At 46.2% G+C, this 144179-nt stretch overlaps 1 pseudogene; it reads right to left on the bottom strand.

The window, feature by feature from the left end:
- Nucleotides 1-77: 77 nt before the first annotated feature.
- Nucleotides 78-1229, bottom strand: LOC141090229 (coxsackievirus and adenovirus receptor homolog pseudogene; annotated as a pseudogene).
- Nucleotides 1230-144179: the final 142950 nt, after the last annotated feature.

Genomic DNA, 144179 nt, shown 5'->3' with positions numbered 1-144179 from the left:
GGAAGAGCGGACATGTCTCTTCATAACTGTACAGCGAGAGGCATCCATCAGGAATGTAGGGGAAGGAACGCCACCGACAAAAAGTCTGAGGGACGCCCTGACAACCACTTATTCACAAGATCGAGAGACTTAAACTATTGAGCCATCCTTGCTTTGTGCTGGGATCATGACAGGGATGGCTCCCATTCTACTGAGATTAGGACCAGCTACCTTGGGCGGTACGTAGTTTGGTGATTGGCTTGGAGGCTTCTCCATCTCCTCGCTGGGGATGTGGTTGTATCGAACCTTGGAGTAACCATCAATATTTGATGGGGACAAAGAACCTAGCGATGAGTGGTTGCTTCCTATGTTGCTTCCTATGTGCTGTTGAAGTGCGACTCTTGGGGGGCGCCACGTCTTCTCTGATTTTATTCTGGATTTCTTTCTCATACTTTTTCTTCTTTTGTTTTCTGCAGCAGAAAAAGATCAAAATTCCCAATACAATCAGGAATAACAACGCCCCGATGATGGCTCCGGCGATGATCCCTGCTGTATTGGAAGGTGGCACAACTTTCAGGATTGCGAGGCCTTCGTGGGAGCCAACCCTGTTCTTGGATATGCAGCTGTATGTTCCGCTATACTCCTGAAAAGCAATTTTTATACGGAGAACACCTCCGGTAACATCGAATGTCACCGTTGCCGGCAGCTTCTCATCACCACTGATTTTTTGCCAAGTGTACGTGAGTGGTGAAGACCCTTCAACGGCATTACACTTTAGGTCAAGGTCCTTCCTGATCTCCTGCTTTCCATCAATTTGGCACCGCGTCTTTGCAGGTCTGATGTAGACGTTCAGCATCACTTTCTTGTTCTGGGAACCTGTCATCTTCTTCACCTTGCACTGATAAGTACCGGTGTCCGATTCCTTTAGGTTGGAGATGACTATGGAGGTATCACCATCTTCAGGAGTAGAAGTCACAAAAATCCATTCTGCCCTTCAGCGGCCTGTCCTGAGGATATGGTTTCCCATTAAAAGCAATTATCATTTGATTGTCTTGTTGGGCATCAGGAGCCACCAAGAACCATTCAATATCCAGTGTTCCTGTATCATCTGGTGCCAAGGTGAACTTGCAATCCAGAACCATTTTCTCCCCTTGAATCCCTTCATATCTCTTTTCTGATTGTACCAGCTCCAGAGCATTCAACAAGGTGCAGCTCAGGCTGAGGAGAAACAGCCGCACAAGTAGCGCCATCCCGCCGCCTGTTCCACAAGGTGAGCCCAGTAGTAATGTCTGATCCCGGCAGGCGGTGGTCCGCGCGGTGAGGTGAGAGGTGCAGGAGCCCCGTGTGCAGCGCTGTCTCCTCCACTCTCTCAGCGCTGCCTCCCGGCTCTGCCCCAGCATCAGCAGGTGAATGGCGACGTCACTTCTTAGCAAAATGGCGTCGGCAGTGGAGCCTGCACAGTAGCATCTATCGAAACGCGATTGATGATACTGTGCAGGCTCAACTGCTGGCACGATTTTGATGAAAATATATTTTTTTTCCCCCCACAATACTATATGACTAAATAATAGATGAACATATGCATAATATCCATTGTATCATGCTACAGTGCAGGCGGCGCCACTGGTGCATGCGTGATGAATGTTAATTTATTTTTTTCACACACAATATTCTCTGCAGTATGTAGAATAGGGGGCAGGTGAGAGGGATCAGTGACCTGTCAGAAGCAATGCAGATGCATATGTAAGCACCAAATAAAACCCCGCACACAGCCCCACTCCGAAGCACCAGAATCTCACTAAGGCCGGGATCACACATGCGAGAAACTCGGACGAGTCTCGCATGTTAATACCCGGCACTGCCGGCACTTGGGAGCGAAGCGCGCGGCTGCATAGAAATACATTTAGCATCACACTCCTGTCTGAGTGCCGGCGGCAGTGCCGGGTATTAACATGCGAGACTCGTCCGAGTTTCTCGCATGTGTGATCCCGGCCTAACTGAAAACTACAAATAAAGATTAAACAACAACCACAAGAGGAATTTCATCAATCAAGGTATCATTTTAATCCTGCTGACAGGTTGACTTAAAGGGCGGAAATGTGCCTGAGGGCAAATACCAGTCGCTCAAGAGGGATCTTCATATTTGAAAATGTTTTCATGAAATAAAAAAAACACCTTTGTTGTTTCTTCATTCAGGTATCACAGGTTCCTCCCTTTTTGCTCTCTGACACAAGTTAGCACAGTGGAGCTTCTGTAAGAAAAGCACAACTTATTCTGGCTTGACTAAGTAAAGTGATTGAGCAGTTAATGTGCTGTATGTATATACTATATTTGGTGTGGAAATTCATTTTGGATAAATAATAAATATATGTAAATGAGGGTCCCACCATTGTGACCCCCACTGATCACTATAGCCCCGGTACTAGTGATCGTTGGGAATCCCAAGATGCGTCCCCTATACATACATATACAATTATGGTGAGGAGGGGTCACTTCTGTACCGCCAGTAAGAAGGTGATCGTCACTGGTTGCTGAAAAGAGGGTTTTATATGGCTGTGTATTCAGCTGTCACCATTGCAAGAATGGCAGATACAAATAAATAGAAACCTGAGAGGATGCCGCTCTAGAGGTTGCCCGGGGTTAACTTTTAATTGCCTATAGAACTGCAGAGATAGAAAAAAAACAAGCGCTCCAGTACTCGCTGCCCACCGCCCCGGTTGATTGCTGGCTCTCTAACTGTGCCCCAGACTAGTTCTCAGGCTGGAGTGGTGACCGTGTGTCTGCTGCAGACAATCACTGGTGTCTGCTGCAGACAATCACTGGACTCAGCAGCTTGTACTGTCTACATTTGAAAACAACACAGAGACCAGTGATAAGCTGCAGGAGTCATATGCACTGCAGTCTTGATGTCACCGCTGCAGGCTGTCAGCACAGAATGGGGCAGCGGTGTAGAGGCAGCGTGGGACCTAGTGATGGTGATTATTCGTGCACTTGTTATTTTCTACCTCGGCAGTCCTATGGACAATTGCAGGTAAAATCAGGACATAGTAACATAGTTTTGAAGGCTGAAGGAAGACCTTATGTCCATCTAGTTCAGCCAATTTTAGTGCAGCTGTGCATTTCCCCTGGCAAATCCTTTTCCTGTGTGAACACTGTTGAGAATAAAGTATTTAAAACATTTGCTTTTCCCACATCGCTCTCTATGATTTCACCCTCATTGTTCTTTAAAGGGGCCGACACCATCAATTTTAATCTTTTTACTGTTTATATAATTAAAGAATAGTTTGGGGTTTATTTTACTTTCCTTATAGCAATGAGTCTCTCAGTTTCCACTTTTGCTAAATGTATTTGTTTTTTATACATTTTATTTTTTTCTCTATAACTTTTTAATGCTTCTTCATTGCCTTCTTGTTTTAGCTTCTTAAATGTCCTGTTCTTGTTATTTATTGCCCTTTTTACATCCTTATTTAGCCACATTGGTGTTCTCCTGTTCCTAGCCCTTTTATTTCTGTATGGTATGGCTAGCTCGCAGTGCGAAAAAAAACAATTCCCTAATTTTAGCCATCACTGAATTGTAATTCAGTAACAATACAGGAGCCAGCTGATGAATGCACCTAATGCCTTGTCATTGGTGCTTATAGTATTGTATTGCCTTACACCAGTCTTGTACTAAGGCTGGAGTCACACTAACCTGCGCAAAATACGGTCAGTATTTTACATGTGTAGCGTCGGTGGTGGGGTGCCGAGCTGGGGGGGGTGGTCCTACTTTTGTACCGCGCAGAGATGATGACAGAGACACGATGAGGCAGATTCTGGGTGCAACAGGTCCAAGTTTATTTCATTACTTGCCGTCCGCCTGACGGCCTCCGCAGCACACCGCACGTGTCTTCACTTATCGTCCCTCCGTTTCCAGAGCCGTTTACACACCGTACTTTTACAGTGAGGACGTACATATGCGTACTGTCCCTCCTTCACTTGTTCGACGCTCCTGCCAGGTCCGCCACTGTGGCCGCCCTAGGCCCAATAACCAACAGCGCTTTCACTGGTCAGTCGTCGTGTCAAATACGGTATATGGCACTCACTGCCTCGTCTCTTCTGCGGTATCTTTCTGTCAGGACCACCCCCTGACGTTTCCCTCTCCTCAGTCCCCTTGGTCGGATTCTCCTCAGGACACACAGACTGGCGAAGTCCTCCTGTCACCTGGGCTCCCCTGGGGACTGGAACCTTCTGGAACCCTCCCTCAGAATTTATAACTTCCCCGGTTCCTTGAAACTGTCACTAACTGTCACCACGCCCCCCATGACCAACGGTTTCTAAAGCCCTAAGCTGCTGTAAAGTCCTTTGCTCACACTCCACCCTGCCATCTAATGGTCATCCCAAGGTACTGCATGTCCACTACACTTTTCTAGTTGTTTCCCCACTGTAATCACTGTCTCCTACCTACACTGTGCAAACCTATCTTTCTTCACTCTGACTAGTCCGTCCGTCCGTCAGGTCACCTTCCCTACACTCCCCCTTCCTTTGTCCATTGTCGTCCTCGACAATCGTCATCCCTGCCTTCGTCGTTCTGAATCTACACCTACATTCTGTTGTCGGACCAGAAGTTGAGCCAAACCCACTATCTGCGGGGGCCGAACCACACTGGGAGCACTATGCTCTGAGCAGCCTACTGCTACTCACCAGCGCGCACGCCACATGACAACGTCTTTCAAATTGGGCAAGGTACACCCGTATTCTCTCTACGGCGTGTATCTTTCCCCTACTCTCCCCTACTGTTACCTTTCACTATCCGGTACGCCATGATCGAGGCCACTCACCTACCAGATCATTGCCGGCGCCCGCCTTTCCTTCTTCAGGGGTGTCCGTGGTGTCGGGGACCTGACCTAGGACGGCTGTCTTTCTCACATCTTCCCACTCATTTTCCTTCTTTCAATTACATGTCATGGTCGGCGTCCCGGTCTCCCAGACCTCAACTCTTAGATCCCTACCGGATCTCACACTTTCCTTTGGTCCCGCAGACCTTCCCTTACCCGGACCTGTTGCATTTTACTTTGGCATATTATACAATAAACAACTTTATAATAGCACAAGTACCCATTTTTTTATAATTTTTTTTTTTCCGTTTTCTTTTGCTCATTTTAAAACCAACATATAACAACATAACATTGCATGTCTTCTTTCCTCCTCCCCCCTTCCTTGGACCTGGACACTCCTCCGCTTTCCATATCCCCGTTCTGTCAGGTAAACATATTTTCGTATATAAAGAACATAGAAAGAAGAAAGAAAGAGAGAGAGAGAGAAAATAGTTGCATCAGTTAAACAACAACAAAACTTTTTTCTAAATGCAACTGTCCTTATAATCTGCACAACGGTGCATCGAACTCCTGACAGTCTATACCACTCTCAATGGACAGAGGTGAGGGCTCCACGGGGATACTGAGGGTGTCCATTCAAGTCCTCTTCTTTTCCATGACGGCCTCTCCTTGAGTGTGGAGCAGGTTCCACACTTCCTGCTCCCGGGCCTTTTTCTTCCTGATCACCTCCGCTTCCCACACGGAGGGAACAGCACGGGCCCTGGAGTCCGGTGGGCGGGACTCCGCTGAAAAAGACCGCAAGACAGAAACGGCCGAAGATTTCTGCGGCCCAGCAGCCGCTGGGGTCAGGTGGCAAATGGGGAGAACCGGGTCCTCGGGGGCTGGAATCACAGGGCCCGCTAAATCGGTCGCAGCCGACTCCAGCAGCGGCATAACCGCGGCCTCAGGACAGGCCGCATCCACTACTTCCAACGGAGTCGGAGTAACGGCCGATTTCAACAATGCAGCTGCTATTAGCAGGGAAAGCGCAGCAGCATCTTCTTTGGGTGAGCTCTGCACTGGTGACTCCGGGCGGGGTAGTTCGGGGACATGAGCGGGGACCTCGCTCAGCTCTGCATACACCACGGGGCCCGTGGTAACTAGGCCTTCCGGTGCGCAGGGGGCCGCGTGCTGCAGCAGAATGGTGGGGGCCGCTTGCGGAGGCACTGGTAGGGCCGGGGGTACTCTCACCTTCCCTGGCGCTGCGGCCTCCGTTCCATCATCACGCAGTTTCCCCCGCAGCCTCCGTTCCTTGCTCCACTGTCCTGCGGGCCTTCCCTCCGGACTCGGGGGCTCCGCTGAGAAGTCCTCTGCTGGTATTGGTGGCAGCCGTTCTCGCTGACTCCCCTCAGGCTCCGCTCCCCGGCTCAGCATCCCGCTGCCTGCCCGTAAATCTGAAGATGACTTCTGGTGCAGCTCCATCTCTCGCCGCCATTGCCACTCTAGGCGGCCGATGCCCCGACACCCGCAGCATCTCATACCGTCCATTGGGCAGCACTCGAATGGCGTCAGACAGCCGCAGCCAAGTTTTTCTTCTGTGCCACTCCTCCTGCTGGGTGGGGCGTTGGCAGACCTTTCCATCCATCTGCCAGGGTCCAATATATGGAAACGTCGGTCTCCGGGCATATATTGCTTCCTTTTGGGGTACGTTGGAGGGGGTCCCAGTCCATTCTGAACAACTGCAAACACCCGGACCTCTCCTCTGCGCTGAAGTAATACCGCCATCTTGGGCAGAATCAGCTACTGCCTTGGATCCTCTGCAAGCAACACAGATCCGACACAGCGTCCCAATTTGTAATCCACAGGTCAGTAATTTTTAGTCCACAGGTGTTTATAATCCGAAATAGAGCAGTCCAAGTTTTCCTCAGTCCTTCAGTTGCAGGCCTGCCTCAGAAGATAGCGTATTAGCGGCGGCGATCCTGCCGACTACGCCAAATGTAGTGCCGGTGGTGGGGTGCCGAGCTGGGGGGGGTGGTCCTACTTTTGTACCGCGCAGAGATGATGACAGAGACACGATGAGGCAGATTCTGGGTGCAACAGGTCCAAGTTTATTTCATTACTTGCCGTCCGCCTGACGGCCTCCGCAGCACACCGCACGTGTCTTCACTTATCGGCCCTCCGTTTCCAGAGCCGTTTACACACCGTACTTTTACAGTGAGGACGTACATATGCGTACTGTCCCTCCTTCACTTGTTCGACGCTCCTGCCAGGTCCGCCACTGTGGCCGCCCTAGGCCCAATAACCAACAGCGCTTTCACTGGTCAGTCGTCGTGTCAAATACGGTATATGGCACTCACTGCCTCGTCTCTTCTGCGGTATCTTTCTGTCAGGACCACCCCCTGACGTTTCCCTCTCCTCAGTCCCCTTGGTCGGATTCTCCTCAGGACACACAGACTGGCGAAGTCCTCCTGTCACCTGGGCTCCCCCTGGGGACTGGAACCTTCTGGAACCCTCCCTCAGAATTTATAACTTCCCCGGTTCCTTGAAACTGTCACTAACTGTCACCACGCCCCCCATGACCAACGGTTTCTAAAGCCCTAAGCTGCTGTAAAGTCCTTTGCTCACACTCCACCCTGCCATCTAATGGTCATCCCAAGGTACTGCACGTCCACTACACTTTTCTAGTTGTTTCCCCACTGTAATCACTGTCTCCTACCTACACTGTGCAAACCTATCTTTCTTCACTCTGACTAGTCCGTCCGTCCGTCAGGTCACCTTCCCTACACATGCGTAATACGGATCAATGACCACTAAATAGTGGTCCGTAGGTCATCCATAAGCAAGGTGAGGTCGCGTATTTTGCGCATGTGTGTCTCCGTATGTAATCCGTATGCAATCCGTATGGCGAGATTTTCTCGCAGCCTTGCAAAATGGACATTTAACGGTTTTGAGGCCTGCAAACAATTTAAATCATTAGCCTGCACCCTATTTAGACACTCAGAAACAGGTGGCTGCCTACATTCTGTACATTTCTCACCTTGCTTTCACGAGGTGTGTTGGTGTTCTCTGTGCAGCATGGCAGAGGGTCTGACATTCAATACAACCGAGCAGGTTCTCTTTACCTGGCTTTTGTCACTGCGCTTTGGCCAACCATATCCTGTGATAGTGGATCCGCGGAGGAGGAGACGCATGTGGGTACATCCACTTTTGAGGCAACGACTCACAAGAGGGCATTTTCACCGCCTCTATTCGTCTCTGCGGGAGCATCCGGACAAATTTTACCAGTACTGTCGAATGAGCATTTCCACATTTGATCGCCTCTTGGAGACAGTGCGCCCTGGGATCACCTTTCAGGACACTAGGATGCGCAAAGCCATATCTGCAGAGGAGCGACTTCTACTCACAATACGGTATGTACTCCACAACCACATTCTCTATGGTCATAATGTGTGTGTTAATTTATGTTTTTTGGCCTTCTTGGACAATGTTTAATACCCTCATCTTACTCAAAATATGTTTCACCTGACACAGCAGAATGTTACATCTAATATGTCCTGCATATCACTTAGTCATTGTGCCACCACATATGTGTGTGTTGTTATCTCTCATTTCCTACCAAGTTTGGTCGGCATGTAACTGATTTTTTTTTACTTTAGCCATTCTAACATGTACTATTTCTGTTGTTCTACAGCTTCCTGTCCACTGGCCTGTCTTATGCCGCCCTCCACCATGAGTTTCTCATTGGAAAGTCCACCATTTCAGGCATAGTGAGGTCTACATGTGCAGAAATCTGGACAAGACTCCATCAGGTGGTCCTACCCGAGCCCAGGATGGAAGACTGGTTAAGGATTTCAAGGGACTTTGAGGAGGACTGCCAGTTTCCAAATTGTATTGGGGCCCTGGATGGCAAACATATCAGGGTGCGTAAGCCGCCGAACTCAGGGTCCCAATTCTTCAATTATAAGCAATACTTTTCTGTTGTATTGTTGGCTCTGGTAGACCCTCAATACAAGTTTATAATTGTTGACATTGGGGCCTATGGAAGGACGGGAGACTCTAGAGTCTTCAATACTTCCATAATGGGTCGTCGGCTACGCACCAACCAGTTGGATCTACCACCACCACGCCAGCTACCAGGCTCCCCCGAACAATCAGTCCCTTATGTCCTTGTGGCAGATGAGGCCTTTCAGTTATCACGTAATGTCATGAGGCCATATCCCCGGCGCAACCTTGACCACAGGCGCAGAATTTTTAACTTGCGCCTATCACGTGCTAGGCGACTGGTGGAGTGTTCCTTTGGGATTCTTTGTGCCAAATGGCGGGTACTCCAGTCTGCCATTCAGTTGAGTGAGCAAAATGTGAATGAAGTTGTGAAAGCCTGTGTTGTTCTGCATAACTTCACCAGGATCCATGATTGTTCCTCCTCTGATGGTGTTGTGCGTAGGCCAGACAATGTGCGCAGGGTGAGACCACCTATCATCCCTCAACGTAGACCGCTCTCTGGCCTCAAAGTGCGTGATATATTCACAAATTACTTTATCTCACCTGAGGGGGCAACGTCTTGGCAAGAGAATGCTGTGTCTATGTTATAATTTATTTTTTTCAAAGTGTGTCTAAATATATATTACTCAAGCCTTTTTATGATTCTATGAGTGTTTCTTTGCATTGGTTGGTGTCTGTAAGTATGTTGTGATGGATAGTGAGAAATCACACAGAGACGTTAACTAGAGTAGACAAATTTTTAGTTTTGCCTTTTTTTTGTTTGTTTTGTTTAAAGGCAAACGTAATTTTGCCAGAACACAAATTTGGCAATGGCCAAAATGATCCTTTGTGCCTTCTTTAACTTGGTGTAACATTAACATTACGGAAAAAAAATGCACCAAACATTATGCAATTACAACATTGCTGCATGCCTACATTAACCTTGATTAGGCAACAAAGGGTGAGCTCCATCACCTAAATAAAGTGAATAAGATAACACTCACATTTCCTCATAATGTTTTCCAATCATAGAAAGCTTCCACCATGACAGGCAAGGCTACCTCACATCTTTCACACAGATATTATCTGTCTGTAGAACAGACAATATTTAAGCATGCTATACTGGAAAGGATGAAAATACAAAACTCACTTGTTAAGACATAGAGAGAGCGTGATATTGTGAATGCTGGTCGCCTCAAATTGGTTTACTAGAGAATGCTAATAACAAAGTTGACTACTTAACTAAAGGCAAGCACGCCTTTCCTATGCATTAGCAAGTGATTAGTGTATTTTCATCTTTTCATGTAAAACAGCATAGCGCATTTAAATATTCTCTTTTATACACACATGTAATATCTGTGTGAAAGGCGTGAGGTAGCGTTGCCTGTTATGATGGATTGTTTCATATGTTTGGAAAACATTGTTTAAAAATGTGAGTGTTAAATTATGTTCTAAATGTTGGTGAAGGAGAACACCTGTTTTTTTTGTCTAGATTAGAAGCACCAGTTACATGTCACTGGACATCTCCAAATTTTAGAGTCATAAATCCTCATATGTAGGGGAAGGGGAACGGGGAGGAACAGCCTGTGGGTGCTGCTGGACATTGTGGCCAACATCGCCCTGTGTGGGGCCATACTGTTGCCCATGATGCTGTTGTTGTCCAGCCTCCTGGGCCTGTTGGTGATACTGCCCAGAGTAATAATGATGATGGTGAGGGGCTTCTTGTTGGCTCTGGTAGGCCCGTGGCTCATACCCACCAAGATAGCCAGATCGTCCCCAACCCGGTTGGGACCAGCCTCCAACACTGGGTGGGTACAAGTGGCCATATTGGTGGGGTTGGCTTGATGAAGACATTTGGGGCTGCGGAATCGAAGGATGGGTAGGGGGAGGAAGGGGTTGAGGTGTTGGCCCACGTATTAGGGGCTGTTCAGACCCTGCTTGAGCAAGCATCTGTGTGGATGGTCTCATGCGCATTAAATTTCTTGGTGAGAGCTGCCACCTCTCCAGAAATTCAAACACCTCATATGGGGTATTGGGGGGGGTGCTTGCATCAAGCAGGATCTGAATACACCCCCTAATACGGAGCCTGACCTCACGGGTAAGGGCACGGAGATAAAGGGTGAGGCTACGTGCATAGGCCTCCTCACCATCATCTGTAGTGACTCTGGACAAGTAATTCAGCACCCCAGTGTCCACATGGGTCCGGCTCTCTTGAATGGCGATCTGGCGCCTTCTTCTTATTCGCCATGATGCAAGAGCAGCCTGTGGGGAGGGCCTGATCTGGGCAGTTGGGCTGCTGCTCAAGTTGCCCATCTCTTCCAGGATGGGTGAGGTTGCAGCTGCAGACCGTCCTGGTGGTGTGTTGTGTCGGGCACCCATTGGGTGGTCTTGTGATGCCTCCTCTTCAGACATCCTTCTTGTAGGGAGAGAAGATGGGCCAGCCACCTCATCCCCTACAGGATCAATAATGGGCTCTGCCTCTGAGGCCGTTCCTCGATCCGTAAGGTTGGATTGAGTTCTGTTATGAAATAGAACAGAGGCAAAAATACATCAATATTTTTGTCCCTGTAAAGTATTTGTGTAATGTTTTTGTGTCATGTGGTGTGAGGTATGTACTTACGGTCTCAGAGCCAGAATTGGGGCTAGGAAGTTCAGCCGGTCATAATATATATATTTCCGCTTGACATGGCCAGCATCCCCACTCCTGGACCGCTGCTGGCGTTCCCGGCGGTACTGGTCCCGGATGCTTCTCCACCGTTTCATCACATCTTCCACTGCAATGTGACAGGAAAGATTGTCAAAATCACATATTTGAGAGGTCACATTTTCAAACAGTAGTCTAGGCATGGGGCCTTCTGGGGTGTGCGTTCTACCCATGGTGGCATATGTAATTGTGCCGATACCCAGGGTCTCATTAGCTCCCCTGAAACTAATTTTAGTGGCTAGGAGGATGAGGAGCTTGTGGCCTAACCCCTAATTATGGCTGTGTGAAGCCACGTGTCACATCCTAATGTAACGGCCTCATGAGGCTAAAATTACATGCCCAGGAAGGGGGGGGGGCTGATTGTAGAGTCATTTTATAGCGCGCGCTAACGTTAATTATATTTTTATGGTTGCACTTACGAATTTTCTGCTGCTCATCACGTGGTCTGTCACCGAAGTCATGGTACATCTGGCGACAGATGCGCCTCCATGACGCCTCCTTTCTTGTGCGGTTCGCATAGTTTGCGTCGCGTGGGTCCCATATTTCTGGACGCTCCTGCACCAGCACAATTAGCATCTCCACATTTATGTAAGTGGACGCCATGCTGCTGCTGTACTCCATGGAGGCGTACTTCCTGGATGTCTGGAGCGCTTTTTGAGCTCATTTGCATGTCTACGCTTCCTGATGATGGATTGGCCCATTTCCTGTTCACCAGCCAAAAGACCTGCGTATTGCTCGCAGGTCACACGTGTGTTCAGTGTGTAATCCGTATTTTTTGCGCACCCATAGACTTGCATTGGCGTGCTACGGGCGTAGTACGCTGACAATCGCAGCATGCTGCGAGTGGCACGGAGCGGAGGATACGGAGGAGAAATATACGCCTGGTGCGAGTGACCCCATAGAGAATCATTGGTCCGTGTCTAATGCGTGCTTTTTGCGCCTCTCACGCACCCGTATTCCTCGCCAGTGTGACTCCGGCCTCACACAGGAACATTTTCTGTAGGAGAATTCCAAGAAACGTGTTCAGCTGAAAATTTATCTTATTCATCTGCTTGGGGTTATTTCAGATGATTGAAGATCTTTCTGCAACAAAATCAACAGAAAATACACATGGATGAGAATTGTAAATTGATCTATGGATTGAATCCCTATAATCTTCTATGCCATTGCATCTGGCACACAAGCATCTATAGATATAAAAGAACGGTATAGGAAGTCTGTATAGTGCCTAGTGCAGGCATGAGGTGAGAGGCCTGAGGAGAGCAGACTGAGGAGAGAGACCTGAGGGGAAAAGCCTGAGGGAAAAGGCCTGAGGGCAGAGACGTGAGGGCAGAGTTCTGAGTGGAGAAGCAAAGAGGCCTGAGTGGAGAGACCTGAGGGGAGAAGCCTGAGGTGAGAGGCCTGAGGGGAGCAGACTGAGGGGAGAAGCCTGAGGGGAGCAGACTGAGGCGAGAGACCTGAGGGGAAAGGCCTGAGGGCAGAGATGTGAGGGGAGAGGTCTGAGTGAAGAAGCGAAGAGGCCTGAGGGGAGAGACCTGAGGGGAAATACCTAAGGGGACAGGCCAGAGGAGAATGTCCTGAGGGCAGAGACATGAGGGGAGAGGTCTGAGTGGAGAAGCAAAGAGGTCAGAGGGGAGAAGCCTGAGGGGAGAGACCTGAGGGGAGGGACCTGAGGGGAAAGACTTAAGGAGAGAGGCCTGACGGGAAAGTCCTGAGGGCAGAGACATGAGGGGAGAGGTCTGAGTGGAGAAGCCTGAGGGGAGAGGGGAGAGGCCTGAGGAGAGAGACCTGAGGGGAAAAGGCCTGAGGGCAAAGATGTGAGGGGAGAGGTCTGAGTGGAGAAACGAAGAGGCCTGAGGGGAGATGGCTGAGGGGAGAGATGGTTACATGCTATCACACTTTTTGATGTTATTTAGATCTTTAATTAATGTGCTACCCCTCAGGGCGGCACTTGGCATTACATCTCGTGTCAATGTTCCATGTGGTGTTTCTTGAATTCTCATTATATTGCAAACCACAGCTGAAAAAATACAGTGCAAGAACTTCCTAAATTTCTGTTCTCTCACATTACAAACGATGCGTGCCAAGTGACAAGTTTACTGCCTTTAGAATACTTTGATTTGAAAGTGTTAAATGTGCCACCGATATTTCCCTTAATCCCGTTAATCTGCTGCTTGTCTCATGGTACGTGCTGGCATTTACCTTATGTTCAGTCCATTTCTTCTTATTTTACCTTTCTTGATGATTTGCAGGTCAATTAGTGTTTGTTTAAAGAAATTGCCTATTAAAATTAATGAGATCTTCTCCTTTGATTAAACATGCTCTTCGGGAAACTCTTAACTGAATAAAATGCTTTCATTTAGTAAGCTTGAAAAGGAGACTGTGAACTAGTAATGGTGACAGAGGAAAAGGTTACCTTTTGTGAAGACGTTTGTGTGCATTGTGTAGTGAGAGGATCTGAATTGTCAATCATGTGGTATACATCTGAGCAGCGCTGCACCCTCCGGTGTCTCCCATGACACATGGCACCGTCCATTATGTGCTGTACTTTCGAGTTTTTCCCCACTTGAGGCAGAGATTTTAATCGGCAATGAGGTGCATTGGAGCACCAGCGCATGGACTACATTGGGACTTGCCATATTCAACGAATAAGGCCTCTTTCACAAAACAGTTTTTTGCCATCAGTCGCAATCCGTCAGTTTAAGAAAAAAATGGATCCAGCGACTGATGACGCTGGATCCGATTTTTTCTCATAGACTTGTACTAGCGACGCATGGCCTCACGTTTCGTCCGTCGTTCACTAGATCCATTGGCAATTTTGTGTCCGTCGGGCGGAGACGACAAACAAAGTAACGTTTTTTGTCTCTGTCGAAAAGTCGGACAGCGAAGAATCCAGCGCCGTCCGTCGTTGGCTATAATGGAAGGCTATGGGCGCAGTATCCGTCACTGTCCGTCAAATGATGGACTCTAGCGACAGATTCCGTTTTTTATACTGAGCATGCTCCAATTGTTATTACCAGGTAGGGCAGTCGGATCCAGCGATAAAACTGATCCATCGTAACAGTTTTTCACAATCTGTGACGGATACGTTTTTTTCCAAAACGGCTGGATTGTGACTGACGCCAAAAACCGATGTGTGAAAGTAGCCTAAGACAACCACTTGGTTGTGTGCATGAAGAAACCATAGAGTACAGAACACAATTACTTGTTTTTATGGGATGTGCTTAAGAACTACAGTAACATTGTCTTAATATTGTAACATTAAAAATGGAATAAAATAATTGTTTCACAATTAGATACATTGTGCTGTAAAGAACAGCAAACGCAAAGTGGCTGCTGCTCAGACGCTCCTCTCCTGTCTGCACAATGCCAGGTTTGTTCTGAGCAGTTAAAGAATTTGTCAAGTAAGAGCTACATTGCCTAGTTCACCTAGGGTAGTGTTATTAAGGCCCTATCTGACAATGTTACTTGGGCACGATTATTATACATCCTATCATAATAGGTGGGCATGAGATGTGACACATAGACACTTTCACGGGGCTCCATCAAATCTAAGGTCAGTCCTAAAATGTAAATACTTTAAAGTGGTAATGAAGTTTGGAAGTTATCACCAATTTATTGAATTAGGGATAACTTCCCAATTGCTAGGTGTCTGACTGCTGGGACCCTCACCGATCCCAAGAATCAGATTTTCTGAAAAGTCCTGTGCGAATGGAGCTGTGGTCTATCATGCGCACTGCCACTCCATTCATTCTTAGCAGGACCACTGCTGATAGCCAATCCCCCGCTCAGCTGGTCATTGCCACTTCTATAAGCATTGCGCATGGTCCACCACTGCTTCATTCACATGGATCTCTTCTGAGCCCTGGTTCTTGGGATCAGTGGGAACCCAGCAGTTTGACCCCTAATGATTAGAAAGTTATCTTCTTTCCTACAGGTAGGGAATTTCTTCCAAACTTGAGATTACCTCTTTAACTGGGTGTCGAACCTGTTTAAACCACTGCAGGCAGATCAGAAAACTGAAAAGACATTTTGATTTGTGCATTACCTGGACCCTCTTGTGACCATTTCGGTATCATGAATCTTTCAGCAGGCTACCTAATAAATTATTTCTTAGCCATGCTGTTTGCTAAACAATGGCCTGTTTGTTAAGTAACAGCAGGGAGGACTCATGATGACTTTGCCACATTAATGTGGTCACACATGTAGAGATGAATGGCTGAACGGGCATATTCATATTCACTTGTACTCCGTTCATTATTTTTTCCGGTCTAGCAGCAGCTGGGACTTGTAGCTGACTGCCAGATGCATTCCTATCAGTGACCAGTTACTTATATATATTAATATATGTAATACATATACCGGTATATATGTTTTCTCAACTGCAAGAGGGGGAATGGCTTGTGTCCAGTTTAAATAAGGATTGGGCAAATTAAAATGTTACACGCCCCTCTACTTTTTCCCCCTTTATCTCTGCTCAATGAATGTCAGCTACATATCTATTACTTGTCATCAGACGGTCAGTCGGTCGGTCTGGCTAAAATCAAGAGTTTTGGCCAATATTAGGCTATTCTGAATGACCACCATATAGTACAGGTGTGCCATACCTAATTTGAGAAGAATCTAAATCCTTGATATCCCTTGTGTCATACTGGTAAAAAAAATTCCATTTTGCCTGGGAACCATTTGGTTGTGTTTAATGCCACTAAGGCAACTTCTACAGTAACTTTTAGCCATCTTTAAAAGAGTCCTGAAAATGAAGCTTCCTTGTTGAGAACTGACGTTGGATTGCGGGTGTATTATTGTGTAACTTGGCAGATTTACAGTTCAGGAGGACTTGGCGATTGCTAAATGACAACTCATATGGGATTTGTAATTGAAGCCTTTTTGTTTTGTAAAGCTTTTTGAGGAATAATTATTAACATATAGGAGATGTTTCATTCTAAGGGCAAGTACTGTTAACCCCTTCACGACTGCCAACAGTAAATAAATGTTTCCGCTTGCTGGGCTTTGTGCACCGCCAATGTTTGTCAACAGTTGGCGGTCTCACAGCGCTCGGGACTCCCAGATTCCTGCAAGCACTGGGATTATGGTGCAAAGCGATAGCTCTGACTGGCGACATCATTGGACCTGATTGGCTCAGGTCCTGAAGATGTTAACCATGTGTTATTTTCTACATTCCGCAATCAATATCAATCAGGGCATTTAGAAGTTTGTGAGAGGCATTCAGCTCCTTCTCTCACCACTCCTGTATCCCTGCAATGTGATTATGGGAGAGCCAATGGATGTCATGGCATAAGAATTTCAAACGATGACCTCTGGGTCTACCAGCTATGGTGGCCTGTTAGGCTCAACCAGCAGCAAGTTCTAAAAAGTGTTCTATCAGTGTAAAACTGACAGGTCTCATGCATTGCAATGCATATGTATTGCATATGTATTGCAATGCATGAGTCCATCGATTAGAGAAATAAAAGTTGAAGTCCCATACAGGAACTTAGTAAAGTAGTTTAAAGTGAACCTGTTAGCTGTTTTGGCCGCTATAAGATACGGCCACTGCCTTTCAGGGCTTATCTACAGCATTCTATAATGCTGTACATAAGCCCCCGATCCGACCTGAAAGATAAGAAAAATAAGTTTTATTATACTCACCTGGCTGGGTGATCCGGTGCGGTCCGGTCTGATGGGTGACGCAGGTCTGGGTCCGGCACCTCCCATCTTCTTCCGATGCCACCCTCCTGCTTGGTTCATCACTCACTGGCATCGCGCCCCTGCACAGGCATACTTATCTGCCCTGTTGAGGACAGAGCAAAGTACTGCAGTGCGCAGGCGCCGGGAAAGGTCAGAGAGGTCCAGCGCCTGCGCACTGCAGTACTTTGCTCTGTCCTCAACAGGGCAGTTAAGTACACCTGTGCAGGAGCATGATGCCGGGGAGCAATGAAGAAGCAGGAGAGCGGCATCACAAGAAGATGGGAGGCGCCGGACCCCGGACACCCATTGGACTGGACGGCACCGGACCACCTCCCCGGGTGAGTATAATAAAACTTATTTTTCTTCACTTGCAGGTCGGACCGGGGGTTTATCTACAGCATTATAGAATACTGTAGATAAGCCCTAAAAGGCGGTGGCCGCATCTTATAGTGTCCAAAACAGGTGACAGGTTCCCTTTAAAAAAGCAATTAAAAGTAATTAAAAAAAAATTGGATCGCCCTCCCAGGGCCGTGGGGTACTCGGTACCGGGCCGGTGTCAGGGGAATGTATCACAGCGGCGAGATGACCCGGTCCGTGGCCCTGGGTGCCCAAGTAATCAAAGGGAGTTTGTAATGTAGTTTATGTCCTCAAATATTCCTCCTCCAGTGGGGTGAAGCCTGTTGTTTTCTGTACTTTTGGTACACTCTAGCCAATGGGAGCAGTAGGTGGTTTCTGCCGACATGCTGCTTGGGGTACAGAGGTGGGGACTGGTACCAGTGGGGATACATGCACTTTCTCCTTCTGGTACATGGACAGTAAGTCCTCCGTTATGCAGCGTACGTTTAAAGCGTACCAACCGCGTAGGCCCTCATGCCATGTATAGGTGACATATTGCCCTGGGTGCAGGTCTCGCGCTGGGTGCCCCTTCCGGAGGTGAGACTCCACATCCCTCCGGCTGAAAAACAAATCTGAGATCTTCTGGGGGTCGGCGATGAACCCAATCCCCCATTTGCGGTTCATGTTGAGGACCTGTCCCCATCCAGCCGAGTTCCGGGGACCATAGCGACCTGCACGGGCCTTCTCTTTCCCATCCAGATCTGGGCCTAATATTGCTAGCCGGCGCTGCTCCCTCTCCCGGTGTTCAGCTGCCAGTTGTCGGATGGTCTGCTGGCAATAGGCCTCAGCCTTCTCTTCTTCCTCCCGGGACCTGCTTTTACCCTCTGGGGCCCGCGGCACCACCGTTAGGGGTTCAGATATTTCCCCCCTGGGACTAGTATCCCGGTCCAAGACAAGGTCCAGCACGACCTATCCCGCCGCTGAAGGGCCTTTCCCGGTGCATGGGCTGCAGTCATACCTGGGGCCTTCTGGCGGTGTATCGGCTCTGGTGCAGGCTTGAGGCGGTGGGCCGCTGGAGGGATATCCACCGGAGTGGCTGGTCTGGGTGCCGGCAGTGGTGGTGCGGATGATGGCTTCGGGTCCGCAGGGGCCTCCGGTGGGACCTGCGCAGCCGCGTCAGGTCCAGGCGAGAGCACTGCCTCGGCTCCCGAGGGTCTCCGGTGACTCCTCCGGGCAAGCCGCGACCAGCTGTACGGACAGCGTGGAGATATAAACTGGCGCTGCCTGAGGACAGTCCGGTGCAGTGGTGGCAGGTACCAGTGGTGAAGGTACCAGGTTCAGAGGTTCCGGTGGTGTAGGCACCTCCTGGGCGTGCGGCCTGCTCAGCCTCCATAAGGCCTCCTGTCTCAGTCGCAGACGGCACGTCAGCTGGGCGATGTCATCTTCTTGCTGCTGGCAACTCATCTCAGAGACGGGGTCGGAGCCTTCAGCCATGGCGCCGGGGAGATCCAACTCAACCTCAGCATGCTCTCCAGGCCTCCTTCCCTCACTCTCCAAAATGGCATTCTGGCGTTCTTCTCCCCGCCTCAGCCTCTTTCCCGCCACTGGCTTCTTCTGCCCCTCCTTCCGGGGGCGGCGTCTTCTTCCAGCGCCTCCATACCAAGCCAGTATATGAACCCCTGGGGGGGTGGGCCATGTTGCTGTTACATAGTAATTCAGGCAGGGGAGGCCCAAGACTCTTCGCGGTCTTTTCCTAGGATCTCCTATCTCTCCACGCCCTTCTTCTCTGCGCCAGCGGCCATTTTTAATATTCATGTCGCAGTCTATTAAATTGGGTCTTCTGCACATTTTCAAAAGTTCAAAGTCCAACAAATCTCAGGCACACAGAACCCGATGGCATCGGGTCTTGTCATCCTGTTTGTGACGCCAAATTGGGTCACCCTCCCAGGGCCGTGGGGTACTCGGTACCGGGCCAGTGTCAGAGGAATGAGTCACAGCGGTGATGACCCGGTCCGTGGCCCTGGGTGCCCAAGTAATCAAAGGGAGTTTGTAATATAGTTTAAGAGGAATGGAATAGTTCGTGACGCCACCTGTGGTGTTCGGCAAGGGAGGTATTAAGCCGACGCTGCAAACAGATCCTCTGGGACAGATGATGTGGTGCAGCAATGATGGTATAGCCCTCCACAGGCAGGGCTGTTGTCCCAGGGCAGTGTAGATGTGGGGACATTTAGGTGGTGTAGTGTCCGGTGCAGGGGATGTAGCAGTGTTAGGCAGACAGATGCAGGAAGGAATGGAGGACACCAGGGCATGTAGTTCCAACGCTTTACTCACAGTCAGTAGTGCCCGCTTCTGTGCCGTGTCCTCCGGGTGAGGGACCCAGTCAACCTCCAGGCAAGATGTAAAGCTCCCCTCCAACACTCCGCCAACTTATGTGCCTTTTCTGAACGTCTCCTCTATAGCGCCTTTAAGTGTGAAGATCTCCAGTACCGTGGTACGCTGGAGTTCCTCCTGACAGATGTTCCCAAGAACTCTACTCGTACGGCAGGCAGCTGTAGCCTGTTTCGGGGACTCCCTTCTCCTGAGTCCCAGCTCTCTATCCAATTGCGGTTGTGCCCCAAGTCTTAGATGGGAGTAGTGCATTTACAGCCAACTACTCCACCGGTGTCTGCTGCAGAACCATAAGTGTCCATACAACCTCGGGGACCGGGCCCCAGCCTTGCGCTGAGAATCTATAGGCAGGGTTCCTCTCCTAACCCACGTCCTCTCTGTTCTCTCTATTCCTTTGTTCCGTACTTGTCTTTCTTTCTTATGGAAGCTTTTGGTTCAGTTCTACGTCTTTCTCCCTCTCTTCCTTTTCTGTGCCAGCTGGCTCAGATCACTGAGGCAGCTGCAGCACTCCTTCCTCCATCCCTTCTTCAGGGTTCCTCACTCCTGTCTGAGTGACTTCCTACCCGACTGACCTTCTGTCAGACTGAACCTCACATCCTACACTTTCCCACTCTTTTATGTATCTTACCTCCACCCACCTCCCAGCACATCCAGTGTTCCAAGCAGGGAACCATCAAAGGTGCTCTGCTATTCTCTAAGCACTGAGCCACAATGTGATTGTGCAGAACTACACTGTTGTGTGCTGTGCGAGTGTTGGAGCGTGGAAAGGAGTTCCCACCTTACCTGGATGGTGGGGCACTACACCTTAGGAGAAGGTGCAGTACCTCTGTGGTGACTGAGCCTCAGGGGCGCCACAAAATCACAAAATAAAAAAAAAACAATATTAAAAAAATAAATAAATAAATATGTTTATGTAAAACCAAAAATAAACAAAAAAAAGTACACATATATGGTATCACCATTTCCGGAATGACCCATTCTATAAATTGTCATACTAGTTAACCCCTGTAGTGAACACCATAAAAAATAAAGTGGCAAAAAATTATGCTTTCTCATCATACCGCTGAACAAAAAGGGGAATAAAACTCGATCAAAATGACAATCTATATATATATATAAAACTGAGTGTATGTATGTGTGTGTGTGTGTGTCAAGTCACGCCCACTCCACATAGCCCTGCCCACTCCACATAGCCACACTCACTCCACACGCAAACTTCCATATAATAAATATCTAATATATATATTTCATAGGCACATCTTCTTGACCACAACAGGTTACACTGCCTGGTCTGCCCATAGCAACCAATCACTAAGCATCTTTCATTTCACCAGAACTCTTTAAAAGATGAAAGCTGAGCTATGATTGGTTGCTATGAGCAACAGTTTTCCTTGTAGACATTTGTGATAACTGAGACCTATTATTCTTATCATTTCTATTTTGTTATCGTCCTTCTGTAAGCTGGAAGTGACACAATTTATTACTGTGCCGACACAGACCACCCTCTGGCACAGACTGCAGGGGGAGCCCAGAATCAGGAACTTCTCTTTGTCTAGCATGAAGCATCTCATTAACTTAAAAATTCAAACACATTAAAAAAAGAAACACAAGATGGATTTCTCCAACCCAGGTATCATTTTATTTGGTCTAACAGTGCCATCCTGACAATGCCTGGTTCGCTGTAAACTTATTTATATACCTACTCTAAATTTGTCCTTCTTTACAATTTCTAGCTAAATGGGATTACACTCAGGGGGCACTGCACTTCCACTTTGTACAGACAGAAGGGAATCTGGAGATGACATACAGGTGTATACTATATACAGGGGGAGATGACATACAGGTATATGCTATGTACAGGAGGAAATGACATACAGGTTGTGAGGTACCGCTGTCATTCGGGTAGGGGATACTCGCTCAGCAGCCACAAAATCAGATCCGGCACAGATTTTCCATAAACTAAGCATAGTCCATGCGGTTTATTCAACATCATAAACCTACAGCAGCAACTGGAAACAGCATATAAACAGCAGAGCGTCCATGACAAAGCTTCACTCTGTAAACCCTGTGTTCACACAGGTTGTACAATGTCCAGCATACAGGCTCTCTTAGCCTCACTTATCTCACCCACGTTCGGGTTTCCTCATGGCTGCTTCAGCTTACTGCAGACGTTCATTCCCTCCCCTGGGAGCGCTCAGACACGTGCAGCCATTCACCACAGCCACTTCACAGGCTGTTAGCCAGGAAGCTCCATCCCAGCGGGACCTTCCACACTGGACCAATTGGGTCCCAGCATTCACCCCATGTGACCTACCCTGGCCACCTTATATGGTCCGTAGCCATGCCCACCGGGTCACATGTCTATGACCTCATCACAGGTCCTTCACACAGACATATACACTTTACAATAGCGTTATTAAACACACCCCCTGGGTGGGTTTGTAGGTAACTAGTCCTTGACACATTGAACCAGCACCTCAGCAGTATTACTGTTAATTAACACACATATAAATCTCCATCTCAAGGCCACCCACCTTGAGATACATAACGGTCATTCAGTATCTTTCCATTCATCCACTCTCCTGGGACATCCATACAGCGCCCCCTAGTAGACACAGTGGTCACTACACCACAAGGTACACACTATATACAGGAAGAGATAACATACAGCAACAATTTATGTGCAATATAATCATTATAGTTTGTTATAACTAACCACAGTTACTGTATATACTTGAGTATAAGCCAAGATTTTCAGCCCACTTTTTTAGGCTGAAAGTGCCCCTCTCGGCTTAAAGTCATTGTCCCAGGGGGTCGGCGGGGGAGGGGGAGCAGCAGGAGGCGTCGGCTGTCACATCATATTCACCCCTCCTGGCGTGGTCTATGCACTTCCCTGCTTCTCAGATGGTCTCCGGCGCCGGCAGCTCTTCCTGTGTCCAGCGGTCACATGGTACCACTCATTAAAGTAATGATATGCATGCGACTCCACTCCCATAGACTTGGAGAGCATAATCATTACTTTAATGAGCGGTACTACGTGACCGCTGAACACAGGAACAGCTGCCGGCACCGGAGACCATCTGAGAAGCAAGGAAGAGCAGAGACTGCGCCAGGAGGGGTGAGTATGACGGGGAGGACGGGGGAGCCTTGCTTACAGCAGGGGGAGGATGGAGGAGCCGTGCATACAGCAAGGGGAGGACGGGGGAGCCGTGCATACAGCAGGGGGAGGACGGGGAACCGTGCATACAGCAGGGGGAGGACGGGGGAGCCGTGCATACAGCAGGGGGAGGACGGGGAAACGTGCATACAGCAGGGGGAGGACGGGGGGAGCCATGCATAAATCAGGGGGAGGACGGGGGAGCCATGCATACAACAAGGGAAAGATGGGGGAGCCATGCATACAGCAGGGGGAGGAGAGAGGAGCCATGCATACAGCAGGGGGAGGACAGCGGAGCCATGCATACAGCAGGGGGAGGACAGGGGAGCCATGCATACAGCAGAGGGAGGACGGTTGAGCCGTGCTTACAGCAAAGGGAGGATGGGGGAGCCGTGCATACAGCAGGCGGAGGACGGAGGAGCCATGTATGCAGCAGAGGGAGGACGGGGGAACCATGCATACAACAGGGGGAGGACAGAAGAGCAATGCATACAGCAGGGGGAGGACGAAGGAGCCATGCTTACAGAAGGGGAAGGAAGGGGGAGCCATGCATACAACAGGGGGAGGACGGAGGAGCCATGCATGCAGCAGGGGGAAGACGGAGGAGCCATGCATACAGCAGGGGGAGCCACACATACCAGGACAGGGACAGGGGACAATGCATACCCGGCTTATACTCGAGTCAATAAGCTTACCCAGTTTTCCATGGCAAAATTAGGTGCCTCGGCTTATACTCGGATCGGCTTATACTCGAGTATATACGACAGTTATTATGCCTGGGCAATTCCGGGCTCTTCAGTTAGTTGTAATTAAAATTGGTATCACTGAAAATGTCATCTTGTCCCAGAAAAAACAAGCCACCATACAGCTCCATCAGAAGGAAGATAAAAAAAGCTGTAGTTCTCAGAATAAAGCAATGCAAAAATATTTGTTTTTGTATAGAATACTTTTTATTGTGTTAAAGTGGCAAAACATAAAAAATTTTTTAGAAATGTGGTATAGCTGTAATCGTACTGACCTGAAGATAAAGACACCTTATCACTTTTAACCCACAGTTAGCAGCATTACAAAACCCCTCTTAGACCAAATCCTGAATTTGGTTTCTGTTCATTCTGCCTCCTAAAAATTGCAATAGAAAATGATCAAAAGATATTATGTGCCCGAAAATGGCACCAATAAAAACATCAATTCGTCCCACAAAAAACAATTCTTACATGACTCTGTCAGCAAAAATCTAGAAAAATTATACTTCTCACAATATGTCAATGAAAAATTGTTTATTTTTTGTATAAAAAGTATTGTTTAGCATGTGATAGCATCCAAATATAAAAACGTATATAAATCCGGTATCACTGTAATCTCATCGACCAGGAGAATAAAGTCGTCATCACTTATACTGCATTAGGAGCGAAGTAAAAAATAAACACAACTAATTCTTCACCTCCTGTTGATTTGTTCATTGATTTTTTCATTCATATTGTCTCCTAAAGATTGACGTAAGGCTTGGTACACATTTATCCTGCGCTCTGCGCTATGCGCTTACACCAGGGTTTCGTGTAAATCTCTGTAATACGTGGCTCAGAAAGAACCCCCAATGTAAAATTACTTATAATGAGGCAAATGGAGGTTCTGTGGACCATGTCTGGCCTATGATCCAGCGATGTCCATCATTTTAGGTGTACATAAAAGTGCCATCAGCCACAGTTTTCTGCAGCTCTGAAAATAAGGACTTTGCTGTACAGAGGCCAGCTGAAGTCCAGAGTGACTCTGCTGCCTCATTATATTGAGTGGATCCCTCAGGGGTTTTATCAAAATCAAGTGCTCAGCACAGAGCACAGGATAAATGTGATTCGAAATGTTATGTAAAATGTTCACAATTAAAGCTTCAACTCAATCCACAAAAATAACAATTCCCCAGTCAGGTCTGTTACTGGTAACACAAAGGCTCTATGTCTCTGTAGCTAAAAAAGCGCGCTTAATTTACAGGGTGCGTGTCTCTAGAAGCAAAAACTGGGGACAATGTACACTACAACAAACTAGACACTGCAATGGCTACAATGACAGATTTGCAATTTTCACACAGCATCATCCACTGCTGCTCATTTATGGAAAACGCCCATGGAGTCAAAATAGTCACTACATCTGTAGATAAATTCCCAGAGGGGTGCAATTTCCAAAATGGGGTCACTTGATGGAGGATTCTGCTCTTCCGACACTTAGGGACAAGAGCACCTTGGGTCCACCAGAGAAAATCATCCTTGGGGTCTTCTATGTAGCTACATAAAAATAAATACAAGACCACCAATTGTGTGGTAAACCACGCTAATTTCAGGGTATAATTTAATGTAGTACACGTCTTAATGATATAGTGGGGGTTGGTGTAGCTTCCCTCCAGAGGCGCACCTATAATGAGGCGAGTTGAGCCTGCCGCCTCAGGCAACAGGCTGATGCCGTGCATAGGCATTATGCGCTCTGCTACCCGCAGCACCTACAATTTAGCCTTTGCACGCTGGTGCTGCGGTAGCGTGCAGAGGCTTGTAATTGATGAGGTCAGTCAGGTCACATGAGGGAAGGAGTCAGGGCCCTCTGATCATTTGACCCCTGACTCCTCTCCTCCTGTAACCTCATCACAGGTCCTGTGGCACAGCCCTCGAAGTGTACAGGACTCTGCTGTGCTGGTTGCCATGGTGCTGGATGAGTAAGTTTATGTGTGGGGTCAGGTTACAGGGTGCATGTAGCAGAGCCATGTGTGTGCGAAGTGTACGGAGCAGAGCCATGTGTGTATGAGGTGTACAGAGTGGAGCCGCGCGTGTGCGAGGTGTACGGAGCAGAGCCACGCGTATGCGAGGTGTACGGAACAGAGCTATGTGTGTACAAGGTGTACAAAGCGGGGCCGCTTGTGTGTGAGGTGTACGGAGTGGAGCTATGTGTGTACAAGGTGTGCGGAGCAGAGCCGCGCGTGTACAGGGTGTACGGAGCGGAGCTGCGTGTGTACGAGGTGTACGGAGCGGAGCCACGAGTGCAAGGTGTACGGAGCAGAGCCTTATGTGTACAAGGTGTACGGAGCAGAACCACATGTGTACGAGGTGTACGGAGCAGAGCCGTGCGTGGTGTACGGAGCAGAGCCATGTGTGTACAAGTTGTACGGAGCAGAGCCGCGCGTGTACAGAGTGTACGGAGTGGAGCCACGCATGTGCGAGGTGTACAGAGCAGAGCCATGTGTGTACAAGGTGTACAGAGTGGAGCCGCTTGTATGTGAGGTGTACAGAGCAGAGCTGTCACGACTGCAGCCGCAGACGTGGTCCAGCAGGTGCCTCCAAACCGATGGCGAGGGGCGGTCATCCCCCGGGGATGCAATATGGACCCTCTATACCACAGAGGGGGACCCGGGCCTACCTGAACTAGGGAAGGGCAGCGACCGGGATTCTGTGGCAGCTGAGCATGTGGACAAAGAAGGCACGTAGGACTAGATAACAGCGCACAACTTCAGGTATCAAAAACGTACAGTTTACTAAAGTAAAGTCACAGTACATAAACAAAACAGGGCTATGCCAGGCTCCCGATTCCACACCTCGCAGAAGGGTACCACCCAGCGGACCCCAAGGCACCAACGGATCACCGAGGCACACATAGGTGGGACATCGGGACACAGGCAAGACATAAGGGTACATAAGGACATCAGGACACAGGCCGGACATCAGGCTGGGCATCAGGGTACACAAGGTCATCAGCACATCAGGGTACAAGAGGTCATCAGGACATCAGGGTACACGAGGTCATCAGGACATCAGGGTACACGAGGTCATCAGGACATCAGGGTACACGAGGTCATCAGGACATCAGGACACACGAGGTCATCAGGACATCAGGATCCTCCACAGGACAACCGAGTCACCGGCAGACATCAGACAGGAGTCGTTTGGTTCTGGACATCCAACACGACCTACAGGCACCACTGTAGTCATCAAGCTCCAGGCTCCAGGCAGCAGTCATCAGGTTCCAGATTGCGTTCATCAGGCTCCAGGCATCGGACCTATGAAGGAACTCAAGCGTGATGGTGCTAGAACCGCAGGATTGCTGGGCCTGCATGGAGGTAGCATCGCATGGTAGTCAGAGCACAGGGTAGTAGATGCTCAGCAGGAACACCAGTTACAAGAGACTCAGAGTCACTGGATGCAAGGCTCCAAACACAGAGGGATTCCAGGAACATAACACAGCAGACAGTTCAGACATAGTCAGGTACGGGATAGGTACAGGATCAAGGATTCAAGCCTGGATACACCACCTACAGGCCAGGGCAAATTTAGACAGGGTCAGGTACAGGACAGGTACAGGATCATGGATTCAGGCCCGGATATGCCGCCTCCACGGCAGGGCGAGGGAAAAGGACAAAGGAGGAATCAAGGCAGAAACTTTGGTACCAAAGCATAGACAGACCAGGTCCAGGGACACAGACACGAGCCACTCATGGCAAGGTTCAGGAGCTTTGTGAGCTGTGACTAGCTCTGGCCCCGCCCATAGGGCAGGGTAAGATTATAAAGGAGCTGCCCCTCAGCAATTGGCTGGGGACAGCATTTCAAGTACACACACTAACCCTGATAAAAGCAGGGGAGGTGTGGCTGTGCATGCCCTAAGCACACACAGAAACCATTGCAGCACAGTCAGTGCAGGAACTGCAACCTAGGGCAACTGGCATCGTCTGCAAGCCTAGACACACATGGAAAGTCATGCACCAGCTGCAAATGACCTCGCAACCCACGGACAGCTTCCACAGCGGCAACCAGAGACTGCACATGCGGATGGTCAAGCAGCAGAGCAAAGACCTAACAACACATGTGCAGCTACGCAGCAGAGCAGGGAACTGAGCAGGCTCCATACAGGTAACAGCAAGCAGTATCCCAGCTCAATTAGGGGGAAAGGGGTAAGGGGTTAAAGCAAACATATGCATTGTCATGCCGACAAGCAGATACAGACAGAACGGCGTGACAAGAGCCATGTGTGTACAAGGTTTACAGAGCGGAGCCGCTTGTGTGTGAGGTGTACGGAGCAGAGCCACTCATGTACAGGGTGTACGGAGCGGAGCCGCGCATGTGCAAAGTGTACGGAGCAGAGCCATTTGTGTACAAGGTGTACGGAGCGGAGCCATGTGTGTACAGGATGTACGGAGCAGTGCCACGCATGTGCGAGGTGTATGGAGCAGAGCCATGTGTGTATAAGGTGTATGGAGCCACGTGCGTGTGCGAGGTGTACGAGGTGTACGGAGCAGAGATGTGTACGAAGTGTGCGGAGCGGAGATGTGTTCGAGCCGCATGTGTACAGAGCGGAGCCACGTGTGTATGAGATGTACGAAGCAGAGCCATGTGTGTATGAGGTGTACGGAGCGGAGCCACGGGTGTACGGGATGTATGGAGCGGATCCGTGTGTGTATGGGGCGTACAAAACGGAGCCCTGTGTGTACGAAGCATACGGAGCTGAGCCGTGTGTGTACGAGGTGTACTGAGCAAAGCCGCATATGTACAAGGTGTACAGAGTGGAGCCATGTGTGTACAAGGTGTACAGAGCGTGGAGCCATGTGTGTACAAGGTGTACAGAGCGTGGCCACATGTGTAAAAGGTGTACGGAGCAGAGCTGCATGTGTATGAGGTTTACGGAGTGGAGCCATGTGTGTACTTAGTGGAGCCGTGTGTGTGAGGTGTATAGAGCGGAGCCATGTGTGTACGAGGCATAAAAAGCGGAACCCTGTGTGTATGAGGTATATGGAGCCATACGTGTACAAGGTGTATGATAGGTAGCATTCATACCTCCCAGCGGGACAGTCCCGATTTTGAGAGAGAGTCTGCCCCACTGCCCCAGCTGGGTGCTTACTTTTCCAACGGACACAGGAGTAAATGGCGGAGCCCCGAGGAGCACTTTAAAATTCACACATGACGTTCCACCGGAAGTGACGTGTTAGAAGCTGACCGGAAATGAGGTAATTTCGGGAGGAGATTGTGATGGAACCATGGAGGCACTTCAATGAATGCTTCAGATCCACCACCGTGTCCTCCTCCAACAGCACGGACAGCGGGATTGCCTTGGACTCGGGGATGCCAGCCATGTGAGCGGATCATGATATGTCCTGCATCGGGAGGCTCAGGTGGGCATTACAATGGGAGCTGGGCTGCTATGGTATCTTTATAGAATCTTTCTTTCTCTCTATAATCTTTCTTTTTTTCTTTCTCTCTCTGTTCTTTCTTTCCTCTCTTTCTCTCTCCCTTCTTTCTTTCTTTCTTACTTTCTCTTTCTTTCTGTTCTTTCTTTCCCCTCTTTCTTTCTCTCTCTCTTTCTTTCTTTCCCCTCTTTCTGTCTCACTCTGTTCTTTCTTTCTTTCTCTCTGTTTTCTTCTCTCTCTCTCTGTTCTTTCTTTCTTTTCCTCAGTACCAGCCAGTGTGCCCACAGTACCAGTAGAATAAGAGGGGTAGGAAACTAGGTGGCTCTGGTCACATTGAGCCTGTCATACTTTTTACTGGTGTACAATCATATGCCCTGAGTACCCTCATAAAGTGGGGCAGCCCCAGACAACAGGGTACAAACAAATCACTATTACTATCAGTCCAAGTGGACAATTATATACGTAAAGTTAATGATGTCCCTGTGCTACGAAGTGCGGAGGATCAAAATACACTGAGGAGACCAGAGCAGCGGGGTATGGGGAGAAGAATTATATGGGGCCCATTATGCTGTATGAAGTAATATATGGTGCCAATTATACTGTATGAAGTAATATATGGGGCCCATTATACTGTATGAAGTAATATATTGGGCTCATTATGCTGTATGAAGTAATATATGGGGCCCATTATACTGTATGAAGTAATATATGGGGCCCATTATACTGTATGAAGAAATATATGGGGTCCATTATACTGTATGAAGTAATATATAGGGCCCATTATGCTGTATGAAGTAATATATGGGGCCCATTATACTATATGAAGTAATATATGGGGCCCATTATGCTGTATGAAGTGATATATGGGGCCCATTATGCTGTATGAAGCAATATATGGGGCCCAATATACTGTATGGAGTAATATATGAGGCCCATAATACTGTATGGAGCATTATGTGGGGATAGGGGATGACTTTCTGTTTGCTGTGGATCTGACCGCTAGGACCCCCATGATCCTAGGAAACGTAGCTTTGAAGAGTACCATGTAAATGGAGCTGTGGTCAATCATACGCACTGTGGTGCCATTCACATGTGGCTCTTCAAATAACTACTTTAAGAGAGTGATGAGGGGACGACAAAGTTTAGCAGAAATTCACTGATCGCGGTGAGGAGTGTTATAGTTTGTGGGCTGGTGCGATTTGTGTGGCAGGGCTGCTTTTTTGTCCCAGTCCAGCCCTGTGCCAGGCCTACGATTGCCATTAATGACCCTTGTTCTAGATACTTACATGTTGTTCTTGTATGTGCGTGTGATGGCGCTGACATCCTTGCGGTAAGACACCTTTTTTTTCTGTTCATCTAAATCAAAATATCTACTATTGTACTCAGTTTTACAGGATAGATATAAAAATCTACTTTGTGTGCGGGGGGGCGTCATTTTGCTGTTCACCTCAGGCAGCAGAGAGGCTAGGTTCACCCCTGCTTCCCTCTTAGAATATAATGTAGCCCCCACATAGAATGTAACATAGCCCCCTCATGTAATATAATGCAGCGCCCTCTCATAGAATGTAATGTAGCCCCCTCATGGAATATATGTAGTCTCCTCATAAGGTATAATGCAGCCGCTTCATAGGGTATAATGCAGCCCCCCATACAATATAATGTAGCACTTCTTTCCCCTCAAGTCTCGCCGTGTTGCTAAGTAATACCGTACTGTACTGATATGTGGTATTGCCACATTCAGTTGAATTTGTGTGATAAATTTTGATACCATTTTTAACCTTTTACCCTTGTGAGAATGTAAATCTGAGGCTAAAATAATTTTTTTTTGTGGTAAAAATGAAATTATTTTTTCTTCACTTCCCAATGGTATCAAATTGTGTGACACATGTGTGGTGTCAATATGATCACAGCACCCCTATCTTAATTAACTGAGAGGTGCAGTTTGTAAAGTGGGGTAACGTATGGGGGAATTCTGCTGTTCTGGCACCTCAGGGGCTCTGCCAATGTGACATGGCATCTGCAAACCATGCAGAATGGAAAAGAGTATTCAGCTCACCTTTAATACCTTCATTATGAACTTTGAATGTCTCTGAGCATGGACACATCTCTGCCAAAACGTCCTCCAAAGAAAGAAAAGTCCAGCTCCAAGAAGTAAAATTCGAAAAATTTATTTGATATCATTAAAAAATGAATATATGGCTGCTTGTGATCAAAAAATCGGTATACGTGTACAGAGCCTCTCTGGATTATCCTCATGCAGTAATCCCTTTGGGTATACCGATTTTTTGAACACAAGCAGCCATGTATTCATTTTTTAGCCAACAGGGATGGGGGGTGACCCACTTCTTGCCGCCGACAGACACAAGACTGAGACAAGGGTTGTATTCAACAGGTCCATCTTTATTGGCTGCCTCAATGACGACCACCGCAATTCTCCACAGGAATTTCACACTTCTTTTATTCACAGACCCGGGTACCTTCACTTCTTATTTACATTGTCATGGTGTCCTTTGTGGCTCTTCTTCCTGTGGCTGCCCTAGGCCTATCCACCACAGCGCTTCACCATTCCAAGTACGCCGTCCGCTTGGTACCCTCAGACCATCTGTGTCTGCGGCTACTGTCCTTTGGGCCACCCCCCGTGACCGTCTCAACTGTCAGTTCCTCTGTGGAGCCTTTCCACCGTCTCTCTACCGCAGAGCCTCCTTACTAGTGAGCTCCCCTGGCTGACTGGACCTTCCAGAACCTTCCCTCAACCTCTTATACTCCCAGTCCTGGTCGCTCCGCCCACTATCACCTGACAGTTTCTTTGACCAATGACAGTTACACAGTCAAACTCCTACACTCCCCACTGCCCTCTAATGGTCAAACTACAACACAGCACCCCTTTCTCTTTATCTCAGCGCTTTTGTACCTACACTGCGCTACCCCTTTGCCTCTACCTACAGGCAGATCTATCCGTCAGTTCAACCTCCCTACACCTCAAAAGTAGTTTTCAACCACTTATAAGGAATTGTTGTACTCAGTAGGAATTGCATAACAAATTGTACTATTTGTTTTCTCCTATTACTCCTTTTAAAAATTACAAACTAGGGGCCAAAGCAACATTTTAGTAGAAAAAATTGTAATATTTCATTTCAGCCCAAAGTTATAAAATCCTGTGAATTGCCTGAGGGTTAAAATAATCACTCTTCCCCTAGATGAATTCCTTGAGAGGTGTAGTTTTCAAAATGGGGTCAGTTGTGAGGCTATGTGCCCACGCTAGCATTTTTAAACGCTCAGGAAAAGGATCCCCTTTCCCAGAAAACGCGCGTCTTTTTCTGCACGTTTTTTGTGCGATTTTTGACGCGTTTTTGACGCGTTTTTTGACACGCGATTTCTGGGATCATTGGGGATGGCTAAAAACGCTCAGCAATGCGGGAACTAATGAGCATGCTGCGTTTTTAGCCGCTAAGCGATTCCTGAGCGGTTAAAAACGCATGCAGTGGCACAAAAAGCCAAAAACGCATGCAAATTAATTGGATGCATCTTGTAAGCGTTTCTGCAGCGTCTGAGCCGGCACAAACGCTGCGGAAACGCTTACAAAAACGCAACGTGGGCACACAGCCTGAAGGTTTCTTCTGTTTTGGCATGGGCTCTTCAGGTGTGACATGGTGTCTGCAATCTATTCCAGGGAAAATGTCATCCCTTCCCTTCTGACCTGTGTCATGTAACAAAACAGTAATTTTCTACCACACATAAGGTATGAGCGTATTAGGTAGACATTGCATAACAAATTTTGTGGTCCATTTTCTCCTGTTACTTTTGTGAAAATAAAAAATGTGGGATTAAAGCAACATTTTTTGTAGGAAAAATGTGATTTTTTTATTTTCACGGCTCAACGTTATAAAAATTTTGTGACGCACCTGCTGGTTCAAGGTACCCACCACTCCTTGAGGGGTGTAGTTTAAAATGGGGTCACTTGTGTGCTTTTTTACTGTTTATGCACGTCAGGGGCTCTGCAAACATGACAGGGCATTCGCTATCTACTGTATTTTTCGGACTATATTACGCACCGGACCATAAGACGCACCCCAAATTTTCAGAAGTAAAATAAGGAAAAAAGATTAACGTGTCAAATGAGGGTCTGTCTTACAGTCCGAACTATTCAGCTTATCGGGGGGGTGGTGATCGGGAGCGCTGGAGGAGCCGGGGTTACAGGAGGTGTTTGGTGGTCTGGCAATGATCTGACTCATCCCAGGCTGGTGCGGCAGGTTCAGCGGTGTGGGGGCTTTGCCATTTTGTGAAAGCCCTCACACATCCATTCCAGGCTGATGCGCAGCAGTTTCGCAGATTCTTGGTGGTGCAGTGGCTCCGCCGACATTTTGGGAAAACCCGGAGGCCCCACACATCCATCCCAGGCTGGTGCGTGGCAGTTTTGAGGATGCTCGGTGCGGTTGCTCAGCCGACATTTTGGGAAAGCCTGGAGCCCCCGCACTTCCATTGCTGTAATGCTGTGGTCTCCAGGAAAATGGTCGCTGGAGGCGGCACATGTGCAGAATGAGATCTCGGGAGACAAGACACTGCAGAGATCTCATCTCCAGAGATCTCCATCTGCACATGCGCCACCACCGGCGGACATTTTCATGGAGACCAATGCATTGCAGCAATGGAAGTGCGGGGGCTCCGGGCTTTCTCAAAATGCCCCTTATAAAATTGGTTTTGCAAATTTTGTTTGAAAAAAGAGAAATGACTGATATATTTTTAACTCCTCTAACTTCCTAACAAAAAAAAATTAGGGTTTGTGCCACGATCAGTAATTGCTGCGGGTTTGACGCTGCGTTTTTATGCAGCGTCAAACCCACAGCGGCCAGCTGTGGCAGCATTGTGGATGGGAATTCTAGAAATCCCATGTCCACTATGCGTCCATAGTCTCCTGCGGATCACCCGTGGAGACTGATATGCGGCGCATCTTTCAAGACTGCAGCATGTCAATTTCTCTTGTGGATACGCTAGTCTCTGCAACAGAAATTACATCAATAGAATGTATTTAATGGAGTAAATCCGCATGGTTCAGTGAGCACATGCAGATTTACTTGAGTTCAATGCAAGGCAGCGCTTTGGACGCAGCAAACATATGCAGTGTCCAAGGCGCTGCTAGTTCCGGATCATGGGCACCCAGCCTTATAGTGATATAGCATTATACTGATGTAAAGTGGACATTTGGTAAATGTTATTTTTTAACTACTTTGTGTGACATAGCTATCTGGTTTAAAGGGTGTAAAAATAAAAAAAATTGAAAATTGTGACATTTTTAACATCGGATATTTTTACAAATAAACACGAAAAATATCGACCTAAGTTTACCACTAAGGCCTTTTTCACATGTCAGTGTCTCCAGTACGTGTAGTGACAGTTTTCTCACGTACCGGAGACACTGACACACGTAGACCCATTCAAATGAATGGGTCTATGCAGATGTCAGCGGGTTTTCACTGACCGTGTGCCCGTGTGCAAAACACGCTGACATGTCTATTTTTTACCCGCAGCACGGTCCACAAAACGTGCACATGGAGAACAGTGCACACTGTCCTCCGTGTGCACGGACGGCTGCCGAGGAAGAAGCGGCTACTGTAAGCGCTGTTCCCCGATGGCTGGTGCTGAAGCCGGCTGTCATTCGAGCAGAGGAGAATGATGAGCGGTATATTAAAGTCTGAATGACAGTAGGTGGGGGCTTTTGGGACTGTTACCCCCATCATCCGACACCTGCTGTTGTTTGGACTTTAATATACCGCTCATCGTTCTCCTCTGCTCGAATGACAGATTGCTTCATCACCAGCCGCCGGGGAACAGCGCTTACAAGTAGCCGCTTCTTCCCCGGCGGTGTGTCAGTGTGGTCCTGATGCCACACACGGGTGCCACACGTGTGCCGTACGTAGGACACATGGAGACGGATATTTCCAGTACTGGTTTTTACGGTACCAGAAAAATCTGGATATGTGAAATCGGCCTAACGTGGAATACAATATGTCAAGAAAAACAACCTCAGAATCACTGGGACACGTTGAAGCGTTCATGAGTTGTTACCACAAATAGCGACATTGGTCAGAATTGAAAAATTTTGCCTGGTCAGGAAGGTGAAAACAGGCTCTGGTGCGAAAGGGTTAATGTTCCCTCAGAGGTAACGTTTCCTTTTCCATTGCTATATGATATCTAGTCTTCCGACCTGAATAGACATATTGGATACTTTATATCTGAGTACGGCTTTAATAAATCATTTTCTATAGACTTACTGAGAAATCACAAAGTGAAAAATTCATCTATTAGCAGCTACAATGTAAAACCAGAGCTGGGTCTCCGGTACATTTAATAATCCGTTTTTGATGCGCAGGGCTCTCATAGACACTTAGAAGCCGGCATGGCCTTTGTCGTGTTGCTAGCATGGTCTGCTCTTTTGTGACACTAGTCCCATGTGTCTTTGTCTGTCCTATTGTATATTGTATTAGATTACTAGATTGTCTGCCAAAACTGCCTGACATGAGATTGATTTCAACTCTCCCAAGGTGTTTGAGGTTACCTGGACTTGTTACAGAACATTCAGTTATTCCTAAGGATATATGAGATACTTAAGAGTCTAATTAGGTGGTTAGTGTTAGATGCTTCCTAATATTTCAGCCTTGTTTCTGCATTGTACATAACTTTTGTTTTACTTGTAATGATCATTGCCTTTTTGAAAAACACAGTGTTGTTATTGGCATCTATGTTTTGCGGGGGTTTTTTTTGCGTGGACAGATTTTACTTTGAATTCTATGATATAGTGTATAAAATGCATTACATACATGTGGTTTGTTCTAGGTTAGGCCTCTTTCACACTTCAGTTTTTTGTGCCAGTTACGATCCGCCAAAAAGGCTGAGAAGCGGATCCGTTATTAACTGATGTGAACGGATGCCACAGGATCCGTTTTTTGACGGATCCGCAAAATGAGGAAATTTAAAGGAACCGCTGGACGGGAAAAGAGAGAGAGAGAGAGAGAGAGAGAGAGAGAGATCTGTGCAGAAAACTCAGTGTACCCACAAGAATAATTGAGATGTTGCGGAATTGAAACACACACCTGAGTAAAAAAGCACAGTGGGCAGGAGGTTTCTATAAATCCCATCTACTTTGCCGGAACAGTAAGACGCTGAATATGCAGTGTCAAAAACTCTTGAAAAACAGCCTTAGACCACATTGACATGTTCGGTATTTCACATAAGTTTTTGTAAGCCCAAACCAGGAGTGGAAAAATCGGAGGAAATGTTTTCACCCACTCCTGGGTTTTGGCTTACAAATACCGATGTAAAATACTGACCACCTACTGAACATGTGAACGTGGCCTTAGAATTACAAAAAAACCCCACCTAAAATGAATGTTGCAAATATAGCCAAATAAACAGGACTTGTTACATTTCTAAAATCTCTGACATTTGCCTATTTTCGTGCTTTGCCCAAAGGCTAACTTCACACACAAAAACCAGACGTATTTTTGTGTGAACTGATGTGACGTTCAAGTCTACACTGAAATATTTAACAGACTACAAACAAAATATGCCCTGGGTTTGGTCTGTGTTTTTTCCATAAGTTCTTCTAAAAGACATGAAAAAAACAGCAGAAAAAAGTGCATGTAACAAATCAAAAATGTCACCTAAAAAAAACAGAAAATGATTATGACTTGAAATATACAATTTTTACAAGCATTAAAAAAAGTGAAAAAAAAAAAAAAAGAGTTGCCTAAATGTTGTTTTTGTACCACATTGTATTTCTGTTTTTAATTTTTTTCATTTCTTGGTGGCAAGAAGAAATATTTCTTAGAAATATTCACAGTTAAAGAGCCCAAGTTATGTCAGCTATTTTGATATTTTCAATGGAAAAAACAGCACGGCCTGCCTCACTATTTTTCCTAGCAAAAGTACCAGAAGCATGACAGAGCCATTACAGACTCCAGAAATGACAAAAGGGTCCAACCGTATTTGTATCTGATCGGAAACTGATCAGTAAACGCTGCGGCTTAGACGCTGTGTACTTGTGCAGCGTCGAACCATCAACGTTCAGACCTTACAGCATAGTGGATGGGATTTTAAGAAATGCCATGCCCATTATGTGTACAGAGACACTCGCTACTCACCAGTGGAGATGGACATGAGGCATACCTCTCCAGGCTGCAGCATGTCTATTTCTCTTGTGGAGATGCAAATGAGAGAGACCTGTCAATCACCAGGGGTGAAGGGTGAAGAAGCCGGCAAGGGGTGTCACCAGAGGAGTCTAGTCTTTCTTTATTGATCCTGCCCGACACTTAAAACCATTTTTTTCTGATTCACCCTAGTATTTCAGAGAAAAAACTTATTTGACTGCAGTCATGCAACCAAGCTCTGATTTCTGCTGCCTGTGGTTTGGGCACCATGAATCAAGTGACAGTTTACCTTTAACAATAGTGCAATATCAACGAAGCCGAGCTTTGCTAACAGCCCAGGGGTAAGTGTGGCAATGTTTCAGAATGAAGGAAGCTATGAACAATCCCTTTAGGCCGGCGCCAGACTTGCGAGAAACTCTCACGAGTCTCGCACCTCAATACCTTGCACTGCTGCCGGCCCTCGGACAGGAGCGTTCAGCTGCACAGAAATACATGCAGCCACTCACGCCGGTCCCGAGTGCCGGCGGCACTACCCGGTATAGAGATGCTAGACTTGTGCAAGTTTCTCGCAAGTCTGACCCCAGCCTTAATGTCTTCCTGAAATGAAGAAGCTGCCTGTGTTCTTATGATGAGTTTCTGTGTGCATGATGTCATCCTGATGAAGCATTTCTATGCCCGATATCTTTGTATAGTCTTGTATCTGAACAATACTGAGCCATTTCCTGACCGGCTGCAATTCCAGGTAACTTGGATCTACTAAGGTTACAATCTCATGAACGTTGGAATTGTCTGAACTATGCCCCATCCCCATCATGGACAATTGTAGGAGACACCAGCTATTATTATGTATTAGTCTACATTCAGTGGATTTGCAGTTTCTCAAAAGCTGAAGAGTCACTGGTTTCAGATGACAGTACTGAAGATCAGGGCTAATTCACATGTTTTTGAAGCAATTTTTACAAAACTGCTCCATAAAACCAGTTGCACTAGACTGTGTGAATAAGCCTTTATGTTGTACTTACCCAACAGATTTGTTGCAAAAGCGACTGGTTTTCTTCAGGTAGTGTGTTTAATGAAGGATTAGATGAGGTCTTGTATTGGCACCACTCATTAGCACTTATTCATGTGGGCCCACCAGGGGATTTACCTGCTCTCCTGTCGACCAGTCCAAGCCTGCATACAGTCATTTCTGAAAACCCATATCAATAAGCGACATGTCGCTTACGGGAATTTTTTAACACAAAAACTACAAAAGAAATCCAACCTTGCAGTCAATGTCAGCTTTTTGTTGCGCATTTCACTACAAAACCACATTGTATTTTTCTACAGGAAAAGTCGATTTGTCAGCATAAGCTTAGTAGTGGTGCGGCCATGTGAATGCCTGTGAGTACACTGGGGGTCCGATGCATTAAGGTGTCTGCGCCAAAATTTTTGGGGTTTTCATAACAGTCCCAGCAAACTTCACCAAAACTGGCATAGCATGGGTAAGACGGGGCTTGGCCAAGCCCACCCATTTAAGTCATGAAAATCAAGTCACATAAGTGGTGTAATTTATGCAAGAAATGTACTCCAGTCCCCGACTGCAGTACCTCTGTGGCAGAGGCGCACGGCACTTGTAAGATGCGCCTAATGATGGTGTCAAGCGAGCATAGACTGTCTCATGTGAGAGAATCATATCGATTATATAAATGACACTGATCAGAGTTAGAGCCGCGAGTCATCTTTGTGTGATCAGATGTTCTTGGATGATAGAATCACTTCACAACTGAGAAGATGGAGAATAAAATATCTCCATCTTCTCTATTGTCTATGTCCATGGATGACTTTCGAGTGCAGTTCGATATTTTCCACCCACCCATAAACTTGAACAGAAATATTTTGTTTCTCTAAGTTTACAGCACGATCCCGGAGCGCCGCTTCTCTTCTGTAAGAACATTAAAGTACAGTTGTGAAACATTAGGAGCTAACTTTCGTCGTTATCAATGAACGATGTTCTGTGCTGCTCTGCCTTACTTGGAAATGGGTCCAAAGAGATAATTACAGTGAAACTGTATATTTCTTTTAGTATTTATATCTGATACATATGATTTAATGTAGAAATGTTTGTTGTACTGTGAGCTTGTGGCGCAATAGCTTTAGGATATAGAAGAAATGTTTCGCTTGAAGTGGAGTTAGTTACCATTTCACTCCTGAATATTAACTGTGGTGTGAAATATTGGGGGTGAATATTATTGAGCAACAGTGTTGCAGCCTGTGTAGAGGCCTAGAGCTGCATTCCATGTTCTGCTGTTTGCAATTGGAAGCCATCAACATCCCATAATGCAGTGTGTTTTCTAAAGTGGCCATACACCTAAGCCCCCAGACATCAAAAATGTTTCACGTACCTTAAAAAAAGATTGGTTTTCATCAGTTTTTGGTTTGTGCGCCCATTTTTGCCATCAGTGATGGCCCACACGATAATTATAGTGATGTGGTGCATGGACTCAGGACCCACTTTGACCAGTGGATCCAAGAAACGTCAGTGGATACCTTTGAGATGCTCTGGGGCCTGATGATAAAAGACCAGTTCCTACATCTTTGCCCAGCTGAGGTGCGACAGCTCGTGATGGACCGAGAGCCAAAAGACGAGGACAAAGCAGCACAGATCGCCGACACCTACATGGCCATCCGTAAACGAGAAGTGCGGAGGCCAGTCACCACCAGCTGGAAAGGGGGTAAGCCAACAACCAACCCCAGTACCCCTGCCAACCGACTCAACGAAGGCCTTGCCCCCTTTGCCACCACCAGGCCTACATCAGACCCATGCAAGTGCTTTTCCTGCAATTGGACTGGGCATCTCAGCGTCACCTGTCCGGAGCAGTAGAAGAAGTACCCCCAAGCCAAGGCCTCAGGGCCTAATGCAGTAGTTCTTTTTGTGGGTGGGGCGGCTGAGAGGGTCTATGAAAATTTGCAGCACATCACCGTTGGGAGCCATGTCGCTACAGGCCTCAAGGACAACGGGGCTGATTGAACCCTCATCTGACCCAAACTGGCGGCCCCTGAAGAGATTATTCCAGGGAAAACCCTGAATGTCAACGGGATTGGGGGGCGTCCGCTGTCCCTTGCCGATTGCCCGTTTTTTTATAGATTGGGGTGCCGGGAGCGGGGTAAAGGAAGTGGGGTTATCTGAAAACTTGCCCACCGATGCTTCTTCCCGAAAATGATCATTAACTGTGGCATGAAATATTGGGGGTGAATATTATTGAACAGTGTTGCAGCCTGTGTAGAGTCCTAGAGGTGCATTCCATGTTCTGCTGTTTGCAGCTGGAAACCGTCAACATGCCTGTAAGCGGTCAGACCCCTAATAGCTATCCCATAATGCAATGTATTTGCTAAAGTATGTATATGTGTAGGTGGGCACCACAAACAATATAACATAAATGCAGGAGCTGGGTGCAACACTGTGCCAGGGAGAATAAATGAAAAAAAAAGAGAAAAGAGACACAGGACAACATGCACACAACAGCAGAATGTCCATGTGAAGAAAGGCTTTTATTTGACATACAATAGCCAGGAAGGTCCAAGTGTACAATAAAAACAATTAAAAACCACAAATACACTGCTTTCCAAATTATTATGCAAATTGGATTTAAGTGTCATAAAGATGTAATTTTTTGTTTTTCAAATAAACTCATAGATGGCATTGTGTATCAGGGCTCTTTGGATCACTGAAATCAATCTCAAATTCCTGTGATAATTAGTTTACCAGGTGAGCCCAATTAAAGGAAAACTACTTAAGAATGATGTTCCACATTATTAAGCAGGGAACAGGTTTCAAGGAATTTAGGAAAGAAAAAAGACCTCTCTGCTGCTGAAAAGCATCAAATAGTGCAATGCCTTGGTCAAGAGATGAAAACATTAGATATTTCCCAAAAATTTAAATGTGACCATCGTACTGTTAAGAGATTTGTGGTTGATTCTGAGCAGAGACATGTTTGTGCTGATAAAGGCAGAATGAGGAAGGTTTCTGCCAGGCAAGTTCATCGGATTAAGAGAGCAGCTGCTAAAAAGCCATTACAAACCAGCAAACAGATATTTAAAGCTGCTGGTGCCTCTGGAGTCCCTCGAACCTCATGGTGTAGGATCCTTCAAAGGCATGCTGTGGTGCATAAACCTACTATTCGGCCACCCCTAAAAAGTGTTCACAAGCAGAAATTGTAGCAGTGGGTCCAGACATACATGAAGACTATTTTTCATACAGTCTTGTTTACTGATGAGTGTCGCGCAACCCTGGATGGTCCAGATGGATGGTTGGTGGATGGCCACTATGTCCCAACAATGCTGCGACTTCAGCAAGGAGGAGGAGGAGTCATGTTTTGGGCCGGAATCATGGGGAAACAGCTGGTAGGGCTCTTTAAGGTTCCTGAAGGTGTGAAAATGACCTCTGCAAAGTATATAGAGTTTCTGACTGACAGCTGTCTTCCATGGTATAAAAAGCAGAAACGTGCCTTCAGGAGCAAAATCCTCTTCATGCATGACAATGCACCATCTCATGCTGCAAAGAATACCTCTGAGTCATTGACTGCTATAGGCATAAAAGGAGATAAACTCATGGTGTGGCCACCATCTTCCCCTGACCTCAACCCTGTTGAGAACCTTTGGAGTATCATCAAGCAAAAGATCTATGAGGGAGGCAGTTCACATCAAAACAGCAACCCTGGGAGGCTATTCTGACTTCATGCAAAGAAATACAAGCAGAAACTCTCCAAAAACTCCCAAGTTCAATGGATGCAAGAATCGTGAAGGTGATGTCACAGAAGGGTTCCTATGATAGCATGTAACTTGGCCTGTTAGTATTTTTTGGAGTTACATAGCTTTTTGTTCAGTGAATGTGACCTCCTAATGCTGCAAATCCACAAATGAGCATTTTCAGTTCTTTAAAACAGATCAAATGTTTAGAAATTCAACTGTGCCTAATAATTTGGAACAGTGCAATTTGACTTTTTATTCATTTTGGAGATTATACTGTTATCATTGAGAGGTTTCTTCAATAAAATTTGATGTATACTCTAACCGGTGATGACTTTTATTAGACTGACTGTCATTTGTACTGACTATTTAGGAAAATCAGAGAAAAATATCATCTGCATAATAATTTGGAACACAGTGTAGAACAAAAGAGGGCAGGTGAAGAAGTCATGCAGTATACAGAAAGAGAAATAATTATATCATTACATATTTCAAGTATGCATTCACAACGATGCCCTCTATCACCATATAATATGCATAGAACATTTAGTATAAAGATATGGACAAATTGCAACAATAAAATCTGATCAACCTACTAGTCACTTGAATAATGAGGAAAATACACAAATAGTGACAAATGGTAGGTATATGAGCAATCCAAATGATTACCATGCAAGCCCATGGATGAGGGAAGGCAATTGCTGGATCACATGAAAATCACCCAAGTATACTCACACTGCCCACAATGCCCAACGCGTGTCGCTGCTTGCCTGCAGCTTCGTCAGGGGACCTACCGTTTGTCACTATTTGTGTATTTTCCTCATTATTCAAGTGACTAGTAGGATGATCAGATTTTATTGTTGCAATTTGTCCATATCTTTATACTAAATATTCTATGCATATTATATAGTGATAGAGGGCATCGTTGTGAATGCATACTTGAAATATGTAATATAATTATTTCTCTTTCTGTATACTGCATGACTTCTTCACCTGCCCACTTTTGTTCTATTTGTGGTTTTTAATTGTTTTTATTGTACACTTGGACATTCCGGGCTATTGTATGTCAAATAAAAGCCTTTCTTCACATGGACATTCTGCTGTTGTGTGCATGTTATCCTGTGTCTCTTTTCTCCTTTTTTTTATTTGCTAAAGTAGCCATACACCTAATCCCTCAGACATCAAAAATGCTTCACATACCTTAAAAAAATGATTGGCTTTCATCAGTTTTTGGTTCGTGCGCCCATTTTTGCCATCAGTGATTTTTTCCCATGCACAAAAAAATAAAAAAATGCAAAGTTTTTCCTACCAAATGGAATGTTAAAATCTGACAGATGGCACACTAATAGCATCTCGGTGCTGTCCGTGATTTTCACAGACCCATGCACTTGTATGAATGATGTGAACATCACCATAGACTATAATGGGTACATTGTCTATCCGTGAAAAACAAACATAAAAAATGGACTTCTGCCTGAGGACTAAGGCTAAGCTTACAGGAGCATATTTTTTGGTTCAGGTTCTAAAATGCTGTCTGTGTGTGCAATGGGCCACATGTGCGCAGCACACAGACTAATGTTAGCCTATACAGTAGTGCAATGAGCTAAATTTATGGGTCGCCCTCCCAGGGCTGTGGGGTACTCGGTACCGGGCCGGTCTCTGAGGGGATTGTCACAGCAGCGGTGACCCAGTCCATGGGCCTGGGCGCCCATGTAAAAGGGGTTGAATGATGGGAATAAAGTTTGAGTGGATGATTCGTGACGCCACCTGTGGTGTTCGGCAAGGGAGGTGTTAAGCCGACGCTGCAGACAGATCCTCTGGGACAGATGGTGTAGTGCAGCAATGATGTTATAGCCCTCCACAGGCAGGGCTGTAGTCCAAGGGCAGTGTAGATAGGTGTTTAGGAAGAGGGTGCAGTGTTTGGCACAGAGATGTAGCAGTGCTGAAGAGGTTGCAGGAAGGAGGCAAGGGCACAACAGGGTGCAGTTTCTTTACCTTTACTTTGCTTGGCAAATGCAATCCAGGGTACCGATTACAGATGGCACAGGAGCTAATTAGCCTGGAAGCAACTCAGGAATCTCACTATGCGATGGGTTGTGTAGTCTCCTTCCTAGTGCTTACTTGAGGTACATGCAGTACTGCGTTACACTGAAGTTCCTCCTTCTTGTTTCCTTTTAGATCTACCCCGTATGGCAGACAGCTGTAGCCTTCTATCTCTTCTTTTGGCTCACCCGTTGCTGTTGTGCCTCCAAGTCTTATGTGGGAATAGAGCATTTACAGCTTCCTATTCCTCTGGTTTCTGTTGCAGGACCATCAGTGTCCATACAACCTTGGAGACCAGGCTCCAGATCATGCGCTGTCACTAGAAGTGAGCTCTCTACTCTCTGCTCAACTTCCAGCTTCTCCCTTCAAGTCTGAACACGTTGCCCTCCTCACACGAACTGACTAATTTCCCCTCCTGGCCCCCAGAGAGAAGCTCTTCCCCTTAGTATTGGTTCAGAGCTCTCTCTGCTGGCCCGGAGGGGGAACTGTGTTGTATGTTATGGTTAACTGCCAGAGAGACCCTTCATTGCTTCCAAGCCTGACATCACCCTCCCTGGAGGAAGGCAATTCCAGCGTGGTGACCATACTCCTGGGGGCGCCACATCCCCCTAGTACAATTCAGTACTCCTGGACTGATAAAAAAACATATGAACATATAAACAAACTAGCTGAAGAGCCCGGCGCTGCCTGGGCATAGTAACTAACTGTGGTTAGTTATAACAAATTATAATTATCCTCCATCCCATAGTCCCCTGCCCATATACCCATCATACTTATCCACCATCCCATAGGCCCATGCCCATATACCCATCATACATATCCTCCATCCCACAGTCCCGTGCCCATATACCCATCATACATATCCGCCATCCCATAGTCGAGTGCCCATATACCCATCACACATCCTTCATCTCATAGTCCCATGCCCATATACCCATCATACATATCCTCCATCCCACAGTCCCGTGCCCATATACCCATCATACATATCTGCCATCCCATAGTCCCATGCCCATATATCCATCATACATATCCTCCATCCCATAGTCGTGTGCCCATATACCCATCACACATCCTCCATCCCATAGTCCCATGCCCATATACCCATCACACACCCTCCATCCCATAGTCCCATGCCCAAATACCCATCATACATATTCCCCATCCCATAGTCGAGTGCCCATATACCCATCACACATCCTTCATCTCATAGTCCCATGCCCATATACCCATCATACATATCCGCCATCCCATAGTCCCGTGCCCATATACCCGTCATACATATCCATGATCCCATAGTCCCATGCCTATATACCCATCATACATATCCACCATCCCATAGTCGAGTGCCCATATACCCATCATACATATCCTCCATCCCATAGTCCCATGCCCATATACCCATCATACATATCCTCCATCCCATAGTCCCGTGCCCATATACCCATCATACATATCCTCCATCCCATAGTCCCGTGCCCATATACCCATCATACATATCCGCCATCCCATAGTCGAGTGCCCATAAACCCATCACACATCCTTCATCTCATAGTCCCATGCCCATATACCCATCATGCATATCTTCCATCCCATAGTTCCATTCCCTTATACCCGTCAAACATATCCTCCATCCCATAGTCAAGTGCCCATATACCCATCACACATCCTCCATCCCATAGTCAACCATTATGACATCATAATGAGCGGCGGCGGGGCTTGCAACCTATGATGACATCGGTGTCGCCATGGCAACCATTCTGACATCATAATGAGGGGCGGGGCTTGATATGGACACACTGTTTCCCCAGTATGCAAATAGGGGCATTATGACATCAATGAGGGGCGGGGCTTGACACACACACTTTTTCCCCCAGTATGTAGATAGGGGCAAAATTGTTTGGTGAATTGGAATGTGCGAGGTTGAAATTTCGCCTCACAACATAGCTTAGGACGCTCTCGGGGTCCAGACGTGTGACTGGGGCAAATTTTGTGGCTCTAGCTGCGACGGTGCGGATACCTATCCCAGACATACACACATACATACACACATACGTACACACATACATACATGCACACTTTGAGCTTTATATATTAGATGAACAATTATAAATGTACAAGGGAGATGTACAAGATTTAGAAAAAATGAAAAATACAAAAACCAAAAGCTCCAAAAATAGTCCTGTGACGATTAGTCCATGCGTCAATGTCCATGGTCCATTCCTGGGCAAATGGTGAACTATGTACAAAAGAAGTTTTTGACCACACCTAGTCCTGTGGCCCAATTGTCCATCAAAACAAACTGGAAAATTCAGAAAGGAGATTTCTTACAGAGTCTTTGTAGGCACAAAACTTTAAAACGTTACATATATACATGTACAGGTTAACATTTACATTATTTGCATAACTTATTTAGATGCGAAACTTGAGGGGTGGTATGCCTTGGGTACTACAGACAGACCTATGTAGCTCTGGTGTGAGTAAACTGGGTAAACTGGGTAGTAACCGTCTGCGAACTCTTAGACTCACCATGGGCTTGACAGATTCACCACTGGCAGGGCGAGGATTCTCTGGCTCCACTGCTGGTGTGGCATCTGCTACCTGAACTTCCTGATTTTCAGAGTTCTCTTGAGTCACTTCTTGTACTACCAGTTGGGGAAAGGTCAAAACTGGCACCACTATGGCATTATTTGCTCTAGTCCAACTTACATGGAATTCTCCAAGTACAGTGCTGACCTTTTCTTCTTCTATGTGTTGGATGCTGTTTTGCTCTTCCATTCTTTCTTTTAACTGGTCAGGGCACAATTTCAAATGATCCCTTGATACTGCTGCTGAGGTTTCTCCCCCATCCTTACTGATAAGGTGCACCTTGGTGTTATCGAAGTTTGATGGTAAGATGGTGTAGGGTTCAGCTTCCCATTGGTTATCCAATTTATGCATCCTCCTCTTCCTTTTTAGGACTTGTTCTCCTGGTGACAAGGGAACTGCAGGTGCATGGTGATTGTAGTGCCTTTCTTGTTTTTGTCTTGCCTGAGCTAGACTCTTTTCTACACACTCTTGTACTCTCCGATACTGTTGCTGCCTCTCTGTGTCCCAGTCAGCATCTGGTGACGTCACCTCAGGTGTAAGGACTCCCATATCCAAATCAATAGGCAGCTTACCAGGCCTCGCTCTCATTAGGTAGGCTGGATTGCAGTTGGTGGAATTCACAGGAATGTGGTTGTAGAGGTCTTCCAGATCTAGCAACTTTTCTGGCCACAGATTCCTCTCTTCCAAAGGCAAGGTCTTCAGTAGGTCGATCACCACCTGGTTCATCTTTTCACACATGCCTTGGTCTGTAGATGGTATGGTGTTGTCCTGATCTTCTTGCAACCGTACAAGTTAGAGAACTCCTGGAACACTTCCGCCTCAAAGGCTGGACCTGGAAATATTAACAAGAGCAAGTATGAAAACCAAGAAATTAAAAGCCAAAGTGAAGCCTGTGGCACCCGGGGTATCCGTGTGGTCGACAAAAGTGCTCTTGGAATGCTCTGACTGCTGTCCTGGCTGTTTGATCCTTGACAGGCACAACTACTAAGAATCTTGAGTAGTGGTCAACGATGGTAAGTGTCAGAGACACCGCACTACACTTGCTCGTAGAGCCAGTGCGCGTGTCCTGAGTACAGAAGCAGTGCTAAGAGTTACCTGGGGAGCAGGGCAGCAGAGGTGACCAGGCGTGCTTCAACTATTAGTGTCAGGGTCCAGTCAGCACTGGAAAGTAAAGAGGCACGGGACCTGCGGACACTGAAAATGAACAAGCTTGCACAGGACCTATGGTCATGTGACTGCAAGGGGGCATGGCTTAGCGTCCTGCTTTCAGATATGACAGGACACCACACAACAACTCAGAGTCAGGCAAAACGGAGGTCACAACAGTACGGGCAAACGAGGCACAGGAGGGATAAACAGACGGGAGGTCAGACAAAGCCAAAGGTCATACACAAGATATCAGTACAGTACCAGGGAAGAGACAGAGCGGATAATCAGGGCCAAGCAGAGATCAATACCAAACAGACATATAAGGTACCAGGCAGAATCCAAAGCGATATCCAGAGAACAGACCGAGTCATACACAGAGAATCAAGTAACCAGAACACAGCACAAAACACACTCAGGGGTCACCACACAATGCCAAGGGCAAAAGTATAACTGACAGGGATGGGAGCGTCCTGAGGCTATAAGAAGCCTCCCCCAGAACCAGGGAGAGGCCACAATCATAGCCCCAGGTGTGCAGGTAAGCCTGCATCGGGAACACAGCCTTTAACCCCAGAAATGCCTGTCTTCAGCACTGGTTCCAGACATTAACCCCACGTGTGCGAGTCAAACCCGCACTGAGATCATGACAGTACCCCCCTCTCAACGGGGGGCCTCTGGACCCCCAGGCTTGCCCAGGTACTTAGCATGGAAAGCCCGCACCAGGCGATCAGCATGAATCAACCGGGCCGGTACCCAGGACCTGTCCTCCGGTCCATACCCCTTCCAATGAACCAGGTACTGTACCGACCGCCGTACCAGCCTGGAATCTACAATATGACCAACCTCGTACTCCACCTGCCCCTCGACCAAAACAGGAGAAGCAGCAGACTCGGAGTCTCCCCGGACTGCTTCAAAAGGTTTCAGTAGAGATTTGTGGAAGACGTTAGGGATCTTGAAAGAGGGTGGAAGGCACAGCCTATACGCCACTGGATTGATTTTTTCCACAATCTTGTACGGGCTAATGAATTTGGGTCCTAACTTGGCTGACGGAATCTTTAACTTAATGTTTCGCGTGGAGAGCCAAACTTTCTCTCCAACCTGAAACGTGGGACCAGGTGTTCGTTTCCTGTCCGCGAAAAACTTATACCTGCTTTGAGACCTGGATATACGGCGCTGGACTTCTGCCCATGTATCTTTTAACCGCTGAACACACATGTGTGTGTATATATTTCTATTTGCACTATATAGTTGCTTTTTGCAATATGATGGATAGCGCTTTGTTGTTATTTGTTTTTTGTTCCATATGTGTTGTTTTGTACTGTCTTCTTTTATATACTATTACCTATGTTGTCTAAACTGCCCCCTCCAAGATGGTGGATAGTGTCCTTCCTGTCATGCGCTCTGTACACTGTCCAGTCGGCCCAGTGACTGCTTTCTCCCTCTGATGCGCCGGATCACGTGGGGCCCGCGTGTTTCCGGTTTCTCTGGGGAGGTGCTGCCCTGTGCATGACGGACAGTCGACATGACGAATAATTTCTTGGCTAGCGCTATATAAGTCCTACATAGCCGCGCTTTAGCCACGCCCCCTGAGGAAGGAGCTGTGTTTCTCCGAAACGCACGTCGGGGTCCGGCCTGTGTGTCTGTCTCTTATCAGGTAATAACTTTTGGTTCCATATGCGTCATGTTTGGTTTCCCATTCACTTACCTGCAGTGAGCCTGGTTGATTCACAGTATAGGCAGTTATGCACTCGCGTTTTCTATATGTTGCACAGTTTTCAGATGACTGCTAGGCTTACTGTTGCGATTTGTGAGTATGTAAGTGACAACTTCTATCATGTACCACCAGTGCCCTTTCTTTGATATTTATAAGTATAATTACTTTTATTTACCTATATTGCCATACAATAAGAAAATTTTTGTGGGCTTGGTGTTACATGATTTATAGGGATTCCTATATTTACTTAGAATCCTGAACTCTTGACAGCACGCATGGCTTATTCTTGCCAATTTGTATGCTTCCTCATTCCCCTTTTTCATGATTACCTGTGTCATTTTATGATGTAAATGAATTAATAAAGTATGACTTTTTTATGGGTTTTTTTTGACTGTTGGTTCTTCTTGATTTTTTGCTATAGTTAATCAAGAAAGGAGACCTACCAGTGGATTGACTCACCCGACTATTGAAGGCAAATTCAGCCAATGGCAGTGCATCGCACCAATCATTCTGTCTAGCAGAGGTTAGACACCTGAGGATCTGTTCCAGGGACTGGTTAGTGCGCTCCGTCTGCCCATTGCTCTCAGGATGGTATGCAGACGAAAAGGACAGAAACATACCTAATTTTTTGCAGAAAGCATGCCAAAACTTAGCCACAAACTGCACACCACGATCAGACACCACATTCAGGGGTACCCCATGCAACCGGATCACATGCTGCACAAACAACCTGGACAACGTCTCAGCTGACGGTAGTGCGGACAGGGGTACAAAATGAGCCTGCTTTGAAAACCTGTCCACCACTACCCATACCACTGTATTACCCTTAGATGGAGGGAGATTGGTAACAAAATCCATGGATAAGTGAGTCCATGGCCTTTCGGGCACTGCCAAGGGTAACAGCTCCCCTGCCGGCCGGCTATGAGAGCTTTTAGAACGAGCGCAGACCCCACAACCAGCAATGAATTTTTTTATGTCCGAACCAAGGGTAGGCCACCAAAAGATCCTAGCCACCGCCAGACGTGTGGCTGAAATACCAGGGTCAGCACTCAGCTTGGATTCATGGAACTCCTGCAAGAGTTTCAGGCGAAGTTGCTCTGGGACAAACAACTTCCCCTCCGGCTTGGCCGCCGAGGCCTGCGACTGGGCCCCTGAATCTCCCGTTCCAATTCAGATGAGACCTCTGCTATCACAACCCCAGGGTGAAGAATGGAGGACGGTGGCTCAGGGGCGACACCGGCTGAAAACTGCGTGATAAGGCGTCAGCCTTGACATTCTTAGACCCTGGACGAAATGTAATCGTAAACTGAAAACGGGAAAAAAAAAGTGACCAACGGGCCTGTCTGGGCGTTAGTCTTTTAGCAGACTCAATGTACGACAAATTTTTGTGATCAGTGATCACCGTAACCGGGTGACTGGCCCCCTCCAAAAAGTGCCTCCATTCTTCAAACGCCAATTTGACCGCAAGAAGCTCTCTATTGCCTACGTCGTAATTTCTTTCCACAGCAGAGAACTTCTTGGAAAAGAAAGAACATGGCCTGAGGTTGGTTAGAGTGGCAGGCCCTTGGGACAGCACCACCCCCACCCCCACCTCAGAGGCGTCCACTTCCACGACGAATGGTTTGGACGGATCTGGCTGCACTAACACAGGAGCAGACATAAAACATTTTTTCAGCGTCGCAAAGGCCTCTTTTGCGAGCGAGGACCAATTTCTCACATCCGCACCTTTGCATGTTAGATCCGTGAGAGGTTTGACCACTTGCGAAAACCCCCGGATAAATTTGCGGTAATAATTGGCGAACCCCAAGAAGCCCTGAAGACCCTTAAGATCTCGGGGTTGCACCCAATCTGCAATGGCCTGCACCTTCTTGGGGTCCATGCGAAAACCCTCACCGGATACAATTAACCCCAAAAAGGACAACTCTTGTACACAGAATACACATTTCTCCAATTTGGCATACAAATGATTTTCTCTCAGCCTTTGGAGCACAGTTCGTACATGTTCCAAATGAGAATACTTGTCGGGGGAATATATCAAAATATCATCTAAGTAGATAACGACAAAACGACCAATGAGATCCGAGAATACCACGTTGATGAAATTCTGAAATATGGCAGGGGTGTTGGTAAGACCAAACGGCATGACTAAATTTTCAAATAGTCCCTCGGGCGTGAGGAACGCGGTTTTCCATTCATCCCCCTCTCGGACCCTTATCAAATTATATGCCCCCCGAAGGTCCAGTTTAGAAAACCACTTTGCCCCTCATAGTTGGTTACATAAATCGGGAATCAACGGAAGGGGGTACATATTCCGTACAGTAATTTGATTAAGCTCCCGAAAGTCGAGACAGGGACGTAACCCGCCATATTTTTTCTTTACAAAAAAGAAACCTGCCGCCACAGGTGAGACTGAAGGACGTATGTGTCCTTTGCGCAGACTTTCAGTAATGTACTCCTTCATAGCCAAGCGCTCAGGACCGGACAAATTAAACAGATGGGCTTTGGGTAATTTAGCTCCCGGGACCAGCTCAATAGCGCAGTCAAAGGGTCTATGTGGTGGTAACGTCTCGGCCTCGCTTTCGGAGAATACATCTTTGAAGTCCTTCAGGCATTCCGGAATACCTTCCAGCTCGACGTATGATACAGACACAGATTTAACAGGTTCAACCAGCAGTGCGGATTTATCACATAACTCAAAATCATTAAACCCCCATTGTACAATCTCCCCCGTTTTCCAGTTAATAACTGGGTTATGGTGTTGTAACCAGGGCATGCCCAACACCAACCCTGCAGGTAGATTGTCCAGCACAAAACAACTTATGTTTTCCACATGAGTAGCGCCCACTCTGAGCGAAAACACATCAGACATAAAGCGAATTCCCTCCTTAGTGAGGGGAGATGAGTCAATGGCCATCACCTTGATCGGAACCTTGAGCCTAAATGTCCCTATCTTGCAGTGTGTGACCAAATGGGAGTCAATAAGATTAATAGATGATCCGCAGTCCACGAAGGCTGTAGAGGAAAAAGAACTACCATCCACAAACAGTTCCACAGGCAGTACTACTTTAGAAAACGAGGAAAATGGTACCTGAGGGTCTGAGCAGCCTCCCCGTTGACTACCCAGACCTAGTCGTTTCCCGCCGACCGGGTTTGAAGACGGGCAATTCGGGCACTCCCTTTTCCAATGTCCCGTTTTACCGCAGTAAAGGCATAACTGCTTGTCCTTCCGGCGTTTCCTCTCCGTATCCTTCAGGGAGAGGGCTCCTACATCCATGGGCTCAGGGGCAGTCTCTTTTCCACTGGGGAATAATGGAGTATCCACCTGCATCACCCCTCTGGCCCGCAGCCTGCGGTCCATCCGGACGGCCTGGGTCATGGCATCCTCGAGAGAGTTAGGTGGGGGATGTAACGCCAAGGCATCCTGCAGACGCTCGGACAAGCCTCTGCGAAAGAGTCCTCGGAGTACGGCGTCGCTCCAAGAGACCTCTGCCGCCCAGCGGCGGAACTCAGAACAAAACCACTCAGCTGAGTGTTTCCCCTGACAGACACTCATCAACATGTCCTCTGCCAATCGCACTCGGTCAGGTTCATCATAAATGTGCCCGAGGGCCTCAAAGAATGCGTTCACAGACATACGTTCAGGAGCAGAGGAAGACAGAGAGAAAGCCCATGCTTGCGGAGCCCCCCGAAGTAGGGAAATAATGACCCCCACCCTCTGGAACTCATCCCCGGAGGAGCGGGGCCTTAGAGAAAAAAAAAGCTTGCATCCTTCTCTGAAAGACCTGAACTCTTTTTCATCCCCTGAGAAAAGGTCTGGTAATTTGACCGGAGATTCGGGGGACACTAATGACACATCCCTACCCCAAGAACCAGAAGCCCCTGCATCGACAGCCCCCTGCACAGTAACCACCAACTGTTGCTGGGTCTGGGCCATCGTGCGTTGTTCCACATTGAGCTTATGGAACATTTGGGTCAGGTGCGTGACCTGATCAGACAAGGCTTGTATGGGATCCATGAGGATAACACACACTTTTTTTTTTTTTTCAGAAAAAAAAAAAAAAACTGAAACGGTCAGTTATAATGTCAGAGACACCGCACTACACTTGCTCATAGAGCCAGTGCACGTGTCCTGAGTACAGAAGCAGTGCTAAGAGTTACCTGGGGGGCAGGGCAGCAGAGGTAACCAGGCGTGCTTCAACTATTAGTGTCAGGGTCCAGTCAGCGCTGGAAAGTAAAGAGGCACGGGACCTGCGGACTCTGAAAATGAACAAGCTTGCACAGGACCTATGGTCATGTGACTGCAAGGGGGCGTGGCTTAGCGTCCTGCTTTCAGATATGACAGGACACCATACAACAACTCAGAGTCAGGCAAAACGGAGGTCACAACAGTACGGGCAAACGAGGCACAGGAGGGATAAACAGACGGGAGGTCAGACAAAGCCAAAGGTCATACACAAGATATCAGTACAGTACCAGGGAAGAGACAGAGCGGATAATCAGGGCCAAGCAGAGATCAAAACCAAACAGACATATAAGGTACCAGGCAGAATCCAAAGCGATATCCAGAGAACAGACCGAGTCATATACAGAGAATCAAGTAACCAGAACACAGCACAAAACACACTCAGGGGTCACCACACAATGCCAAGGGCGAAAGTATAACTGACAGGGATGGTGTGATACAAATGGGATATGCATGAGTGAGAGACTGGTATAGATAGGCATCCAGTCAATAAGGTAGTGATTGCAGTACATTGAAACATCCATTTGGATACTATGGATTGTGACCGGAATCTGAACTTTTCCTACCATGAGGAGAGCACACACTCAGGAATGTGAAAAGCAACCACCTGCTCAGGCATTGTTGTGGGAGTTGGAAGGGAGGAATGTGAGAACCAAACCAACTGAGATAAAGGAGGAATGTGAAAAAAAACAAGTTACTGCGCATGTCAGTGCGTGATCATTCCAATTAATATTATAAAAAGTACTGACCTCCTCAGCGGGTGGGGACTTTCCAGACGATTCAAGTGGACGCACTTAGTCTGTGATGCTGACCGAGGAAAACCCCTTCCCGCTGATCGAGGTCCCCCCGATGCGAAGGGTGATGCTACAATAACTCGGTAATTATTATTGATGCTGAAATCTTTCATGTCATAACTGTCATTTTTTTAAAATCTTGAGACTATTCATGTGCTATGTAAAACAAAATGATTGCTTGCTGAAATAAAAGATTGTCAATAATCTTTGCCTGGTTGGGATGCCAGTGAGCGCTACGTAAGTTAAGGTAAATAACCTAATTTGGGAGAAAATTTAGCAAGACAGATGGGAGCGTCCTGAGGCTATAAGAATCCTCCCCCAGAACCAGGGAGAGGCCACAATCATAGCCCCAGGTGTGCAGGTAAGCCTGCATCGGGATCACAACCTTTAACCCCAGAAATGCCAGTCATCAGCACTGGTTCCAGACATTAACCCCACGTGTGCAAGTCAAACCCGCACTGAGATCATGACAGTAAGAACATAAATGTAGCCTGAACGGCTTGGGACCAGCTGCACATGGTCCAGCGTGACCAACTCATGTGGCTGTTTGGTTATTATTGGCTGCAAAGGAGCTCGCTGGCTGTTACGGTCCTTTCTGAGCAGGTTGCATTCTCCACACTCCCGGCACCAATTTTCAATGGCTTTTCTCATACCAGCCCAGCAAAATCTCTCCCGGAGCAAGGCTTCCAACTTCTTCCATCCGAAGTGTCCAGCTCCATTATGGTATGCTTCCAAGACCATTGATGCTTCTCTCTTTGGGACTACCACCTGCCAGACCAGCTCATGAGTGCGGGCATTGATACTCCTCCGGCACAGCTTTCCTTCATAGATGAACAGCCGACCTCTTTCCTTACGCAACTGTTTGGTTTCTTCAGGAGCATCCGACTCTGGGCGTGAGTCAGCTTATGACAGTAGCTCCTTCACCAGACGGACTGCGGGGTCGCTATCTTGTGTTTCTGCCCAGTCATGATGAGGCAATGGATTTAGGGTGGCCTCTTTCAAGCCAGACCGTCTGTTTCTCACTCCTTGGGCACGTTGGGCCGCAATTGGCCGGTGGAAGGCAGGTAACTCGATTTCTTCAAGTGCCTCAGGGTCTTCTCCTGCATCTGGCAGATTAGGCATTCTGGACAGTGAATCAGCATTGGCGTTCTTGTGCCCCGCTTGGTACTTGTTGGTAAATTCATAGTTAGACAGCCCAGCCATCCATCGCTGCTCCAGTGCACCTAGTTTTGCAGTTTCCAAGTGAGTCAACGGGTTGTTGTCCATGAAGATGGTAAACTTGGCTGAAGCTAGGTAATGCTTGAATCATTCAGTCACATCCCAGACTATGGCAAGGAACTCCAGCTTGAAGGAACTGTAGTTGTCAGGGTTCCTTTCAGTGGGATGAAGCTTCCTGCTGGCATAGGAGATCACTCTTTCTTTGCCATTCTGTACCTGTGACAGTACTTCTCCCAGTCCCACGTTGCTGGCATCAGTATACAACACAAAGGGTTGGTCATAATCTGGGTAGGCCAGAACTTCATCTCCTGTGAGAGCCATCTTCAGTCGAGTGAAGGACCTCTCCAGCTCCTCATTCCATTTGAATGTAGGACTCTGCTTTCTGGCCTTCTTGGGCTGACCCACGAGAAGATTTTGCATAAGAGTGGCTATCTCAGTGAAGCCTTTGATGAACCTTCGGTAGAAACCTACCAGCCCGAGGAATTGACGTACTTCATGGAGGTTGCTGGGCTTCTGCCAGTCCCGGATGACTGTGACTTTGTCAGGATCTGGTGCCACACCTTCTGCACTCACTACATGACCGAGGTACTGAACCTTGGGCTTCAGGAGGTGGCATTTGGAAGGCTTCACTGTTGTGAGTTCATTTTTCCCTTCACCATTGAGGTCTGATGAACTCCCTCCTCTGGTGAAGGAAGGTAGTGAGGCTGATTACCAATCACCTGGGCAGCTAGATGATGACTGGGTGGCTGGAATTGAGGACTGGATATAAGCCCTTCTGCCTTGCTGGTGATCCTGCTGGATTCTTGGAGACCAGTCTGATTCCTGCGTCTCAAAGCTAAGTTTTTCTGCTCTGCTTTGTACACTTCAGTTTTGTTTTTGTTTTGCCTTGTTTTTTGGGAGTTCTGCCATCCCCGGCCGGGGGTGAGCTGAATTCCATTTTTGTCTCTGATCTGTTGATCTTTTGCTCTGTCTTCAGAATATACCTGAGTGCTGATATAGTCTTTTGAAGCCTAGCGACTTCAGGGCCTGTTTTTCCTATCAGTCGGTTGGCACATTTTGGATAGGGTTTTTGCAGATGGCAGACAGCGGCTTTCCTATCCTGTCCTATTTAGTTAGCTTGGGCCCCATCATTTGCTCAACCTATCTTTCTATCTGTGTTAGTGTTTTCATCTTGCTTCACCGTCATTATATGTTGGGGGCTGCCTATTGCTTTGGGGTCTGCTCTGGGGCAGTTTAGTTTTTCCCCTTTCTGTCTTTAGGCTATGTAGTTCTCCGGCTGTGATCGAGGGGTCTAGGGCACTGTAGGAACCCCCCCACGGCTACTGCTAGTTGTTGTGGATAGGTTCAGGGGTCTGCAATCCGATAGCTGCCAACCTCTCTGGTTTTTATGGACTTAGCTAGTATTTAGTTTTTTCCTCCTTCGGTGACTCATCATAACACTTCACCTTCAGGCCAAAGTTGGACAAGGCTTCAAACACCTCAGCCAGGTGCTTCAGATGGTCTTCATAAGTCTTGGAGAAAACAATGACATCATCAAGGTACAACAGGACTGTCTCGAAGTTCTTTTGTCCAAGACAGCACTCCATCAGTTATTGGAATGTCCCAGGGGTGGTGCAGAGCCCGAATGGCATGTAGTTGAACTCACAGAGACCCATTGGGGTGGTAAACACTGTTTTCTCCTTGTCTGCCTCTGCCACGGGAACCTGCCAACACCCACTAGTGAGATCTAAGGTGGAAAAATAGTTAGCAGTTTTAAGTGCAGCTAATGACTCCTCAATTCTGAGTAATGGGTAGGCATCCTTATGTGTAATACTGTTAATTTTTCTGTAATCAACACACATTCTCATGGTACCATCTTTCTTTTTCACAAAGACTTTTGGGGCTGCCCACGGGCTACAACTGTCTCTGATCACCCCAGCCTCCTTCATTTCCCACAACATACCTTTGGCACACTGGTATTGTGTTTGGGGTATAGGCCGGTATAGGGTATAGTACCTTTCTTTTATGGGTGGATGATCTCCAGTGGGGATATGGTGTTGAACCCCTTTTGCCTTCCCAAAATCTAGAGGGTGTTTACTGAATACCCGCTCATACTCCTGAATCACTCGGTAAACCCCATTCTTTTGGTATGAAGGGGTGGAGTCAGTCCCCACCTGCAGTTGCTGGCATCATTCCTCCAGCTGCTTTACAGAGCCATTGTCCTCCACCTGGTCGGATGAGACCAAGGGCTCTGCTGCCTGCATTGCATTGTTACTGACAGTAAGCAGCTTAGCAACTGTGGTGTACCGAGGTCCTCCTCCCCACAATTCAAGAAGCGTACAGGTACCCTCCCTTTACGGACATCAACTACCCCTCTGGCTGTCAGGACAGTGGGCCTGCTATCAGAGTACACTGGTTCTACCATTGCCTGGTAATCTTTTCCTCTGAGGCCTATGGCTGCCCGACACCAAATCAACATTTCACATCTGGGGGGTATTGCAATTGGGAAAGAATCACTCACTCTGACGCTGCCAATTTCTCCACCAGAGAGTTCTTCCTGCTGTCTTTGCATCAGGGCCTTGATCTCCTTCTGCAGGACTCGTTGTTCACTGGAACTAGCAGTCTCAGCCACCTGTTGCAACAAGACAATAACCTTGGAAAGACAATTTTCAATCACATTGGTAACAAGAGTCATCATTGGGTTACATTCTCGTCGATCAATATCTACAACTATCAGACCTTGAGATTTTAACTCTACTCTACCCACTTTAACAGCAATTTCTTTACATCCCACTTGCGGTAAAGACTAACCATTACAGGCAACCACTGTGAGTTCATCACTTGGGCCGTGAGTAAGTTCAGAATCAGTCAATCCGCTTGTAAATTATATATGGCATAGTTGTCACCTGGGGGCCAGTGTCCAGCAAAGCGTTCATGGGGATACCGTCAATCACCACTGGGAGAACTGGCCTCCCTCCAACCTACTTGGCTCGCCAGTTCTTTGGGCCTTGTGGTCCTACTCCTGGGATTTGGCCCTCTGCCCCAGGGGTTGCTCGTTTAAATAACAGAATCTTGCAATGTGGCCTGCCTTGTGGCAGTGACGACAGATGGGACGTCCACCCTGGTCATAGCGATCGTTGTTCCTTCCTCGGAGTGGCGGGATCCTCTTCTTCTTTAGCCACGGGAAATCCTCTGGACTGGAGGCGAGATGGATCTTTTCCTTGGAGGATACCTGCAGGGACTGCACAGTTTTAGCAAGTGCAGCCATACCCTTGGTCAACTCCTGGACCTGAAGACGCAGTTCTGCAGATGGATCTTTGTCCAGAGTCTGTGCATCAGCCTCCACAGGGATGGAAGGGAAAGATGTTGCTTCCGGTGGTATACAATTGCTGGGTGCCTAGGGGGCGCTGGACGGCTGACATTTGGTTCATGCAGCACCCGGTTAGCCCTGTCTTTCAAAATCAGCAAAGTCTAGGTCAGGGTTTTGTAGGGCTATGATGCACAGCTGTGCTCTGTGGGTACTGGATAGGAGTCCCTCAATGAATTGCTCCTTTAACAGTTCGTCTCCATCTTTCACACTGTCTAGATCAATCTGCTTGACGGCCCGCAGCGCCTCCTACAGGATAAGAGCATAGTCCCGTATACTGTCCTGCGCTTTCTGCTTACACCCAAACAATCTCATCTTGATTTCAGCGGCAGTGCGGGTGTCAATGGTGCTTCTTAGCTTAGCCAGGATCTTTTTAACAGTCTCCTTATCAGTGTCCTGCCAGGCTTTTACCTCTCTCTGTGCTGCACCTTTTAGCTGCCCAATTAGGATGTTCACCTTCTGACTTTCAGACAGAAGATACACTTCAAACAAACTGCACAGTCTCTCTTTGAAGTCACTCAGGGTATGTGACTCCCCTGAATACTGCGGTAGCTATGCTGCTCCCGGTATGTAAGGCATAGACAGCGGCATTATGGGGACCTCTGCTGTGGGTGCTATTGGAGCCGCAGCCGCCTTGGGCCCTGCATCTTGCGGCGCTGAGGGGTTGGCGGGGGCATCCGCCGCTGCATCGGCGCGTGCCTCCGACATTCTCTTCCCCCCTAGTTATCATTAGCCAGGCCCCGGGGTTGAGCAGGCTTACCGGCTGCAGGCCTCAGCTCCTCACTTCTCGCACGCTGTCCTCATCCCGTGCGGTATTTCACTGTTTCGCGCTCCTCGGCAGGCTCCGCCCACGATGGCCCGCCTCTTTGATTTCCCGCACGCGCCAAGCAGCGGGGTAATGGCGGCACTTTCACAAACAGTCTATAGCACACAACACAGTCTCTGGCACACAGGACCCGGGGACACCGGGCTCCGTAAATCCTGTTCGTGATGCCAAAATGGGTCGCCCTCCCAGGGTTGTGGGGTACTCGGTACCGGGTCGGTCTCTCAGAGGGGATTGTCACAGCAGCAGTGACCCAGTCCGTGGCCCTGGGCACCCATGTAAAAGGGGTTGAGTGATGGGAATAAAGTTTATGAGTGGATGATTCGTGACGCCACCTGTGGTGTTCAGCAAGGGAGGTGTTAAGCCGACGCTGCAGACAGATCCTCTGGGACAGATGGTGTAGTGCAGCAATGATGTTGTAGCCCTCCACAGGCAGGGCTGTAGTCCAAGAGCAGTGTAGATAGGTGTTTAGGAAGAGGGTGCATTGTTTGGCACAGAGATGTAGCAGTGCTGAAGAGGTTGCAGGAAAGAGGCAAGGACACAACAGGGTGCAGTTTCTTTACCTTTATTTTGCTTGGCAAACGCAGTCCAGGGTCCCAATTACAGATGGCACAGGAGCTGATTAGCCTGGAAGCAACTCAGGAATCTCTCTATGCAGATGGGTTGTGTAGTCTCCTTCCTAGCGCTTACTTGAGGTACATGCAATTCTGCGTTACACTGAAGTCCCTTCTTCTTGTTCCCTTTTAGATCTACCTCATATGGCAGACAACTGTTGCCTTCTATCTCTTCTTTTTGCTCACCCGTTGCTGTTGTGCCTCCAAGTCTTATGTGGGAATAGAGCATTTACAGCTTCCTATTCCTCTGGTTTCTGTTGCAAGACCATCAGTATCCATACAACCTTGGAGACCAGGCTCCAGATAATGCGCTGTCACTAGAAGTGAGCTCTCTACTCTCTGCTCAACTTCCAGCTTCTCCCTTCACGTCTACACACATTGCCCTCCTCACACGAACTGACTAATTTCCCCTCCTGGCCCCCAGAGAGAAGCTCTTCCCCTTAGTATTGGTTCAGAGCGCCCTCTGCTGGCCCGGAGTGGGAACTGTGTTGTATGTTATAGGTAACTGCCAGAGAGACCCATCATTGCTTCCAAGCCTGACATCACCCTCCCTGAAGGAAAGCAATGCCAGTGTGGTGACCATACTCCTGGGGGTGCCACATTTATATATATATATATATAATCCATGTAAATAAGCAGCTCCTATACCCCTCTGCTGTGTGAACGAGCACAGAGTGCTGGACATGGAGCCTCTGCATTTTGCAGATGTGACTAGTCTGAAAAATTCAACGCCCGTGTGAACTTAAAGAGTGACCGTCATTTTAATTTTATAATTCAATAGTGCACACGAAAGCAACTCTGTAATATATCTGGATTCATCTTTCACTCTCAATTCATGGGTAAAATCTGAAAAATCTGCACTCAGATGTTCCCATTACTGAGATGAGAGATGGCAGTTGGTGCTTTTAAAGTTCTATAGAGAGGGTGGGATGAAGGAGGAGCTAGAGGCAGACACAGACATTGAAATGGCCGTGTAGTTCTCCATAGAACTTTATGAGCACCAACTGTCGTTGCCTATCTCAGTTGCGGGAAAGTCTGAATTTAATGAATATAGATTTTACTGGTGAAATTAAAATTTTGAGAATAAATGATCAATTCTGAAGGAGAAAAAAAACTGATTTCTCTGAGTATGGAGAGCGGATTAGCTGCTGTTAGATATCTTAGTGAAAGATTATCTCCTGTGAACACAAAAGGTCACTTGTGTTGAAAGCCAACATGTCAGGACTGGTCCCACCGAAAATCGAACTCTTCTTTTTTCATACGCTTTACAGAACTGCTGCTTCCCAGATATTGGGGTACATTTTCTATAGTTAGTGCCCCAGAAATCTAGACATTTTTCAGTATAGATTTACTGAGTTGAATGCATTATTAAAAAACACATTATCCAGAAACATTAATGTACAAATACAACGTGGCAAATGTCATAGTACAGATCTGGAAATATAGTTTTGTGCTTGTCCACCCATCCCCCATGTTCTAGTGCTTGATATTCACAATGCACTGTAGGACATATTTTAAGGCTGGAGTAAATTGCTAATAATTATACATAGGCATCTGAGGCAGCACTGTCGAGTTACAGAAGAGGCAGGTCAGCTGTGCAAGTCTGCGGCTGGAAATAATTAGCAATCCGCCGCCATATCTTCTGTGCTTGGAGACTTTCCGCTGCACAGAGTTATGCTTAGCATGTGCCATAAGGAAGTGAGCGGCTTCTATTACTTCTTCTTATTATTGTTTACCATGGAAGCTAGAGCTAGATCAGTATCAGGAGCTGTGACTGCAGCAATGCTGCATATCCCTCTCAGAAGTGAAGGCTCAGGTCCTTTATTCTGAGGAGTAAATTCAGTAAATTGAAATAACACGATTCACATTAACCATTGCTTGATTCCCCGATACAGCTTTCGGGTTCACAGAAAACAACCTTTCCTCACTGGGTCCCTGAAGGAAATGTTCATGGCAGCCTATATTCTAGAAGCCATCAGCTCAAGAAGGCTACCTTTACAGATTTAGCAGTACCTACTTCATCTGGAAGCCACAACTAGGACAACACCTTCTCGAACTAATTGTTTGGCCCCCATAAAATAAAAAACCCTATACTCTCCTCCCAGGCTGGCGCCGTTCCAGTGGTCCCGGAGCTCTAGCGGATCAGGGACCAGCTGCAGCCCGGACTTCCTCTTCATGTTCAGGCTGTACGAAGGTGGAGACGGTGACGCCAGTGCGGATTGGGCACTAGGCACCAAGTTTCACAACACCTCACATGAGCTCGAGTGCTGACACTGCTGGATCGGCATCGGCATGGGAGCACAGGTTTTTATTTTATTGGGGCTAAACATTTAGTTCAAGAACGGGTTGTCCTAGTAGTGGACAGCCCCCTTAAATCTCTATTCCAGGATCTGCACTTACAATGAGGTCCTCTGGGTTGCTTGTACATGGTAGCTACTGTAAGCAGGTACGAGGATGCAGTAACACAGGGATGCAGTGTGGTTTAATTTACAGCAATAAACTCCTCGCAGGGAGATAACAGGGAAAAAAAGATAGATGACATGAAGGGGACAAGCAGGGGGAAACAGTGTTGTTGTGATACAACACAACAGTCTTGCTATCAAATTCAACGACTGTTGTGACCCAGAGTTAACCCCACACACCGTTTCCACTGCCCCCCCCATAACCATAATAAATCAAACTCGGCAAACCAAATGATGGGTGAAGGTCGGTCACAGCTTTATTGAACGTTTTGTAACACAACCATTTTGAAGGCACATAACTTCTCTTAAAATGCGCTCGCCGCCAAAAGCCCCGCTCTGTATTCACAGGCAAGTCAGCCGGCAAGCCGTAACTTCGTGCCATTCCTTCTTTCACCGCCACGGAGGATCCTGTTTTTAAACAGGACTCCGACCCCCACCCATCAATAACAGATCTTGCTCTATACCATCTTGCAAACCGGATAGGAAGATATCAAGCCCGATATCGTTCAAATGCACCACGTCAGGCCTTAACAAGGCACTATTATCCCCTTCTAGTGGTCTGTGCAGAACGACCACGCCGAACCTGTCGCGCACAAACTTAAAGATGCGGGCATTAATTGACCTCCTTGTGCGTTCAACTGCCATACCATCTCGTGCCTCTTGCCACACCACCCTCGGGGCAATCTCAGACCACACCAAAACGAGTTCCTGGAAAAACCCATGGAAGCGTTCCATATCAGCCCGCATCATGGTTAACAGCTCAGCCACCTTGTACGAGCACAAATCATTCCGCCCGCGTGCAGGACCAAATTGACCAGCCCACGCGCTCCAACCGAAACAACCTCCGGCAGAACTTGCGGCCATTGCAAGCCCCTGACGCCTCTCCACATGAAATCCACGTCACGAAATCCAAGGTGATGTCCACCTGGGCGACACTCGGCCCGTTGCGCAGCCCAGAAAATATAAGAATGTCCCAATAACCAGACAGTCGGTCTGACGGAACCTGCAGAAAAGAAAAAACATAAGTATAACAAATCCGTACAAATATAATGGGCAAAGCATGCTGAACGCCACCTCCCAATCCTTTGGACTTCCATATCAGGAAGACCTTCCCTGGCCGCTTCCGTAGCAGCTCCAACCCTGAAAAAGTGAGTTCCATACTCACCAGCTGGAACCCCTAACCCCTTCAAACAGTTATTAAACACGAACTGAAATTGATACCTGGTTAAAGGTGACAAATCAAAATGAGTAAAGAAGAAACTACCCCCTTTTCTCATAGCCACATATGCCTTAAGTAAAGCGACCGAACACCTCGTGGATGTGGCAGCATGTAGCAAAAACCCAAGAACCCCGACCCAACGGATCAGACTTTGACTTACGAATTCTCACGTGAACCGACCCTTCCAGTAAAACCACGTCCTCGAACCGCAAACCGCACCCCAAATCGAGCTTCGAACGAGGAACCAATTCCCCAACCCTTAGGGCCCCAAAAATGCTAAATCAAAAGCAGCCGCCAACAGAGCTGCTTCAAAACAGAACTGCACACCTCATTCGTCATAGCTATGAGTTGACTAAGAAGGGCTAACGACACAGGGCGCCGACACTCACCACTAGGTTGAACCCTCCTCCAACCTTTCATAGCCTACCTAACAATGAAACATTTCGTAACGCCAGACCATGAAAAGCAACCCCCGACAAACGCTGCTGCGCTTCCGTGCCCGTTAGACCCATCTTAGTTAGCTGACACAAGTATTCAATCGTAACCTGCAATCTGGAATTCTCGCACGCCTGAACCGGCCTCCTGCCCACCAACTGACACCATTCCCTCCATGCCTTACCATATGCTCGCCATGTCGATTGGGACACAGTGGAACGAACAAGGGACATCCACTGTTCCCGACCACGTCCCATAGGACCGACGGGCAACTGAAATCACCGGAAATGCATTGTGGTCATGAGCCGTGGAGACCTGAAAGGCCGAAAAATCAGAGAGGTTAAAAGAAAAAACATCATGGTCCTGGACAAGTTGAACCCGAAGTCAAATGTTGAACCTCAAACATAGCAGAGCCAACCTACGCAGAAGGTCCAAAGTCGGCAAGGACCAGGACGACATGTAATTGCTACAGCGTGACACCCCTGGGTTAACAGTCCCCAACTGAATTTCCTGATTGTACAGCAACTCACCCTACAACTCAATCAAGACCATGACTGGAAAAATCTCGCATAGGGTCCTGTCATGGCAAAAACCCGACCGAAACCAAAACTCCGGCCAATCCTCCCTGCACCGCCGATTCCCAAAACCTGCCACGAAACCCCCAACTCCATCCCCTGCTGCAAACAAATTCTAATCCCGCGCCGTCCGGCACGGTAGCATGAAACAAGTGTGACCATTGAATGTATGCAAAAAGGAAAGTCACACCTCCAAATCCGCCTTCATAGCCCATGTAACCCACACCCTGTGGTGGGGGCTGAAGGCTCCTTTCATAGCCAGCGACAGCCGTCGCGAGAACACCCTGCTTACCGGCATGACTCTGCTCGCGAAAACCAACAAACCAAGCAATGATTTCTCATTTTCACAACAAAATTTACAAAACCATTTTTTTAAGGGACCACCTTACATTTGAAGTCACTTTGAGGGGTCTATATGGCAGAAAATACCCAAAAGTGACAACATTCTAAAAACTGAACCCCTCAAGCTACTCAAAACCACATTCAAGAAGATTATTAACCCTTCAGGTGCTTCACAGCAGCTAAAGCAATGTGGAAGGAAAAAATGGACATTTTAATTTTTCCAACACAAATTTTTTTTCAGCATCAATTTTTTCATTTTCATATGGGCAACAGGATAAAATGGATCCTACCATTTGTTGAGCAATTTCCCCTGAGTAAACCGATACCTCATATGTGGTCATAAACCACTGTTTGGGCGCACGGCAGGGCTCAGAAGGGAAGGAACGCCATTTGACTTTTTGAATGGAAAATATGCTGGAATATTTAGCGCTTGCCATGTCGCGTTTGGAGAGCCCCTGTGTACCTAAACATTGGAGCTCCCCCACAAGTGACACCATTTTGGAAACTAGACCCCTTAAGGAACTTATCTAGATGTGTAGTGAGCACTTTGAACCCCCAAGTGCTTCACAAAAGTTTATAACGTAGAGCAGTGAAAATAAAAAAATCTTTTTTTTTCCTAAAAAAAAAATTTTTAGTCGGCAATTTTTTATTTTCACAAGGGTACCAGGATAAATTGGACCCCAAAAGTTGTTGTCCAGTTTGTCCTGAGTATGCTGGTACCCCATATGTGGGGGGGAACCACGGTTTGGGCACACGTCGGGGCTCGGAAGGGAAGTAGTGACATTTTGAAATGCTGACTTTGATGGCATGGTCTGCGGGCGTCATGTTACATTTGCAGAGCCCCTATGTGCCTAAACAGTAGAAACCCCCCACATGTGACCTCATTTTGGAAATTAGACCCCCCCAAGGAACTTATCTAGATGTGTGGTGAGCACCTTGAACCCCCAAGTGCTTCACAGAAGTTTATAACGCAGAGCTGTGAAAATAAAAAATCATTTTTTTTCCCTAAAAAAAATGATTTTTAGCCCGCAATTTTTTTTTTCACAAGGGTAACAGGATAAATTGGACCCCAAAAGTTGTTGACCAGTTTGTCCTGAGTACGCTGATACCCCATATGTGGGGGATGACCACTGTATGGGCACACGTCAGGGCTCGGAAGGGAAGTAGTGACGTTTTGGTATACAGACTTTGATGGAATGGTCTGCGGGCATCATGCTACATTTGCAGAGCCCTTGATGTACCTAAACTGTGAAAACCCCCCACAAGTGACCCCATTTTGGAAACTAGACCCCATAAGGAACTTGCCTAGATGTGTGGTGAGCACCTTGAACCCCGAAGTGCTTCACAGAAGATTGTAACGCAGAGCCATGAAAATAAAAAATCTTTTTTTTCCTCAAAAAATGAATTTTTAGCTCGCAATTTTTTATTTTCACAAGGGTAACAGGAGAAATTGGACCCCAAAAGTTGTTGTCCAGTTTGTCCTGAGTATGCTGATACCCCATATGTGTGGGGGAACCATTGTTTGGGCACACGTCAGGGCTCGGAATGGAAGTAGTGACGTTTTGAAATGCAGACTTTGATGGATTGGTCTGCGGGTGTCATTACGTTTGCAGAGCCCCTGATGTGCCTAAACAGTGGAAACCCCCCACAAGTGACCCCATTTTGGAAAATAGACCTTCCAAGGAACTTATGTAGCTGTGTTGTGCGCACTTTCAACCCCCAAGTGCTTCACAGAAGTTTATAATGCAGAGACGTGAAAATGAAAAAAACATTTTTTTTTCCACAAAAATAATTTTTTAGCCTCCAATTTTTTATTTTCCCAAGGGTAACAGGAGAAATTAGTCCCTAAAAGTGGTTGTGCAATTTTTCCTGAGTACGCTGATACCCCATATGTGGGGGCAAACCACTGTTTGGGTACACGTCGGGGCTTGGAAGGGAGGGAGAACCGTTTGACTTTTTGAACGCAAAATTGGCTGGAATCAATGCTTGCACCATATCGCGTTTGGAGACCCCTGATGTGCCTAAACAGTGGAAACCCATCAATTCTAACTTCAAAGCTAACCCCAACACACCCCTAACCACAGCCCTAACACCAACACATCCCTAACCCTAATCCCAACCCTAACCATAACCCTAACCCTAACACACCCCTAACCCTAATCCCAACCCTAACCATAACCCTAACCACAAGCCTAACCCTAATTCTAACCCTAACCCTAATTCCAACCCTAACCTTAATTCTAACCCTAATTCCAACCCTAACCCTAATTTTCAACCCTAACCCTAATTTTCAACCCTAACCCTAATTCCAACCCTAACCCTCTTTCCAACCCTAACCCTCTTTCCAACCCTAACCCTTACCCTCTTTCCAACCCTAACCCTCTTTCCAACCCTAACCCTAACCCTAATGGAAAAATAAAAATAAAAATATTTTCTTTATTTTATTAGTTATGCCTACCTATGGGGGTGATAATTGGGGGGTTCATTTACTTTTTATTTCATTTTGATCACTGTGAGAGGAAGCTGGCAGGGAGCGGAGGGAATGGGAGGGGGGGCAGATGATGACAGCGGCGGCAGATCGCCGCTGTCATTCAGTGGCGGGGGGCGATCGCCAGTGGGGGGGTCGAATCGGTGTCTCCAGCCATGTCCGATGCTACTGCAGCATCGGCCATGGCTGGATTGTAATATTTCAACAATTTTCATTGATGAAATATTACTATCGCTCTGATTGGCTGTTTCACTTTTAACAGCCAATCAGAGCGATCGTAACCACGTGGGGGCGAAGCGACGCCCCCTGTGGTGAATTACAAAGCCCCCTGTATCTGCGGGTCAGGTGACCTTTCATTGACCCCGGTCACCCGACCCGCAGAGGGGCTTTGAATTCATGACACAGGTTATGCGTCATGGGTCGGATTGGCACCGACTTTCATGACGCATACGCTGTGTCACAGGTCGGGAACCGGTTAAACGAAAGGAACCCAGATCTTTCTTTGGAACCACTCCCAAAGGTGATACTCTAAAAATCCTGAAAAGGCGGAGACAAAAACGGACCAGCCATCCTACCCAGTGCTACCTCCTTCTGCACTTTTGCCAACAAAACATCCGGATGTTCACGAGCAGACTTCAAATTTGACGAAAAACCGGGGGACCTGTGCAATTGAAACGGAATGAAAAACCTTCTGAGAAACCAAAACGCAGCTGACCTTCCGCCTCCTTGTTAGGATATTGGTCTAGCCACGGCTCCATCACGACTACGTTCACCGGTGTCCTTCCTCTCATTTTGCGGCTGCTTGGCTGGCAGCTTCCCGCGGGGCGGGAACACCTAGACGCCAGGTGGGAACCTCCACAGGAGGAACACTCTTGCCTGAATTTGCAGAGACTGGAAAATCGACAGTGCCCGTAATTAAACAACCAACAGGCCCCGGGTCTCCGGCAACCACTGAACTGGAACCTGTTGAACCCTGCCCAACGGCTGCTGATGGAAAGGGGTGTTGTTTCAGCATCATCATGAGGCGCAACCAAACCTCAGTCGCCGTAACCCCCCAACCAATCTCCGGGTGGAGGGCTAACCGCCTCCTAAATTCGTCATCATACCGCCACCATGCCGAACCACCGTGAGCCTTATACGAGTTGTAAATCATAACCTGATAGATGAACACTCTGACACCTTCTGGCGCTTTCCCCGTCCACGGTGTGTTGATCCACTGAAATCAGGGACCAAATATCCACATAATCACTGCTCCAAATCTTCTTTTCGGTTCGTCAGAGCACTGATCCCACAGAACATGGTATCTTTGTACACCCCGGCAAGCGGAGAATCAACCTTATTACACTCCTTTCCCGTACCCGTTGTGGAGGGCAATTGCCCAATCAATCAACGCTCTCAACACAGATAAAACCGCTGCATTTTCCACACTTGAAGAACCCAACAGGGAACACTTACCCAGATTCATCGTCAGAGGAGGGACTCCCAAAGATGGAGGAACTCCGGCTCCCGGATAACTCGCCTGGGTGTTGATGTGACGACTTGTAGCCTCGGGAGGTACACTCAACTCAACCAGGCTGGAAGTCCTTAACGGAACCCTTGTTTCCCGCCGGGCGGGAGGAGGATTAAGACCATGTTCGGGACTCGCAGACGTGCTGGACACCTCAGACTCTGAAGATGGAGAGCCACGCCTCGAGGACCGGGTGCGACGGCGACCCCGAGAGGGCGCACTGCGGCCAGAGTGCCTGGATTTCTTTTGCCTCTGCGAAGCATGCCTGCCGTGATGACGCGACTGCGGGGATGGGGAATCAAGGGAAGAAGAGGAGGATCTCCGGCAACTACGCCTGTCCCGCCTCCCCCCCCGGGTAAAGAGCTCACAGCCCCCGCCAAAAGAGCCTCCCCGCCACCCCCGACAATGGCTGGAGCCGGAGCCATGCTCTGTAACATCACCCCTTGCATGCCACCACCCTGTGGTGCAGAGCCAAGCACTGTAGCGCTAGGCAGGGTTTAACCCGTGTCGGGTGATTGCGGCTGCGTGCCCCCTGAAGCTGATGCATGAGCCCCTATGGCCATATCCTGCTCCCCCCCTTGGCACAGAGGGCTGACTACTGCCCTGCTCCTCTGCAGAAGCAGAGGAGGATGCACTGTGCCTCCCTCCCATCCTAGTCCCCTGTGCACCCGATGACGTCACACCCCTATGCGGCCAACCCAACCCGCTCCCCACTACCACCGCTACTGCGGGTACTCACCTCACAACCCCCTGGCACCGTCGGGCAATGCAGCGGTTCTGTTGCTCCCCGGCACTCTCTGCTGCCACATGCAGAAGCCGCTGCTCGCCCCGAGACACAGGGCCGGAAGTCGGGGGTCGAGGACTTCCGCCTCGCCGCGCGCCGCCAAGATACAGCGGCCGACAGCGGCGAGGACTCTCGCAGCCGCGATGGAGGGCGGGAGAGCCGCGCGGACCGCCTGCCTCCTCGTGGCCCCGCTCCCGCTGACTGCTCCAAAGGAACCACCGCGGCAGCGGCCGGACCATCGCGCGGGGAAGCGGCGACCAGGCCGGGCACCACCACCGAGGCAGGAACCTGCCCTGATGGCAGGTAAGCACTGATCCCCAGCCATTCCTCCCCCTCCTGCGCAGACACAGAGCCTCTATCAGAGGATCTGCCATTATTACCAGACAGTGCTCTACAAGCACTTCCAGGATGTGAACCCAGGAGGAAAGAGAGAGGGCAGCCTCAGACCCCACTGATATATACCCACAGGAAGGGGCTGTGCTAACCCCTTCCTGATCCCATTGGACCCCTAGAATTAACCCCCGCTCCGCCAAGACACAGGGTGGGCAAAACCATCCTTTATGAGGGAAGGGGAGGGGGAGAGAGGCACAACAGTCAGTGGCACCTTTCCTTAGACAGTACAGTGCCTGCCATTATGGTGACTGCTGTCCTTTAGTCGCTTGCTGTCCGATGGATGATGGAATGCCGGTGGAGGCTGACACTGCATCTTCGGACTTCCCTACCCAACATATGGTTACACTTCTGACGGCAACGGGCGGTCACTATTTCTGCCCGTTGAGCCCCTAGTCCATTAATCTGCAGAGACGAAGTGTGGAGCTCTGCACAAGTCTCTGCTCGGCATGTGCTCTGCTGCACACCCACCAATAGCTGGATACACACCCCACAATGCTGCTCCTGGTGCTCGTTCCTCAGTGCACCTGTGTCGTGCCGCTTTGCTCGGCGCCCGACCCTCTGCACACTCACTGATATTCGGGAGTCCTCACTGAACCCCTCCCGGGTCTCTGCTCCATGCTTCACTTTACTTCGCAGAGTGCAGTAGGTCCCTGCCTTTTCCTTCCTCCAGTGGGAACTCTCTGGCTTTTCCTGCGCTACACTGTCTCTCATCCCCCCTGCTTACCACGCCCCTTCTCTCCAGGTCATGGGTCCTGTCTGTCTCCCATAGCCTTCTCCCTGCAACACTGGACGCAGCCTCGGCAGTTCCAGACCCGGCATTGCACAGGTACCCGCAGTCCGGTCTTCCTCTTTACACTACTGCTTGGAGAAATGAGCAACACTTCTGAGAGCATGTCTCCTTTTATCTCAACATAATACAGGCTACCACAAGTGGCAACAACATCTGAATTATGTGAAGCTCCAGCTTATGAACGTATTATGAATAAGGCTTGGAAAATGGTATTAATAGACAAAAATGAGCCTATATAGTACTCACCTGTGCAGATTCATTTAGACTATCTATGAAAAAAAATGAGGGTAGTATAACTCACAATCAGCACAAGGCAACTCAGAGCGATGGCCAGGTATTGAATGGAGCAGAGCAAAATACGGTGAGTAGGGCGGCACTACGAATGTGTGCAAGTGGCTGAGTAAGAGGTGAGCTCCATTGAATACTGTATAATGAAGATATTCATCAGTGTGCAGCTCCATGCTGTTACTATCAACCAGTCTCCTGATAATATAGAAGAGGGAGGAGCGTTGTTAGCTCACCACACTGCTTGGTAGTGATCACATTTGGAGATCTACTGGAGGGTGCCAATCCTGCTGGTGATTGCAGCCAAAACTGGGTAAAAATTACAGATTCAATCTTTCACATCCATCCATCTCGCTGACTTTTTTGTCTCGTTACATTGTTTAACAATTTATTTTAGATTTTGATAGATTGGGGTGAGTGGGGTGGATTGACACGTCCTGCAGCAAAGTATAACTGCAGCTAAGTATACAGAAGCTGCAGGTATTTCAACAGTCGGGAATTAACATCCATCTCTTCTCTTCACACAGATACAACTCTACACCTCTGCTTGCTGTCTCATCTGCTGCCTATCACCCTGCAATATATTTTAATGGCACAACTCTACACCTTTGCTTGCTGTCTCATCTGCTTCCTATCACCCTGCAATATACGTACAACTCTGCACCTCTGCTTGCTGTCTCATCTGCTGCCTATCACCCTGCAATATATTTTAATGGTACTACTCTACACCTCTGCTTGCTGTCTCATCTGCTGCCTATCACCCTGAAAATTATTTTAATTGTGCAACCCTACACCTCTACTTGCTGTCTCATCTGCTGCCTATCACCCTGCAATATATTTTAATGGTACTACTCTACACCTCTGCTTGCTGTCTCATCTGCTGCCTATCACCCTGAAAATTATTTTAATTGTGCAACCCTACACCTCTACTTGCTGTCTCATCTGCTGCCTATCACCCTGCAATATATATATATATATATATATATATATATAGATATATATATATATTATGTGCCTGCTAAATCTTTGGTATAATTCATTTGTTGCACTGTACTTCATACTCACTGCTGTATATCTATGCTGGGGTCACTCTAGCTGCTATCTGGTGAAAGGTGTTACAGCATATAGATGTAGCCAGGCCCAGCGTCTTTGATCATTTACCCACCCCTGGTGTGCTAGCCAACTGATAATTTATCCCAAACTAGCTAGCACAATCACTTTCACCTGATAATCTACTCAGTGCAATAAATTTAGCAGCATTCTAAGGGGTGCACATGGGTGGGGTGGATGCACGCGTCCTGCAGCAAAGTATAACTGCATAAGTAAGTATACAGAAGCTGCAGTTATTTCAACAGCAGTTAGTCACGGCAGGAGTCAGGACCCCACACTTTCTCTTTTGGGTATGTTTGCCAAGTAAGCACTTCTTATTACTTGGACTTAGCTTTTCTTTTAACCCATCTTACTCCTTCACCATGTTTACATATGCCCTTACAGTGTTTGCTCCACTAATCCTCACTCTCCTTTGCTATCCACAAACCCCAGCACCTCTAACAAAATAATCATCTCACCTTCTCTCTTACCTTCCCACCTGACCTACTCTGCCGACCTGCAACTCAACCTCAGATCTCTCCTAATAAAACATAAAACAAGCCGGCAACTCTCTTTCTCCCACCTGCTCTCCCTCTCAGTGCTCCTCCTCACTGCTGGCAACATATCTCCCATTCCTGGACCTCCACAGCTAATACGTCCCATTAATTCCCCTTCCTACTGTGGTGCCCCTGAGGGTCCAGTCACCACAGAGATACTGCACCTCACCCAGAAGTGTGGTATCCCACGACCAGGTAAGGTGGAGACACCCGACCACATTCCATCCCACATCCCACACACACATGTAGAATAGCAGAGCACCCTTTATGGCCCCTGCTTTGGAACATGAAGGGTGTTGGGAGGTGGGTGTAGCATAGCTGGAGAGTGGGAGAATTGTAGGAAGTGAAGTGAGTTCCCTCAGAGGGAGAGAAGGAGACAGATGTGTCTTGTGCAGCTCGAGTCAGCAGGAGTTGCTGGACAGATTGGCTTATGTAGAAAGATCCCTAAAAGGAAAGGTGGTTCTTCTGAGACACGGCGTGTACTCCCCGTGGGGCTCATTCCACGCTGACAGATGTCTTGTGGGGAAGAAACTTGGTCGCGAAGGGTCACGGCGCCTAGCCTAGTGAGCGCACTTCAGGGTGCCACTAGCAAGCCGATAGCTGTGGTGGCTTTATGGACCACAGTCCCTACCACAGTTATTCTTATCAGAAAGGTAGCTACATAGGATCACAGAAGCAAAGGGTACACCTTGTCTGACAGGATTCACAGATGCTGGCCTGGGACGTTAACTGTGAAGTTCTGGAAAGGAAGGAAAGTGGACAGCAGCATATTGTGTGGAGACGGCCAGGAAAGGGTACATACTGACAGGGAGTGCTGGAAGGGTGTGCTTCATTTTACCTGGAAGTTGGCTGGATCCCTCACCTGAAGGACACAGAACTGAAGTGGGCATCTCTACTGCAGACAGAACTGTGAGTAAAGTCTTGGAACTGCATTCAACTGTGCCTCTGGCTTCTTCCTGCGTCTTCAACTCAGCACTGCTACATCCTTTACTCCACACTACACCACCACCTCTAAATTCCTCTCAACTGCCCTGGGACTACAGCTCTGCCTGTGGAAAGCTATTACACCGCAGCTGCCTCATACCATCTGTCCCAGAGGATCTGCAGTGCAGCGCTGGTCACCTCTGACCAGAATACCACAGGTGGCGTCACGAATATTACATACAAACTCTATTCCTATTCAATTCCCTTAATTTTACATGAACGCCTGGATCCACGGACCGGGTTCCTGCCACTGTGACACATCCCTTTAAGACACCGGCCTGGTACCGAGTAACCCACGGCCCTTGGGTCACTTCACTACCGCTCCCTATCTAATATGAAGTACCACAATCTCTCCAGTGGAAAACCCGTGCCCTTGACGCCCACCTCCCTGCTCCCTCTGTCTGGAGCACTCTGGAATGCCCACTCCATCTGTAATAAACATGCGATTCATGACTTTGTTTCTCTCTCACAATCTTGCCTTCCTCGGCCTCACAGAAACATGGCTAACACTTTCTGACACTGCCTCCCCTGCTGCACTGTCACACAAATGCTCTCCCTTCATCCTCCAAGTGGCTGTCATAAACCGACCTCCGGGCCCGGCCATTGCCTTTATTGACCAATTCTCTACCTGCCTTCTTCACTTTCTTTCCACTGACATCTCCACTATTATCATGCAATCAAACTAAAGGAACAAAAAGCGCAATAGGGTCTTATCCGGGTTATTGTTAGAAGAGTAAATTAGAATCTACTCACCCTTTGCAGGAGAGGTTCAGGCATATAAGATCCGTAGTCAGCTTGCTGCACGTCCAAAGGTCAGCTCTGTGACCGTAAAACTTCAGATTCTTTGGAGTAAATTCATGGACTTCAGTGCGCTGCTAGACAAATTCACTTATCCAGGTTATGAGAAAGATTAACTGTTTATTTCCCAACGCGTTTCAAAGTGTATACCACTTCTTCATCAGGGGATGACTAGAGTTGAGCGATACCGTCCGATACTTCAAAGTATCGGATCGGAATGGATCGGCCGATCTTAAAAAAAAGTATCGGTATCGCCGATTCCGATACCGGAAGTCCCATTCAAGTCTATGGGACTTCCGGTATCGGAATAAGAAAAATCCTGTTTTTCCCTTGTACAGCCTCTCTGGGGTCTGTACGGGCCTTTCGGGGGGCTGTGCCGGCCTGCCAGGGGGTCTGTGCAGGCTCCAGTGGTCTGTGCCGGCCTGCCGGGGGGCTGTGCCGGCCTGCCAGGGGGGCTGTGCAGGCTCCGGTGGGCTGTGCCGGCCTGCCGGGGGGCTGTGCCGGCCTGCCGGTGGTCTGTGCACCCTGTGGGGGGCTGTGCCGGCCTGCCGGGGGGCTGTGCCGGCCTGCCGGGGGGCTGTGCTGATGTCCGGGGGTCTGTGCAAGCATCGTCCGATGGGACTACAAGTCCCATCTGGCGATGCCTGCTACCATGACAGTGATTGACACATTAGCCAATGATGGGACAGTAGTAGTCCCATCATCCGGCTAATGTGTTAAATGTTAAAAAAAAAAAAAAAATACTACATACATACTACATGCATGCTACATACATACTACATGCTACATACATACTACATACATACTACATACATACTACATACATACTACATACATACCACATATATACTACATACATACTACATACATACTACATACATACTACATACATACTACATATATACTACATGCATGCTACATACATACTACATGCTACATACATACTATATATACTACATACATACTACATACATACTACATGCATGCTACATACATACTACATGCTACATACATACTACATATATACTACATGCATGCTACATACATACTACATGCTACATACATACTACATATATACTACATACATACTACATACATACTACATGCATGCTACATACATACTACATGCTACATACATACTACATATATACTACATGCATGCTACATACATACTACATGCTACATATATACTACATACATACTACATATATACTACATGCATGCTGCATACATACTACATGCTACATACATACTACATATATGCTACATACATACTACATATATACTACATGCATGGTACATACATACTGCATGCTACATACATACTACATGCTACATACATACCACATATATACTACATACATACTACATGCATGCTACATACATACTACATGCTACATACATACTACATACATACTACATACATACTACATACATACTACATACATACCACATATATACTACATACATACTACATACATACTACATACATACTACATATATACTACATGCATGCTACATACATACTACATGCTACATACATACTATATATACTACATACACTCACTGGCCACTTTATTAGGTACACCTGTCCAACTGTGTGTTAAGACTTAATTTCTAATCAGCCAATCACATGGCGGCAACTCAGTGCATTTAGGCATGTAGACATGGTCAAGACAATCTCCTGCAGTTCAAACCGAGCATCAGTATGGGGAAGAAAGGTGATTTGAGTGCCTTTGAACGTGGCATGATTGTTGGTGCCAGAAGGGCTGGTCTGAGTATTTCAGAAACTGCTGATCTACTGGGATTTTCACGCACAACCATCTCTAGGGTTTACAGAGAATGGTCCGAAAAAGAAAAAAAATCCAGTGAGCGGCAGTTCTGTGGCCAGAAATGCCTTGTTGATGCCAGAGGTCAGAGGAGAATGGGCATACTGGTTCGAGCTGATAGAAAGGCAACAGTGACTCAAATTGCCACCCGTTACAACCAAGGTAGGCAGAAGAGCATCTCTGAACGCACAGTGCGTCGAACTTTGAGGCAGATGGGCTACAGCAGCAGAAGACCACACTGGGTACCACTCCTCTCAGCTAAGAACAGGCATCTGATGGCTACTTTCAGCAGGATAATGCGCCATGTCATAAAGCTCGAATCATCTCAGATTGGTTTCTTGAACATGACAATGAGTTCACTGTACTCAAATGGCCTACTCAGTCACCAGATCTCAATCCAATAGAGCATCTTTGGGATGTGGTGGAACGGGAGATTCGCATCAGGGATGTGCAGCCGACAAATCTGCGCCAACTGTGTGATGCCATCATGTCAATATGGTCCAAAATCTCTGAGGAATGCTTCCAGCACCTTGTTGAATCTCTGCCACGAAGAATTGAGGCAGTTCTGAAGGCAAAAGGGGTCCAACCCGTTACTAGCATGGCGTACCTAATAAAGTGGCCAGTGAGTGTACATACTACATACATACTACATACATACTACATGCATGCTACATACATACTACATGCTACATACATACTACATATATACTACATGCATGCTACATACATACTACATGCTACATACATACTACATATATACTACATACATACTACATACATACTACATGCATGCTACATACATACTACATGCTACATGCATACTACATATATACTACATGCATGCTACATACATACTACATGCTACATATATACTACATACATACTACATATATACTACATGCATGCTACATACATACTACATGCTACATACATACTACATATATGCTACATACATACTACATATATACTACATGCATGCTACATACATACTGCATGCTACATGCATACTACATGCTACATACATACCACATATATACTACATACATACTACATGCATGCTACATGCTACATACATACCACATACATACTACAAACATACTACATACATACTACATGCTACATACATACTACATATATACTACATGCATGCTACATACATACTGCATGCTACATACATACTGCATGCTACATACATACTACATGCTACATACATACCACATATATACTACATACATACTACATGCATGCTACATGCTACATACATACCACATACATACTACATACATACTACATGCTACATACATACTACATATATACTACATGCATGCTACATACATACTACATGCTACATACATACTACATATATACTACATGCATGCTACATACATACTACATGCTACATACATACTACATATATACTACATGCATGCTACATACATACTACATACATACTACATGCTACATACATACCACATATATACTACATACATACTACATACAATACATTCATACAATACATACATAGACATACAGTACATATAACATAGAGTAACATACTTACCAATACTTGTCACATTGTTCCCCGAAGCCATTGTCTTTTACGGAATAAATATTAACATAACAAAATTCCCACGCAGCAATGGCATAAAGTGAGACTAGGGACTTTTTTTTTTTTTAAGTGGCGGAGGAATACAGTGCGGAAGGATACCTACCTTCCGTCATTGGATTCCTGCAGCCCGTAGAGAACGGCAGCAACAGCTGATGCTGCAGTTCTCTACCCAAGATCGTCGTGGGACACACTCGTGGACTGCTTCGGATCGTGGGTGAGTATTTTTGTGGTTTGTTATGTTAATATTTATTCCGTAAAAGACAATGGCTTCGGGGAACAATGTGACAAGTATTGGTAAGTATGTTACTCTATGTTATATGTACTGTATGTCTATGTATGTATTGTATGAATGTATTGTATGTAGTATGTATGTAGTATATATGTGGTATGTATGTAGCATGTAGTATGTATGTAGTATGTATGTAGCATGCATGTAGCATGCATGTAGTATATATGTAGTATGTATGTAGCATGTAGTATGTATGTAGCATGCATGTAGTATATATGTAGTATGTATGTAGCATGTAGTATGTATGTAGTATGTATGTAGTATGTATGTGGTATGTATGTAGCATGTAGCATGCATGTAGTATGTATGTAGTATATATGTGGTATGTATGTAGCATGTAGTATGTATGTAGCATGCAGTATGTATGTAGCATGCATGTAGTATATATGTAGTATGTATGTAGCATGTAGTATGTATGTAGTATGTATGTAGTATGTATGTGGTATGTATGTAGCATGTAGCATGCATGTAGTATGTATGTAGTATATATGTGGTATGTATGTAGCATGTAGTATGTATGTAGCATGCAGTATGTATGTAGCATGCATGTAGTATATATGTAGTATGTATGTAGCATATATGTAGTATGTATGTAGCATGTAGTATGTATGTAGCATGCATGTAGTATATATGTAGTATGTATGTAGTATATATGTAGTATGTATGTAGCATGTAGTATGTATGTAGCATGCATGTATTATATATGTAGTATGTATGTAGCATGTAGTATGTATGTAGCATGCATGTAGTATGTATGTAGTATGTATGTAGTATATATGTAGTATGTATGTAGCATGTAGTATGTATGTAGCATGCATGTAGTATATATGTAGTATGTATGTAGCATGTAGTATGTATGTAGCATGCATGTAGTATGTATGTAGTATGTATGTAGTATGTATGTAGTATATATGTAGTATGTATGTAGCATGTAGTATGTATGTAGCATGCATGTAGTATATATGTAGTATGTATGTAGTATGTATGTAGTATGTATGTAGTATATATGTGTTATGTATGTAGTATGTATGTAGTATGTATGTAGTATGTATGTAGCATGTAGTATGTATGTAGCATGCATGTAGTATGTATGTAGTATTTTTTTTTTTAACATTTAACACATTAGCCGGATGATGGGACTACTACTGTCCCATCATTGGCTAATGTGTCAATCACTGTCATGGTAGCAGGCATCGCCAGATGGGACTTGTAGTCCCATCGGACGATGCTTGCACAGACCCCCGGACATCAGCACAGACCCCCGGCAGGCCGGCACAGCCCCCCGGCAGGCCGGCACAGCCCCCCACAGGGTGCACAGACCACCGTCAGGCCGGCACAGCCCCCCGGCAGGCCGGTACAGACCCCCACAGGGTGCACAGACCACCGGCAGGCCGGCACAGCCCCCCGGCAGGCCGGTACAGACCCCCACAGGGTGCACAGACCACCGGCAGGCCGGCACAGCCCCCCGGCAGGCCGGTACAGACCCCGGGCAGTCCACACAGCCCCCCGGCAGGCCGGCACAGCCCCCCGGCAGGCCGGCAGAGACCCCCGGAAGGCCCGAAATGACGGCGCATCATGATGCGCACACACTGCGCATCATGATGACGTCAGGCTGTCAATCAACTTTGAACTTCCGATTCCGATGCCGACTTCCGATATTGAAAAAATATCGGAAGTCGGTATCGGAATTCCGATACAGCAAGTATCGGCCGATACCCGATACTTGCGGTATCGGAATGCTCAACACTAGGGATGACATATCATCTTTTGGACTTGCTCAGTGGTCCTCCTCAGCCACCCACACACACGGACATATGTTAGACCTGGTCTTCACCTGTCTCTGCTCTCTATCTAACTTTACAACCTCCCCTCTCCCTCTATCCGACCACCATCTACTCACTTTCTTATCCCTGTCCTCCTCACCTGTCACCCATGTGCAGCAACATGCGCATCCCCGCAGAAACCAGAAACCTCGCAAACCTAGACACCCACATGCTCTCTGACTCTATTCTACCACTGGCATCCATATCCTCACTACATGACACAGGCAGTGCCACTGCTTTCTACAATGCCACTCTCACATCAGCTATTGACGTGGTCGCCCCTCTTGTTCATGGTAGGGTGCGATGCATCAACAGACAACCCTGGCACAATAACACCACTAAAAAGCTCGGCAAGTGTCCAGGGTTGCAGAGCGGCATTGGAAGAAACCAATTTGCAAGACAATTTCACTGCATTCAAACAGGCAACACTTTCAAATTTGCCCTCACCTCTGCTAAACAGGCCTACTTCGCAACCCTCGTATCTTCCCTATCTTACAACTCCAAACAGTTATTCAAAATTTTTAAATCCCTCCTCCGCCCACCACCTCCCTCATCTCTGCTGAGGACTTTGCCACACACTTCAAAAATAAGATCGACTAAACAAGGCAATTCTTCATTGTTCAACCACCACAATCTTTTTGTTTACCAGACCAATACCCAAACCTCATAACCTCCCTCTCCAACATCACCGAAGGGGAGCTTAATTGTCTCCTCTCCAAATCACACCTCCCCACCTGTGCAGTCGACCTCATCCCATCCCACCTCCTCCCCAACCTCACCACCACTCTTATCCCATCCCTACCCCACCTCTTCAACCTATCACTAACTTTTGGAACCTTCCCTTCTGCTTTCAAACATGCCATAATCACGCCTATCCTTAAAAAGCCAACCCTCGACCCAAGCGTTATGTCCAGCTATCGCCCAATATCGCTGCTCCCATTTGCTTCCAAACTCCTGGAGCAGCACGTCCACGCTGAACTTACCTCCCACCTCTCATCTAACTTGCTCTTTGACAATCTACAATCTGGTTTACTCCCCCATCACTCCACTGAGACAGCTCTGACCAAAATTACTAACAACCTATTTACAGCCAAAGCTAATGGATAATACTCTATACTCCTCCTTCTAGACTTGCCCTCTGCTTTCGACACAGTTGACCACTGCCTCCTACTACAGATCCTCTCCTCCTTTAGCATCAAACACCTTGCCATATCCTGAATCTCCTCATACCTTTCCAACCACACATTCAGCGTCTCCCACTCCCATACTAACTTCACATCCCATCCTCTCTCTGTTGGAGTCCCCCAAGGCTCTATTATAGGACCCCTACTCTTCTCAGTCTATACAATTGGCCTGGGGAAACTCATAAAGTCCCATGGATTCCAGTACCACCTTTATGCTGATGACACTCAGTTCTACCTCTCTGGCCCAGACGTCACCTCTTTGTTGTCCAGAATTCCAGAGTGTGTATCAGCCCTATCCTCCTTCTCCTCTCGCTTCCTCAAACTCAATGTGGACAAATCTGAACTCATCGTCTTTCCACCATCTCATAGATCTTCCTTACCTGACCTATCTATCACAATTAATGACATCACGCTTTCCCCATACTGGAAGTCTGCTGCCTCGGAATAACCCTTGACTCTGCCCTGTCCTTCAAACCGCACATCCAAGCTCTTTCCACCTCCTGTCGCCTCCAGCTCAAAAATATTTCCAGAATATGTCCTTTCCTCAACTTTCAATCTAATAAAATGCTCTTGCATGTCATCATCATCTCCTGCCTTGACTACTGCAACATCCTTTTCTGTGGCCTCCCTGCTAACACCCTCGCACCCCTCCAATCCATCCTTAACTCTTCTGCCCGACTAATTAATCTCTCTCCTTGCTACTATTCTGCTTCTCCCCTCTGCAAATCTCTTCACTAACTCCCAATCCCTCATCATATCCAGTTCAAATTACTAATACTGACCTACAAGGCCATCTATAACCTGCCTCCTCCATATATCTCTGAACTAATCTCCCGATATCTTCCCTCACATAATCTCCGATCCTCCCAAGACCTCCTTCTCTCCTCCACATTTATTCGCTCCACATCCAACTGCCTTCAAGACCTCTCCCGAACATCCCCCATCCTCTGGAATTCTGTGCCTCAACATGTCCGACTATCAACCACATTTGGATCCTTCAGACGGAATCTGAAAACCCATCTCTTCATGAAAGCTTACAGCCTGCAATGACCCCACTGCCTCCTCACCACTACTGGAGCTACCGCCTCACCAACACCGGAGCTGCTGCAACCCCCCAACCTACTGTCTCCTTCCCCACCATCCTGTAGAATGAAAGCCCGCAAGGGCAGAGTCATCTCCCCTCTGTATCAGTCTGTGATTGTTAGTTTGTAAACTGTAAGTGATATCTGTAATTTGTATGTAACCCCTTCTCATGTACAGCACCATAGAATCAATGGTGCTATATAAATAAATAATAATGCTAATAATAAATTGGACTTTTAAGGGCAATGCCAAATATGTGTATTTTTTTTATTTCTTCATTTTTAATGAGGTAAAAGGATTTGACCAATTATATATGTACTAGCTATGAACCCGTTCTACGCCTGGGTGGTGGGCATTTTTATTGGTATATGGTCTCCCATCCTGGTATGTGCTGCCCCCCTCCTATCCTGGTGTGCATGGCACCCCTCATCCCTATCCTGGTATGCATGGTCCCCTCACCCCCCTATCCAGGTATGCATGGTCCCCTCACCTCCCTATCCTTGTATGCATGGTCCCCTCACCCTCTATCCTGGTATGCATGGTCCTCTCACCCTCCTAACCTGGTATGCATGGTCCTCTCACCCCCCTATCCTGGTATGCATGGTCCCCTCGCCCCCAATCCTGGTATGCATGGTCCATTCACCCCCCAATCCTGGTATACATGGTCCCCTCGCCCCCCAATCCTGGTATACATGGTCCCCTCACCCCCCTTTTCATGGTATGCATGGTCCCCTCACCCCCCTTTCGTGGAATGCATGGTCCACTCACCCCCCCTATCCTGGTATGCATGGCCCCCTCACTCTCCAATCCTGGTATGCATGGTCCCCTCACCCTCCTTTTGTGGTAAGCATGGTCCCCCACCATCCTTTCATGGTATGCATGGTCCCCTCACCCCCTTTTGTGATATGCATGGTCCCCTCACCCCCCCTTTCATGGTATGCATGGTCCCCTCACCCTCCTTTTATGGTATGCGTGGTCCCCTCACAACCCCCCTTTCGTGGTATGCATGGTCCCCTTACCCCCCAATACTGGTATGCATGGTCCCCTCTCCCCCCTTTCCTGGTATGCATGGTCCCCTCTCCCCCTTTCCTGGTATCAATGGTCCCCCTCACCCCTATTAAACTACACACATGCAAAAAAAAAACATGTATACTCACCCTTCTTCCCTGTGCTCCAGCGCTGCCTGTCACATTCTGCTGGAGGCCGGGGGAGGAGTCTGGCGCCGGAGTACGCGCATGCCCATAGCACTGCCCGGTGCCATATTGCTGAAGACACACTGCAAATGTGTCTTCAGTAAAATGGCGCCGGATCGCGCTATGCACATGTGCGATTCCGGCCGCACTCCTGCCCCGGTCTTCTGCCGAAGAGAAGCGCCGCGGCAACGCTCCGAGGTAAGTATGTAAGTATGGCACCGGACATAGCAGTATGCAGTGTGTATGCGTACCGCCATCTCCGACACCATACACACTCCTCACCACTGGCTGCCTCATTCTGTCTGGAGCCAGACTGCGCAGGCACGTCGTGCTTGCGCAGTTTATAAAGGCTTCGGACAGAGTGATGCTAAGCCGGTTATATTATAGATAAATATATTTTTGAAACTATTTTTTTTCACTTTTCACTGAACTTGTTAGTCACTAGGGATGAGTGAGTGTGCTCAGTGATACTTGGATATCACTCGAGTGTCTTGGTGCTCGGATGCGCTGGGCACTTGATGAGCATTGTCTGGTGCTTGGATGTAATGCTCAAATCCCTGCCTTGCAAGTTTGATGACTGTTACACAGCCAATAAGGATGCAGTGATTGCCTGCCAGTCACATAATGCCATAGTCATCTTGGTAGTGGTATTACTGTGTTTGGCTGGCCATATTACCTCATCAGAGGTTATAAAAGAACAGACGCCGCCAGGTTAGGCACACTGACACCATTGCACAGCTCAGGGGCAACTTTTATTGGAGGAAGGCCAAGGGCTTCACAGTCCGTTGCAAAATGTATACCAGCTGCACATGACCAGATTTTTTTATTTTTGGGTGAAAACATTTGCTGTATTGTCACCCATACAGTATGATTTGTGGTAACTTTCTGTGTTATTTAACACTCAAAAAACTGTAACGTGGTTCTTTTAACATTACGGTGGTATATAAAACTTGAAAAAACTTTTCCAACACCTTTTATGGATTCAATGATTCATCAATACACTGTAACGTGGTTCTTATTACATTACAGTGGTATATAACAATCCAAAAAAGCATTGAAAATTTTTTTCAGGATTCAATTAATCATTCATAGAGTATTATGTGCTTTCAGCTAAATTTTGATGGTATATAACTCACCCAAACAGCACTGAAAAAGTTTTCTGTGTTCTATTAGGCATCCATATAGTTTAACATGATTTGTGTAAAATTATGGTGCTTTAACATTTTTAAAAACCGCTTGGCCTGGTACAGTTAGTAAAATATTTTTGTTAGAAAAATTGACTATTGTCATATATGCTGTAGAACCTGCTTTGTGTGAAATTTCATTGGTTTTAAATAAAAAACAAAATTGGCCAACTACAGATGTAGAAATTTGGTGGTTCAAAAATTGACTATTGTCATATACACTGTAGAACTTGGTTTGTGAGAAATTTCGTTAGTTACAAATAAATACAAAAAATGGCCTGCTACAGGTATACACATTGGTTCTCTCGGTACTAAGTGCCCAGCCACCATTATTTCTCCTGGTGTTGCGTCCCGCCTTGTACCAACATGTGTCCAAGAACATCACTCGTGCCCTTTCCAAAGGAGTTACTGTGATTGTCCACTTAACGACCAACCTGTGGACAAGCACTTGTGGCCAGAGATGTTCCAGTTCCCTGACGGCACACCGGGTGAACATTGTGGAGGCCAGGCCAGAGTCCCACCCTGGCACGGCACAAGTGCTACATACACCTAGGATTGCTGGCCCTACTTCTATCAGGGTTTCCTCCAATTCGTACACCAGTTACTGAATCCCCTTCTGCTCATCCTCCATCTCTAATGTGCTATCTCAAAGCATATAGTATATTTTAATACCATCTCTATGCTGATGACACCCAATTATACATTTCCTCTCCTGACATCTCCGCCAGCCTTTTTAGAAAACACCAGCGATTGTCTAACCCCTGTGTCTAACATCATGTCCTCAATATATCTGAAACTGAACCTGTCAAAGACTGAACTCCTTGTGTTTCCTCCCTCTACAAATGTAACTAGACCCGACACTGCCATTTCTGTGTGTGGTTCCACTATTACTCCCCAGCAACATGCCTGCTTTCTTGGGGTCATACTTGACTCCGAGCTTTCCTTTGACCCCCACATCCGATCACTGACTCGCTCTTGTTATCTGCATCTCAAAAACTTTTCTAGAATTCGACCTTTTCTTACCTTTGACGCTGCAAAAACTCTTACTGTTTCTCTTATTCATTCTCATCTGGACTATTGTAACTCTCTTCTAATCGGTCTCAGTCTTACCAAACTCTCCCCCCTCCAATCTGTCTTGAATGTTGCAGCCAGGATCATATTCCTCGCCAATCGTTACTCCGATGCCTCTACCTTGTGCCAGTCCTTACACTGGCTACCTATCCACTCCAGAATCCAGTACAAACTTATTACCCTCACCCACAAAGCACTCCATGGCTCAGCACCACCCTAAATCTCCTCCCTCGTTTCAGTCTACCACCCTACCCGTGCCCTCCGTTCTGCTGATGACCTGAGGTTAGCATCCTCAATAATCAGAACCTCCCACTCCCGTCTCCAAGACTGTACACGTGCTGCGCCAATTCTTTGGAATGTACTTCCCAGGTCAATACGAGTAGTCCCCAATCCCTACAATTTTAAGCGTGCCCTGAAAACACATTTATTCAGACTGGCCTACTGCCTCAACACATTAACCTAACTATCCCTGTGTGGCACAGCCAAAAGTTTTACCATAACCAGGTTCCCTGTATCATGTTCCCACATGCTTTATGCATTCATTAGCCCTCTGTGTCTGTACTGCTACATACTCAACACTATGGCTGGTCCGAACAATGAAGGCAACTGTTACCACCCACCTTTCGTGTCTCCCCTTTTTTCCTCATAGATTGTAAGCTTGCAAGCAGGGCCCTCATTCCTCTTGGTATCCGTTATGATCTATATGATTATTGTTATGCTGTAATGTCTATCGTCTGTACAAGTCCCCTCTGAAATGTAAAGTGCTGCGGAATATGTCGGCGCTTTAGAAATAAAATTTATTATTATTATTATTACATCAGCTGGAAGCTGGAAGCTCTGCATCACTGCCTCAGCGAATCGGAAACAGGCTCTGCTGAAGCTAATTTGACTAGGAGACAAACTGCACACTGTGCGTTATTGAAAGGAATAACAGACCAGACAGATCTGTGGCTCTCGCTGCTGAACCTACAACCAGGCATGGTAGTGTGTGATAATGTCCGTAACCTGGTGGCAGCTGTGAAGTTTGACAAGCTGAAACATGTACCATGCTTGCGTAAGGTGCCCGAGCGAGATAGCCATGGGCGAGCTTTGGCTTCTGCATGCTCTGGCACCCTACAGACAAAACTTGTCCCAGTCTCAGTGTGCTGCTGTGTGTAGGGTGCATCACACTTACTTGTGGCACATAGGCCTCCACTGGCTCCAGGCTCCCATCTTCCAGAAGCTTCACAGCGAACAATCGAGGGGACACTGAATTAGTTAAAACAGTCAAGTTTTTCTTGTCAGTTTTCAGTCATTACTGTACAATCAGGCATATAGGATAGGGCCCAACTAGCTACAGTCTTTCCCAAAGGTACCGGACTTAACTTCAGCCATAGTTCTTGGTATGCATAAAGCATCCCTCTTGCTAACTCCTCTTCACACAGAAGAGTTTTTGGCAACCTACTGCCCCGAGTAACAGGCTCTCCCTGTCCCTAGCAGCCTATTGTATGTGACCCCTGCTGTCACTTCACACTTTCTCTAACTGAATACTTGACAATTTCTGAACTTGGCACTAACCCTCAGTTTTGCTTCCTTAATCTGGGCTGGCCATTACAGATAACCCTGTCTAGGCTACACTGCAGACCAAGAGGGTTTTACTTTCACATAACATACATTAATATAAAATACATTTAACCTTTTGGAGTGTCAAGGAATTGAACATCACCTCCACCACTCCTACATTTGGACAACGTGTCCAACTTGGTAGTTAAGCAGTTTCTGAAAACCTACCTAGATATAACAGAGCTTCTGGTCAAGGTTCACCACGTCGGTACTCTTGTCAGCTTCCACACATAACAACTGAGAAGTGGGCATGGATGTTTGACATTTCTGCAGTTATTCAAGACTTTGAGGACTCCACAAAGATGATGAGCGGCCATGATGCCATCACCAGCACAACATTCTCGTTTTGTGCCTACTTAAACAGTAGCTGCTAACAATTAATCATGAATAGTGTTGAGCTTTCCGATACCGCAAGTATCGGGTATCGGCCGATATTTGCCGTATCGGAATTCCGATACCGAGTACCGATACTTTTTTCGTATCGGATACCGGAATCGGAAGTCCAAAATGCAATGAGCCACTTTTGTGGCTCTGATTGGCTGCCGAAATGACGTTATCATGATGCGCTGTCTGTGCGCATCATGATGCGCCGTCAGTTCGGGCCTTCGAGGGGGCGGTGCCGACTGTCCGGGGGTCTGTGCCGGCCTGCCGGTGGTCTGTGCAGGCCTGCCGGTGGTCTGTGCAGGCTCCGGGGGTCTGTGCCGGCCTGCCGGGGGAGCTGTGCCGGCCTGCCGGTAGGCTGTGCAGGCTCCGGGGGTCTGTGCCGGCCTGCCGGGGGAGCTGTGCCGGCCTGCCGGTGGTCTGTGCAGGCTCCGGGGGTCTGTGCAGGCTCCAGGGGTCTGTGCCGGCCTGCCGGGGAGCTGTGCCGGCCTGCCGGGGAGCTGTGCCGGCCTGCCGGTGGGCTGTGCAGGCTCCGTGGGTCTGTGCAGGCATCGTCCGATGGGACTACAAGTCCCATCGGGCGATGCCTGCTACCATGACAGTGATTGACACATTAGCCAATGATGGGACAGTAGTAGTCCCATCATCCGGCTAATGTGTTGAATGTAAAAAAAAAAAATTTACATGCTACATACATGCTACATACATGCTACATACATGCTACATACTACATACATAATACATATATACTACATGCATGCAACATACATACAACATATATACTACATGCATGCAACATGCATACTACATATATACTATATATACTACATGTAACATACATACTACATATATACTACATGCTACATACATGCTACATACATGCTACATACTACATACATAATACATATATACTACATGCATGCAACATACATACAACATATATACTACATGCATACTACATATATACTATATATACTACATGCATACTACATATATACTATATATACTACATGTAACATACATACTACATATATACTACATGCTACATACATGCAACATACATACTACATACATGCTACATACATACTACATACATAATACATATATACTACATGCATGCAACATGCATACAACATATATACTACATGCATGCAACATGCATACTACATATATACTATATACACTCACTGGCCACTTTATTAGGTACACCTGTCCAACTGTGTGTTAAGACTTAATTTCTAATCAGCCAATCACATGGCGGCAACTCAGTGCATTTAGGCATGTAGACATGGTCAAGACAATCTCCTGCAGTTCAAACCGAGCATCAGTATGGGGAAGAAAGGTGATTTGAGTGCCTTTGAACGTGGCATGATTGTTGGTGCCAGAAGGGCTGGTCTGAGTATTTCAGAAACTGCTGATCTACTGGGATTTTCACGCACAACCATCTCTAGGGTTTACAGAGAATGGTCCGAAAAAGAAAAAAAATCCAGTGAGCGGCAGTTCTGTGGCCGGAAATGCCTTGTTGATGCCAGAGGTCAGAGGAGAATGAGCAGACTGGTTCGAGCTGATAGAAAGGCAACAGTGACTCAAATTGCCACCCGTTACAACCAAGGTAGGCAGAAGAGCATCTCTGAACGCACAGTGCGTCGAACTTTGAGGCAGATGGGCTACAGCAGCAGAAGACCACACTGGGTACCACTCCTCTCAGCTAAGAACAGGAAACTGAGGCTACAATTTGCACAAGCTCATCGAAATTGGACAGTAGAAGATTGGAAAAACGTTGCCTGGTCTGATGAGTCTCGATTTCTGCTGCGACATTCGGATGGTAGGGTCAGATTTTGGCGTAAACAACATGAAAGCATGGATCCATCCTGCCTTGTATCAACGGTTCAGGCTGGTGGTGGTGGTGTCATGGTGTGGGGAATTTTTTCTTGGCACTCTTTGGGCCCCTTGGTACCAATTGAGCATCGTTGCAACGCCACAGCCTACCTGAGTATTGTTGCTGACCATGTCCATCCCTTTATGACCACAATGTACCCAACATCTGATGGCTACTTTCAGCAGGATAATGCGCCATGTCATAAAGCTCGAATCATCTCAGATTGGTTTCTTGAACATGACAATGAGTTCACTGTACTCAAATGGCCTCCTCAGTCACCAGATCTCAATCCAATAGAGCATCTTTGGGATGTGGTGGAACGGGAGATTCGCATCAGGGATGTGCAGCCGACAAATCTGCGCCAACTGTGTGATGCCATCATGTCAATATGGTCCAAAATCTCTGAGGAATGCTTCTAGCACCTTGTTGAATCTCTGCCACGAAGAATTGAGGCAGTTCTGAAGGCAAAAGGGGGTCCAACCCCTTACTAGCATGGTGTACCTAATAAAGTGGCCAGTGAGTGTATACTACATGTAACATGCTACATACATGCAACATACACACTACATGCTACATACATGCAACATACACACTACATACATGCTACATACATACACACTACATGCTACATACATGCAACATACATACATGCTACATACCACATGCATGCAACATGCATACTACATATATACTGCATATATACTACATGCATGCAACATACATATATACTACATACAATACATACATATAGACATACAGTACATATAACATAGAGTACATACTCACCGTCACTTGTCACTTTGATCCCCGAAGCCATTGTCCCCTTGAGGAATAAATATCAAAATAAAAAAACACCAATATACTTACCCCGATCCGCAGAAGTCCACGAGGGTCCCACGTCCATCTTGCGTGGAGAACAGCAGCATCAGCTGATGCTACCGTTCTCTACCAGCTCCAGGAATACAATGACGGAAGGTAGGTATCCTTCCGCACTGTATTCCTCCACCACTTTAAAAAAAAAAAAAGTCCCTAGTCTCACTTTATGCCATTGCTGCGTGGGAAATTCCCACGCAGCAATGGCATAAAGTGAGACTAGGGACATTTTTTTACAGTGGTGGAGGAATACAGTGCGGAAGGATACCTACCTTCCGTCATTGTATTCCTGGAGCTGGTAGAGAATGGTAGCATCAGCTGATGCTGCTGTTCTCCACGCAAGATCGACGTGGGACCCTCGTGGACTTCTGCGGATCGGGGTAAGTATATTGGTGTTTTTTTATTTTGATATTTATTCCTCAAGGGGACAATGGCTTCGGGGATCAAAGTGACAAGTGACGGTGGGTATGTACTCTATGTTATATGTACTGTATGTCTATATGTATGTATTGTATGTAGTATATATGTATGTTGCATGCATGTAGTATATATGCAGTATATATGTAGTATGCATGTTGCATGCATGTGGTATGTAGCATGTATGTAGTATGTATGTAGCATGTATGTATGTTGCATGTATGTAGCATGTAGTGTGTATGTATGTAGCATGTATGTAGTGTGTATGTTGCATGTATGTAGCATGTAGTGTGTATGTTGCATGTATGTAGCATGTAGTATGTATGTTACATGTAGTATATATAGTATATATGTAGTATGCATGTTGCATGCATGTAGTATATATGTTGTATGCATGTTGCATGCATGTAGTATATATGTATTATGTATGTAGTATGTATGTAGCATGTATGTAGTATGTATGTTGCATGTATGTAGCATGTAGTGTGTATGTTGCATGTATGTAGCATGTAGTATGTATGTTACATGTAGTATATATAGTATATATGTAGTATGCATGTTGCATGCATGTAGTATATATGTTGTATGCATGTTGCATGCATGTAGTATATATGTATTATGTATGTAGTATGTATGTAGCATGTATGTAGTATGTATGTTGCATGTATGTAGCATGTAGTATATATGTAGTATGTATGTTACATGTAGTATATATAGTATATATGTAGTATGCATGTAGTATATATAGTATATATGTAGTATGCATGTAGTATATATGTTGTATGTATGTTGCATGCATGTAGTATATATGTATTATGTATGTAGTATGTAGCATGTATGTAGTATGTATGTAGCATGTATGTAGCATGTAGTATATATGTAGTATGTATGTTACATGTAGTATATATAGTATATATGTAGTATGCATGTTGCATGCATGTAGTATATATGTTGTATGTATGTTGCATGCATGTAGTATATATGTATTATGTATGTAGTATGCATGTAGTATGTAGCATGTATGTAGTATGCATGTTGCATGTAGTATGTATGTTACATGTATGTATATATGTAGTATGTATGTAGTATGTATGTAGCATGTATGTAGCATGTATGTAGCATGTATGTAGTATGTATGTAGCATGTAAATTTTTTTTTTTTTTTTACATTCAACACATTAGCCGGATGATGGGACTACTGCTGTCCCATCATTGGCTAATGTGTCAATCACTGTCATGGTAGCAGGCATCGTCCGATGGGACTTGGAGTCCCATCGGACGATGCCTGCACAGACCCCCGGAGCCTGCACAGCCCCCCGGCAGGCCAGCACAGACCACCGGAGCCTGCACAGCCCACCGGCAGGCCGGCACAGCCCCCCGGCAGGCCGGCACAGACCAACGGAGCCTGCACAGCCCACCGGCAGGCCGGCACAGACCACCGGAGCCTGCACAGACCACCGGCAGGCCGGCACAGCCCCCCCGGCAGGCCTGCACAGACCACCGGCAGGCCTGCACAGACCACTGGAGCCTGCACAGACCCCCCGGCAGGCCGGCACAGCCCCCCGAAAGGCCCGTACAGACCCCAGAGAGGCTGTACAAGGCAAAAATAGGGTTTTTCTTATTCCGATACCGGAAGTCCCATAGACTTGAATGGGACTTCCGGTATCGGAATCGGCGATACCGATACTTTTTTTTAAGATCGGCCGATCCATTCCGATCCGATATTTTCAAGTATCGGCTGGTATCGCTCAACTCTAATTATGAAGCTTTGCATGCAGACCAGGTGGAGATGGAGGAAGACATGAGACAGGGAGGGAATAGACAGCCCAGCCTCATCTCATCTGCTCAAGCTGGATTGGGTAACAATGAGTAGGTGGAAGCTGAGGAAGAGGAGGAGGTTCAGGAGCTGGCTGTCCCATCATTCCTACGCGGATGGGCTGAGGAGGGGAATGAGTAGGAAGAGATGGAGGGGGAGGAAGAGATGGATAGTAATCCTCATGGTGGAGACAGGAATGTGTTGGCTGTAGGTAGCTTGGTTCATATGGCAGACTTTATGTACTGCTGCTTTTCCCATGACCCTTGCGTTACATTCATCTTGACAAAAAAGAGTACAGATTGTTCACCCTGCTAGACCTACTCTACGAGGAGAACTTTTCGTCTCTCCTTCCTGAGGCAGAGAAGTTTACTAAAATGTTGCTATACCAGAAGTATATCTTTGTACTGTGTCAGCCAGTAGATAGAAAAATATTCAGAATTGAGAGTCCTCAGTGGTGGATACCTTTTAATGGCTAACTGAAAAGATGGTAACACATTGCAAACTTTTGAGACTACTCAGGTCTTTTCATCAGGCATTGACTAATACAAAACCTGAAGAGTCACATATTTATGCACAACACAGCACAGCTATCAACCACTGAGGACTCTCAATTCTGAATATTTTGCTATACCAGAAGGCCATTGAATTCCCATCAGACAATGCTAGTGGCAGGGGGCAAGTTTCCTTGACCAACCAAGGAGGAGAGATGAGGAATGCACACACCAGGTACAGTAGAGGCAGGGATACACTGTCAAAGGCCTGAGCCAATTTCGTGGCATCATCCCAGTGTCCAGGGCCTGATGACTGGGTATTTTTGACAAGGAGGGAGAAGCTTTTAAAGATGGTCAAGTAATACCTGGCTGACAAAACCAGCGTACTCCATAATTCTTCTGCGATTTTCAGATATTGGGTCTCAAAGCTGGACACCTGGCTTGAGCTGTCCCTATATGTATTAGAAGTGTTTTGCTGCCCTGTTGCTAGCGCCTTGTCTGAGCGTGTTTTTAGTGCTGCCTGGCAGTCATAACAGACAAGGCGCTTTTGCCTGTCAACAGAAAGTGATGAAAGGCTCACTCTGATAAAAATGAATAAAGTCTGGATTAGCCGTGTTTCTAATCTTCAATATTTGAATGAGGCCTTCTAGTTGTTGCCTTCAAATGTGTAAGGATGACTGGATGATCCTACTTACAATTTTTTCCTGGTATTGTACTTTGTGCAAAGCCTTTATAAGTGTAGGAGGACATCAAGTACACTTTAAAAATAATTGAATGAGGGCCACAAGTTGTTGCCTTCAAGGGTCTATGGATGACTATATTACCCTCCATAGCCATGTTTCCTGGCTTTGCAGAGTGTGCAAAGCCTTTATGAGTTTAGAACTGACGCAACTACACTTTGTTTACAATATTTGAATGAGACAGTACAGTTGGTGCCTTGAAAGGTCTATGGATGACCCTGCTTGTAATTTTTTGCAGATGACTTTGCACACTGTACAGATCTTTTATGAGTGTAGAAGTATAACAAGTACACTCTGTTAACAATATTTGAATGATGTCTTAAAGGTTGTATGGATGACCCTATGTGTAATTTTTGGCAGACTTTTCACTGTGTACAGAGCTTTCATGAGTGTAGAAGTACCGCAACTACACTTTGTTCACAATATTTGAATGAGGCAGTACAGTTTGTGCCCTTAAGGGTGTATGGATGACCCTGCTCATGCGAGCCAGCAGGAAAGTTAGAGAGCCGGCATATGACATATCAGTACATGATATGTCGGTAAGAGGATAAGCAGACCCATGTTTCAAGCAATATAGGAAACAAAAAACATCTTTCTTTTGCCTCAAAGGAAGCGAATGGTGCAATGTCTTGGGCAGGGTATGAAAACATTAGCTATTTCACAAAAATCTAAACATGATCATCGTATTGTGAAGAGATTTGTGGCTAATACAGAAAACAGATTGGTACATGTAGATAAAGGTATAATGAGGAAGGTTTCTGCCAGATAAATTTATCAGATTAAGAAAACAGTTGCTAAAATATGTTTAAAAATTGGTAAACAGGTATTTGACCTGCTGGTGCCTCTGTAGTCCCGCAAACCGTAAATAGCAGGATCCTCCAGAAGCATGCAGTTATTATTATTATTATTTTTCCTTTTTGGTGAGGTTTTTTTCTGGGCAGATCTCTGCGGTATCTATTGACTTCCTTTAAGCAGTTTTTTTGGCCAGATAACTGTACTATCAGATGAATTTGGCTGGTAGATTTTTTGAGGAATCAGGTTTTCCCAGCAACTTCAGAAGCATTTTTAGAATACACTTAATAAAAGTTACATTTTAAATAGGGTTTTTCAGTAAGTTGGTTGTATTTAACCCTTGTTGTATTTTCAATTGTATAAGTAGGTTTCCATGGTAGGCAAGAATCTGATACGTTGGGGTAGAGAGCAAAATCCTACTATTCGGCACCCCTAAACAGTGCTAACAAGCAGAACCTGTTGCAATGGGCCCAGACATACTGTACATAAAGACTAATTTTAAAGCAATCTTTTTTTTTTACTGATGAGTGCTGTGCAACTCTGGGTGGTCCAAATAGATGACCCTGTGGATGGCTGGTGAATGTCCACCATGTACCAACAAGGTGGTGGAGGTCATAAAAAAGGTGGTGGAGTCCTGTTTTGGGCCGAAATTATGAGAAGAGATCCGGTAACCCTATTTAGGGTCCCTTAATTTGTGAAAAATGGCCTCGGCTAAGGATATTGCGTTTCTGACTGACCACTTTCCTCCATGGTACAAAAAGAAAAACTGTGCCATCTTTAGCAAAATCATCTTCATGCATGACAAAGCACCATCTCATGCTGTAAAGAATAGCTGTGAGTCATTGGATGCTATTGTGGGGAAGGTGACCTGACGGACGGACTTGTCAGCAAGAAGAAGGGATGGTTTGTGCAGTGTAGGCGTATATTTGTAATTACACTAGGGAAACAGCTGGGAAAAAGTGTAGATTGAGTACAGTATCTTGGGTTGACCACAAGATGGCAGGGTGGCAGGGGAGAGTGTGAGTTCAGGACTTGACAGCAGCTTATGGCTAGAGAAACCGTTGGTCATGGGGGGGCGGAGTTATAGGGAACCAGGAAAGTTATAAATAGGACAGAAGGTTTCCAGAAAGTTCCAGTCCCGGGAGGAGCTCTGAGGAGAGGAGTCAGTGAAGGAGTACGTGCTGTGAGGGGAGCTCAACTAGGGGACTGAGGAGAAAGGAAGTCAGGGGGGTGGCCCCGACACAAAGAACCGCAGAACAGATGAGGCCCAACATACCAAATTGACGACGACCTCTGATCAGTAAAGTGCTGTTGGTGAACAGGCCTAAGGCGGCCACAGTGACCGAGCTGGGAGGAACGTCACTACGCTAAAAGTACAGTGTATGTACCTGGGCCTGGAAACGGAAGGTGTGGAAGAATTGCGGTGTACTACTGAGATCGTCAGGCGGACGACTAAATTAACTTGGACCTGTTGTACCCGAAATCTGCCTCCATCTTGTGTCTGTGACCTCTGTGCGCGGTAAATGAGGGACCACCCCCCCAGTCCGGCCCACCTCTACTACACTATGGTCATAAAAGGAGAGATACTTATGATATGTCCACCATCCTCCCCTGACCTCAACCCTATTGAGAACCTTGTAATATCCTCAAGCAAAAGATCTATGAGGCTTTGAGGTTCACAGCAGCTCTGAGGGGCTATTCTGATATCCTAAAAATATATTCAAGCAGAAACTATCGAAAAGTTCAATGGATGCAAGAATTGTGAAGGTGATCTCAAAGAAGAGGCCCTACGTTAACATGTAACTTGGCCTGTTAAGATACTTTTGATTGGAAAGCTTTTGATTTCAGTAAATGTGTCCTCTTAATGCCTCAAATTCAAGAAATGACCATTTTCAGCTCTTTTACAACCTATAAAATGTTTGGAAACTCTGTTGTGCTTGATATTTTGGAATAGTGCATTTTGAGTTCTTTTAGTTTTGAAATAAATTGTTATCATGGGAGGTTTGTCCACTGAAATATGATTTATACTTTAATGGTGATAATTTGAACATTATGTTGATTCAGTTGCATCAACCATTTAGAAAAATCGGAGAAAAATAGCATTTGAATAATAATTTGGAATTTGGTATATACAGTGGTTACTAGCCTCTCCCTGCTTACCTATTTTTAAGATATCATGCTTAGTAACGTTTAATTAGAATATATTACTATGTATGATATTGAGGCATTAAATGGGGTTTCAGTTTTGGTCAATTAAAACTTGGTAGAAATATGTTTTTATAATGCTGTCCCACTGTAGTGATCTCTAAAAGTCAGCAATAATATATGGGGAAACATTTAGGGTCCCGTTACATTTAGCGATGCACCAGCGATCCCGATAACGATATGATGCGGTCAGGATCGCTGGTGCATCGCTAAATGGTCGCTAGTGAGCTGCCAAACAGGCAGATCTCACCAGCGATGCAGCGACGCAGCAGCGGTCGTTACTTACCTGTCACACGCAGCGATGATGAAGTCCTCCGCCCGCGTCCACACTTCGCTTGTCGGCGCCAGCAGGAAGCCCAGCAGGAAGCCGCCGCCGAGTAACGGCCCAGGACGTTCTCGCGCGATCAGCGATAACCAGAGGGGGAGCCGGTCGGAGGTAAGTGTCACACATAGCGATATCGCTATGCGTGACGCCACCTTTAGTCTCTGATTCTTTGAGGTTATGCTCCCAGAAAGAGCTTATGGTAAGGTTTTGATGTTGCAACATTTCTGCATCTATTATGTAAATTAGGTTACTTGACTTTTTTCATTGTGTATTTGTTGGTAGCAGATTATTCAGGATATTCTCCAAGCATGTGACAACAGAGCTTCTTTATTCAGGAACAAGCAGGAACAATATATGATAAGCTTAATAGATCAGGAATAAATCATTTGAGTGTCTCTATCTGTGCAGCATCAATAGCAGGCTACTTCTCTCATGCACAAACACAGGAAAACAGGAAATACAGTCACATGCTCTCCCTGTGTGAGCCTCTGGGAGGGTTTTTTTAACTTTATAAACAGCAAACAAATTTAGCAACTAAACACGCAAAACAGGAATGGAATTGTTGCACCAAACATATTCCAACAGTTTTTGCGTGCGTTTTTTTTAACATGCGTCTTTATCAAGTTTTTTGTTTCCTTTTGGTATGTTAGGTTTTAACTAAAGCTGCTTTGTTTTTGGTACTTCCTTGTATTTGGCTTTGACAAATAAAATGAGGGGAGAAAAAGACATATAAACCAAAAAAGTACTACAATGTCCTTAAAAAAATAGATAAATTGGGATCAATCAATAGAATCAGATTTTGTTTTTTAATTCATCCATGGGGACACAGAAATAAATATGTCGTAAGCTTCTCTATTAAACAATTTTTGTACAAAATTAATGGTGTGAATTGATGAACACACTCGTTCTGTTCCCTGAACACATAGGTGCAATGTGTAACCCACGTTTCAGGATACAATGAGCCGACTCTTCTGACATTTTTCCTTTAACGGATTCTGAGGGTATGTTCCCACGGTCAGTAAACTCTGCGGATTGGACGCTACATACAGCTGCAGCATCCAATCCGCAGCGGCCAGATGTTACAGGATGGGATTTTATGAAATTCCAACTCCACAATGCGTGCAGGGACGCCTCCAGCTTCCCTGCGTATACGCACATGCGGTGCATCTTTATAGACTGCAGCATGTCTATTTATCTTGCGGAGATGCTCAGTCTCCGCAAGATAAATATCACAGTCCAAAGTATAGGATGCAGTGATTCCGTATGTTTCAATGAACACATGCAGAATCACCGCAAGTACAAAAGCCGCCAGTGCTTTGGACGGAGCAGACGTCTTCTGTGTCCAAAGTGCTACCGGTTTGTGCCCGTGGAAACATACCCTGATACTTCTGACAATTGCTGACAAATGTGGGTCTATAAGATGTCAGTACTACATCCTATATACTGAACATTGCATGCCACATATGTGATTAAATAAACCACATGTGTGGCATTACAATTAATATACTGCTGGTGAGGGAATACTTTTTGGCCTTGTTTCATTAACCCTGCTTTTCTGTTCGTTACCACTATACACTTGTTATGTTGCGGTCATTTTTGACCGGACCTAATAAAGTCTTGATTTTTAGCTAATTTAAGTGTTTTAATTGAATAATTTTTGCAGTATTATATTGTATGTGAACCTGGTTGTTTATAAACAAATGAAAAATGGAAAGAAAAACTTACTTTTTTTATTTTTTTTTGTGTCAAAACATTTAACATGGCTTTATTGGAATATTTATGCATATTGCATATTTAACGATGATCCTTCAGAACTCTGTTGTCTGTACATGTCCTCTCTGCTCTCTCCAGCTTGACTGAAAATTAAACTGGATAGACTACTATGGCAATTGTCTACTGGTAAGATAAAATAAAACACCCCCCACCCTTTAGGATAAGAGCTCAGAGTAAAGCAAACACACTTTTCAGACAGAATTTATTAGTACTCTTTCAGGTCAGCATTTCACAGAAATTAGATCAGGGAACACAAGTAAAAAAAGAGAATATGTTCATTTACAATATGAAATGTTGAGAACTGAATTGAACTATTTTACATGAACAGCAGGGTAAAAATATTTGGCACATAACTATACTGGAAGGTAATCCATCAGCAGTATTGTAATGAGAAAATGTAGGTATGTGTAAATCTGCACGGACCAAAAGGACCTAAATAAGTTGATAAATAGTAGTAGATGTAATATATAGTCCAAAATGAGATTATAGCTCCTATATTTTACTCATAAAATGGCTGGAGATCACTATAAAAGGCTATCGGTCATTTTTGACCAAACAGTACAAGTGTATAAAAAATTGTGGAGCAAAAAGTAAACAAAAAAAAAAAAGTACCCATAGTAAGAACCCCTCAAATGAGGAAAAGTCAATCAACCACAAGTTTCAGAATCGCATCTTGAATATTTTAAAAAATATTAATGTTCAAAATCGGTTGTTTTTGACCGAACATAACAGCAGGGTTAATACAGGAATAAGACGCATTTAATTCATGAGCCGGCGCACCCCACTTGATGAGTTAGGAACATCTTATCAGTATTGTGCACTTCACCACAAATGTCACTCCAGTCAGTTCCTGTCCGGAGAAACATTTTTGACATTGGGAACCAGGCCCGGATTGGCAATATAACCAACCGGGCATTTTCCCGCTGGGCCGCTGTCACGTGGGCCGCGGGCGGCAACGCCCGATCATCTGGCCGCTTGCCAGCTGCTGCGGCCACTGTTGCTCCTGCCGCCGGCCGTCTGCGGGCATGGCGGTGATAGTTTCAAGTTCCTCCCGCACTGCAGGGAGATAAGCCGCCACGCCCCACGCACCCCATCCTCGCCTTAGCATGAGACCCCCCACCCCCCGCAGCCACTCACAGCGTCACACTCGCTTGCCTGCTCGCTCTGTTCGCAGGACCTGTGATGAGGTCACAGGAGGGGAGGAGTCAGGGGGGTCACATGATCAGGAGCCTTTGTCCAGACCCCCGATCATGTCACCCCTGACTCCGCCCCTCCTGTGACCTCATCACAGGTCCTGTGCGCTCAGCCTTGCCTCTACCGTCTGCAAGACTCTGCTTTGCTGTTGTCATGGTGCTGGTTGAGGTAAGTATGTGTGGGGTCAGGATTTACAGTGTGGATGTAGCAGAGCTGTGTGTGTATGAGGTGTACGGAGCGGAGCCGTGTGTACGAGGTGTACGGAGCGGAGCCGTGTGTACAAGGTGTACGGAGAGGAGCCATATGTACGAGGTGTACGGAGCGGAGCCGAGTGTGTACGAGGTGTACGGAGCGGAGCCGTGTGTGTACGAGGTGTACGGAGCGGAGCCGTGTGTGTACGAGGTGTACGGAGCGGAGCCGTGTGTGTACGAGGTGTACGGAGAGGAGCCGTGTGTGTACGAGGTGTACGGAGAGGAGCCGTGTGTGTACGAGGTGTACGGAGAGGAGCCGTGTGTACGAGGTGTACGGAGAGGAGCCGTGTGTACGGGGTGTACGGAGCGGAGCCGTGTGTACGAGGTGTACGGAGCGGAGCCGTGTGTACGAGGTGTACGGAGCGGAGCCGTGTGTACGAGGTGTACGGAGCGGAGCAGTGTGTACGAGGTGTACGGAGCGGAGCAGTGTGTACGAGGTGTACGGAGCGGAGCAGTGTGTACGAGGTGTACGGAGCGGAGCCGCGTGTACGGAGAGGAGCCGCACGTGTACGAGGTGTACGGAGAGGAGCCGCGCGTGTACGAGGTGTACGGAGCGGAGCCGTGTGTACGAGGTGTACGGAGCGGAGCCGTGTGTACGAGGTGTACGGAGAGGAGCCGTGTGTACGAGGTGTGCGGAGCGGAGCCACGCGTGTACGAGGTGGACGGAGTGGAGCCGTGTGTGTATGGAGTGGAGCCATATGTGTACGGGATGTACAAAGTGTGTACAAAGCATACAAAGCGGGCTTTTCCCACGGACACAGGAATACACAGCGGAGCCCCGAGGAGCATTTTAAAACACACACATGACGTTCCACCTGAAGTGATGTGCTGGAAGCTGACTGGAAATGAGATAATTTCTTGATGAGATTGTAACAGAACCAGGAATGCTTCAGATCCATCACCGTGTCCTCCGACAGCGCAGACAACAGGATTGCCTTGGAATCGGGGATGTCGGCCATGTGAGCGGATCATGATAGGTCCTGCACCGGGAGGCTCAGGTGGGCACTACAATGGGAGCTGGGCTGTTATAGTATCTTTGTAGAATCTTTCTTTATTTCTTTCTCTCTTTTTCTTTCTTTCTCTGTTCTTTCATTCTCTGTTCTGTCTTTCCCTCATTTTCTTTCTCTCTCTGTTCTTTCTTTCTCTCTCTGTTCTTTCTTTCTCTCTCTAATCTTTCTTTCTTTCTCTCTCTGTTCTTTCTTCCCTCTCTTTCTCTCTGTTCTTTCTTTCTTTTCTTTACTTCTTTCTTTCTCTCTCTGTTCTTTCTCTGTCTCTCTCCTTTCTTTCTTTCCCCTTTCTTTCTCGCTCTCTCTGTTTTCTTTTTTCTCTCTCTCTCTCTGTTTTCTCTCTTCCTTAGTGCCAGTCAGTGTGCCCATAATGCCAGCCACTGTGCCCTCAGTACCAGTCAGTGTGATCAGCAGTGCTAAATGGGTGCGATTAGGTGTGGACATGGGTGTGACTAGTTGTGAAATGGGTGTGGCTGGGCGTGGTCAAAAATTTGCAGCGGCGCGCGTAGCGCGCCGCAGTCTTTGTCCATCTTTCCCTTCTTCAAAAGTTGGGAGGTATGATAGGGGCAGCTATGACCAGGGGGTCTGGTTGCCCAATAGAGAGCAGTTCTGCCAGGAATTCTGTAATCATGCATACAAAAGGGGACAGAGATTTGGGAGGAGTACTGTACCTAAAAGCAATAAATAGGACTGAGCTGAAATACTGGGCACAGCTGTGACTACATGTTATATAGTCGTGTTAATCTCCTCTCACTTCTTGTAAACTAAAAGTGTACAAAGATATTATATAGTCACCATGTGACTAGTGGGCCTGTGTAACTTCAAATGTCAGGGCTGAATTTTAGTCCCAGTCCGGCCCTGTTGGGAACGCTGAAACTTTTAATTAATCTGTTGGCCAGGCATTGCCACACCACATCCCACCCTGGCCCATTTCGTCAAAGCTGCCCATAAGTGACTGAAAACTCTAAAAGTCGCAATATTTTTGTACATCTTTATATTGCACAAACATTTTTGGGACATTTGAAGGAGTCTTATGCCAGAATTCTGCCGTAAACACCACGAAGAATTTGCAGGGATGTAAAACTCTGAAATAATCATGGATTTGCAACAAATGCATTGCGTGTAACCACATTTAAATCTGTCTTTAGTTTGTAACCAGGTATCAATTTTAGGATTTGTATCAACAAAAGGCGAAAGCGATAAGAATTGACTAAAGGGGGTTTTACACTAAGCAATATCGCTAGCAATATCGCTAAAACGTCACTGGTTTTGTGACGTTATAGCGATATTGCTAGCGATATCGCTATGTGTGATACTTACCTCCGACCGGCTCCCCCGCTGTCCATCGCTGATCGCGCGAGAATGTCCGGCTCCATTTCTCGTCGGGCGCTTCCTGCTGAGACTTCCTGCTGTGACGACGAGCGACGCTGGACGCGGGCGGGAGGACGCAGGATCGCTGTGTGTGAAAGGTGAGTATTGTGCGCTGCGTCGCTGCTGCATCGCTGTGAGATCTTTCTGTGTGAAAGCTCACTAGCGATCATTTAGCGATGCACCAGCGATCCTGACCGGGTGGGATCGCTGGTCGGATCGCTGGTGCATCGCTAAATGTAAAAGGGCCTTAAGTGTTGGGGGTCTGCCGAGGACAAAGCGCAGTCCAGCTGCCAGTGTTGATTTGGATTCAGGATCACTGCATAGAATTGGAATATTTCTCCTAATTTTGTGACATATTTCAGCATATTTCATGGAAAACTGAGAAGAAAAATTTGAAAGGAGATGGACTTCTATTTTCAGAACAAAATTAAACAATAGATGATTGCTGGTTTTAAGTTTAGCTTTTTTTTTATCGAAGATGCAATCAGTTTCCCCTTCAAAGGTAATGAGGACTATTTCTTTTAGCTCCGAAGAGTTCTCCAACAGGAACTCTCCTAATGGTTTGTGAAATATGGCATGAATGGGCATGGAGACTAGAATTTAATTTTGTTTCCTTACGAAACACGATGTTTAGAGGACACGACAGTGTGGCTGGCAAAATTGGCCATTAATTGTAAATCAAGAAATTCAATGGTGATAGGGCAGTGGGTGTAGGAAAACCAGATTTGTAGACTTTTGGAAATGAACAACTACTGGGTGTTCCACAACAATGTATTCAGCCTGTTTACTTAGTATAACCAAAGGTACCCCTAAATATATAACATTTTGAAGTTTTTCTATGAACTTTTGTCATGGAATTAGATGATAGAAAAATATATGTCTCTGCATCTGACAATAATGCTAGGTGTGTTGTTAATAGATTTATCTATCAAGTAGAGCCCTGGCTTTAGCAATGTGTCTAGCAATAATATTAGGCTCTCAAATAACAAGGCCTATATAAAGCTTCCTATAATATATATTACAATCCAAAAAACAAAGGAAGTTGAATAACACTGTTGAAAGACATGCAGTTAGCTAAAAACAGCGTTTATTAAGTCATATAAAATACATACTCATTGTATGGATCACAAAAGGTATACATAGATACTGTGTGCACAATGGAACCACCAACAAAGGTATCACATAGACAAAAGTACAGGGAAAATGGTACTATCATATGATTTTATTTTGGTGCATTGAATAATTATCTGTAAAACAATACTGACAATATATAATATATAGTTACACCAATGCACCCCTCTTGAATATGTAAATATTAAACAAAATCCCCAATAACATCATTTATCATGTAATACGAGATGATTGTAAAAGGAGGAACTACCAAGTAACATGTGCAGATAGTAAACTACCAGCTAAATCTTCCCAAACTAGCTAGTGCATGGCAGAACTAGAGAAGGCTGACAATATATAAGAATTGTATATCTATCTTCATTAGTGTTGAGCATTCCGATACCGCAAGTATCGGGTATCGGCCGATACTTGCTGTATCGGAATTCCGATACCGACATCCGATATTTTTTCAATATCGGGCATCGGAATCGGAAGTTCAAAGTTGATTGACAGCCGAAATGACGTCATCATGATGCGCGGTGTTTGCGCATCATGATGCGCCGTCATTTCGGGCCTTCCGGGGGTCTCTGCCGGCCTGCTGGGGGGCTGTGCCGGCCTGCCGGGGGGGCTGTGTGGACTGCCCGGGGTCTGTACCGGCCTGCCGGGGGGCTGTGCCGGCCTGCCGGTGGTCTGTGCACCCTGTGGGGGTCTGTACCGGCCTGCCGGGGGGCTGTGCTGATGTCCGGGGGTCTGTGCAAGCATCGTCCGATGGAACTACAAGTCCCATCTGGCGATGCCTGCTACCATGACAGTGATTGACACATTAGCCAATGATGGGACAGTAGTAGTCCCATCATCCGGCTAATGTGTTAAATGTTTAAAAAAAAAAAAAAAATACTACATACATACTACATACATACTACATGCATGCTACATACATACTACATGCTATATACATACCACATAAATACTACATGCATGCTACATACATACTACATGCTACATACATACTACATACATACTACATGCATGCTACATACATACTACATGCTACATACATACTACATACATACTACATACATACTACATGCATGCTACATGCTACATACATACCACATATATACTACATACATACTACATGCATGCTACATACTACATGCTACATACATACCACATATATACTACATACATACTACATACATGCTACATGCTACATACATACTACATACATACTACATGCATGCTACATACATACTACATACATACCACATATATACTACATACATACTACATGCATGCTACATACTACATGCTACATACATACCACATATATACTACATGCATGCTACATACATACTACATGCTACATACATGCTACATATATACTACATGCATGCTACATACATACTACATGCTACATACATACTACATACATACTACATGCATGCTACATACATACTACATGCTACATACATACCACATATATACTACATGCATGCTACATACATGCTACATGCTACATACATACTACATACATACTAGATACATACTACATGCATGCTACATACATACTACATGCTACATACATACCACATATATACTACATACATACTACATACATGCTACATACATACTACATGCATGCTACATACAATACATTCATACAATACATACATAGACATACAGTACATATAACATAGAGTAACATACTTACCAATACTTGTCACATTGTTCCCCAAAGCCATTGTCGTCTACGGAATAAATATTAACATAACAAACCACAAAAATACTTACCCATGATCCGAAGCAGTCCACGAGTGTGTCCCACGACGATCTTGGGTAGAGAACTGCAGCATCAGCTGATGCTGCCGCTCTCTACGGGCTGCAGGAATCCAATGACGGAAGGTAGGTATCCTTCCGCACTGTATTCCTCCGACACTTAAAAAAAAAAAGTCCCTAGTCTCACTTTATGATAAAAGCTGTGTGGGAATGTAGCATGCATGCAGTATGTATGTAGCATGCATGTAGTATATATGTAGTATGTATGTAGTATATATGTAGCATGTAGTATGTATGTAGCATGCATGTAGTATGTATGTAGTATGTATGTAGCATGTAGTATGTATGTAGCATGCATGTAGTATATATGTAGTATGTATGTAGCATGTAGTATGTATGTAGCATGCATGCAGTATGTATGTAGCATGCATGTAGTATGTATGTAGTATGTATGTAGCATGTAGTATGTATGTAGCATGCATGTAGTATGTATGTAGCATGCATGCAGTATGTATGTAGCATGCATGTAGTATATATGTAGTATGTATGTAGCATGTAGTATGTATGTAGTATGTATGTAGCATGTAGTATGTAGTATGTATGTAGCATGTAGCATGTATGTAGCATGCATGTAGTATATATGTAGTATGTATGTAGCATGTAGCATGTATGTAGCATTCATGTAGTATATATGTAGTATGTATGTAGTATGTATGTAGCATGTAGTATGTATGTAGCATGCATGTAGTATATATGTACTATGTATGTAGCATGTAGTATGTATGTAGCATGCATGTAGTATGTAGTATTTTTTTTTTACATTTAACACATTAGCCGAATGATGGGACTACTACTGTCCCATCATTGGCTAATGTGTCAATCACTGTCATGGTAGCAGGCATCGCCCGATGGGACTTGTAGTCCCATCGGACGATGCCTGCACAGACCCCCGGACATCAGCACAGCCCCCCGGCAGGCCGGTACAGACCCCCACAGGGTGCACAGACCCCGGGCAGTCCGCACAGCCCACCGGCAGGCCGGCACAGACCCCCGGCAGGCCGGCAGAGACCCCCGGAAGGCCCGTACAGAGCCCCGAGAGGCTGTACAAGGGCAGGAAAGGGTTTTTCCAATTCCGATACTGGAAGTCTCATAGACTTGAATGGGACTTCCGGTATCGGCATCGGCGATACCGATACTTTTTTTAAAGATCGGCTGATCCATTCCGATCCGATATTTTGAAGTATCGGACGGTATCGCTCAACTCTAATCTTCATCCAAAAGTGCTAAGTGCTGAGTGCAAACTGCAATAAGATAAAGGTATTATATAGCCTAGTGGCAGTGCATAGAAGACAAGTCACAAAGTCAGAAAGCCTCCTACCATGGGAAAAACATATCGCTATATGGAGAAGTGCAAATGCACAGATTAAACAGTTAGATACACATGGCAGCTCAATGTGAATACCTGACCTGTAGGTGGCAACCGTTCCCCGACGCGCGTTTCGCGTGAGCTTCTTCAATAGGGGGTAAGTGTGTATAAATGTTGTCTAAAGATCTATTTATAGTCATATCTCTCATTACCTGGGCGGTCTGTAATGGCGCTTGTTTCACATCACCGGCAAGATGACGTCAGACGGTTCGGCGTCCCACGTGATCATCCCATGATTCCTCGGCCCGACGCGTCAGGGCAAGGAGGAGGGAGGGCCACGCTAGGGACGCGTCACCGTGGTGACGCACTGACCTGGGATGATTACAAGCGCGCACCGCCAGGATATTGAAGAGAGGGAGAGAAAGAGGAAGGGCCACGTTTAGGGCGCGTTGCCATAGTGACAACCAGCAACAATTCAGAGCGCACAATACCAAGCGGAAGAGATCATATGAGAAGGAAGACTGAAATTATAAAAAACACTATATGCCGCAAGTGCCTCAAATGTCAGCAACTTATAAGTGATGATGAATCTATCAATAAATGTGAATAAAGTGATAATAAGTGAACTAACCATGTTGAAAAAGTAAATGAAAAAAATATAATAAAAGAAAAAATGAATATAAATTGTATATAGAGACACCCCCATTTATTCTGTGCTAGTGTTATAATGCAAAAAGCATTAAAATATTAAAGACGTGTCACTAAGAAATTTTACATCTGAAGTGAAAATACCCTGGTATAAACAACCCAATTATCTGATTGTATGTGTATATAGCAATACATATCTACAAAGCTCTGACCCCTAGAGACAACATGCAGAGGTGGCCTAAAAGAATGGAGCTGTTAACATTCTAAAAAAAATATGAATAATAAAGTAAAATTAGCTCCACAAGATTGTGGAGAAAAACTAGACCACACTATATAAAGAGTAATCAATATTTTCTACATATAGATAGAATCCCTGAAGGGGAACCAGAGGTTTACAAAAAGTGATAAAGAAAATTGACAAATAAACAATGTGAAAATCCATGTTCTCCTTCTGTCTCCACTTCATATTTTTCCTTCAGGTAAGGCTAAGATGCCTTGAGATAAGATCTCTGGTTTCTCCAAACAAGACTAATACAGATTGATCCATGTTAGGTAAATACAAGAGTCCTAAAAACTAAAAATGTAAGAATTAAAACCACAGAAAGTATGACATAACCTAAAACACAATTACAATTAAGAATTATGCCATCCTTCCCTGTTGAGGACAGTACTTTTAAAGCAAAATGGGAAGAAATTTGTAATCAGTGCTCCAAATCCCTTATGGAACTCCTTATTAGTGGTAATAATAGGGCAGCACGGTGGCTCAGTGGTTAGCGCTGCAGCCTTGCAGCGCTGGGGTCCTGGGTTCGAATCCCACCAAGGACAACATCTGCAAGGAGTTTGTATGTTCTCCCCGTGTTTGCGTGGGTTTCCTCCGGGCACTCCGGTTTCCTCCCACACTCCAAAGACATACTGATAGGGAATTCAGATTGTGAGCGCTATATAAAAATAAATATTATTTATTAATAAAAAAAAGTTTGGAGAAATTTGATATGGACATTGATAACACGAGAAATAAACTTACAGAAGCGTTGACTGTCTCTGAACTTGAAGATCTGAATAAAGATATTGACATGCAATTTCGAGTTTGGGAAAAAGTGATCCAGGGGGTGAAAAGCAAAAAATTTTTGAGAGATCTTAATGATTTCAAGAACGGCAAGGTTTACCAATGGCCTAATATTCAAAACCAGGAACATGACCACAATAGATCATCCTCAATCTCCTCTATGTCATCACGGGAGGAGGAAAATGAATATAATATCAACAGCGGTATGTATAATCTAAGAGGTGATAATTATAAGAGAAGAGGAGGCAACTCCAATAGGAAGGATAGGAGAAAGAATAACCCCTCCTCCAGACTTCAGGTGATTAACCTTTCAAATAAAAATCTGTCAGAACCCCAATTGGAGGTTCTTGGATTAGGTTTAACGTTTTCACCTACATCTTCTTTTGACCTCTTTGCAGCCGTAAAGGACTTACACCTTTTCGCTAGAAAACTGGTCCTCAAAAAACTCCATGATAAATCAAGAACAGGAGAAGTCTGGAATACTCTAGAACTAGAGGCAATTGCAACTCTGGAAGAACTTGATAATGACCAACAGGTAATTACAACTAATATTCCAAAATATTATCCACCTGTACCCAAGAAATTTCCATCTTTAAATCTATATCCCAATATAGAACTATTTGTCCGATTAGTGACAAAGGAATTTGAAAAAATTTCTAAAAGAATTTCCAATGATAATTTGACACCTACTCAGAGACAAGCCCTTAGAGAACTACAAGATCTTGAGGGGGTTATAATCAAACCGTCAGACAAAGGGGGCAACATTGTTATATGGCCCATAGAACAATATGAAAAAGAAGCATTCAGGCAACTTAGGGATACAATTTGTTATAAAAAAATGACGTACAATCCGACCTTAACGTTTCAAGATGAATTACAGACCATGTTGGATCAGGCGTTCCATGAGGGAACAATCACAAGAGACCTTAAGGACAATTTGATACCTAAGTATCCAAAAACATCATGTGTGTATTTTATTCCTAAAATCCACAAGAATGTTTCCAACCCCCCAGGGCGGCCAATCGTGTCGGGCAAAGATAGTTTATGTGAACAAATCTGTAACTATCTTGATTTTTATTTGAAACCATTGGCCCAGAATTTACCTTCCTACATTAGAGATACAGGTGATGTTTTATCTAAGATAGAGGGCATACCTATGGACAAGGATATGTGGCAGGTCTCATTTGATGTGGAATCATTGTACACATCCATCAGGCACAATGATGGCATCAAAGCAACCAGAAAGTTTCTCAATATGTCGGACCTCAATCCAGAACTTATTGAATTCCTCATTTCCCTTTTACAATTCACGTTGGAACATAACTATTTCTTATTTAAGAATACAGTATATTTGCAACAATGTGGAACTGCAATGGGGGCGGCATTTGCCCCCTCATATGCAAATCTGTTTTTAGGCCTCTGGGAGAGAGAATTGTTCTTTTCAAAACCTATTGCATTCATTGAGAAGGTCCTGTTCTGGGCCAGATATATTGATGACATTCTCATGATCTGGCAAGGCACAGAACAGGACCTTCTGTCCTTTCTTGAAATCCTTAATGACTACTCATTGAATATCAAATTGACATGTAAATATGATAGAGAGAGGATTGAATTCTTGGACATTCTAATTTTCAGGGGACCTGATGATCTCCTGCAAACTGATGTGTACAGGAAGGACATGGCTGTTAACGCCTTTTTACATGCATCGTCGTCACATCCTCAACCATTGATGAATGGCATCCCGACGAGTCAATTTTTACGGATCAGAAGGATTTGCTCTAATGATCATCTCTTCAAAAAGCAGGCTTATGTATTAACAGAAAGATTTAAGGATAGAGGATACTCAAAAAGAAGTATAAAACGAGGGTATAACAGAGCAGTAGCGGAAAAAAGGAATAATCTCCTACAATCGAGAATTAAGGTACAGGAAGAACCAAAGGTAAGATTTATCTCAACCTACAGTGAAAAGTGGTCTGATATGAAAAGAGCACTGAATAAATTTTGGCCTATCTTGAAATCAGATCAGGTTGTCCAGAAGCATATTATGGATATTCCTTCTATTACATACCGAAGATCTCGCAATTTGAAAGATATGCTGGTACATAGTTACCATGCAGGAGAAGAAGTGGATATCTGTAGGGGATCTAAGGGTTTGAAAAAAGGCTTTTTTCCATGTATGGATTGTATAGCATGTCCAAATATGCAAAGAGCGCTAACATTTAAGACAAGTGATGGGAAAAAATCCTTTAAAATTGGAAAACATATAACGTGCAACTCGGTAGGTGTAGTGTACTATGCAATGTGTCCCTGTGAGAAGATCTACATAGGTCTGACATCAAGACCTTTAAAAGTGAGAATTAGAGAACATGTGAGAGACATTCATAATGCAAAAGAAAATATTGGGGATGTGGATTTGAAACCCATACCGAGACATTTTAAACAAGTCCATGACAGTAATGCCAAACTCCTTAAGGTGATTGGGATAGATAAGGTTTATATCAATCAAAGGGGTGGGAATTGGAGGAAAAATTTGGCTCAATTAGAAGCCAAAAGGATATTTAGGATAGGCTCTGTTCAACCTGACGGGTTAAATGAAATTTTGAGTTTCGCCCCTTTCTTGTAATTGTGTTTTAGGTTGTTATGTCATACTTTCTGTGGTTTTAATTCTTACATTTTTAGTTTTTAGGACTCTTGTATTTACCTAACATGGATCAATCTGTATTAGTCTTGTTTGGAGAAACCAGAGATCTTATCTCAAGGCATCTTAGCCTTACCTGAAGGAAGAATATGAAGTGGAGACAGAAGGAGAACATGGATTTTCACATTGTTTATTTGTCAATTTTCTTTATCACTTTTTGTAAACCTCTGGTTCCCCTTCAGGGATTCTATCTATATGTAGAAAATATTGATTACTCTTTATATAGTGTGGTCTAGTTTTTCTCCACAATCTTGTGGAGCTAATTTTACTTTATTATTCATATTTTTTTTAGAATGTTAACAGCTCCATTCTTTTAGGCCACCTCTGCATGTTGTCTCTAGGGGTCAGAGCTTTGTAGATATGTATTGCTATATACACATACAATCAGATAATTGGGTTGTTTATACCAGGGTATTTTCACTTCAGATGTAAAATTTCTTAGTGACACGTCTTTAATATTTTAATGCTTTTTGCATTATAACACTAGCACAGAATAAATGGGGGTGTCTCTATATACAATTTATATTCATTTTTTCTTTTATTATATTTTTTTCATTTACTTTTTCAACATGGTTAGTTCACTTATTATCACTTTATTCACATTTATTGATAGATTCATCATCACTTATAAGTTGCTGACATTTGAGGCACTTGCGGCATATAGTGTTTTTTATAATTTCAGTCTTCCTTCTCATATGATCTCTTCCGCTTGGTATTGTGCGCTCTGAATTGTTGCTGGTTGTCACTATGGCAACGCGCCCTAAACGTGGCCCTTCCTCTTTCTCTCCCTCTCTTCAATATCCTGGCGGTGCGCGCTTGTAATCATCCCAGGTCAGTGCGTCACCACGGTGACGCGTCCCTAGCGTGGCCCTCCCTCCTCCTTGCCCTGACGCGTCGGGCCGAGGAATCATGGGATGATCACGTGGGACGCCGAACCGTCTGACGTCATCTTGCCGGTGATGTGAAACAAGCGCCATTACAGACCGCCCAGGTAATGAGAGATATGACTATAAATAGATCTTTAGACAACATTTATACACACTTACCCCCTATTGAAGAAGCTCACGCGAAACGCGCGTCGGGGAACGGTTGCCACCTACAGGTCAGGTATTCACATTGAGCTGCCATGTGTATCTAACTGTTTAATCTGTGCATTTGCACTTCTCCATATAGCGATATGTTTTTCCCATGGTAGGAGGCTTTCTGACTTTGTGACTTGTCTTCTATGCACTGCCACTAGGCTATATAATACCTTTATCTTATTGCAGTTTGCACTCAGCACTTAGCACTTTTGGATGAAGATAGATATACAATTCTTATATATTGTCAGCCTTCTCTAGTTCTGCCATGCACTAGCTAGTTTGGGAAGATTTAGCTGGTAGTTTACTATCTGCACATGTTACTTGGTAGTTCCTCCTTTTACAATCATCTCGTATTACATGATAAATGATGTTATTGGGGATTTTGTTTAATATTTACATATTCAAGAGGGGTGCATTGGTGTAACTATATATTATATATTGTCAGTATTGTTTTACAGATAATTATTCAGTGCACCAAAATAAAATCATAAGATAGTACCATTTTCCCTGTACTTTTGTCTATGTAATACCTTTGTTGGTGGTTCCATTGTGCACACTGTATCTATGTATACCTTTTGTGATCCATACAATGAGTATGTATTTTATATGACTTAATAAACGCTGTTTTTAGCTAACTGCATGTCTTTCAACAGTGTTATTCAACTTCCTTTGTTTTTTGGATTGCAATAATGTTAGGCAATGGCTCCAAGGACCTGAGCTCAATTATCTACCCCATATTAATAATGTCCCGCTTCATGTGACCTTACATTAATAAAGACCTTCCTTTTGTACCCGTCCCCACTCTGACTCCAGTATAGTAATTATGTCCCCCACTCTGGCTCCAGTATAGAAATAATGTCCGCCACTCTGGCTCCAGTATAGTAATAATGTCCCCTACTCTTGCTCCAGTAAACTAATAATGTCCCCCACTCTGGCTACAGTATAGTAATAATGTCCCTCACTCTGGCCCAAGTATAGCAATAAAGTCCCACACTCTGGCCCCAATATAGTAATAATGTCCCTGACTCTGGCTCTCTGGCTCCACTATAGTAATAATGTTCCCCCAATCTGGCCCCAATATAACAATAATGTCCCCCTCTCTGGCCCCAATATAGCAATAATGTCCCCCTCTCTGGCCCCAATATAGTAATAATGTCCCCCTCTCTGGCTCCACTATAGTAATAATGTCCCCCTCTCTGGCCCCAATATAGTAATAATGTCCCCCTCTCTGGCGCCACTATAGTAATAATGTCCTCCCAATCTGGCCCCAATATAACAATAATGTCCCCCTCTTTGACTCCAGCATAGTAATAATGTCCCCCTCTCTGGCCCCAATATAGCAATAATGTCCGCCTCTCTGGCCCCAACATAGTAATAATGTCCCCTCTCTGGCCCCAATATAGTAATAATGTCCCCCTCTCTGGCCTCAATATAGTTATAATGTCCCCCACTCTGGCCCATATATATTTATAATGTCCCCCACTCTGGCTCCAGTATAGTAATAATGTCCCCCACTCTGGCCCCAATATAGTAATAATTAGAGATGAGTGACTTTGCCTTTTTTCGGGTCAAGTCGGGTTTCACGAAACCCGACTTTCGCAAAAGTCGGGTCGAACAAAATCGTCCGATTATTGTGAAAAGTCGAAGTCCGACTGAAACACAAAACCCAATGTAAGTCAATGGTGAAGAAAAGTCATCAGTGAGTGGAGGACAGGAAACACACCTACAGTGCCCATTTTAATGCCAAAAACATAAATTCTTATTCCTTAAGCTTGTCAATAGTGTTGAGCATTCCGATACCAACATCCGATATTTTTTCAATATCGGGCATCGGAATCGGAAGTTCAAAGTTGATTGACAGCCGAAATGACGTCATCATGATGCGCGGTGTGTGCGCATCATGATGCGCCGTCATTTCGGGCCTTCCGGGGGTCTCTGCTGGCCTGCCGGGGGGCTGTGCCGGCCTGCCGGGGGGCTGTGTGGACTGCCCGGGGTCTGTAGCAGCCTGCCAGGGGGCTGTGCCGGCCTGCCGGTGGTCTGTGCACCCTGTGGGGGTCTGTACCGGCCTGCCGGGGGGCTGTGCCGGCCTGCCGGGGGGCTGTGCAGGCTCCGGGGGGCTGTGCAGGCTCCGGGGGGCTGTGCAGGCATCGTCCGATGGGACTACAAGTCCCATCGGGCGATGCCTACTACCATGACAGTGATTGACACATTAGCCAATGATGGGACAGTAGTAGTCCCATCATCCGGCTAATGTGTTAAATGTAAAAAAAAAAAAAAAATACTACATACATACATACTACATGCATGCTACATACATACTACATACATACTACATATATACTACATATATACTACATGCATGCTACATACATACTACATACATACTACATGCATGCTACATACATACTACATACATACTACATATATACTACATACATACTACATGCATGCTACATACATACTACATGCTACATACATACTACATACATACTACATGCATGCTACATACATACTACATGCATGCTACATACATACTACATGCTACATACATACTACATACATACTACATTCATGCTACATACATACTACATGCTACATATATACTACATACATACTACATATTTACTACATGCATGCTACATACATACTACATGCTACATACATAGTACAAATATACTACATGCATGCTACATACATACTACATGCTACATACATACTACATACATACTACATATATACTACATGCATGCTACATACATACTACATGCTACATACATACTACATGCTACATACATACTACATGCTACATACATACTACATACATACTACATGCATGCTACATACATACTACATGCTACATACATACTACATACATACTACATGCATGCTACATACATACTACATGCTACATACATACTACATACATACTACATGCATGCTACATACATACTACATGCTACATACATACTACATGCTACATACATACTACATACATACTACATATATACTACATGCATGCTACATACATACTACATACATACTACATATATACTACATGCATGCTACATACATACTACATGCTACATACATACTACATACATACTACATATATACTACATGCATGCTACATACATAATACATGCTACATACATACTACATACATACTACATATATACTACATGCATGCTACATACATACTACATGCATGCTACATACATACTACATGCTACATACATACTACATACATACTACATGCATGCTACATACATACTACATGCTACATACATACTACATGCATACTACATGCATGCTACATACATACTCCATACTACATACATACTACATATATACTACATATATACTACATGCATGCTACATACATACTACATGCTACATACATACTACATACATACTACATGCATGCTACATACATACTACATGCTACATACATTCTACATACATGCTACATGCATGCTACATACAATACATTCACACAATACATACATAGACATACAGTACATATAACATAGAGTAACATACTTACCAATACCTGTCACATTGTTCCCCGAAGCCATTGTCGGGGAAATTCCCACACAGCTTTTATCATAAAGTGAGACTAGGGACTTTTTTTTTTTAAGTGTCGGAGGAATACAGTGCGGAAGGATACCTACCTTCCGTCATTGGATTCCTGCAGCCCGTAGAGAGCGGCAGCATCAGCTGATGCTGCAGTTCTCTACCCAAGATCGTCGTGGGACACACTCGTGGACTGCTTCGGATCATGGGTGAGTATTTTTGTGGTTTGTTATGTTAATATTTATTCCGTAAAAGACAATGGCTTCGGGGAACAATGTGACAAGTATTGGTAAGTATGTTACTCTATGTTATATGTACTGTATGATGTCTATGTATGTATTGTATGAATGTATTGTATGTAGCATGCATGTAGCATGTATGTAGTATGTATGTAGCATGTAGTATGTATGTAGCATGCATGTAGTATGTATGTAGTATGTATGTAGCATGTAGTATGTATGTAGCATGTAGTATGTATGTAGCATGCATGTAGTATGTATGTAGCATGCATGTAGTATGTATGTAGTATGTATGTAGCATGTAGTATGTATGTAGCATGCATGTAGTATGTATGTAGTATGTATGTAGCATGTAGTATGTATGTAGCATGCATGTAGTATGTATGTAGTATGTATGTAGCATGCATGTAGTATATATGTAGTATGTATGTAGTATGTATGTAGCATGTAGTATGTATGTAGCATGCATGTAGTATGTATGTAGTATGTATGTAGCATGTAGTATGTATGTAGCATGCATGTAGTATATATGTAGTATGTATGTAGTATGTATGTAGCATGTAGTATGTATGTAGCATGCATGTAGTATATATGTAGTATGTATGTAGTATATATGTAGCATGTAGCATGCATGTAGTATATATGTAGTATGTATGTAGTATGTATGTAGCATGTAGTATGTATGTAGCATGTAGTATGTATGTAGCATGCATGTAGTATATATGTACTATGTATGTAGCATGTAGTATGTATGTAGCATGCATGTAGTATATATGTAGTATGTATGTAGTATATATGTAGCATGTAGTATGTATGTAGCATGCATGTAGTATGTATGTAGTATGTATGTAGCATGTAGTATGTATGTAGCATGCATGTAGTATGCATGTAGTATGTATGTAGCATGTAGTATGTATGTAGCATGCATGTAGTATGTATGTAGCATGTAGTATGTATGTAGCATGCATGTAGTATGTATGCAGTATTTTTTTTTTTTTTTTTTTTTTTTTACATTTAACACATTAGCCGAATGATGGGACTACTACTGTCCCATCATTGGCTAATGTGTCAATCACTGTCATGGTAGCAGGCATCGCCCGATGGGACTTGTAGTCCCATCGGACGATGCCTGCACAGCCCCCCGGAGCCTGCACAGCCCCCCCGGCAGGCCGGCACAGCCCCCCGGCAGGCCGGCACAGACCACCGGAGCCTGCACAGACCACCGGCAGGCCGGCACAGCCCCCCGGCAGGCCGGTACAGACCCCCACAGGGTGCACAGACCACCGGCAGGCCGGCACAGCCCCCCGGCAGGCCGGTGCAGACCCCGGGCAGTCCGCACAGCCCACCGGCAGGCCGGCACAGCCCCCCGGCAGGCCGGCAGAGACCCCCGGAAGGCCCGTACAGAGCCCCGAGAGGCTGTACAAGGGCAGGAAAGGGTTTTTCCAATTCCGATACCGGAAGTCTCATAGACTTGAATGGGACTTCCGGTATCGGCATCGGCGATACCGATACTTTTTTTAAAGATCGGCCGATCCATTCCGATCCGATATTTTGAAGTATCGGACGGTATCGCTCAACTCTACTTGTCAACCTTAATTTACTTTATAATAATAGTTAGGCATTGAAAACTGGAGGTTATTTGGCTAAAGATGTGTGGGGGGGGTAGTGCTGGCTCCAGATTTTTGTGGGCCCAGGGCCAAAGAGTGTCACTGGGCTCCTTTAACACATGACACAATTCATGATCCTTTGATACGGCAGAGAAATAGCGGTACAGTACAATGAAAAATACTTCAATTCTTACATCACATGACTGATATCCATTTTAAATTCTCCAATAGCTCCAAAAACAGACAGTATATTCCTCCATACAGTATTATGGCCACCACATAGTGCGGCATACAGAGTAATGAGGCCCATATATTTCTCCATACAGAATCATTGGTCCCATATAATGTTCCATACAGTATATGATGAGCTCCACATAATGCTACAGTATATGTTGTTCACCATGGATGAAGCTCCAAGTGTCTTATGGTCCCAAATAATGCTCCATATATAATGGGCCCCATTTCTAATGCTCCAGTGTATAATGGGCCCTGTAAATGCTGCTCCAGTGACTGATGTCCACCTTTGGAATGCTCCAGTGTATGGTGGGCCCCAGATATCATTCTCCAGAGTGTCGTGCTCCCCAAAAATTGATCCCAACCTTTAAAACAATTAAATAAGTCTCCTTGCTAGGGACCCCTGTACTCTGGACTCCTCGTCATCCCCATCTTCCATCTCTGTGCACTTGGACTGTTTATGCAGAGGGCGTACAGACATGATGTCATCGCGCTCTTTGACCAGAATGTCACTGTCAGGAAAAGTGTTTGGTTTCCAGGGGCAGTATGGTTGCAAAGCTGAACCTTAAAGGAATGTCCAGAAGGGCACCACCAGGAGTGGAGCCTGCGGCTTAATTGGACTCAACACGGGCAACCTCAACCATGCCATCTACAAAAAAGCTGCACAGATTGCAAGCTTAATTCCGTTAACGAACGAGACTCCGGCATGGCCCCGCGGTCCGCGTCCAGCTTACTAGAGGGACATGCGAGGCTCTGGCATGCGAGCTCGGCCAATAACATGTCTGTCATGCCCTTACATGTCCAGGGCTGCAAGCGTGCTACAATGAAAGGACCAGCGTGTATCGATTACAGGTGCGGATAACACGCTGAACCCCGTTAGTGATGGGGATCTGGGATTACAATTCTTCCCCGCGAACAAGCATTTCCCAGTAAGTGCAGGTCAACCGTAATTCCGTAATTAGGCCTAAACGGCATTCCAGAAAGAATGTGAAAAAATTAAGTGTCCAAACCACAGGTCCAAACCACAGGTGCTGTAGCTTGCTTAACAGCTGGGCTCCTCTGCTGAGTAGCACACAGTTCTTACATAAACAGGCGGCATAGCTTCGTTCGCTGGTGGCCAACTCTGCTGAGTAGCATACACAGTTACTAGGCCCAAAATATTAAGTGGTGTAAATGCAGTCAAAAACTGGTTCTTTCATAAACAGGCGGCATAGCTCGGTTCATGGGTGGGCTCCTCTTCTGAGTAGCAGACACATTTACTAGGCCCAAAGGGATTTTCAGGACAATATGCGGTAAAAAATTGTTAGAAACACACGGTGTAACTCCTTCACAGGTGTACTACACCGCTGGCTACCAGACACCGCTACTATGCCCTAATACTGTCTATATCATTGAAAACCATTATTAATGTGAAAAAACATACGCTTTTGTTTAACAAAACGTTCTTGAACGGAAACTCGAATAGCCGAATTTTAATCAAAGTGTTGTAGTTCGACGAACGGATCTAACACCGCCCAAAACAGCTAGAATTTGAACTTGGCCAACAGTTCCACTCATCTGTAATCAGGAGGCAGACTCAGACGGTCTAAGGCACAGTATGGATTTGACAAGATTGCAGAAAGTTGAGAAAGGGTACAGTATCACCGGATAACAGGTATATATAGCATAGTTTAAACATTTAAAATCTCCGTGTTTATTTCCGGAGTCCGACAAAGACACTCACAGCCTCAGTATGGATTAGACAACAATCTAAAAAGTAGAAAAAAGGAAATATTTTTGAAGCGTACACCAGTATACACTGTTGGGGTATTTTTAAATATTCATATATATTTCTGTCTCAGTAAGACAGTCCAAATTCTCCGCAAGAGGAAACGAGATGGATAAAAGTACAGACATAAAGTCGAGTGATTGCAGAAATTTAGGAGTTACTATTCACGGGAAAAACTCCCTGGAGAATTCTCAGAGGCGATGCTGACCCTCAATTACTTTGTGTGTGGAGACAGCGAAAACAGTTCTTTGTGAAGAAAGGGTTGCTGTATCACAGTACCGTTGATCCCATCACCGTTACTCATCTCCATCAAATTTTGATCACAGGGAGAGATGTAGACATGGTCCTCACTGCCTATCATGATCTGTCAGGTAACTTTGGAGTGCAAAAGACAGAAGCCACAGGCTGTAGGCGATTCTGTTGGATTGGAATTAGAGGGCACATTTAAAAATGTGGGCAGGAATGTCACACGTCTGTGAGTAGGAAAACTGTGAAAGCTGGTGATAAACCACCACTGCATCTCATTGTGAGTCGACTTCCATAACAAATGGAAGCCATTGATCATCTAAAGATAGAGCCCAGCAGGACAGGGCATAGCTACGTCTTAACCATCATCTATCAGTTCACCAAATTTGTAGTGGCAGTCCCAGGGAAGGATTTGACAACCCAGACTACACCGCGGAGGAGCAGGGAGAGGTAAATATTGCAAATGCTGTTGCCCTGCCCAAGCAAGGGGGGCCCACTCTTGGGCGTCAGTACTGGCACTGGGCCCCTCATAGTACGCCAGTGTGTCTGAACGCGGGTGTGCATCCCCACCGTCAGAGACACTTGATTGCACTATGAGGGACCCTGTGCCAGTGCCGGCGCCCAAGAGTTGGCCCACCCACCTGTCCAGGGCAATGGCACTCGCATGGTTGCGTGCGCTAGGTGGTCATCCCGACCATGGGGGGGGAGGCAGCCCAATTAGGGAGGTTTAAAAAATGGCATATGTTGATGTTGGACATTCAGCAACTGCAAACGGATGAATCGAGGAAGAGGAGGACAAAAGCGAGCCATTTTTCTGGCAACTTTTGTGTCATCAGGGGAAGGTGGGACAAAATCCTTTGAAACCCATGCATGGTTCATTTTAATGAAGGTTAGATCATCAACATTTTGGGTCGACAGACGGGTCCATTTTTCTGTCAGTATTGATCCAGCAGCACTGAAGACTCTTTCCGATAGCACACACTAGCAGCAGGGCAAGCGAGCTCCTGTAAGGCATATTGTGCCAATTAAGGCCAGGCGTCCAGTTTAGAGGCCCAATAGTCAAAGGGGAATGACCTGTGAGGGAGAACATCGATATGGGAGGAGAAGTAGTTTTTCACCATAGTTGACAACTGCTGTCTCCTGTCACTTTCAATCGATGCAGTATTACCAGTCGTGTGAGCGGGACTTGAGAAATCAGTCCATAACATGGTCATGAAACCCCTGTATCCAACGCCACTTCTGATGTGTGCACCATGAACACCTCTTCCATGTTTCCCCCTACGGCTCATTGGAGAACTATCACCAGTGCTATGTGCTGGGAATGCCTCAAACAAACGGTTTACCAGAGTTGCTTGTTTGTTAGCCAATATTAGGTCAAGGTTCTCCTGTGGCATGATGTTTTGGAATTTGCCTTTATAGCGTGGATCCAGGATGGTGGCCAACCAGTAGTCGTCATCGTTCATCATTTTGGCAATGCGGGGGTCCCTTTTTAGGATCTGCAAGGCATAATCTGACATGTGGGCCAATGTTCCAGGTGTCAATGATGCACTGCGAGTGCTGGGTGAAGGAGCACTTTCTGGCAAACCAAATCCCTCCAGTCACGCACAAACCCTGTACCAGACCTTGCCACGCCAACATTTTCTCTTGCCCCTCGAGAAGCATCCTCTTCCCCTAAATAATCATCCCCATCATCATCCTCCTCCTCTTCCTCTTCTTCCTCCACCTCATCCATGAGAGATCCTGGAGCAGACAATGGCTGACTGTCATCAAGGCTTCCCTCCTCCTCTTCCTCATCCTCCTCGGCTGCAGACGCCTGCTCCTTAATGTGTGTCAAAGTTTGCATGAGCAGACGCATAAGTGGGATGCTCATGCTTATGATGGCATCGTCTGCGTTTACAAGTCGTGTGCATTCCTCAAAACACTGAAGGACTTTACAGAGGTCTTTCAGCTTCGACCACTGCACACCCGACAACTCAATGTCTGCCCTCAAAGTGCCTGGCCGTGTATCCTCCCACAAATGCATTACAGCCTGCCTCTGTTCGCACAGCCTCTCAACCATGTGCAGGGTGGAGTTCCACCTTGTTGCAACATCAATAATTAGGCGGTGCTTGGGAAGTTGGAGCAACCGCTGCAGCTTCTGCATATGACTAGAGTGTACAGGCGACCGGCGGATGTGCGAGCACAGTCTTCGGACTTTCTGGAGCAGGCCTGTTAACTCTGGATAATTATGTCATGGTTAGGACATGGTTAATGTCCTGTTCTCACAGGGTTAACTGTTGCCGGCCTCTCTTTGGATCTGGGAGGGGTATTTATACTCACTCCAGACTACCATTCTCTGTCAGCTATACTGTTATTCTGGCTGTGTGTCTGACCAACCCCTCTGGTGTGCGTGTACTGCATTGCTTGTTTTATTCCCGTGTATGACCCGGCCTGTCCCCTTGCTCTGAACTCCGTCTCACGTTTTAGGTACTATTGTCTTCTCTGGTTCTGACCTCCTGGTTTGGCTATTGTTACTCTGCTACCGTTTGCCCCATTGTACCGTCTATTGCCCGTTCTGGTTTTTTGATCTATTGCTACGTCCTGACTATCTGCTGTGGCTAACCCTTTGGTACTGTCCTGCTATCTCGTGCATTGACCCCAGCTTGATCTGGTTTCTGCCTCTGTCTATGCCCCTTGGTAACCTGTCCTGTAGTTACCTTCCTAGGAGTTTCCCTGCAGCTCCTAGCTCTGTGGAGCTTAGGCCACGCCCCCAGCAGTCATGTGCTTCAGGTCCTGATAGTTTGAAGCATGCATTGTCACCGCTGCTGCCCTGCTCCACAGGTATCTTTGAGCACTGTTTTTGTACTCAGGACATGCGAACTGGCTCAGTGAGCGAGTGTAGTGCGGTGTTCCTGACATTATAGCTGACCGTTTCAGTTCTTTTTTTTTTTTTCTCTGAGGGAAAAAAAAAGTGTTATCCTCATGGATCCCATACAAGCTTTGGCTGATCAGGTCAAGCACCTGACCCAAATGTTCCATAAACTCAAAGTGGAACAGCGCATGATGGCCCATACCCAGCAACAATTGGTGGTTACTGTGCAGGGGGCTGTCGCTGCAGGGGCTTCTAGTTCTGGGGGTAGAGATGTGTCATTAGCGTCCCCCGAATCTCCGGTCAAATTGCCAGACCCGTTCTCAGGGTATAAAAAGGAGTTCAGGTCTTTCAGAGAAGGATGCAAGCTTTTTTTTTCTCTAAGGCCCCGCTCCTCCGGGGATGAGTTCCAGAGGGTGGGGGTCATTATTTCCCTACCTTGGAGGGGCTCCACAGGCATGGGCTTTCTCTCTCTCTTCCTCTGCTCCTGAACGTATGTCTGTGAATTTGTTCTTTGAGGCTCTGGGGCACAGTTATGATGAGCCTGATAGAGTGCGTCTGTGGCACCCCTGAGGCTTCAGTCGCCACAGAGGTACTGCACCTTCTCCTAAGGTGTAGTGCCCCACCATCCTGGTAAGGTGGGAAATCCTGATCACACTCTAACACCTGCATTCCACACACAGGATAGTTCAGTGGGGCCACCTAACAGCTCCAGGCTGGGGGTAGCAGAGCACCCCTCGTGGAACCCTGCTTCGTAACACGAGATGTGCTGGGAGGCGGGTGGAGTGAGATGATACAAAAGAGTGGGAAGAGTGAGAGTTAGTTAGATAGTGAGTGAGAGAGGAGGAGAGGAAGGAAGATGGATGCCTGAAGGACATGCTGCAGCAGGTCCCAGTGATCTGGGCTGCTGGCACGAGAAAGACAGATAAGATTGATAACCTGACCTTCCATAAGAGAGATAGAACAGATCGGAATGAAGGAGAATAGAAGGACGGTGGGAAGCTGGTTGAAGAAAGATAGATAACCCTTCCAGTCCAGAGCGCAAAGGCCGGGGCCCGGTCCCCAAGGTTGATCGGATCTTTATGTCCAGCAACAGACACCGCTGGAGTAGTGAGCCGCTAACGCCTTGCTCCCATCATAGACTTGGGACACAACAGCACCTTAATAGTGAGCTGGGACTCTGGAGCTAGAGTTCCCCGAAGCAGGCTACAGCTGTCTGTCATACAAGTGGAGACTAGGAACACCTAGAGAGAGGCATTCCAGGGTAACTAAGTACTGGAGTGCGTCGCACCTAAAGGCGCATTGGAGGAGTCGTTCAGGAAGGTACATGTTGGCGGAGTGTGTGAAGGAGAATCCTATCTTGCCCGGAGGTTGGCTGGAGCCCTGACCTGGAGAACACAGCGCGGAGGCCGGCATGTGTGTGAACTGCAAACAGTGAGTAAAGCTTTGGAATCGCACGCCCTGGTGTCCTCCAGTTATTCTGCACCACTACACCTGAGTACCTGCACCTGCACCATCTACGCCTCCCCGCCATTACTTCATCTACCCTGCCCTGGGACTACAGCTCCACCTGTGGGGAGCTTTACCATCTATGTTGCACACACCATCAGTCCCAGAGGATCTGCACGCAGCGTCGGCCTAACACCATATTTGCCCAACACCACAGGTGGCATCACGAACTATCCATATAAACTATCTCATAAACCACCATTGACATTGGGAGCCCAGGGCCACGGACCGGGTCACCGCCACCGCAGCACATCCCCCCTGACACCGACCCGGTACCAAGTACCCCACAGCCCAGGGAGGGCGACCCAATTTTGGCATCACGAACAGGATGACGAGACCCGATACCATCGGGTTCTGTGCGCCTATGATTTGTTGAACTTTGAACTTTTGAAAATGTGTAGAAGACCAAGTTTAATAGACTGTTACATGAATCCTAAAAATGGCCGCTGGCGCAGAGAAGAGGGGCGTGAAGAGATGGGAGGTCCTGAGAAAAGACCGCGAAGAGTATTGGGCGTTCCCTGCCTGAATTACTACGTGACAGATGCATGGCCCACCCCCGAAGGGGTTCGTATACGGGCTTGGTATGGAGGCGCTGGAAGAAGACGCCGCCCCCGGAAAGAGGGGCAGAGGAAGCCAGAGGCGAGAAGGAGGGTGGAGCAAGAAGAAGAACGCCAGAACGCCATCTTGGAGAGCAAGGGAAGGAGGCCTGCGGAGAGCGGGGAAGTGCAAACCCCCGGCGCCATGGCTGTAGGCTCCAACCCTGATTCTGGAACAATATGCCAGCGATTGCAAGACGACATCATAGCATTGACCACCCGTCTGCAGCTGAAGAAGGAAGCTTTGGAGAAGCTGAGACGGCAGCGCGCCCCGGAGGAGCCTACACCTGCGGTACCCTCTCCACCGGTACCCACCACCGCTGCACTGGGCTGTCCTCCGGCAGCGTTGGTTTTCACTTCCACGCTGTCTGTGCAGCTGAGTGCCGCTTGCCCGAAGAAGTCACCGGAGGGCCCGGGAGCTGAGATTGTGCTCCCGCCCAGACCTGTTGCCGCTGCACAGGTCCCGACTGAAGCCCTCGCGGACCCGGAGCTGCCACCAGCTACACCACCTCCCATACCCGGACCGCACCGCCAGGTGGCCCCAGGTATATCAGATGTCCCTCCACCTGGGAAGGCCCTGGGGTGCCCCACCGTTGCAGCGGCCGGCCAGGTTGTGCTAGACCTGGTGTGGGACTGGGAAGCCAGTCCCCAGGGGGAGACACCGGAACCCCCAATAGTGGTACCGCAGGCCCCGGCAGGCTAAAGCAGGTCCCGGGAAGGGGAGGAAGAGGCGAAGAATGAGGCCTATTGCCGAGCCACCATTAAGCAACTGGCGGCTGAGTACCGAGAGAGGGAGCAGCGGAGGTTGGCTGTGTTGGCCTGGATTTGAGCCGAAAAGAGAGGGCCCGTGCTGGGCATTACGGTCCCCAGGATGCTGCTGGATGGGGGCAGGTCCTTAACGTCAATCAGGAGCAGGGGTTTGGATTTATTGCAGACCCCAAGCGGATAAGTGACTTATTTTTCAGCAGGAGAGACGTGGAATCCCACCTGCACAAAGGACACCCTAACAGAAACCTGCAGCCTGGGGAGTATGTGACTTTTACCCGCCATGAGAGGCTCAGGGGATGGTACGCCCTGAAAGTGCGCCGTATCCCTGCAGAATTTGTTGAGAGGAACCTGCCATCGAAACCAGTCAATGCCCCTCCACGTACCACTGCCATCCAAACAGCTCCGGTACCTGCTACCAGGCTTTCAGATACCCCAAAGTCGACTCCAGTACGACAGCCCAAGAAAAGGATTTCTGGTCTGACACCTTGGGAAGAAGACTACCTGAAAATGGTTGATGAATACTTTGAATCTGGTTCCAGTACCAGTTCCAGAACCCCAGGAACGGATCACCAGCATTAAAAAGAAAATTTCCAAATCTCGTTACCCAGGAGGGTCAGTTGCACCAGTTGTGCCTTTTTCTATTTTTGCATCATGTTGCCTAGTTTTTGATTGGCAGCGTTATTTTTGAAATTGAACTGTGGAGACCATAGACACTGATTGGTCCAAAACTTTGCCTGTCAATAGTTTGCACCACTTTGGGTGCTCTCTCTTGGTTTTACATATAGAAGCCTTTGTGAAGATACCCTTTACATATAGACATTTTGCGAAGATGATGTTTTTGAATGGACACTTTTCGAAGAATGATGTCTACCTCAACGGACACTGCAAGAATCCCGGCTGGGAGCAGTGTTCAGCACTTTGCAAGAATCTTTGAATGTTTTATGATAAATTATTTGATAATGTTGTGTCTTATGAGAAGTAAATGTCTTTTGATAGAATTTTTGATACAGAGAATTAGGAAAGTTTTGAGATAGAATATGAGAAATGAATAAAGAGTAAAGAATTGAGAGTGACAGGTGACAGGCCAAGTGCAGATGGTCAGTGTCTTGCGTCCAGTAGAAAGAGAGTAACTGAAGGAAGAATAATTGAAAGAAACGTAATAAAGAAAATGTGTTGAGTATAGCACTTTGAATTAAGAATTGCATTTAAAGTAAAATTTTTGATATTAAGATAGGAAGTTAGCCTGTTTGTAACGTTTAAGAAATGTGCCTCCTACATTAGGAAGATTAGATAAGTATTGTTAATCAGCATTTAAAAACTTTTGTGTGTTCCTGTACTTTTAATTTTGTGTCTTGCAGCCCGCAGACGTGCTGTGTATGTGGCGCCCCTGAGGCATCAGTCACCACAGAGGTACTGCACCTTCTCCTAAGGTGTAGTGCCCCACCATCCTGGTAAGGTGGGAAATCCTGATCACACTCCAACACCTGCATTCCACACACAGGATAGTTCAGTGGGGCCACCTAACAGCTCCAGGCTGGGGGTAGCAGAGCACCCCTCGTGGAACCCTGCTTCGTAACACGAGATGTGCTGGGAGGCGGGTGGAGTGAGATGATACAAAAGAGTGGGAAGAGTGAGAGTTAGTTAGTTAGTGAGTGAGAGAGGAGGAGAGGAAGGAAGATGGATGTCTGAAGGACGTGCTGCAGCAGGTCCCAGTGATCTGGGCTGCTGGCACGAGAAAGACAGAGAAAGAGACTGATAAGATTGATAACCTGACCTTCCATAAGAGAGATAGAACAGATCGGAATGAAGGAGAATAGAAGGATGGTGGGAAGCTGGTTGAAGAAAGATAGATAACCCTTCCAGTCCAGAGCGCAAAGGCCGGGGCCCGGTCCCCAAGGTTGATCGGATCTTTATGTCCAGCAACAGACACCGCTGGAGTAGTGAGCCGCTAACGCCTTGCTCCCATCATAGACTTGGGACACAACAGCACCTTAATAGTGAGCCGGGACTCTGGAGCTAGAGTTTCCCGAAGCAGGCTACAGCTGTCTGTCATACAAGTGGAGACTAGGAACACCTAGAGAGAGGCATTCCAGGGTAACTAAGTACTGGAGTGCGTCGCACCTAAAGGTAAATAGGAGGAGTCGTTCAGGAAGGTACATGTTGGCGGAGTGTGTGAAGGAGGATCCTATCTTGCCTGGAGGTTGGCTGGAGCCCTGACCTGGAGAACACAGCGCGGAGGCCGGCATGTGTGTGAACTGCAAACAGTGAGTAAAGCTTTGGAACCGCACGCCCTGGTGTCCTCCAGTTATTCTGCACCGCTACACCTGAGTACCTGCAGCTGCACCATCTACGCCTCCCCGCCATTACGTCATCTACCCTGCCCTGGGACTACAGCTCCACCTGTGGGGAGCTTTACCATCTAAGCTGCACACACCATCAGTCCCAGAGGATCTGCACGCAGCGTCGGCCTAACACCATATTTGCCGAACACCACAGGTGGCGATACAAACTATCCATATAAACTATCTCATAAACCACCATTGACTTTGGGAGCCCAGGGCCACGGATCGGGTCACTGCCACCGCAGCACATCCCCCTGACACCGGCCCGGTACCGAGTACCCCACAGCCCCGGGAGGGTGACCCACGTCTGGCAGAGGATATGGTGATGAGTGTGACACAGGGGAGGCACTCTGCTGAATGGTTCTGCTCAGAGTTTAGACGTTGGACGTCCGAAGTATCCTGGAATGACGCCGCCCTGAGAGGGTTGTTTCGCAGGGGCCTGTCTGACCGTCTGCAGGACGCTCTGGCATTACATCCGCCTCCTGATACCCTGGAGGACGCTATGATGCAGGCAGTCCGTATGGACCGGAGACTCCGTGCTAGAGGAATGATGCAACAAGAGTCTCCCTTGTACCCCAAATTGTGTGACACTGCACCTGTATCTGAGCCCATGGAGGTTGGGTCAGTCTCGGTTAAGGAGAAAGAGAGAAGGCACCGTAGAGAGAACCTACTATTCTTTTACTGTGGAGCCTCTTGATATTGGAAAAGGAATTGCCCCTCCTGCCCTTCTTCAGAGAAACCATCAGAGAAACGACTGAGTCTGGGCAACAATCGAGGAGGTTGTCCAGACTCTCTGGTACATTTTTTCTCACATATAAAAATGGTGCTCCAGGTTGAATTGGAGCTTGCTTGCAGTCCTGTTATGATCACCGCCTTTGTCGACTCTGGTTCCTCCATTAATCTGATTGATGCCCAAGTTGTGACTCTTAATAAGATAGGGACAGTCAGGTTAAAAGACCCTGTTAAAATTGTGGCTGTGGATTCATCCCCTCTTATCCGGGATGGAATTTGTTTTATGTCTGAAGTTTTTTTTATGAAAGTGGGTTCCACTCATGTGGAAAATTTAAGTGGTTTCATTATGAATAATCTGCCTGCAGGACTGGTATTGGGAATGCCCTGGTTGCAACGCCACAATCCTCTTATTGATTGGGTGAAGGGGGAGATCACCCGATGGGGATGTAATGATATTGGTCTGTGTTGTAACCTGGTTCCATTTGTCAATCTGTATCTGTGTCATCTGTCGGTCTGGAGGTATTCTGGAGTACCTGAGAGACTTTAAAGATGTGTTTTCCAAAAGCGAGGCTGAGGCGCTCCCACCACATAGACCATATGATTGTGCTATCGATTTAGTACCTGGAGCCAAATTACCCAAGGCTCGTTTGTTTAATTTGTCCGCGCCTGAGCGCCAAGCTATGAAAGAGAACATTAAAGAAAGCCTTCGCAAGGGGCATATTCGGCCCTCGGTCTCACCCGTGGCAGCGGGGTTTTTCTTTGTAAAGAAAAAAGATGGTGGGTTGCGACCGTGCCTTGACTTTCGAGAACTGAACAAAATTACTTTTAAGAACACGTACCCTCTCACGTTGATTCCTGATCTATGCAATCAACTCACGGGGGCCAAATGGTTTTCTAAGCTCGATCTACGAGGGGCTTATAACCTTATAAGGATCCAGGAGGGGGACGAATGGAAAACAGCGTTCCTGACAGCTGAGGGGCTGTTTGAAAACCTGGTTATGCCCTTCGGCCTCACTAATGCTCCTGCGGTTTTTCAGAACTTTATTAATGTTGTTTTTTCTGACTTGATTGGACGTTATGTAGTCATTTACCTGGATGACATCTTGATTTACTCTGAGGACAGTCAGTCACACTTGCATCATCTGCGTACGGTTCTTATGAGACTCGGGGAGCACCATTTGTATGCTCAGCTGGAGAAGTGCTCATTTTTTATGCAAGAACTATCTTTTCTGGGTGTAATTGTATCCGGGGAGGGATTCCGCATGGATCCAGGGAAGGTTCAGGCCATTACAGATTGGGTGCAGCCTCATGACCTGAAGGGGTTGCAGCGATTTCTGGGCTTCGCTAATTATTATAGGAAGTTCATTAAAGGGTTCTCGCAGGTGGTGAAACCCTTGACGGACCTCACTCTTAAAGGGGCAGATGTAAAAAATTGGTCCATGGCCGCAAAAAATTCCTTCCTGGCATTAAAGAAGTGTTTTACTACAGCCCCTGTGTTGGTACTACCCGATTTGTCAAGACCTTTTATAGTTGAGGTTGACGCTTCAGAGGTGGGGGTGGGGGCAGTATTGTCACAGGGCCCCTCTACCCTGACTAACCTCAAACCCTGTGTCTTTTTCTCTAAGAAGTTCTCTTTGGCCGAGAGAAACTATGATGTCGGCAACAGGGAATTGTTAGCAGTTAAATTGGCCTTTGAAGAATGGAGGCATTTTTTGGAGGGGGCCGCTCATCCCATTACGGTCATCACTGATCATAAAAACCTGGCCTACATCGAGTCTGCTAAGAGATTGACCCCAGACAGGCTCGGTGGGCACTTTTTTTTCTCGATTTCATTTTACCATCACGTTCCGACCAGGGTCTAAAAATGTAAAGGCGGAAGTTTTGATTCTGTGTCCCCTCCAGAACCTCCTTCCTCCATTCTTCAACCGGGAGTGGTTGTAGCCGAAATCTCCTCTGAGTTACAGAGAGAGATTCTGGAAGCACAAGCACAAGCTAACAGGAATAAACCCCCAGGAAAATTGTTTTTACCCGAACAATTCCATCCCACACTCCTTCAAGAATTTCATGATTCTGTGTTAAGTGCACATCCTGGTATTGCAGCTACCCGGGGGGCAGTAGCTAGGGTTTTTTGGTGGCCCTCTATGGGTACTGATATAAAAAAGTTTGAGAATACTTGTGGGGTGTGCACGCGCTCTAAAAGCTCTCAGGTCCGGACAGCCGGGGAATTGGTGCCTTTGGCAATTCTGGATAAACCATGGGCATACCTGTCCATGGACTTTATCACTAATCTTCCTCCTTCCAAGGGCAACTCAGTGGTAAGGGTAGTGGTTGATAGATTTTCTAAGCAAGCCCACTTTGTGCCATTACCTGCATTACCATCTGCTGAAACCTTGGCCCGCTTGTTTATACAGCACATTGTTCGACTGCATGGAGTGCCTGAGAACGTGGTGTCGGACAGGGGTGTGCAATTTGTGGCCAGGTTTTGGAGAGCGTTTTGTATTAAGTTGGGGGTCACGTTGTCATTCTCCTCTGCCTATCACCCAGAATCCAACGGACAAACTGCACGCACCAACCAGTCATTGGAGCAGATTCTGAGATGCCTGGCCTCCTCCAGACAGGAAGACTGGTGTGAGGTATTACCCATGGCAGAATTTGCATTCAACTGTCGGACTAATCAGTCTACCGGAAAGTCTCCCTTTCAGGTCAATTATGAGTTTGTTCCGCAGTTTGGGCAATTTTCCCGTATGGATTCGGATTGCCCTGGTGCTGAGGGGATGGTACAACAATTAAAAACCCTCTGGAAGGAAGTGCAGGGGAACATCTCCAAAGCCCAGAAGTTCAAACATTTTGCAGACAGGAGGAGGGGGGTGGTTCCTGCGTTGACAGTGGGGGAAAAAGTCTGGTTGTCCACCCGTAACATCAAACGTAAAATACCCTCTATTAAGTTGGGCCCCAAATTTATTGGCCCATACAAGATTGTAGAGGTGATCAACCCGGTGGCATACAGATTACAGTTGCCCACCTCCTTCAAAATCTCTAATGGCTTCCACAGGTCCCTATTAAAACCTGTGGGGACAGTTAGAGAAGATCCCTCATCTGTGGCTCCACCAGTGTTGGTAGAGGGTCAACTGGAGTACAAGGTAGGGCACATCGTTGATTCGCGGTGGGTGCGCCGGAGACTTCAGTACCTTATCCATTGGAAGGGATATTCTGTTGAGGATCGGTCATGGGTTCCGGCCAGTTCGGTGCACGCTGATCGACTGGTGTGGGCTTTTCATGCCAGATACCCTGAGAAACCTGGGGGTCCAGTGGCCCCCCCATTAAGAGGGGGGTACTGTTGTGGTTAGGACATGGTTAATGTCCTGTTCTCACAGGGTTAACTGTTGCCGGCCTCTGTTTGGATCTGGGAGGGGTATTTATACTCACTCCAGACTACCATTCTCTGTCAGCTATACTGTTATTCTGGCTGTGTGTCTGACCGACCCCCCTGGTGTGCGTGTACTGCATTGCTTGTTTTATTCCCGTGTATGACCCGGCCTGTCCCCTTGCTCTGAACTCCGTCTCACGTTTTAGGTACTATTGTCTTCTCTGGTTCTGACCTCCTGGCTTGACTATTGCTACTCCGCTACCATTTGCACCTATTGTACCGTCTATTGCCGTTCTGGTTTTCTGATCTATTTCTACGTCCTGACTATCCGCTCTGTCTAACCCTTTGGTACTGTCCTGCTATCTCGTGCATTGACCCCGGCTTTATCTGGTTTCCGCCCCTGTCTATGCCCCTTGGTAGCCTGTCCCGTAGTTACCATCCTAGGAGTTTTGATGCAGCTCCTAGCTCTGTGGAGCTTAGGTCACGCCCCCAGCAGTCATGTGCTTCAGGTCCTGATAGTTTGAAGCACGCATTGTCACCGCTGCTGCCCTGCTCCACAGGTATCTTTGAGCACTGTTTTTGTACTCAGGACATGCGCACTGGCTCAGTGAGCGAGTGTAGTGCGGTCTTCCTGACAATTATTGAAAAGCACTGCACCACCAGGTTCAAGGTGTGAGCCAGGCAAGGTATGTGTCTGAGTTTTGAAAGGGCTATGGCTGCCACAAAATTCCGGCCGTTATTACAAACTACCTTGCCTGCCTCAAGATGTAGACTGCCCAGCCATGACTCAGTTTGTTGCTGCAAGTAGTCGGCCAGTACCTCCGCGGTGTGTCTGTTGTCGCCCAAACACATCATCTTCAACACAGCCTGCTGACGCTTACCACTAGATGTTCGATAGTGGGACACCAAGTGTGCAACACTGGCAGCTGCGGATGGAGTGCTCATGCGACTGCGCTCTGTGGACGAGCTTTCGCTTCTGGAGGAGGAGGCTGGTCGAACACCTACACCCAATTGTTTCCTATACCGTGGGCTAGGCAGCACTGTCCCACCTCCGCTGTCCCCTGTGGACCCTGCATCCACCACATTAACCCAGTGCGCAGTGATGGACACGTAATGGCCCTGGCCATGCCTACTGGACGATGCATCTGTTGTGAGGTCCACCTTTCCACTCACTGATTGCTTGAGTGCATGGACAATGCGGTCTTTCACATGAAGGTGGAGGGCTGGGATGGCTTTGCGAGAAAAGAAGTGCCGACTGGGTAGGTCATAGCATGGTACTGCGTAGGCCATGAGTTCGCGGAAAGCTTCGCTTTCAACCAACCGGTAGGGCATCATCTCTAACGAGATTAGCTTAGCAATGTGGGCGTTCAAACCCAGTGTATGCGGATAAGAGGATGAGTACTTTCTTGTCCTACTCATAGTCTCTGGTAGGGTGAGCTGGACTTGAGAGCTGCATATGGTGGAACTAGCGGTGGACATGGCGGACAGAGAGAGGGTTGGTGATGGTGATGGTGATGGTGTTGGTGGTCTTGCTGATGGCTGAGATTCCGTCTTTCGTAGCAATAACATTGTGATTCCCTGACTGCTTTGGCCTTGCGACGACACCTCAACATTTGCTGCTGGTGGTGTGCTAACCAGTGGGCTTACAGTGGGGAAAGCGATGTAGCGTTGCTGACTACCTTCATTCGGAGCAGGTGCACATGTGGTACGTGAGGTTTGGTAATCCGTCCACGCTTGCAAGTGCATGGTGGTTAAATGTCTAAGCATGCAACTGGTATTCAAATTTCTCAGATTTTTCCCTCGGCTAAAGGTCTTTGCGCACTTCCTACAGAAAACCTTTGCCTGATCATTAGGATTTTGTTCAAAAAAGTGTCACACTGCATTCTTCCTACTATGGAAGACATTTTGAGGCCTCACACGCTGTGCTAATTTGACCGTCTGGCCAAGCTGTCCTGCAACTCTTTGGGTTTTTGTAAACTGTTTTTGGACTGCTGTGGGCCTACCAGATAACAGCTGTTGCGATGTCGATGCCTGCTGCGGATCCTCCTCCTCCTCTTCTGAGCTATTGGCAGCGGCACCCTCTTCCCCCAATGCATGCCAATCTGGGTCAAAAACTGGGTCATCCATCACCTCCTCTTCAATTTCATGTGCACCTTCCTCTGTGTCACCATGTAAGGTAGTATAGTATGCGGAAAGGGGCACCTGAGTTTCATCAGGGTCATATTCTGGCACAGTACACTGCGAGGACAATGTAGTGCTCTGAGTGAATGTACCAGCAGATAAATCTAGCAGTGGCTGTGCATCAGTGCACTCCATGTCAGATTCTTCTTAGACTGGGTAATTCACGATTTGACTTGATAACCCAGGCATGGTATGTGAAGAGCTCCATGGAGTAATCTGTAGTGTGGCCTGCCGCATCCTTTACTTTTGGTAGGGGTGAAGGACACAAGGAAAGGTGTGGTTCCTGACCATGAGCCTCCAATGGCGACTCAGTGCTTTTATTTTTTGAAAGTTCAGAAGAGGAGGCGATAGAGCTGGAGGCTGTGTCAGCAATGTAAGCCAAAACTTGTTCCTGAAGCTCAGGCTTTAAAAGCGGTTTACCTACTCCCAGAAAAGGGAGCCTTCGAGGCCTTGTGGAGCCAGACGATGACGCAGGCTCAACACCTCCTGCATTAGGTGCTATTGTGCTTTTGCCACTACCAGCAGATCCACCACCACCACCAACACCATCAGTACCAGCTGGCAACCCACGCCCACTTCCATGGCCTCTTCCAACACACTTCCTCATTTTTGGGAAAATGTACTCAAAATACCACCAGCAATATGGTACTGTAAAACAAGGTACAAGGTGTATATAGTATTGGGGAGAATTTGAATCTCCCTACAGACTTGAGGACACTGAACTATTATCTCAGGCCCAGTGTAAATTACACCTCAATATAACAGGCTGAAATTGGATGGTGTATAAAATGTCTATATAGGACTGGGGAGAATTTGAATCTCCCTAGAGATTGACAATGGCGACTTTTGAAATTGACCGACCCGTTTCGCTCAACTCTAGTAATAATGTTCCACACTCTGGCCCCAATATAGTAATAATGTCCCCGACTACGGCTCCACTATAGTAATAATGTCCCCCCAATCTGGCCCCAATATAGCAATAATGTCCCCCTCTCTGACTCCAGCATGGTAATAATGTCCCCCTCTCTGGGCCCAGTATAGTAATAATGTCCTCCTCTCTGGCCCCAATATAGCAATAATGTCCCCCTCTCTGGTCCAAATATAGTAATACTGTCCCCCACTCTGTCCCCAATATAGTAATAATGTCCCCCTCTCTGGCTCCAGTATAGTAATAATGTCCCCCACTCTGGGCCCAATATAGTAATAATCTCCCCCTCTCTGGCCCCAATATAGTAATAATGTTTGTGGCTGCAGCTGCGACGGTGCGGATGCCTATCCTGGACATACACACATACACACATACACACATACATACACACATACAGTCATGGCCAAAAGTATTGACACCCCTGCAATTCTGTCAGATAATACTCAGTTTCTTCCTGAAAATGATTGCAAACACAAATTCTTTGGTATTATTATCTTCATTTAATTTGTCTTAAATGAAAAAACACAAAAAGAATTGTCCTAAAGCCAAATTGGATATAATTCCACACCAAACATAAAAAAGAGGGTGGACAAAAGTATTGGCACTGCTCGAAAAATCCTGTGATGCTTCTCTAATTTGTGTAATTAGCAGCACCTGTAACTTACCTGTGGCACCTAACAGGTGTTGGCAATAACTAAATCACACTTGCAGCCAGTTGACATGGATTAAAGTTGACTCAACCTCTGTCCTGTGTCCTTGTGTGTACCACATTGAGCATGGAGAAAAGAAAGAAGACCAAAGAACTGTCTGAGGACTTGAGAAACCAAATTGTGAGGAGGCATGAGCAATCTCAAGGCTACAAGTCCATCTCCAAAGACCTAAATGTTCCTGTGTCTACCGTGCGCAGTGTCATCAAGAAGTTTAAAGCCCATGGCACTGTGGCTAACCTCCCTAGATGTGGACGGAAAAGAAAAATTGACAAGAGATTTCAACGCAAGATTGTGCGGATGTTGGATAAAGAACCTCCACTAACATCCAAACAAGTTCAAGCTGCCCTGCAGTCCGAGGGTACAACAGTGTCAACCCGTACTATCCGTCGGCATCTGAATGAAAAGGGACTGTATGGTAGGAGACCCAGGAAGACCCCACTTCTTACCCCGAGACATAAAAAAAGCCAGGCTGGAGTTTGCCAAAACTTACCTGAAAAAGCCTAAAACATTTTGGAAGAATGTTCTTTGGGCAGATGAGACAAAAGTAGAGCTTTTAGGGCAAAAGCATCAACATAGAGTTTACAGGAGAAAAAAGAGGCATTCAAAGAAAAGTACACGGTCCCTACAGTCAAACATGGCGGAGGTTCCCTGATGTTTTGGGGTTGCTTTGCTGCCTCTGGCACTGGACTGCTTGACCGTGTGCATGGCATTATGAAGTCAGAAGACTACCAACAAATTTTTGCAGCATAATTTAGGGCCCAGTGTGAGAAAGCTGGGTCTACCTCAGAGGTCATGGGTCTTCCAGCAGGACAATAACCCAAAACACACTTCAAAAAGCACTAGAAAATGGTTTGAGAGAAAGCACTGGAGACTTCTAAGGTGGCCAGCAATGAGTCCAGACCTGAATCCCATAGAACACCTGTGGAGAGATCTAAAAATGGCAGTTTGGAGAAGGCACCCTTCAAATATCAGGGACCTGGAGTAGTTTGCCAAAGAAGAATGATCTAATATTCCAGCAGAGCATTGTAAGAAACTCATTGATGGTTACCGGAAGCGGTTGGTCGCAGTTATTTTGGCTAAAGGTTGTGCAACCAAGTATTAGGCTGAGGGTGCCAATACTTTTGTCCGGCCCATTTTTGGAGTTTTGTGTGAAATGATCAATGTTTTGCTTTTTGCTTCATTCTCTTTTGTGTTTTTTCATTTAAGACAAATTAAATGAAGATAATAATACTAAAGAATTTGTGTTTGCAATCATTTTCAGGAAGAAACTGAGTAGTATCTGACAGAATTGCAGGGGTGTCAATACTTTTGGCCATGACTGTACATACATACATACATACATACACACTTTGAGCTTTATATCTATAATAATAATTGCCCTAAGCAGCTTCCGGTTGTAACAACTTCCGTCCAGTTGTAACCGGTGACGTCACCGTACACCTCTTTTCATATAAAAAAATAAAGATTATTTATTATTTATAACCCTCAACACACACTCCTCAACACACACACTCCTCTCACCTTTCACCATCTCCACTCACGTCCACTCACTCTTTCACTCCACATACGACCCTTTCTCTCACTCTGTCTCTCATACTCACGCCGTCATCGCCGCTGATCCACGATCCCCGACATCTTCCGCCGGCGCCATCCTGGATCCCGACGGCATCCACGCCGGCGACATGTTCCTGCGGCGACGCTATTTTGGATCGGCGAAATCCCGCGATACTCAAGATGGCGTCGCCGCAAGAACATGTCGCCGGCGAGGACGACATCGGGATCCAAAATGGCGTCGGCGCAAACTCGCGAGATTTCACCGACGCCATTTTGGATCCCGACGTCGTCCCCGCCGGCGACATGTTCTTCCGGCGACGCCATCTTGACTATCGCGGGATTTCACGATACTCAAGATGGCGTCGCCGCAAGAACATGTCGCCGGCGTGGACGTCTGGATCCAGGATGGCACCGGCGGAAGAAGATGTCGGGGATCGTGGAGCAGCGGCGATGATGGCGTGAGTATGAGAGACGGAGTGAGAGAAGGGGTCGTATGTGGAGTGAAAGAGTGAGTGGAGATGGTGAAAGGTGAGAGGAGTGTGTGTGTGTGTGTTGAGGGTTAACATGGCAAGAGGTGTGATGTTATCGCATCCTCCCAATGCGATAGCATCGGGCCATAATCTAGTATTAGATATACCTCTATGTTATCTCTCCTTTATATAGTATGCACCTGTATGTCATCTCCCCCTGTATATAGTATATAATGTATGTCATCTCCCCCTGTATATAGTATTTACCTTTATGTCATCTTCCCCTGTATATAGTATATACCTGTATGGCATCTCCCTCTGTATAAAGTATATACCTGTATGTCATCTCCCCTTGTATGTAGTATATGCCTGTAAGTCATCTGCCCTGTATATAGTATATGCCTGAATGGTATTTCCCCTGTATATAGTATACACCCGTCTGTTATCTCCCCTGTATATAGTATATACCTGTATGTCATCTCCCCCTGTATAAAGTATATACCTGTATGTCATCTCTCCTGTATATAGTATACGCTTTTATGTCATCTCCCCTGTATATAGTATACACCTGTATGTCATCTCCCCCTGTATATAGTATATACCTGCATGTCATCTTCTCCTGTATATAGTATATACCTGTATGCCATTTCCTCCTGTATATAGTATATACCTGTATGTCATCTCCCCTGTATATAGTATATACCTGTATGTCATCTCCTCCTGTATATATTATATACCCGTATGTCATCTCCTGCATATAGTGTATACCTGTATGTCACCTACCCTGTATATAGTGTATACTTTTATGTCATCTCCCCCTGTATATAGTATTTACCTGTATGTCATCTCCCCCTGTATATAGTATATACCTGTATGGCATCTCCCTCTGTATATAGAATATACCTGTATGTCATCTCCCCCTGTATGTAGTATATGCCTGTAAGTCATCTCCCCTGTATATAGTATATACCTGAATGTTATTTCCCCTGTATATAGTATACACCTGTCTGTTATCTCCCCTTTATATAGTATATACCTGTATGTCATCTCCCCCTGTATATAGTACTAGCTGAAGAGCCCGGCACTGCACTGGCATAGTAACTAACTGTAGTTAGTTATAACAAATTATAATTATCCTCCATCCCATAGTCCCGTGCCCATATACCCATCACACATCCTCCATCCCATAGTCCAGTGCCCATATACCCATCACACATCCTCAGTCCCATAGCCCGTGCCCATATACCCGTCATACATATCCACCATCCCATAGACCCGTGCCTATATACCCATCATAAATATCCTCCATCCCATAGTCCAGTGCCCATATACCCATCACACATCCTCCATTCCATAGTCAACCATTATGACATCATAATGAGCAGCGGGGGTTGCAACCTATGATGACATCAGCGTCACCATGGCAACCATTGTGACATCATAATGAGGGGCGGGGCTTGATACGCACACACTGTTTCCCCAGTATGTAGATAGGGGCATTATGATATCATAATGAGGGGCGGGGCGTTACGCGCACACACTTTTTCCCCAGTATGTAGACAGGGGCAAAATTGTTTGGTGAATTGGAACGCACGGGGTTAAAATTTTGCCTCACAACATAGCTTAGGACGCTCTCGGGGTCCAGATGTGTGACTGTGCCAAATTTTGCGGCTGTAGCTGCCACGGTGCGGATGCCTATCCCAGACATACACACACACATACATATATACACACACACATACATACACACATATATACATACATACATACATACATACACACTTTCAGCTTTATATATTAGATGTCCCCCACTCTGGCTCCAGTATAGTAATAATGTCCCCCACTCTGGGCCCAATATAGTAATAATGTCCCCCACTCTTGCTCCAGTATAGTAATTATCTCCCCCACTCTGGCTCCAGAATAGTAATAATGTCCCCTTCTCTGGCTCCAGTATATTACTAATGTCCCCTTATCTGGCTCCAGTATAGTAATAAAGTCCCCAAGTCAGGCCACAATATAGTAATAATGTCCACCACTCTGGCTCCAGTATAGTAATAATGTCCCTCACTCTGGCCACAATATAGCAATAATGTCCACCACTCTGGCTCCAGTATAGTAATTATGTCCCTCACTCTGGCCCCAATATAGTAATTATGTCCCCTTATCTGGCTCCAGTATAGTAATGATGTCCCCATCTCTGGCACCAGTATAGTAATAATGTCCCCCACTCTGGCTCCAGTATAGTAATTATGTCCCCTTTTCTGGCTTCAGTATAGTAATGATGTCCCCATCTCTGGCTCCAGTATAGTAATAATTTACCCCACTCTGGCACCAGTATAGTAATAATGTGCCCCACTCTGGCTCCAGTATAGTAATAATGTCCCCCACTCAGGCCACAATATAGTAATAATGTCCACCACTCTGGCTTCAGTATAGTAATTAAGTCCCCCACTCAGGCTCCAGTATAGTAATAATGTCCCCTTATCTGGCTCCAGTATAGTAATAATGTCCCCTCTCTGGCTCCAGTATAGTAATAATGTCCCCCTCTCTGGCCCCAATATAGTTATAATATCCCCCACTCTGGCTCCAGTATAGGATTAATGTCCCCCACTCAGGCTCCAGTATAGTATTAATGTCCCCTTATCTGGCTCCAGTATAGTAATGATGTCCCCCTCTCTGGCTCCAGTATAGAAATAATGTCCCCTCTCTGGCCTCAATATAGTAATAATGTCCACCACTCTGGCTTCAGTATAGTAATTATGTCCCTCACTCTGGCCCCAATATAGTAACTAAGTCCCCCACTCAGGCTCCAGTATAGTATTAATGTCCCCTTATTTGGCTCCAGTATAGTAATGATGTCCCCCTCTCTGGCTCCAGTATAGAAATAATGTCCCCCTCTCTGGCCCCAATATAGTTATAATGTCCCCCACTCAGGCTCCAGTATAGTAATAATGTCCACCACCCTGGCTTCAGTATAGTAATAATGTCCCTCACTCTGGCCACAATATAGTAATAATGTCCACAACTCTGGCTCCAGTATAGTAATTATGTCCCTCACTCTGGCCCCAATATAGTAATTAAGTCCCCCACTCAGGCTCCAGTATAGTAATGATGTCCCCCTCTCTGGCTCCAGTATAGTAATAATGTCCCCTCTCTGGCCTCAATATAGTAATAATGCCCCCACTCTGGCTCCAGTATAGTAATAATGTCCCCCTCTCTGGCCCCAATATAGTTATAATGTCCCCCACTCTGGCTCCAGTATAGTAATAATGTCCCACTCTCTGGCTCCAGTATAGTAATAATGTCCACCACTCTGGCTTCAGTATAGTAACTATGTCCCTCTCTCTGGCCCCAATATAGTAATTAAGTCCCCCACTCAGGCTCCAGTATAGTAATGATGTCCCCCTCTCTGGCTCCAGTATAGTAATAATGTCCCCTCTCTGGCCTCAATATAGTAATAATGCCCCCACTCTGGCTCCAGTATAGTAATAATGTCCCACTCTCTGGCTCCAGTATAGTAATAATGTCCACCACTCTAGGTTCAGTATAGTAACTATGTCCCTCTCTCTGGCCCCAATATAGTAATTAAGTCCCCCACTCATGCTCCAGTATAGTAATAATGTCCCCTTATCTGGCTCCAGTATAGTAATGATGTCCCCCACTCTGGCTCCAGTATAGTAATAATGTCCTCCACTCTGGCTCCAGTATAGTAATAATGTCCCCTTATCTGGCTCCAATATAGTAATAATGCCCCCACTCTGGCTCCAGTATAGTAATTATGTCCCCCACTCTGGCTCCAGTATAGTAATAATGTCCCACTCTCTGGCTCCAGTATAGTAATAATGTCCACCACTCTGGCTTCAGTATAGTAATAATGTCCCCCACTCAGGCCACAATATAGTAATAATGTCCACCACTCTGGCTTCAGTATAGTAACTATGTCCCTCACTCTGGCCCCAATATAATAATTAAGTCCCCCAATCAGGCTCCAGTATAGTAAGAATGTCCCCTTATCTGGCTCCAGTATAGTTATAATGTCCCTCACTCTGTCTCCAATATAGTAATAATGTCCCCCACTCAGGCTCCAGTATAGTAATAATGTCCCCCACTCAGGCTCCAGTATAGTAATAATGTCCACCACTCTGGCTTCAGTATCATAATAATGTCCCTCACTCTGGCCACAATATGGTAATAATGTCCACAACTCTGGCTCCAGTATAGTAATTATGTCCCTCACTCTGGCCCCAATATAGTAATTAAGTCCCCTACTCAGGCTCCAGTATAGTAATAATGTCCCCTCTCTGGCCACAATATAGTAATGATGTCCCCCACTCTGGCTCCAGTATAGTAATAATGTCCCCCACTCAGGCTACAGTATAGTAATAATGTCCCCCACTCTGGCCCCAACATAGTAATAATGTACCCCACTCTGGCTCCAGTATAGTAATAATGTCCCCCTCTCTGGCCCCAATATAGTTATAATGTTCCTCACTCTGGCTCCAGTATAATAATAATGTCCCCCACTCAGGATACAGTATAATAATAATGTCCCCCACTCTGGCCCCAATATAGTAATAATGTCCCCCACTCTGGCTCCAGTATAGTAATAATGTCCCCCACTCTGGCCCCAATATAGTAATAATGTCCCCCACTCTGGCTCCAGTATAGTAATAATGTCCCCCTCTCTGGCCCCAATATAGTTATAATGTTCCTCACTCTGGCTCCAGTATAGTAATAATGTCCCCCACTCAGGATACAGTATAATAATAATGTCCCCCACTCTGGCCCCAATATAGTAATAATGTCCCCCACTCTGGCTCCAGCATAGTAATAATGTCCCCCACTCTGGACACAATATAGTAATAATGTCCCCCACTTTGACTCCAGTATAGCAATAATGTCCTCCACTTTGGCCCCAATATAGTAATAATGTCCCCCACTCAGGCTACAGTGTAGTAATAATTTCCCACACTCTGGCCCCAATATAGTAATAATGTCCCCCACTCAGGCTACAGTATAGTAATAATGTCCCCCACTCTGGCCCCAGCATAGTAATAATGTCCCCCACTCTGGCTCCAGTATAGTAATAA

This window comes from Dendrobates tinctorius, unplaced genomic scaffold, assembly GCF_039654945.1.
Source record: "Dendrobates tinctorius isolate UK_male_01 unplaced genomic scaffold, ASM3965494v1 ptg000048l, whole genome shotgun sequence".
NCBI lineage: Eukaryota > Metazoa > Chordata > Amphibia > Anura > Dendrobatidae > Dendrobates > Dendrobates tinctorius.
Note: the sequence above shows the minus strand (reverse complement) of the source record. Positions and strands in the feature narration are given on the sequence as shown.